The 140,109-nt window shown below is 47.4% G+C and overlaps 3 protein-coding genes and 2 long non-coding RNA genes across 10 annotated transcripts; 2 read left to right on the forward strand and 3 right to left on the reverse strand.

Moving 5' to 3' along the window:
- Positions 1 to 21,907: 21,907 nt before the first annotated feature.
- On the reverse strand, positions 21,908 to 30,598 carry LOC310852816 (uncharacterized protein). Of its 6 annotated transcripts, none has more exons than XM_083756904.1 (4): positions 30,493 to 30,598; positions 27,756 to 28,080; positions 24,780 to 24,944; positions 21,908 to 22,566 (listed from the first exon to the last, which is right to left on the reverse strand). In XM_083756904.1, exons 1-4 carry the CDS (start codon positions 30,514 to 30,516, stop codon positions 22,364 to 22,366), a joined length of 717 nt encoding a protein of 238 aa, XP_083613030.1. In that variant the 5' UTR covers positions 30,517 to 30,598; the 3' UTR covers positions 21,908 to 22,363. The 6 variants fall into 6 exon arrangements, with proteins under 6 accessions (XP_083613030.1, XP_083613028.1, XP_083613032.1 ...); XM_083756902.1 differs by lacking the exon at positions 30,493 to 30,598 and adding an exon at positions 30,186 to 30,421; XM_083756906.1 differs by lacking the exon at positions 30,493 to 30,598 and adding an exon at positions 29,849 to 30,144.
- A 3,100-nt stretch (positions 30,599 to 33,698) lies between these two features.
- Positions 33,699 to 76,612, reverse strand: DDRGK1 (DDRGK domain containing 1). Its single transcript, XM_083756864.1, has 9 exons — positions 76,344 to 76,612; positions 69,898 to 70,059; positions 61,058 to 61,164; positions 58,151 to 58,252; positions 47,305 to 47,427; positions 41,137 to 41,175; positions 36,274 to 36,330; positions 35,104 to 35,152; positions 33,699 to 33,918 (listed from the first exon to the last, which is right to left on the reverse strand). The coding sequence occupies exons 1-9, from the start codon at positions 76,429 to 76,431 to the stop codon at positions 33,746 to 33,748; spliced, it is 900 nt and encodes a 299-aa protein (XP_083612990.1). The 5' UTR covers positions 76,432 to 76,612; the 3' UTR covers positions 33,699 to 33,745.
- A 10,154-nt stretch (positions 76,613 to 86,766) lies between these two features.
- On the reverse strand, positions 86,767 to 89,446 carry LOC310852889 (olfactory receptor class A-like protein 1). Its single transcript, XM_083757030.1, has 2 exons — positions 88,789 to 89,446; positions 86,767 to 87,303 (listed from the first exon to the last, which is right to left on the reverse strand). Exons 1-2 carry the CDS (start codon positions 89,221 to 89,223, stop codon positions 86,773 to 86,775), a joined length of 966 nt encoding a protein of 321 aa, XP_083613156.1. The 5' UTR covers positions 89,224 to 89,446; the 3' UTR covers positions 86,767 to 86,772.
- Positions 89,447 to 98,190: 8,744 nt separating this feature from the next.
- LOC310852913 lies at positions 98,191 to 99,298 on the forward strand. The gene is made up of 2 exons (XR_014568428.1): positions 98,191 to 98,550; positions 99,031 to 99,298. It is a non-coding gene; the product is annotated as an uncharacterized lncRNA (long non-coding RNA).
- A 3,520-nt stretch (positions 99,299 to 102,818) lies between these two features.
- On the forward strand, positions 102,819 to 117,546 carry LOC310852921. The gene is made up of 2 exons (XR_014568438.1): positions 102,819 to 103,302; positions 117,349 to 117,546. It is a non-coding gene; the product is annotated as an uncharacterized lncRNA (long non-coding RNA).
- The last annotated feature ends 22,563 nt before the right edge of the window (positions 117,547 to 140,109 follow it).

Here is a 140,109-nt window from a genome sequence, read left to right on the forward strand (position 1 = left end):
CACCATTTTCATAAAATTTTCTCTTATTGTATAACATGCCGTGAATTTGATGTCATATTTCCATAATTTCTCCCATTGATCCAGCCGAATTACATATCCTATATCACATGCCCATTTGATCATAACTTCTTTTATTTCTTCATCCTTTAATTCCCATTCTAATAATAAATTATACATTCTGGATATATATTTTTTTGAGTTTTGTAATAATACTTTTTGTAATTTTGATTCTTCTTTTTCAAATCCTATTACTTTATCCTGGTTAAATATTTGTGCAATTTGGTGATATTGAAGCCATGTGGTACAGTATTGGGTCACCTCGTCATATGGTCTTAGTTTTAATTGTCCCTGTTCTTCCTTTAGGAGCTGCTGGTAAGTTGCCATTCTTCCTGTAGTATTTTTCTTTTTAACTGATATTACTTCTAGCGGTGAGACCCACCATGGAGTTTTTGGTTCTAACAACCTTCTATGTCTCACCCAGACCTTGTATAATGCATTTCTAATTACATGGCTTAGAAATTCTTTATGGACTGCCACTTTGTTATAAATTAGATAGGCATGCCAACCATATCTGTTGTTCCATCCCTCCAAATCCAAAATGTCGCTGTTATCCAATTTGATCCAATCCTTGATCCAAGTAAAGCATGCTGCATCGTAATATAGTCTCAGGTCTGGGAGTCCAAAACCTCCCCGCTCTTTTATGTCAGTTAATAATTTATATTTAATCCGTGGCTTTTTGCCTTGCCATATAAATTTTGTTAAGTCCATTTTCCATTTCTTAAAACAATCATCTTTACCTATTATGGGAATCATTTGAAAAAGGAACAGAAGTTTTGGTAAGATATTCATTTTAATAGCCGAAATTCTACCCCAGAGTGTTAATTTCAGTCTTGTCCAAGTTTCCATTTCTCTTTTTGTTTCTTCCCAAATTTTTTTATAATTATCTTCAAACAAATTTATATTTTTCATTGTTATTTGTATGCCTAAATATTTCACTTTTTTTACAATTTGTAATCCAAATTTTTCTACCAGTTCCTTTTTCTCTTGATCTCCCATATTTTTTACCATTAGTTTCGTTTTTTCTTTATTCAAAGCAAAACCTGATACCCATCCAAAGTTTTCCATTTTTTCTAGAGCCTTTGCTATGCTTTCCTTTGGATTTTCCACCATTAAAACTAAATCATCCGCAAATGCCCTTATTTTATATATTTTCTCTCCTAGGGATATTCCATTTATTTCTTGATCCAATCTGATTTCTTGATTTAATATTTCCAAAACCAAAATGAATAGCAAAGGTGAAAGTGGGCACCCTTGCCTGGTGCCCTTCTGTATTTTAAAATAATCAGTTGTGTCGTTATTTATTATTATATTTGCTTCTTGTTGTTCATAAATTGCTTTTAACCCTCTTGTGATTTGGTCTCCCATGTCCATCTGGTCTAGTAATATTTTTAGAAATTTCCATGATACTTTGTCAAACGCCTTTTCCGCGTCCACAAAAACAAAGGCTACCTTCTTACTTGGTTTCATGTCTAAATACTCGATCATATCAATCACTGTTCTTATATTGTCACTCATTTTCCTGCCCGGCAAGAACCCTGCCTGCTCTTTATTTATACAATCCTGCAAAACTGTCTTTAATCTTGTTGCCAATATTTGTGCATAGATCTTGTAATCATTGTTTAGTAATGATATTGGTCTATAATTGGTTATAAACTCTTTGTTTCGTCCTTGTTTTGGGATTACTACTATGTGCGCCTGTTTCCAGGTGGTGGGAATCTTCCCGTCTTCTAATATTCTGTTTAAGAGTGTCTTCATAGGTGCTAATAATGGTTCCTCTAATTTTTTGTAGTGTATAGCGGTAAGACCATCTGGTCCTGGGGATTTTCCCAGTTTCATCTTAATTATCGCTTGATGAAGCTCTGTCGTGGTTATTGGGGAGTTTAGCTCTTGGATCTTTTCTTTCTTAATTTTAGGTATATCCTTTCCACATAAATACTCTTTTATTTCAACCTCTGTCTCGTTTCCTGCTTTATATAACTTATTATAATATTTTGTAAAACACTTTTTAATTTCCTCAGGGTTGTCTAAAGTTCTCCCCTCTTCTACTATTTTATCAATCAATTTTTCCTTTTGTCTTTTTTTCAGTTGCCAGGCTAGCATCTTTCCGGGTTTGTTTGCAAATTCGAACGACCTTTGTTTCATCCATTTAATGTTATCCTCAATTTCACTATTTAATATTGCTGAAGCCTGAGTTTGTAATATTTTTAATTTTTGGTTTATTGATTCATTTTTTGGTTGTTTTGCTAATAATTTTTCGTTTATTCCTATTTCCTTCCTTATTTGTTCCAGTTTTTGCTCTCTGTTTCTTTTCCTTATTGCGCTTTGTTGTATGTAAAAGCCTCTTATGAAAGCTTTACTTGCATCCCATATTATCCTGAGGTCTGTATCCTGTTCTTTATTTAATTCAAAAAATTCTTTCAATAGTTCTTGCGCTTTTTTTACAATCTTTTCGTCATTTAATAATCTTTCATTAAGTCTCCATCTTTTATTAATTTTCTTGTATTCCGTTTATTCTAATGTGACTGGGTTATGATCTGTAATAATTTTGGTCTGTATTTCTGCTTTTTTAATTTTAGTTGTTAAATTGTTTGATACCCATATGCTGTCAATTCTGCCCGCTGATTTTTTAACTTCCGAAAAATGTGTATACTGTCTTTCTCCTGGATTTTTATATCTCCATGTATCAATCAAATTTAGGACAGAACCTTTTTCATGTACGCTACCACAGCAGCAAGGATCCTGATTGCAAAACACTGGAAGACACAAGATTTACCCACGCTGGAGGAATGGCAATCACAGTTGATGGACTATATGGAATTGGCTGAAATGACTGGCAGAATCCGAGACTTGGGAGAAGAAACAATTGAGGAGGACTGGAAAAAGTTTAAGGACTATTTGAAAAAACACTATAAGCTGTATGAATGTTAAAAAAAATGCACCTTTCAGGAAACTCTAGCTTCAGCAAATGTAAGTTAATGAAATGAAAATTAAGACACAAGAATTTAGAGGTAAAATAATGAAATAACTTTATTGTGTTTAATACAAAGCATATAAGAATTGGGTTACAGTAAAATTGAAATTAGGGAACATGATAAAATGGAAGATACAATAAGTTTTGAAATAAGTTAACAAATTGCTGATGTTTTATATGACAGGGAACGTAGGGTTTGGAGGATGTGGGGAAGTCCTTTAGATTGGATGGAAAAAGAACATGGAAATTTGTTATTCTTCTATTCTATTTTCTTATAACTATCCTTTATTCTTTTTTCTGTATTTCTTAAAATTAATAAAAAAAATAAAAATAAAATTAATAATAAAAAAAAGGACAAGTACAGGATCTGGCATACCGCAATGTTGCTCCCGTAACCTGGGGCAGGGTCCAACAGCCTTTTATCTTTGTCGGAGTAACGGCCGGTCCTGATCCCCCGGCGACTCACCTCCCTGTCTCGCCCGAAGGCGAGCACTCCTCCTGCAAGTATTCAGGTCTCTCCTTCTCTCAGACCTGAGTCTCTGCAGCTTGGGAGACGTCAGTGGGTTACTAGACCCAGAGGCCGCCTCAGCCTCCCCTGACCCAACTGGTAGTGGAGCAGCTGTAAGTGATGGCCCAGCTGAAGGCAACAAGGTAATCCCTGCATCTGGAGTCAGGGTAGGCTCAGGTCCCTGATTTGGCCCAGCTGGTGTTTGCTGCAGGGGAACCTGTACAGACTGGGACTCTTCAGGATCAGGCCCCAGACTTGGTTCAGATGATACCTGAGGCCAAGGATTCAGTGCAGACTGCGTTTCCTCTGGTTCCGAGTCCGAGCCGAAGTCCCAGGCCATCGCACCTACATTGCTCTGGACCTCCATATCTTAAGGACCTCCTCTCCCCATACAAACTGACCTTGGCATTGCACTCGTCACCTGAGGACTTTCTCCATGTCCCCCATCACAGAGTGATTTGAGGGTGGCAGCATGAGGACGGGCCTTTTCGGTGGTGGCACCCCAATTGCGGAATGTTCTCCACAAAGAGGCTCGCCTAGCACCATCCTTACATATCTTTAGGTACCAGTCGCGCCTGCCCTCCTGTCAGATTTCAAGGAAATACACAACCATCTGACATTTAGAAGACATCTGAAGGCAGCTCTGTTCGGGAGGGAAGTTTTAAATGTTTGATATTGTATTGGGTTTTTTGTTTTTGTTTATTTTTTAAACATCTTTATTGAAAGTTCAAAAAGGGCATAATTATATGTGCACCAAAAATGGTGAGATACAAACAAAAAACAGAAAAAGAGAAACAGAAACAGAACTGTGCAGAAGGGAAAACAAAGTAGGGAGCGGGAACCCAAAACTGTATATTTTACAAGGTTGTTATTTTACTTCACCAGATCTTAACATATTGCAGTATTTGTAAGAATGGATTCCAAATATCATTGAATTTGTCCAAGGCAAGTCTGCATTTATATGCAAGTAGCTCATATGTTGCGAATTTGTAGAAGTCTTCAATCCAATCGTAGAAGGGATGTTTTTTGTGTTTTAATTTGTTGAAAGCCGCCCAGGGTAGCTGGGGGAACCCAGTCAAATGGGCGGCACATATATTATTATTATTATTATTATTATTATTATTATTATTATTATTATTATTATTCCTCTTTACCCAGTCCTTTGACTATTAAATAATCTGTGGCCTGTTAAATGTGAAAGGGCTGTTATTGTTAATTTGGGGGTGATTGTTTTAACTTGAGAGAAGTACAATTTTTGATAGCTGTGTTTGCATATTAACTTGAGAAGTGTGAATTAGATAGTTTCTGATTAAAATACAAACAAAATCTAATAGAAAGATCTCAGCTGCATGCTTAGTACCTTTCCTGAGAGCTGCTGCTATGAGCCAGTCATGGAAGACAATACTAGACTGCTTACCTGATAGTTTTGGGCTGAATTCTCATATTATGCTAACCAACAGCTTAGCAACACAAACCATGGTGTCCTGGTTTCACATGTCTCAAATAGTGTCAGAGATCAAATTGCTGAAATCAAATACCCTAAGATTTCAGCCGCATCTGTCAAATGCTCAGTGAATACAGTGGTACCTCGGGTTACATACGCTTCAGGTTACATACGCTTCAGGTTACAGACTCCACTAACCCAGAAATAGTGCTTCAGGTTAAGAACTTTGCTTCAGGATGAGAACAGAAATCGTGCTCCAGCGGCACGGCAGCAACAGGAGGCCCCATTAGCTAAAGAACAGTTTCAGGTTAAGAACGGACCTCCAGAACAAATTAAGTACTTAACTCGAGGTACCACTGTATTCAACAAGTATCTGAAGATTTGGAGAATACATGGATAATACGTGAGACCAAAACTCATAGAGGGGAATTTATGGGGAGCAAATTCACTGCAGCTCGAGCGATAAATAAGGGGACCCCAGCAATTACAGGGCATCCTTCGAAAATGGTAATTTAATCAGCTGACGTTAACGAGGCACCCGATGTTAATATGATCTCGGTTTTTTTGACCCATTCATAGCTAGGCTTGATGGTGATTTGAGGCGACAATGTTCCTGTTGCAAAGAACACTGGCTCTAATCTTCTCGACTCTCTGGCTGGTCCCAGGGCCGGAGCTAGGAAAACAGAGGGGTCAACGGGGCAGATAGTTGCTGAGATAGTGGACAAACAGGCCCCTTCACTCGCTACATTACTGTAGTAAAGAGCCAATGAACCAAAGGAGTGTTTCTGCCACTTTGCAATCTTCACCAGAGGAATTTTCCATCCTGTGACTCTAACACTTCCCATGAGAGTTAAGGACAGACCAGAGGTCCCAGGTTCATTGGTGTCTGGTCGAAAAGTAGAAATCGGGACACAAAAGTAGAAATCAGGACACAAATTTTTCCTTGCCTCTCACAGTGAGGGAACCGCCAGAAGGCCCTCGGCGCTGGACCTCAGTGTCTGGGTAGAACGATGGGGCTGGAGACGCTCCTTATACATTTTAGAAAGTCTAAAAGGTAAAGGGACCCCTGACAGTTAAGTCCAGTCACAGACGACTCTGGGGTTGCGGCGCTCATCTAGCTTTACTGGCTGAGGGAGCTGACGTTTGTCCGCAGACAGTTTTTCTGGGTCATGTGGCCAGCAGGACTAAGCTGCTTCTGGTGCAACTGAACACCGATACCAGAGCAGTGCATGGAAAAGCCGTTTACTCTCCCGCTGGAGCAGTACCTATTAATCTACTTGCACTTTTGGGCATGCTTTCGAACTGCTAGGTTGGCAGGAGCTGGGACCGAGCAACAGGAGCTCACCCCGTCGTGGGGATTCGAACCGCCGACCTTCTGATCGGCAAGCCCTAGGCCAGGGGTCAGCAACCTTTTCCAGTCGTGGGCCGGTCCACCATCCCTCAGACCATGTGGTGGGCCGGACTATATTTTGGGGAAAAAATGTGAACGAATTCCCATGCCCCACAAATAGCCCAGAGATGCATTTTAAATAAAAGCACGCATTCTACTCATGTAAAAACACGCTGCTTCCTGGACCATCCGTGGGCCGGATTGAGAAGGCGATTGGGCTTCATCCGGCCCCTAGGCCTTAGGTTGCCTACCCCTGCCTTAGGCTCTGGGGTTTAGATACACAGCGCCACGCGCATTGCATCTTAGCAAGTCTAGGTAAAGGGACCCCTGACCATTAGGTCCAGTAGTGGCCGTCTGGGGTTGCGGCACTCCTCTTGCTTTATTGGCTGAGTGAGTTGACGTACAGCTTCCGGGTCATGTGGCCAGCAGGACTAAGCCACTTCTGGTGAACCAGAGCAGCGCACGGAAACACCGTTTACCTTCCCGCCGGAGTGGTACCTATTTAGCTACTTGCATTTTTTTACGTGCTTTTGAACTGCTAGGTTGGCAGGAGCAGGGACCGAGCAACGGGAGCTCACCCTGTTGCGGGAATTCGAACCGCTGACCTTCTGATCGGCAAGCCCTAGGCTCAGTGGTTTAACCCACAGTGCCACCTGCGTCCCCTTAGCAAGTCTACTCAGAGTTAAATACCATCTATAAAGACAACTCTGAGTCTCATGCTCTGCTCTGCTGACTGAGCTATCCCTCAGGTCAGTGGCGTAGCGTGGGGGGTGCAGGGGGGGCCGGCCGCACCGGGTGCAACATCTGGGGAGGCGCGCTCGCACTCGCAGCTCTCTGCCCCTACCTGGCTCACTCACTCTCTCTCACTGCAGTGCTGGCTGTGCGAATCCGATCCGAGCCGCCAGGTCGCCGCCCACTGTGGACGGGGTGGGTGCTAGGCGTGCGGTGCGGAGAGAGAGCGAGGGACTATCTGGGGGAGGGACAGTGCAGCGGCCGCCCAGCGCAGCGCTGAGAGCGGGAGAGAACCACACCAGACCAGACCAGGCAGCAGCAAGAAGAAGCTGGCAGCGGCGGCAGGTTAGGGGGCGCAAATTACTTGCCTTGCCCCGGGTGCTGACAACCCACCCTACGCCACTGCCTCAGGTGGCCATATACTGAGTCTCAGCATTGCCTCCACTGACCGGCAGCAGCTCTCCTGAGGTCGTTCAGCAGGAAGTCTCTCCCAGCCTTCCCTGAATATGTTGAGGTGGTTGAACCTGGAGCCTTCTGCATGCAAGGCACATGCCCTACTGCTGAAGTGCAACCCTGCCCCAAAGGCACAACTGCAATGGAATGCAGAAGGAGCCAAGTTTCAAGACTTTCAGGCCCCCTCTCGTGCAGCAACTGCTGTGCAAGAAAAAGGGGGTGGTCCATAATACCGCAAAGAGTAAAAGGTAAAGGTAAAGGAGAGGGAAATTCATATGGCAAACTGTAAAGGTAAAGGTACCCCTGACCATTAGGTCCAGTCGTGGACGACTCTGGGGTTGCGGCGCTCATCTCGCTTTATTGGCCGAGGGATCCGGCGTACAGCTTCTGGGTCATGTGGCCAGCATGACTAAGCCGCTTCTGGCGAACCAGAGCAGTGCACGGAAACGCCGTTTACCTTCCTGCTGGAGTGGTACCTATTTATCTACTTGCCCTTTGACATGCTTTCGAACTGCTAACTTGGCAGGAGCAGGGACCGAGCAACGGGAGCTCACCCCGTTGCGGGGATTTGAACCGCCGACCTTTTGATCGGCAAGTCCTAGGCTCTGTAGTTTAACCCACAGTGCCACAGTGGTACCTTGGGTTAAGTACTTAATTTATTCCGGAGGTCCATTCTTAACCTGAAACTGTTCTTAACCTGAGGCACCACTTTAGCTAATGGGGCCTTCCATTGCCACCGTGTCGCCGGAGCACAATTTCTCTTCTCATCCTGAAGCAAAGTTCTTATCCCGAGGTAATATTTCTGGGTTAGCGGAGTCTGTAACCTGAAGCGTATGTAACCCGAGGTACCACTGTACCACAAAGAGCCCTTAACCTAAATAATAGCATTTATTGACACATGGGGTACCTTTGGTGTGCGCATACACAGAGAAACGTTATTCTGATTTCCCCAGCAGTTCCAGATATGTCACAGATGCATCTGCTAAATTGGGTTGCATAACCACTTTTTTTCAAAAGAGAAAGCACTCTAACGCACACTGCTGGTCTTGTTAGCTCTCTTATCTGGTGAGTGAAAACGGAAAACATGTGGTTTCTTTCCTTAGAAAACGGCCCTTGGAAATACCAGGGAACTCCAAACCTTTCTTTGCCAAGCGTGTCGAAGTCTGAATCCAAAGGAGATGCGTCTCCTTTGTGAATCCACAACTTCCAGTGCCGGGTGATGATTCAAACCCTGGTTTCCCAGCTCCTAGTCCGACACTCTAACCACTACACCACGCTGCCTCTCAAAATTAAAAAGCCAACCAATGTGGGAATCCACTGCGTCTGCATGCTGTGAATGAAAGAAAGATTCTGGTTGGCAGGAAGGGCAGGCATCAGATTGATGCCAGAGTTCACCTGGGTTATATTTGACTCCCCAGTCAAATTTTGACCGATAAAGCCTTAAACGGCTCAGGACTGCAATACCTCAAGGATCACCTCTTTCCATATAAACCTACCTGGACCCTGAGATCATCTTCTGAGGCCCTCCTTCGTGTGCCCCCTCAATTAGAGGTCTGGGGGCTGGCAATACAAGAACAGGGCCTTCTCTACAGTGGCTCCCTGTCTGTGGAATGCTCTCCCCAGGGAAGTTCGCTTGGTGCCTTCATGTTACACCTTTAGGCACCAGGCAAAAACGTTCCTTTTTAACCAGACCTTTGGATGATTTGATTGACTTCCTATGCCCTTTTAAAATGTGGGGTTTTGTTTTGGAGGGGGTGTTATTGGGTTATCATTTTTATTTTGATCAGTGCTTTTTTGGGGGGGGGACGCAGGGGTACGCATACCCCTAAACATCTTGTGAATCTTTGTACTTTTGTCCATTTACAGTATTTATTTTTATTTACTTCTTTCCCCCGATTTGAACTATAAAATGGTGATTTTCTTGAGTCAAAATGAGAGTACCCCTAAACATATTTTTAGGGGGGGGGAGCACTGATTTTGATTATGTATTTTGCAGTTTTATATTTTGATTTTATTCTGTGAACCGCCGAGACCTCTGGGTAAAGGGCGGTATATAAATTCAATTAATAATAATAATTGTCAGGGGTTCAGAAGGAGAGACACAGGAGGGGGAGCAAATGGAGAGTGAGGAGGAGGAGTACGAGGGGGGCGCAGGCAGTGACAGTGGCCAGAGTTATTCCACAAGCCTCTCTAGCGAATCGGAGGACTCACAGAAGGGAGCGCCGGTGGCCAGAGCAAGGGAGATTCCAAGGGAGAAACCTCAAGAGGGAGGGGCCAGCGGGGAGTCTCTGAACAGCAGCTGGAGATCAGGGCCAGCGTCTCCACCAGAGCGCAGTGGGGAGGGGGAGTCCCAGGAGTCGGGACCAGTGTCCTCACCACCAGAGGGAGGAGAGGAGTCAGGTTTGGCAACACCCACATCAGGAAGCGGGGAAACGGTCAGAAGGAAAGTCACCGGCTGGGCGCGCGCGCCAAGTTCAAATGTACAGGAGCGCGGCACAGCGGGGAGCCCGGGAAGGGAGCCAGGTCCTAAAGCCCGCCGGAGGGAGGGGCAAGACTCAGGAGGCTCCGCGTCAGAGGAGTCCAGGAAGGAGGGAACCCCAGAGGGCAGAAGGACCCAACGCAGGAAAGAGCAGCGCAAGAGGTGGAGCCAGGCTAGAATCTTAAACTGGTGTGGGTGGAGCAGTGAGTCAGAGGGGACTTAGCCGGTCTAGCGTTAAGACGTGGGCCTGCGCGCCCAGAGCTTGGAAATGGAAACTAAACTTCAATAAAGACTTTTGTATATAATATCCACTGGGCGTTGGTCCTCTGTGAGCTGGGACCTAGCGGCAGTCCTGACAGTAAGTCCCCTCTCAATTTTCACCAATTTTGCAACCTCGTGGAGTGCGGGAAAGCAGCGAGGGGTGAAGATTGGTGCTTCGCGAGCTCACGAAAAACAGGGAAATGACTACCGAAGAGAGGATAGCGAGTTTGCAAAACGCAGTGACGCAGTTGACTGCAGAAATTGCGGCTTCCAGAAAGAAAGAACAGGAAGCAGCTGCTGCCTGCCAGGATCTGCGAACCAGGTTAGAAGTGCTAAGTACACAGAGGCTCCCAGCCACCAGACCAGAAGGGATTGGGCTGGGAAACAGAGGAGGGAGCCTGGTATCTCACTTCAATGGGGACCTGCAGGAGTATCCTAACTTCAGAGCAGATGTGATTTATACATTGCAGCTGCTTGACAAAGACTTTAAAAATGAGGGAGAGAAAGTGGGATTTATTATTTCGCATTTGCGGGGGGAGGCAAAATCGTGGCTGCGCAATCTATGGAGAGACAAGGATCCAGCCCTCCAAAATGCGGCTGCCTTCATTAAAGTGATGGATGCGTGTTTTTTATCTGAGATTGATGTGGATATCGCTAGGAGGGAGATTCACGGACTAAGACAAGGTAAAGCCACTGTGAGGCAATATCATGCACGTTTTTTCGGATTGGTGAATGTACTAGCCTGGGAGAAAGAATCGCCTGCCGTCAGAGACCTGTTCTGGGAGGGGTTGAGCGGAGCTGTGAAAGATGAGATCGCAAGGGGGGGAAGACCCCAAACCACCAAGGAAGTGGTGGAACGGGCACTCTCCATTGGGGTTCGGTTGGAAGGACGCCCTTGGGGCAGGGAGGAAGGGCATTTGGGACGCACGCCAGCGAAAGGACTGCCTCCCTTCCCCAAGGAGGCGGCGCGCGCTCGATCCATGCCTCCGCTGGGAGGGGGAGAGGAGCCGATGGAGATAGGTGGTGCTAAGGCTCACTCCACAGTCGGAGCCCTAACTCCGGGAGCAGTCAAGATGAAGCCTCCTAGAGGAACCAGGAAGTGCTACATCTGCGACAGTGCTCAGCATATGGCAAAAGAGTGTCCCCAGCGGTTTCACAAGCATACTGCAGCCGCAGCGACAGTAACAGACGCAATTCAGCAGAGGGAGTCGCAGCAGGAAAACTCCACTGTCTGGCTGGAGATGGCATCTCTGGGGACCAGCCAGACAAGTCAGTGAAGCAATCCCCAGGGATCTTACAGCCCACCGACCCCCTCCCACCCAAACCAGTAGTGCAGCTCACCGCATCCCTTCAGCTCCCCAATGGGCTACTGGTGGAAATTCCCATCACCGTAGACTCGGGGAGCAATGCAGATTTTATAGACATGCAGTTCCTCCAGCAACATGGCATAGCCCTTCTGCCAGCGGCGGTACCTCTGAAAGTCGTCACAGTGGACGGCAGGGAGCTACTGGGAGGGCAAGTGCTACAGCAGACGCCGCCAATGGTGATGCGCATTGGAAACCACCGTGAGGTCATCAGCTTCAACGTCACCCGCCTGTCAGACACGCCCATAGTGTTGGGAATGAGTTGGCTGGATAGGCACAGCCCAGCATTAGCTTGGTACCAGCGGCAACTGACCTTCGGCTCCTCTTACTGCGCAGAACACTGCATCCTGGCGGACTTGGAAGATGAGGGGCACGAGGATGGACCACAGCTGAACTTGGGCATGTTGCAAGCGGTGCCTAACAAATACAAGGAGTTTTTGGAGGTCTTCTGCGAGAAAGAGGCGGATAAGCTGCCACCCCACAGACCCTACGACTGCAAGATCGACCTCCTGCCCGGGGCGACGCTCCCGACGGGGAAACTGTACTCCATGTCTGAGGATGAATTGCAAGAGCTCAGGGAGTTCATAGATCACAACCTGAAGCGGGGATTCATCCGGGAGTCCAAGGCGGCAGGAGGCAGTCCCGTGTTCTTTGTAAAGAAGCGGGACACGCCCCAAAAGAGGCTGGTCGTTGATTTCCGCTTCTTGAACCTCAAGACCAAGCCCTCAGCATTCCCTATGCCCAAGATCGATGACCTGCTGGCGACGGTGAGGAAGGGTCGCATCTTTACCAAGTTGGATCTGCGCGGAGCGTACAATCTCATTCGCGTACGGGAAGGCGACGAGTGGAAAACAACCATGTTTACGCCGCTGGGCACTTATGAATACAGAGTTATGCCTTTTGGATTAAAAAATGGTTCCCACTGCTTTCAAGCCTTCATGCATCATGTCTTGGCGGGTCTCCTCTACAAGAAGTGCGTCTGCTTCCTGGATGACATCCTAATCTTCTCGGAATCGCCGGAGGCTCACGAGAGAGATGTTAGGGAAGTTCTGCAGAGGCTGCGGGAGCACAGGCTGTACGCCAAGCTGGAGAAGTGCCAGTTCGACAAGACGGAGGTGGATTTCTTGGGCTACAAACTGTCCGACAAGGGACTGGCTATGGACGGTGCCAAGGTACGTGCAGTACTGGATTGGAAGAGCCCACGCAATAGGAAGGAAGTACAGAGGTTTGTCGGTTTTGCCAACTTTTATCGCAAGTTCATCAAGGGTTTCGCCATGCAGACAGCGGCCATCACCGACACCCTCAGTTCCAAGAAGAAGAGGTTCATCTGGACGGAGCAGGCAGAGCAGTCCTTTCAGAAGCTCAAGCAGCTCTTCGCTTCCGAAGAGAACCTACTGCACGTAAATCCCAGCAGGCCCATGAGAGTGGAGACGGACGCCTCAGACAGGGCCGTGGGAGCCGTTCTGTTGCAGCAAGACCACCAGGGGGACTGGAGGCCGTGCGCTTTCTACTCCAGAAAACTCAGCAAAGCGGAGCAGAACTACACCATTTGGGACAGGGAGTTGCTGGCCATACATGCAGCCTTCAAGGCGTGGCGGCACTTCCTCGTCGGAGCCAAGCACACGGTGCAGGTCCGCACAGACCATAAGAACTTGGAGTACTGGCGCACGGCGAGGTTCCTGAACCAGCGACACATCCGCTGGGCGGAGTTCTTTGCAGATTTCGACTTCAGAATTGAGTACATCCCAGGAAACAGCAACGTCTTGGCGGACGCGCTGTCCAGAAAACCGCAGTATCTGGAGGCAGAGGCACCGGCGGCGGCCAAGCACATTTTCACACCACAGGCGTGGGCATGCGCGTCAGCCACGGTGGACCTGGACGCGGTGCGCCGCGCGCTGCGAACAGACTCGTTCGCCCGAGCCAAGATGGAGGAGGTGTGCAGTGGCAAGGCGAGGGGCGACGAATTCCAAGTGCGAGACGGCCTGCTCCTACGCAAGGGAGTCCTCTACGTACCAGGAGACAGCCTCCGCGCGAAGGTCCTGCAACAGCTGCACGACGCGCCCAGCGCGGGGCACTTCGGCAAGGAGAAGACGGTGGACTTAGTAGCCAGAGACTTTTGGTGGCCTAAGATGCGGGGGGATGTCGCGGACTATGTCAATAGGTGCGACACCTGCCAAAGGGCTAAGCCTGTGCACCAGCCGCCGGCGGGCCTGTTGGAACCGCTACAGACACCGTTCGTACCGTGGGAGAGGGTAGCCCTGGACTTTGTCACAGATCTACCCAGCTCAAGGGGCAAGACGGCAGTGCTCGTGGTAGTGGACCTGTTCACCAAGATGGCCCACTTCATTCCGTGCGCGAAGGTGGCCACGGCCGAGCAGACCGCTAAGATGTTCATAGACCACGTGTTCAAGGTGCACGGCCTACCACGGTCTATTTTGTCCGACCGGGGGCGCCAGTTCATCTCCAACTTCTGGCAAAAGCTGATGGGATTCCTGAACGTCAAGGTCAGCCTGGCGTCGGCGAGACACCCGCAAACTAACGGGCAGGCGGAAAGGGTCAACGCCATCATGCAGCAGTACCTGAGATGCTACGCGAACCAGCAGCCATCGACCTGGGTGGACTATCTACCGTTGGCCGAGTTTGCCTACAACAACACGAAGCACGGGTCCACGGGGGTGACCCCATTTTTTGCCAACTACGGGAGGCATCCCAGAACCTTCCCGGGTCTGGACACAGTGCGGGAGGGGGAGCCACAGGGAGCAGAGGAAGTGGCAGCGGAGTTGCAGGAGATCCACGAGCAGCTCAGGAGGCAGTTAGAGTTGGCAAAACAGGCTTACAAAGTGCAGGCAGATCGACACAGGAGGGTTGGGGAGGACATCCAGGTGGGAGACTGGGTCTGGTTGGCAGCACAAGCAGTTCCAGCCAGATCGTTAGCCAAGAAGAAACTAGGGCACAAGCAGCTAGGGCCTTACCAAGTAGAGGCGCAGATCAACCCAGTGGCCTTCCGGTTGACACTCCCGGAGGGTTCCAGAATGCACCCGGTCTTTCATAGATCAGTGCTCACGCCCTACAGAGAGCCCCACAGGTTTCAAGCACCGGGGAAGGCGCCAGACCCGCTCAGAGAAGCGCCCAAAAAAGGGGGGTCGCCGAAAGGGGAGCCACTTAATGAAGCCACTGAGATTTTAGACTCAAGGTGGGGGGAGGACGGGATTGAATATCTTCTCGCCACGGAGGACACCCCGGCCAGCGCCAACAGGTGGGTGCCGGATTACGCAGTGGAAGAGCAGTTGCTCAAGGAAGAATTCCACACACTTTTCCCGCACAAGCCTATGCCGGCGGGCTTTTTCGAGGATTGTTTGTTCACACCCACACTCTCGGCCAGCACTTTCCGGGGTTTCTCGTCAGCTGAGGACTCGGCTCCGGGAGGCAGCTCTCCGGAGGGATCACTTTCAGGTTTTAGCACGGGGGGATCTTATTGGTGGGAGGACCAACCCGAGGTGGGCTGGCGCAGAGACATGCCGAAGGGGCCCTGGGAGGTGGACCCCCATCAAACAACAGGGGGAGGAGGGCTCTTGGGTGATTTGGGGTCGAGCGCAGATTTCGAGCACACCGCGCAGGAGATGGAAGCGGAGGAGGTCGTCGTCGACGAGCCCATGGGGGACTTCCCGGACTTATCTCGATGGTTGCAAGCCTCAGGGGACGAGCTGTATCCTGGACTCACCCCTACAACAATGGAGCACCCGGAACCCGCACCGGAAGAGGGGGAGGGGGGAAGGGGGGGCTTCGAGGGGGGGATGGATGTCAGGGGTTCAGAAGGAGAGACACAGGAGGGGGAGCAAATGGAGAGTGAGGAGGAGGAGTACGAGGGGGGCGCAGGCAGTGACAGTGGCCAGAGTTATTCCACAAGCCTCTCTAGCGAATCGGAGGACTCACAGAAGGGAGCGCCGGTGGCCAGAGCAAGGGAGATTCCAAGGGAGAAACCTCAAGAGGGAGGGGCCAGCGGGGAGTCTCTGAACAGCAGCTGGAGATCAGGGCCAGCGTCTCCACCAGAGCGCAGTGGGGAGGGGGAGTCCCAGGAGTCGGGACCAGTGTCCTCACCACCAGAGGGAGGAGAGGAGTCAGGTTTGGCAACACCCACATCAGGAAGCGGGGAAACGGTCAGAAGGAAAGTCACCGGCTGGGCGCGCGCGCCAAGTTCAAATGTACAGGAGCGCGGCACAGCGGGGAGCCCGGGAAGGGAGCCAGGTCCTAAAGCCCGCCGGAGGGAGGGGCAAGACTCAGGAGGCTCCGCGTCAGAGGAGTCCAGGAAGGAGGGAACCCCAGAGGGCAGAAGGACCCAACGCAGGAAAGAGCAGCGCAAGAGGTGGAGCCAGGCTAGAATCTTAAACTGGTGTGGGTGGAGCAGTGAGTCAGAGGGGACTTAGCCGGTCTAGCGTTAAGACGTGGGCCTGCGCGCCCAGAGCTTGGAAATGGAAACTAAACTTCAATAAAGACTTTTGTATATAATATCCACTGGGCGTTGGTCCTCTGTGAGCTGGGACCTAGCGGCAGTCCTGACAATAATAATAATAATAATAACAACAACAATGAATTCATTTCATTAGTTGCCATGAAGGGGCCCACTTTGCTCCTGACCCTACACAGACGGCTACAATGGCTTAGGCGGGTGGTCTTTGGCATTCTGAGCCAAATGCCTAGAAAAAGCTAATTAAATTATGCCGACAGCCTCGGTGTGCTTTATTCTGCCGCGGCTTCCTGCGGCAGGCTGGCAATTCAGCACTCTGCAACTGCCTCGCTGTGCTTTTGTGCTTTGTTTACCCTCTCAGGTCGCCGTTGCCGCGCCAAATGACAGGGTTGCTCCGACTCTGGGGTCCTTGAAATCTGTATAATCAAGCCTCTGAGCCGCAGGTCTCTTTACGTGTGGGTCAGGGCCGGGGGTGCCAATAAGCAGAGAAAGGGTCCTTGTCGCCGGCTGCTATGGTCATCTCTGTTATGCACCTCGGCACATCTGTGGCATGTGGAGAAAATGACACGGAGAGAAATTTACGCTGCAGGGTTTGAAATGTGCACGTACCCAAGCGGGGTGGGTAACCTTGGGCCAGTGGGCCAAATACGGGGCCCCTAATAATAATAATAATAATAATAATAATAATAATAATTTATTATTTGTACCCCACCCATCTGGCTGGGTCTCCCCAGCCAGTCTGGGCAGCTTCCAACAAAGATTAAAAATACATTAAAATGTCACACATTAAAAACTTCCCTAAACAGGGCTGCCTTCAGATGTCTTCTAAAAGTCTGGTAGTTGTTGTTCTCTTTGACATCTGATGGGAGGGCTGGTGCCACCACTGAGAAGGCCCTATGCCTGGTTGCCTGTAGCTTTGCTTCTCGCAGTGAGGGAACCGCCAGAAGGCCCTTGGTGCTGGACCTCAGTGTCCGGGCAGAATGATGGGGGTGGAGACTTTCCTTCAGGTATACCCAAGCCACGCCCCCTCTTCTCAGGCCACACCCCCAGCCAGACCATGCCGTTCAACGCAGTGAACGAGGAGTGCCGACTTGGCTGAGGATGCCAACCTTGAGAGTGAAACATCCTCTGCAAGTTAGGACACCCTGCCACCCTGCTTTCCCAGAGAGGTGGGCCTGACCCTGCTCCCATTCCTGCGCTCCCCAGCGGCCTTCCTCCCTGCCTTAGACGTGGGAACGCCCAGCAAAGCCACTTCCACCTCTGTGATTCAGTAGCGCCGAGTTGTGACTTCGCTGCTCCGCATTCCCATTCAGGCGAACGAGCTGCCGTACATCAAAGATGAGAGAGGGAAGACAGATTGCCATAGCAACCCTCTCCTTCAGTGACTTGATGATGGGATTGCCTTACATCAGCGGGTTGGCTGAGGCAGGTCAAGCAAAGGTGCCACCTTATTTTGCCAAAGGGCCTGTATTTTTTAGAGGCGACCGCCCACCCTCGCCCGGCAGCATCAAGCTGCACAATAAAGCCCCGCTATAAATAATAAGATGCTCTGTTCCATGATATTCCTTCTGCCGCCGCCGCTTGCCAACATCAAATCACAAGTTTTGCAAATGCTTTTATAAAAAAAAAGGAGATTCAGGAGAGACAGAAGAACACACACAGAGAATTTGTATAGGATTGTTGCAATGGCATATTAATTTTTCATCCGGTGCTGCTTTAGAGATGATCAGCTTGTATACCAACCTCACAATCACTGCCAGTTTGCAAATGAGGAAAGCTCAGATTCTGTGTTCGAAGAGGGAAAGGTTTAAGAGGGTCTTTAGCCAAATGCCTTGCGGCGGGTCCCCTCTTAAGATGGTGTCCGCCCCCCCCCCCAGCCCAAACATTGGCTAAAACTGTGGCAGTTAGGAGTTGGCTACTGGTCACCGTTTTAATTTCCCTGCAATGCTTTTCATCTACAGCATTAAAGTTGTGAAAGACTCCCAGGAGAATTGCCACCTATTCTCTGTGTCTTTGATCGCCCTTTCGCGGGCAGAAATCCAACGGGTGCCGTTCCTCTTTGCAGACAATGGGTTAGTACATGTCAAACTACTAATTTAAATTTAGCTAATCATATGCAGATCAACGGGTTAAATCTTCAAAGAATGAAAACAGATCAAAAGCTGCCTAATATAATAATAATTTTATAATGAAATGATTTTAGAATGTTTTATCATTTTACTGTTGTTAGCCGCTCTGAGCCCAGCTTCGGCTGGGGAGGGCAGGATATAAATAAATTTATTTTTATTATTATTATTATTATTATTATTATTATTATTATTATTATTATTATTTGAACCATCCGCTCATCTAGTTCAGCGCAGTCTAAACTGACAGGCAGGAGTCCTAGCATATCACTTAACAGCGTAACATTACAAAATAAGAATACAGGTCTCTGCCCCTAAGAGCTTCCAGTCTAAATGGTGGCAATGGGAAAGATGACAGAGAGGAAGGAAGGAAATCCGATTATCAAAGTATTATGTTATTGGAAGATGCAACTATTAATGGCTGTTGGCTTTTATATCTCAGTGGAACCTCCACATTAACGGGAAGTATACCTCTGAATATTACACTAAAAGTAATGGTCTATCTAGGTTACTATTGGTCACACCGAGTGGATTTTAGATAGGCCTCTGTCCCAGTTCTACCTGGGACAGTGAGGCTGTGGCTCCAGAAAGGCAATCCTGAATGGTCACCTGGCCAGCTTGCTCCTCTCAAAGGGGAGACCCCAGCGTGGCCCAACCCCTCTCCATGGGCATTGGGGGCGTGGAGTTCACCCACCAAGGGCTTTGTCGGCCGGCCGGGCTCCCTTCTGCACTGGCAGGTGGGCAGGCGGCATAGCATGGCCCCGCTGGGCTCCAGGGGCAAGGGCTGGGCTGGCGTGGCGGGCTCTGTGCCCTGTGCCTGCCTAGCGTGTGCCCTGGGCACCAGCAACCCATGCTATGTTGCTGAGCTCCAGTAGAGACATATACAGCGTCCTTCCCCACTCCCCAAGAAATCTCACCATATTGCAACTGCCCCACAGGCATGCCTAAATCTGCTTTTGTTCTTCTTCTTCTTATTTTTTGCTAATGGCATTCGTACAGCTGATTGAGAAGACTGAGATTATCCTACATGCAGTCATAATCATCTGCAGAGGAGTTTGCTTGATTAGTGCGGATGCACAGTAGAACGAACGGGGTGGGTTGAAATAAAAGTTGGGGAGTGAGTTATGTATAATCCTGGCACCCGTCTGCACCCGCAGCCGCTCTGCTTAGCTCCTGTTATCGTCGGCTGGAGCACTTCTTGGACATCTCCTCTTTCCACTTTCCTCTTTTTTTCTTTCATTGCTCCATTGTTTTGGGGGGTTGGGCTCGTTCCCGCTGCGCACAATGACTCTATTCATACAAATCGTTGGCTCGGTGAAATAAATAAATAAATGAAAATTAAAAAGTGAATGATTAACCTCGAATGGAGGCAAAGATCCCTGGGAACCTGTGGGCAGAAATGGGATCCAGAGCCTGAGGCGTCCAGCGCATGACTTTGGTGGTGGGGAAATTAAGGGAGGACTAGGTAATGAAACTTTCACTAAGCGGCGCGACTCTGGGCAAGCCAACCTGCTCTTTGAATTGCAGCAGCGGAGTTTTGAGTAACCTTGCTGTTGCCCTCCAGAGTTCCTCTGCCATGCTTGTGCACGGTTGCTATAGAGACATGTCAGGCAGAAATCCGAGAGACACTGCTGTCATCCCCTGGGCAAGGCACAGATTGTCCCATTTTTGGGCCTCGACAGTACAGACCCCCTCCAGACAAGCTGTTCATTCAGAGTTCCTCCCGAGTTGATTGCACAAGGCTTATGAGGGGGTTAGACAGCGCCCGGCCTTTACAAAGCATTTGTTCTGCTTTGTTTACGGGGCAGTCATACAGCAATGAGCATCCGTCCTGATTTATTTGCGCAAAGCTATTTCGGTGGTTAAGGGACGCGGGTGGCGCTGTGGGTTAAACCACAGAGCCTAGGGCTTGCTGATCAGAAGCTCGGCGGTTCGAATCCCCGCAACGGGGTGAGCTCCCGTTGCTTGGTCCCTGCTCCTGCCAACCTAGCAGTTCGAAAGCACGTCAAAGTCCAAGTAGATAAATAGGTACCGCTCCGGTGGGAAGGTAAACGGCGTTTCTGTGCGCTGCTCTGGTTTCGCCAGAAGCGGCTTAGTCCTGCTGGCCACATGACCCGGAAGCTGTACGCCGGCTCCCTCAGTCAATAAAGCGAGATGAGCACTGCAACCCCAGAGTCAGTCACGACTGGACCTAATGGTCAGGGGTCCATTTACCTTTACCTTTTTATTTCAGTGGTTAGACTGCCGGTCTATTATTGTTACATTTTTATATTATTATATAATATTTAATATTATAATAAATATTAAATATTTATTTATTATAATATAATAATAATAATATAATAAATATTTATTATAATAAATATTATTATATTTTTACTCCGCCTTCTCCTCCCAGGGACTCAAAGTGGCACCGTTCTCCCCCTCCCCATTTTATCCTCAGGACAAGCCTGCGAGGTAGGTTAGGCTGAGAAAACATGACTCTCGACTTGCTGACTTGCACCAAAAAGACTCAAATTTGTCTATGGTACAAGGAGTCGGCACATACCCCATCCCACCAAATATTATGACGCATTCTCCAGCTGCAGTTTTCAGTAGCTTTATAAAGAGCTGGGAATTGAGGGCTGAATAACAGGACATGTATATAAACTTAAGCATTGCCCAGCACTGTTTCTTAATGAAGGAAAGGCAGATTCGGGAGAGGGGCAGAGAATCAGAAATAAATTTCCCGTCTGTAGCTTCTCTGCCCTAATGGGTATCTCCCAATGCAGTTCAAATGAAAGCTAAATGCAGATTTTTGGACCATGGAGGTTCTGGGGGCAAGCAGCTGGGGTGGGAGTGGGGGAGGCAAACCAAAGAATCTGTAGACATAGAATGGGTTAAGTTACTCCCCCTGCTTTTTCACTCCAAATTCCTTCTCGCCTGCTGAAACTGCCTTTTTAATGGCATCAGGGCTGTATGCCTGATGTATGCTGATGAGACGAATAGCTAGCTGCTTTCACTTCCAGCAAATTTCCCTTGCTATAAGGCTGCCTTGGGGTGCCTCTATTCCCTCCTCCCCACCCGATGTTGCAAACATCATGCTACCCTGATGTGGACCATGAAACAAGGTGACATTGCAACACGGGGAGAAAGGAAGACTTGGCTCCTGCCCACTTCTGAAATCTTAGATGACGCTGACATCATCTTGAAAGAAAAGAGATGACTCCTACAGTCCTAAGCCGTGCAAATGTATTTTCAGGGCCACTAGCTCTTTAGCGAACAATTCCTCCCCTGTTGTTGCCTCTCCTCCTTTCGATCCTCCTCATCGCTGCTTAAGAAGTGGTACCCAATGTTGTGTACTGAAGTTCTCACCCTGGGCCAGCAGGGGGATACCGTAGATAGTTTTCACTCAGGTCCACATATGCAAATAAGTGACGTTCAGTGATTGGATAGTTACAGAAAGTTGTTACTGTTGCTTTGTAGTGGAGCTCTATATAAGCAGCTTGGCTGAACCATTCAGGTCAGTTCTGTTCTGGCCTGTGAATAAGCAAGAATCGCTGTGTCGTCTGATATGTTCACCCACAACTTAACACCCAAACTTCTGCTGGTTCCTGGAGGCAGGACACATAAACCTGGAACTGGTGGTTTTGGAACAGAACACCAAACAAGACGTTGTTTCTTGCCTACGTTTATTTGCCAACCTTTATTGAAAAGCAGTGTGATTTGGTTGGTGGTCACAACGATGGGCCGATTTGGATGCAATCTTCTCACCTTCATAAACAACAGCTAGGAACAAGAGCTGGGCATCTTTTGATCCTCCCCTCCTGCTCTGGCAGGTTTTCTTTAAACCAGAATTCCCCACTACACACAACTCTGGTTGACAGCCATGGCTTAATATCCTAGCTAGTACACTAACAGCAAACCAGAGTTCCCTTTCTGGAACTTAAACAAACCAGGACTTTCCACACCAGGGTAGGGGTGAATTCATAGTTTTCACCTTTGTTTCAAGCTTCACGAACCATGGTTCCTGAACCAGGGAGTGCTGCATCCAAACCAGACCTTTGGCAGGGTGTTTAGACTGTGCAGCGGTTTGTGGGCTTCTCTCCGCCATTTTCGGCTGCGCTGACGCTATTCTTGTCTGCTGAGCTTCATCGCCAGAAAGCTTAGCGTGCTAGCTAAGCTCGCGAAAGCAAGGGACAGCAGGGCGATATAAAAACTCTCTCCTAAGAAACTGAGCAACTCGGCGTTCATCAGATCATCCCTGTAGATCCGTTCGTTAATCGTCACAAAACACCAGCAACAGATTCCAATGAGGATTACAAGGAAGATGCCTGCAGGGGGAGGGAAAAGAAAGGCCATTAGAAAGGTCTCATTAGAGTCCAATTCTTCCTGTTTGTGTCATAGAGATGGAACAGGTAGGCAGGGCAGCTATGAGCTTCTCTGTTGACAGCTGTTGGTTCTGGGAAGCCATGCACAGTGCTTAAATTCCATCTGTCTGTCTGTCTGTCTGTCTGTCTGTCTGTCTGTCTGTCTGTCTATTATGTACTGAGTTGAATAGGATCCAAAATGCAGCAGTCTGATTGGTCCTAGAACAATAGGACCCAGATTGCAGCAGTCTGATTGGTCCACAGGAGCCACCCAATCCAGCTCCAGTTGGAAGTGAATCCGCAACCTGATTGGCCTACAGGAGAATCCCGGAATTAGCCAATCACGTGGGGCCCATTGTGTAAATAATGTATATAAAGCAGACATTCCGGGGGAACTCCTATTCCTCCTCACCACTATGAGCTGAATAAAGAGCATGAAATCTACTCTCGACTCCGACTATATTTCACTATCTATCCTGAGCCCTGCAGGATCAAGCCAGTGGCCCATCCTGGGTGATGCACAAGACTATTTAAAACAACACATAAAATCTAAATGTCAGTTAAAAGCCATTCAACCAATAAAAGAGTTCAGCAGCAATATAAAGAAAACAGATTCCACCTAGAGTATTGCACCCAAATGCCTGCATGAAAAAAGGTATATTATTGCCTTCTGTTATGGAGGGGGATTGCCTTATCTCCAGAGGGTGTGAGTTCCACAGCCAGGGAACCACCATGGAGAAGGCTCTAGCCTCCATCACTGCAAGAAGCTGACTTATACAGAGTCAGACCATTGGTCCATTTTTTAATTATCTTTTTAAAGAAGAGTTTGGATTTGATATCCCGCTTTATCACTACCCTAGGGAGTCTCAAAGCAGCTAACATTCTCCTTTCCCTTCCTCCCCCACAATAAACACTCTGTGAGGTGAGTGGGGCTGAGAGACTTCACAGAAGTGTGACTGGCCCAAGGTCACCCAGCAGCTGCATGTGGAAGAGCGGGGAAGCGAACCCGGTTCCCCAGATTACGAGACTACCGCTCTTAACCACTACACCACACTGGCTCTCACCATTGGTCCATTTGATGCAGTGTTGTCAACACTGACTGGCAGCAGCTCTCCAGCATTTCAGGTAAGGGTTGTTCCCAGTCCTACCTAGAGATGCCAGGGAAAGAACTGGGAGCCACCGTGTGGAAGACAGACCCTTTACAACAGAGCTACAGCCTTTCCCCAAATGTTCGGCCCAGCTTGGGATTATTGATACCCTGAGCCAGCAAAGTTGTTGACATAAATGTGAGGCATGTAGGGTGTGAGAAAATTAATGCAGACAAATATGGCATCATTCGTACTGGCAATCTATGCTTACTAGCAATCTATGCTAAGTTGCATTTGTCTGCATTAAATTCCCCACAATCCCCTTCTCACCATGGACTCAGCTATACAGCGGCAAATAAAACATTTTAAGTGTGTTCCAAGTACAATATACAATGTGACACTAGACGGCGATGGCAAAACTTATGGAAAACTCACTGTATTTTTAAAAACTCTTTTTTAAAAAAAAAAGCATTTTCAGAATGATTTTTATATGTGTGTAGATTCCACCAGCATGGCATGCAAAGTTTTATTAAACTACTCTCAGTCACATTGTAACCTCACAGGGTCCAATTGGAGAGATACATTAAATTTAAAATCTACTCTGCCTTCTCTTTGTGGATAAATGTGCAAGGCACACCCAGAAAATTTATACCCATTACTTTTGTTTTCTCACTGACACCTAGATTTTGACTGTGGGCTCTTTGGGAATTTTCCGTGTCTTGTGCCTTATTCCCTGGTGCATCTTCCACAACAACCATGAAAACTATCAAGACCTGCAACAACACATTGCTGTGTGGGGTGTTCCTGTCCAGGGTTCAAGCCAGCCATGCCCTCTCCCAGATTTCCCCATTGCATTCCTCCACCTCGGTTTTCCATTCTCCACAACAGTCACTTATTGTTCTGTGAGCCGCAGAACACGTCGAGTCGGGACAAAGCATGCAAGCTCTCTCTTCTGTGAGGCAGCTATGCATGCAAACTGAAAATTTCCCTTTTTTAATACCAATGCAATTATGGGTTGAGTTGAAACTGTCCCTTATCAGTGTTAGATGCAAAAGAACCGGCAAGTCTACGTAGGAACTGGCAAATTACCTGACAAAATGTGCAGGGAAGTAGCAACGGCTGTTTTATGCTTGCCTAGGATCTCAATTTCCATGAAATCCAGGAGAAAAGCTGCAAAGCCCAAGAACATGCCCACGAAACAAATGCTGATAAACCACGGCACGAAAGCAGTGTTGGGAAAGAAATGAACATCCGCTGTTGGAATAGAAAGGAGAGGGAAATTCATATGGCAAACTGTATAGGTAAAGGTACCCCTGACAGTTAGGTCCAGTCATTGCCGACTCTGGGGCTGCACGCTCACCTCGCTCTATAGGCCGAGGGAGCCGGCGTTTGTCCGCAGACAGTTTTCCCGGGTCATGTGACCAGCATGACTAAGCCGCTTCTGGCAAACCAGAGCAGCGCACGGAAACGCCGTTTACCTTCCCGCCGGAGTGGTACCTATTTATGTACTTGCACTTTGACGTGCTTTCGAACTGCTAGGTTGGCGGGAGCAGGGACCGAACAACAGGAGCTCACCCCGTCGTGGGGATTCAAACCGCCAACCTTCTGATCGGCAAGCCCTAGCCTCTGTAAAGCACAACGCATCTGCTCAAAAAACGGAATCAATTTATACCCATTTTTTCACCCAAACTGCCAAGGCCTCCCCCCAAAAATCCTGGGAAGTGTAGTTTGGTGAGCTTATTGAGGAACACAGGAAATTGCCTGATACAGAATCAGATCATTAGACTACCAAGCTGTCCAGGCTGAGAGGCAGTAGCTTTTCAAGGTTTCATTCCGGCAGGACAATAGCCTTTCCTAACTTTAAATGGAGATGCTGGGGGCTGAACCCACGACCTTCTGCATGCAAATCAGATGCTCTGCTACATGCAATGGCCATCTCTCTGTTAAACTATGGAACTCACTGCTACAGGAGGCTGTGAGGTAAAGGTAAAGGGACCCCTGACCATTAGGTCCCGTCGTGGCCGACTCTGGGGTCGCGGCACTCATCTCGCTTTACTGGCCGAGGGAGCCGGTGTACAGCTTCCGGGTCATGTGACCAGCATGACTAAGCCGCTTCTGGCGAACCAGAGCAGCGCACGGAAACGCCGTTTACCTTCCCACCAGAGCGATACCTATTTATCTACTTGCACTTTGACGTGCTTTCAAACTGCTAGGTTGGCAGGAGCAGGGACTGAGCAATGGGAGCTCACCCCGTTGCGGCGATTCGAACCGCCGAGCTTCTGATCAGGAAGTCCTAGGCTCTGTGGTTTAACCCACAGCGCCACCCGCGTCCCGAACACCAACCTAGAAGGCTTTAAAGGAGGACTGTGACAAATTCACGGACAAGAGGGCTGTCGATGGCTCCTAGCCAGGATGGCTCTTCTCTGCCTCCACAGTCGAGACAGCGACGCTTTTGAATACTACCGGTTGCTGGAAACTACAGGAAGGGGAAGTGCTCTTGTGCTTAGGTCCTCCTTTCTGGTTTGACACAGGCATCTGGTTGGCTACATCTTGTGAGAACAGGATGCTGGATCCACCTAACCCCAAGGCTGTCTGTTCTGACTGGCAGCAGAGCTACTAACCCAGCTTGTGGTACCCATGGTGCTTTTATCTAGAGATGCTCTGGTTTGTTAAACAGGAACATATTTTCTTTTCTTGTAATTTTGGCATTTATGCCAGAAGAAAATTATTAGAGGCCTTGCAACTCAACAGGCAGATTTCTATGCTACCAACGGTTCAGGACCTGCTTTCGGACAGGAATGATCAAATTACTTTAATTGTGGCTGAATTTTTGAGTGCTCTCCACGTAGAAAGACTAAAGAAAATTAGTGGTTCTTAACTGATCAGGGATTTGGTAGTGCTGTATTGTATTATTTATGCAAATTGATCTTCTCTGGAGTCAAAGATATGACTGGGACAAACCTTGTTATGTTGAGTTTGCATTTTGCACCATTTGTATACGGTGTCTGTTTGATAATGTGTGGTTTGATATGCCTAATAAAGGATCTTGATTAATAATTGTTAAACCTTGCCAGTCTGCCTGAAGCAAGACTTTGGAACTCCCTCCCTAAAGAAGTCAAACTGCCCCCCTCCTTGTTGTTCATTTGCTAACAGGTGAAGATTTCTTGGTTCAACAGGCTTTTGGGAACGGATTGCTTTTAATGAAAAGGGTGGTGCTGTGCTGTTTTAATTATACCAATGTTTAATTGATTTTCAGTCGTTTTCCCTCTGTGTTTTTAGCTGCTCTTACACTGGAACCTCGGGTTGCGGACGTAATCCATGACGGAGGCACGTCCGCAACCTGCAGTGTTCGTAACCTGCAGCGCCACGTCTGCGCACGGGTGTTGACGTGATTTCGAGCTTCTGCACAAGTGGAGAAATACGGAAGTAACCCTTTCCGGTACTTTCGGGTTTTCTGCGGCTCGCAACCTGAAAACCCATAACCAGAAGCGTCTGTAACCCGAGGTAGCACTGTATTTTTATCTGTAAACGGCCTTCACTGTCAGTGGAAAAGATGGGGGAATAATAATAATAATGATAACAATTTTCTGAAAATGACTCAGAGAGAGTCCGTGCCTTGGCGTCTGCTCAGCAAACAGCTCAGCCTGTTTTGTGAAAGTAGCAAGTCCAGGGTCTTCAGGGAGTAGAACTTTGTATTCACTATTCACTCAGCGCCGTAACGATAATTTACGACAACCATGGACAAAAATACAAGGCTTCAGCAAAACAAACCGAGCTTTTGCAAAAGCTTTTTGAAAAGCAAGTGATTTAAATATACTTTTAGAGGGGTGGGGTGTGGGGTTGAACTCCCAATTTTAAAATAGTTTGAACAGCGAACCACAAGAGCAAATGAAAGCAACGTAAACATCACCACCTACGCCTAGCTGATAACAACAAGGTTTCAGGTTTGATCTCTGTATGGGATAGAGGGGGTTGGACTAGATTTGGGCCCCCTGGGTGCAGAATCCCCACCCACCCTGAAACGGCGCAGGAGCAGGGGCTGTTTGGGGGAGAAGGTCCTCTTACGAATGTCTGTGCCGTTGGGTTGCTGTGTCTCGTAGACTTCCATCACGTCGGGCACCCCGAAATTGTACGTCACCCACCGCTTCGGCTGCCTGGTGTACGGATATTGAACCACCGCCACCCACTTGAGCAGGGAAACGGCCACGCAGAGGCTGGCCAGGCTCAGACACTGCATCAGAGCGGCCAGCAGGCAGTAGATGGTGGACAGAGACAAGCCGTCAAGCTGTTCGTGGATGGAGCGGGCCCGCACGCCTCTCGACGCCAGCAGGACGCTCAGCGCCTCTGCAGACTGGATCGATTCTTGCTGCGACTTGCACACGTGGGCCTCCTGCAAAGACAAAGGGTGGGGCCAGTTCCATACATGCCACAGACCCTCGGGTTGAGGTTTCTGCATTGCAGGGGGTTGGACTAGAGGACCTCCAGGGGTCCCTTCCAACTCTGTGGTTCTCTGTGTCCTGCCCACTGTGGCTCTCAATGCACCCAGGAAGCGAATGGGGTAACTGCCCCTGAAGGACCAGGTGCGCAGCCTGGGAGTCATTCTGGACTCACAGCTGTCCATGGAGGCACCGGTCAAATCTGTGTCCAGGGCAGCTGTTTACCAGCTCCATCTGGTATGTAGGCTGAGACCCTATCTGCCTGCAGACTGTCTCGCCAGAGTGGTGCATGCTCTGGTTATCTCCCGCTTGGACTACTGCAATGCACTCTACGTGGGGCTACCTTTGAAGGTGACCCGGAAACTACAACTAATACAGAATGCGGCAGCTACACTGGTGACTGGGAGCGGCCGCCGAGACCATATAACACCGGTCTTGAAAGACCTACATTGGCTCCCAGTACGTTTCCGAGCACAATTCAAAGTGTTGGTGCTGACCTTTAAAGCCCTAAACGGCCTCGGTCCAGTATATCTGAAGGAGCGTCTCCACTTCCATCGTTCTGCCCGGACACTGAGGTCCAGCTCCGAGGGACTTCTGGCGGTTCCCTCACTGCGAGAGGCCAAGTTACAGGGAACCAGGCAGAGGGCCTTCTCGGTAGTGGCACCCGCCCTGTGGAACGCCCTCCCATCAGATGTCAAAGCGATAAACATCTACCTGACATTCAGAAGACATCTGAAGGCAGCCCTGTTCAGGGAAGTTTTTAATATGTGACATTTTAGTGTATCTTTCATCTTTGTTGGAAGCCACCCAGAGTGGCTGGGGAAACCCAGCCAGATGGGCGGGGTACAAATAATAAATTATTATTATTATTATTATTATTATTATTATTATTATTATTATTATTAATAATAATAATAATAATAATTGCTGCAGGCCTCCTTCCTGTGGAAAATCTGAAGCTGATGTTGGCCCCATGTACATACCTCGAAGGTATCCCAGAAAAACATTTCTCCCACGCAAATAGGGATGTCCTATTCCTCCACCACCACCATCATCATCATTTTATTATTTAGACCCCGCCCTTCTGACTGGGTTGGCCCAGCCACTCTGGCTGGCCTCCGATATACATAAAAACATAATTAAACGCTTAAAAAAAACATCCCTATACAGGACTACCTTCAGATATTTTCTGAAGGTTGCCTAGTTACTGATCTCCTTGGCTCAGGGGGTCGGATAACTCTAGATCTGTGGTTCCCAACGTGGGCCATATTAAGGGGGGGGGACAATTCGAGAACGAGTTATTAATAGTTAATAGCCTTCTAGGCTTCCTCCACGTGAATAGGAGTTCACTATTTGAATAATAAGAATTATATGTCACAGGGGGTGGTGGGTGGCACCAGGATTTGAGAAATGCTTAGGTGGGGCATGGCAAAAAAAAAAAAAAGGTTGGGAACCACTGCGCTAGACCCTCCAAAATAATAATAATAATAATAATAATAATAATAATAATAATAATAATCAATTATTTGTACCCTGTGGCTTCCAACAGAGATTAAAAATAGGGACATCCTAAGGGAAGGTTGGACATTCCAGGCTCAAAAAAATTACGGCTTCTGTAAATCTGGGATTGTCTCGAAAATAGGGATACTTGGGAGGGATATCCCATTTTTTAATCACGAGAGAACGGCCGCCATATAGGTTGTGGCTCCTGTGTCTGCGAACCTTGGGGAAGGGCGCCATCTTGTCCTCCGCCTCAGGCCGCAAAATGTCTTGGAAGGCCGTGTGAGAAGCCCATGCTTCCTATGGCCTCAATCCGAGGCCTAACCTCTCACTTATGGCATGGATTCTGGATTCTGGCCTCATGCTTTGCCACATACACGGACGCCTGAGGCGCAAGGCGTTTGCCTGCGCACCAACAATGCCAGCTCCTCAGGCCTGTTCCTCAGGCCCAGCCCCAACTGTTGCTCGGCAACTGTTATGCGCCCAAGGGGGGTTGCGCTCTCCAGCCCCAACCGCAACCTCCCCACCGTCGCCTTGCGCCCTGCGCATGGCGGCTCACCGGGACTTCGTTCTGTAGCGACATGGCTGCGTGTTTCCCTCCAGTCCCATGTGGCTGTGCGCGGACCAGGGTGCGTGGAAGCAACAGCAGGCCAGAGAACCTCTGTGGCAAAACAATGGAAGGGCAACTGTTCTGTTGCCACAACTGCCGGCACATCGATCACATCAGCGCCAGGGATGGGGAACCGTAGGCCCGCCACATGGCCGAACTGTGGAACTTGCTCCCTCAAGAGGCAGAGATGGCCGCCAGCTTGCATAACTTTATGATCACTGCTCTATAGCAATTGTTGTTATACAATTCCATTCACCATATAGATGAGTTTATGAAGCATTTCTGTATCCTTCTGCTGTGCGGAAGAATTCCACGAAACAGTGGGTATATCCTGAGGTTGAATCCTGACAAGACAGAAGTACTGTTTTGGGGGGACAGGGGGCAGGCGGGTGTGGGGGGCTCCCTGGTCCTGAATGGGGTCACTGTGCCCCTCAAGGACCAGGTGCGCAGCCTGGGAGTCATTTTGGACTCACAGCTGGCCATGGAGGCGCAGGTCAATTCTGTGTCCAGGGCGGCTGTCTACCAGCTCCATCTGGTATGCAGGATGAGACTCTACCTGCCCGCAGACTGTCTTGCCAGAGTGGTGCATGCTCTAGTTATCTCCTGCTTGGACTACTGCAATGTGCTCTACGTGGGGCTACCTTTGAAGGTGACCTGGAAACTGCAATTAATCCAGAATGCGGTAGCTATGCTGGTGACTGGGAGCGGCTGCCGAGACCATATAACACTGGTCTTGAAAGACCTACGTTGGCTCCCAGTACATTTCCGAGCACAATTCAAAGTGTTGATGCTGATCTTTAAAGCTCTAAACAGCCTCAGCCCAGTAGACCTGAAGGAGCGTCTCCACCTCCATCGTTCTGCCTGGACACAGAGGTCCAGCGCCGAGGGCCTTCTGGCGGTTCCCTCGCTGCGAGAAGTGAGGTTACAGGGAACCAGGCAGAGGGCCTTCTCAGTAGTGGCACCTGGTCTGTGGAACGCCCTCCCACCAGATGTCAAAGAGAACAACTACAAGACTTTTAGACGACATTTGAAGGCAGCCCTGTTTAGGGAAACTTTTAATGTTTAATAGGTTATTGTATTTTAGTGTTCTGTTGGAAGCCACCCAGAGTGGCTGGAGAAACCCAGCCAAATGGGCGGGGAATAAATATTATTATTATTATTATTATTATTATTATTATTAAGCACTTCTGTCAAAAATACCTGTTGGGAGTACTTGAATCTCAGTGCCATCCTGCTCAGAAGTTGAACTGAAGTGTTCCAAGTCGGCGTTCCTTCCGGTATACTGGACCAAGGCTGTTTAGGGCTTTAAAGGTCAGCACCAACACTTTGAATTGTGCTCGGAAATGTAGTGGGAGCCAATGTAGGTCTTTCAAGACCGGTGTTATGTGGTCTCGGCAGCCGCTCCCAGTCACCAGTCGGGCTGCCGCATTCTGGATTAGTTGCAGTTTCTGGGTCACCTTCAAAGGTAGCCCCACATAGAGCACATTGCAGTAATCCAAGCGGGAGATAACCAGAGCATGCACCACTCTGGCCAGACAGTCTGCGGGCAGGGAGGGTCTCATCCTGCATACTAGATGGAGCTGGTAAACAGCTATTATTAAGTATGTACATTCAGTGAGCCCCAGAAACCAGACCCGGTGAGAAAATGTGCTGTGTATTAAATAGCCAGTGGCTCTGCATCTATAATGTTAGACATCTCCGTTGAATTTTGTGTGCAACACTGCTGTTCCTAATAATCTGGCGAGATGTGCTATCTGGGTAGTTTTTCTGCCCTAAAATCGTGAGCCTACTCGAGGGGTTGACAGTGTGGTGCTGTGGGTCCAATGGTATCCTTGTGGTCCTCCTCTGGTACCCACAAAGTCCTCTGCCAACTGTGTAAAAAAGGACCTCCTTCTGTTCATCTTTATTGTTTGCTTGTTTTTAAATAATTTTTATTAGGTTTTACAATTCCATCATTATAATAACATATCAAATCACACACTGAAGAGTCCCCAGATTCCCCCCCCCCCCAACTTCTCTCAACTTCTTATTCTGGTTTTTAACACATTTCCTTCCCCTGCTTGCTATATTACCCTTTATATCAAATTCTATATATCCACGAAGTGGGGGGTGGTGTGGTCTCCGAGAAGGCTGATCGATCGCCAAATGATTTATATCTGTGGAATACAGTTCATTTACATTGCAATATTGCAAACAGTCTGCCCAACAATCTATAGTAACAACTCAACAACGTGGAAGACACTGTGTCACTAAATCTCAAAAGAAAGGTTTGGACAACAGCCCGGATTGGAGTGATTTAACAACTTGGGAGTTGCTGCGTCGTTTAACTTCAAATGATAAACCTGGATTGGAATGAAGTCAGGAAAAGCTGCTCTGATAAAAAGACAGTTGAAAATATATATATTTACAAATAAAGCTGTATTTGGTGGACGGAAGGACATATGATTTTTGACATGATTGAGAATCGCATAGCCAGGGACAAATAACTTTAAAGCGTTAAGACCAGAAGGCGGAAAATATGAAAACAATGAGAAGAGGCAGGACTGAAGATTTGGAGATATGCTTCAGAGGTCCAGACTATGGGGAGCCCGAAAAAATAAATAATTACAATTTGGACTACTTGTTTTATTTTAGTTTCTTGTTTTTAATTGGATTATGAAGTGGATATGTTGATTGGCTGTTTTTATTGGAAAATCTATAAAAAAAAATTTTTTTATTCTTTATATCCAATAGTACTCTCTTATCCTTTTTACATCAGTTGTAAGTGTTTACTCAACTTTATTGAATGTTCCCTAATTCCAAATGTTACACCAAAGTCCTCATCACACTATCTGGAGTTTCCTCTGCTTTTCTGGCACTTTTCTCCCCTCCTGAAACATTTTTTTATTTTTATTTTTTGGACTTCTGCAAACCTGCAGGTTTGTTCAATCCTACCAATACCTCTCTCTTGTGGACGGTGACACTGGTTTGATTATAGAAATAATGGCACTCACAGTATGAAAAGGAGCAGAAGAAATGATGACACCACTTAACAAACAAAAAAAATATTTGTCATATATATGTTTACTTTATTTTTTACACACAATTTTGGCCTTCTGCTAAGAAATCAGATGATTTCTTCACCTGAGTCTCCTGTTTTAATTTGATTATTTTATTGCATAGTTTATAAAGAGACCACTTCATTATGTATTTTAATTGGTCTGATTTTTTTTAAAAAAACGGCGACGACACCCATCTTCTGATTCTGTATGATACTGAACAAGCATAAGAAAGTACATAAAACGACACCACATTTTAATAATGTTGTACGGTTGGCATTTGGGTTTTGTAAATTGCTTAGAAGCCATCGTGGCATATAAATTATAATATATTTTATATATTACTTTATATAATATATTAAAATATATTAAGTGGTATGTAAATGAAATGACAAGGAAAACAAAAATTTGATGGAGACACCTGTTTTATAACCACACTTTATTTCCTCTGAGCGTGTAAAAATTGCCTTTTTATGCCACCCCCTTAGCGATTGCTCTGGCCTCGGGTTCCAGGTTGATGAGAGAATTGCTCTGCTGAGCCAGTTCTGTAATGGAGACGCGTCCCCTCCGCCGAATGAAGTCGGCCACGGCTGTCATTTCCTCCGTCGTGATGTAGATGAACTTTCCTCTGTCATCGATTACGCCTAGAGGCAAGGCCAAACCGGAATTAAGCTCCACAGGCTGCACTTTTTACCTTCGTTTTATTGCCTAGCTAGGATTTCTTAATCAGCCCGTCTCCAAAGGTTTGGGTTCGGCTGCACGATATAAATACTTAGGCCTGTAACCTCTAATTGACAAATTGGTTCCATTAGGGGCCTAAATGTGATTTTAAGTGTCCCACTAATTAATGGGGGGGGGGTGGGTTTGCTTTTACACTTCTTGGCAGATTTGCCTACTCTATCACTCTATCATCATGTTGCCTGGAGCATGTCGCTTGATGGAGGAGGAAAGAGTTGATGGCCCCCTCTACAAAAATTCAATCAGCCTTCTTTTTAAGCATCTCCTCCACCCCAGTTTAGGAATGCAGCAGGCTTCTTGGCTCCCTCCCTGTGGACTGCCCTCCCATCAGATGTCAAACAACTACTTGACTTTTAGAAGACATCTGAAGGCAGCCCTGTTCAGGGAAGTTTTTAATGTTTGATGTTTTCTACTATCTCAGTTTTTGGTCAGCCAACAACGGCCAGACACAAGTCTTCTCAGAAGTAATCCTTGACGTTTAAGTTGTGCTAATTTGGATGTATGGAAGTGAGAGCTGGACCAGAAAGAAGGCTGATCGCCGAAGAATTGATGGTGTTGGAGGAGACTCTTGAGAGTCCCATAGACTGCAAGAAGATCAAACCTCTCCATTCTTGAGGAAATCAGCCCGGAGTGCTCACTGGAAGGACAGATCCTGAAGCTGAGGCTCCAATACTTAGGCCACCTCAGGAGAAGAGAAGACTCCCTGGAAAAGACCCTGATGTTGGGAAAGGTGGAGGGCACAAGGAGAAGGGGACGACAGAGGACGAGATGGTTGGACAGTGTTCTCAAAGCTGCCAGCATGACTTTGACCAAACTGCGGGAGGCAGTGGAAGACAGGAGTGCCTGGCGTGCTCTGGCCCATGGGGTCACGAAGAGTCGGACATGACTAAAAGACTAAACAATAACAACAATTTGGACCCATCTGCAACTATTTTTACTCCGACGGCTGACATTTTCAACACTTGGATGATACCAAGCTGAAACAGCAACTGAATGTCAAAAATAATCAACTGGAGATGTTCAGGTGCTGCTGCTATATTGCTGCTTCAGTCTAAACAAGGCGATCGGCCCCATAATGTTTTCACTGTTACCTGTGAGCGTTCCATCAGCCATCAGGTCTTGCACTCTGTTAATTGCATCCTGTTGAGGAAAAACAAACCCCGTAGGCAGCAAATATCACATTTCCAGGTGCAGAGGCATGTTTTCAGACAACACCACGACACACCAGCCTTTCCACAAAGGCCTGGCAAGTGTCTGCTTCAGGGGACATTTCTCTTACACATCAGCATACATTAAAGGCGAAGAGGGAATGCCTATATATTTATTTATTTCGATCAATAACAAGTTGAGAAGGTAGGAAGAAAGGAAAATACGTAAAACACATATGATACATTAAGTGCAATATTAAATACAGAATTTAAAAACAACGCAGAATATAAGAACAGATGGGAGAACTCTAAAACAATGATAATTTAACGATGAGGAGCAACTTAAGGTGTTAGCAATTTTAAAGTTAGGGCAAGATCCTGCGCTGACAAGCTATCGCTGCCACACAAAAACCAGCTACCTTGGCGATAATCTCGGGAGACTGGTCAACCAAAAGATAGCCAATATAAAACACTTCAGATCTGCCTAGTATACTTTGTAAAATTTGATTAGTGAAATGGTGGCAGATATCACAATAGGAAGAACAGGACATGCAATAAAACATGTTCCACATTTTCTATTTTCTCTGTTTGACAGGGGCATACGCGCCCATTGTATGGCACTGTTGCAACTACCCTCCTGTACTGCAGATGGAAGCACATTAAATTTAGCCTGGGTGAATGGTTTCCTAAATTTTGGAATAGTCAGATGGATCAGATGATCTCCACGAAGAAACGGCCGCTCTGATTCTAAAAGCTGGAAAAATAGAAACTGTGCTTATATAATTTTGCAACTTGGCATCCCAGGTGCATTGGTGCATGTTTTTGTTGGCTTTTGCAGAATCCATAGCAAGAGTGGCATTTGGCGAGAATCCTAGTTTTAGGGCTTTCTCATTTACTGTGCCAAATTTTCTCATTATGTCCAGGAACCCTTCCCCTGTGCTATGATAACCCAGGGTAGCGCATTTCCCCAGCGAACGTCGCTGGATGCCAACAGAGAGGATATGCAGTCCTGATAGGACACCATCCCATGAGGTCGGTGTCAAAACATATGGATTGGATTGGCGGTGTCTCTGTCGCTCATGCACCTGTGGCCCGGGGCCTGCAAACACGTACCTGTGTCCTTATGCCCAGGTGGGAGGCCAGGTCCTCCAAAAGAACCACTTTGGCACTCTATGAGGAAGAGGCAAAAAACTGAAATTAGCGAGTCAAACAGTACACATTTTGCAGCTTTATTTTAACACAAACTGGACTTTGGTATGTACTATATTATCAGTTGGTGAAAGATTTTGGGAACTTAGTTTTGACAGAAATGATAAATATTGCTAAAGAAACTGTTGTTTGCTATCCAAGATGAATGTCGCTGAATATTTTTTGATGATACCAATGTAAAATACATTTGTCAAAATAATTGTTCTTCTGCTTGAACTCGGCAACGTGAGCCATAATTGCAACTCAATGGAAAACAGCCCAAAATCTTACACTGGGCGCTTGGTAATTATTATCCCTACAGACACTTTTCCAAATGCAAAGTTGGCTAAAAAATAATAACCAATGTGAATAGGTAAAGGTAAAGGTACCCCTGCCCGTACGGGACAGTCGTGTCCGACTCTGGGGTTGCGTGCTCATCTCGCTCTAGAGGCCGTGAGCCGGCGCCGTCCGAAGACACTTCTGGGTCACGTGGCCAGCGTGACGAAGCTGCAGCTTGGCGAGCCAGCACCAGCGCAGCACACGGAAACGCCGTTTACATTCCCGCTATAAAGCGGTCCCTATTTATCTACTTGCACTTAAGAGTGCTTTCGAACTGCTAGGTGGGCAGGAGCTGGGACCGAACGACGGGAGCTCACCCCACCGCGGGGATTCGAACCGCCAACCATACGATCGGCAAGTCCTAGGCACTGAGGTTTTACACAGCACCACCCGCGTCCCAACCAATGTGAATAGCAGTCCTTAAAAAAGGAAAGGGAAATGTACAGTGTGTAAACAAATAAACCCATTTCATCGGATAAAGGCCAGCCTTTCCAAGTCCCCAAGTTATGAAGTCAGATGCAGCCGAGCTAGAGAACTGAGCATTATGGACTGAACATACTGAACTGGAACCAGTCCATGAAAACCAGTTCTCAGAGCTTGGAACTGCCAGGGTTCTGCATATCTTCTTCTAAAGGGATTAAGGGGGAAGAATGCCAACTGCGGTCCTGCTCAGCTGGGCACCAGCTTTGCCAGGGCGATGCAGCCAGGATCCTGCCTGCCTGCTCCTGACAGCCCATAGTCACCTGCACATCAACAGCCGTGGTGGACTGGATGAGGGCGAAGGAAATCAAAACTCTTGGTCAGCCGTGTAAGGCAGGACAGGGAATAGGGATTCAACCCGTGTTGCGTGTGGTTACAATCCTCCTGAGGCTCACAATTAGAAAATGCTCCTGGACTCAGCCCTGAGCATGGATACTCAAGTCTCTGCGGTAGCCGGGAGTGAATTGGCAGAGTTAAAACTAGTGTGCCGGCTGAGCCCGTTCCTTGAGATGTCTGATGTGCCAGAACATGCCTTAGTTCCATCCCATTTGGATTACTGCAACCTGCTCTACATGGGGCTGCCTTTAAAAAGGGCTCAGAAACTTCAACTGGCTCATAAAGCTGAAGCCAAATTGTTGACCGGGTTGGTGATAAGGAGCAGGCATGTTAGGAGCTAGCCGGCAGTAAATCACACTGTGCACGTTGGAGTTAACTCTTTATTAGCAAAAAAACCGTGATCTGCACAGGGGTGACAAAGTGTTGGTGCTGACCTTTAAAGCCCTAAACGGCCTCAGCCCAGTATACCTGAAGGAGCATCTCCACCCCCATCGTTCAACTTGGATACTGAGGTCCACCTCTGAGGGCCTTCAGGCAGTTCCCTCACTGGGAGAAGTGAGGTTGCAGGGAACCAGGCAGAGCGCCTTCTCAGTAGTGGCACCCGCCCTGTGGAACGCCCTCCCATCAGATGTCAAAGAAATAAACAACTATATGACTTTTAGAAGATGTCTGAAGGCAGCTTTCTTTAGGGAAGTTTTTAATGTTTGATGTTTTATTGTGTTTTTAATATTCTGTTGGGAGCCACCAGAGTGGCTGGGGAAACCCATCCAGATGGGTGGGGGTATAAATAATTAAAAATATTACTATTATTATTACTACTGGGTGACATCACCTTGCCGATAAAGGCCGGTATAGTTAAAGCTCTGGTTTTCCCAGTAGTGATGCATGGAAGTGAGAGCTGGACCATAAAGAAGGCTGATCGACGAAGAATTGATGCTTTTGAATTAAGGTGTTGGAGGAGACTCTTGGGAGTCCCATGGATTGCAAGAAGATCAAACCTATCCATTCTGAAAGAAATCAGCCCTGAGTGCTCACTGGAAGGACAGATCGTGAAGCTGAGGCTCCAAGACTTTGGTCACCTCAGGAGAAGAGAAGACTCCCTGGAAAAGACCCTGATGTTGGGAAAGATGGAGGGCGCAAGGAGAAGGGGGCGACAGAGGATGAGATGGTGGGACAGTGTTCTGGAAGCTACCAGCATGAGTTTGACCAAACTGCGGGAGGCAGTGGAAGACAGGAGTGCCTGGCGTGCTCTGGTCCAGGGGGTCACGAAGAGTCAGACACGACTAAACTACAACTACTTCTACTACTGTAGCCCTAATGAGTGCAGCAACTCATCTCCAGCAGGTCTTGTTCCCATGAAGCAGGTGCTGAGACTGAAGGTCCCTGCCTTCCCATATCCATCTAAGTCCCCTTCCTCTCCAGGGTTTTCCCCAAGCAATCATAGACTGCGTATGTGTGCAGACAATCTCTCCTCCGCCTTGTTCATTCCTCAGAGGAACAAGCACTCAGGTCCTGCTGAATGGGCTTTTCGCACACATCTGGCTGGCTACTGTGAGAGCAGGAGGCCGGACCAGGTGGGTAAATGGCCTGATCCAAGAGAGCTCTTCTTACAGACAGCCGCTGTCCCACCAACTAGCTAATGCCAAAGCCAGAATCGGTGTTTTGTGCTCTGCTTCTTCTCCTCTTCAGAAAAGCTTTCAGCAGAGATCTGACAAAAGCTAAGATCTTCTGCTTTCATTTGGGCTGCGTGGGAGGGATTGCTTCAAGTACTAAACTTGGTGGTTTAAGGCTTTCAGGTTTGAACAGGGAGGGGAAGCAGCGTTAAAGGTTTTATGCGACCTTAATTGTGAAAAATGTGCTTTGAGCGGGCAGAGGGTGGGGTGTACGGATTCATTCACCATAGAAACAGGAGAATCATAAGGGAAGGAACTTGACAATACAAGGCAGAGATGAGAATCCTGGCCTAATGTTAAGCTGTGTATATATATAATATATGACTATCATCAGTGCGGCACGCAGGTGGCGCTGTGGGTTAAAGCCTCAGCGCCTAGGACTTGCCGATTGAAAGGTCGGCAGTTCGAATCCCTGCGGCGGGGTGCGCTCCCGCTGCTCGGTCCCAGCGCCTGCCAACCTAGCAGTTCGAAAGCACCTCCGGGTGCAAGTAGATAAATAGGGACCGCTTACCAGCGGGAAGGTAAACGGCGTTTCCATGTGCGGCTCTGGCTCACCAGATGCAGCTTTGTCACGCTGGCCACGTGACCTGGAAGTGTCTCCGGACGGCGCTGGCCCCTGGCCTCTTAAATGAGATGGGCGCACAACCCCAGAGTCTGTCAAGACTGGCCCGTACGGGCAGGGGTACCTTTACCTTTACCTTTATCATCAGTGCAGGTAAGAAATTTTTTATTTTTATTTTTATAATCTACAAAACTGTCTTATTTATTTTATAGTACAGAACATTGATTATTGCTTTTGTTTTATGGCTCAATGGTCTTGTTAAATAGTAAAATTCATGTTAAATTGCTGGTTTAAGGCATTACTTTCTATGGGAAAGTGTGTCTTCGTTTTGGAATGCTTTGGTTTTGGAACGGACTTCCGGAACCGATTAAGTCTGAGAACCAAGGTACCACTGTATTGTGTGGGTGAGTTGGGTGTTCCCCTCAAATACCCTAATCAGTTTTCTTAAAACTTTTTTTTAAAAAAAAATCACTGTCAAGTAGGAGGCTTATTTTCCCAAATGCTGACCAATCAGTGCTGTGCATTGCCCCTCTGCTACAAACGGCTACCTGAGCACAATGATTAAGAGAAGGTTATACAGTCATACCTCGCGTTACAGCCGCTTCAGGTTGCATTTTTTCGGGTTACAGACCGCCGAAACCCGGAAGTACCGGAACGGGTAACTTCTGGGTTTCGGCGGCCGCACATGCGCAGAAGCGCTAAATCGCATTATGTGCATGCGCAGAAGCGCCGAATTGCAACATGCGCAGACGCGGGTTGCGCATGCTGCGGGTTGCAAATGTGCATCATGCACAGATCACGTTTGCAACCTGAGTGTCCGCTGTACAGTCTGACCAAAATGGGGCAAGTCATTGAAACGTCCTGCCCTGAAAGCCATTAGCCCTTCCTTGCTTGTATTCTCAGATTCCTGCCACCTCTTTTTCTTTTATTCCTCCAGCACCGGCTGGAAAGCTCATAGAATCACAGAACCGTACACTTGGAAGGGAATCAAAGGGTCACCTAGTCCAACTCCACACAATGCAGGAATCAAGAGTTGTAGAAACCCCAGCAGGTGGCCGTCCAACCTCCGTTTAGAAAACCTCTATTGGAGGAGAGTACCAGGAGTGTGTTCGGTGGCTGTGGTTTGGGCTTGCAAACGGCAGATACAGATCCCAGTTCTGCTGACGAACCCGAGCGACCAAAGGGGCAGAGTATTGAAAGAACTCACTGCAGCACTCTCTGCCACAGACCAAGCTGAGTAGTGAACCCATTTTACAGATGCAGTGCAGACAAGTAGCTTACAAGAGACACAACTCTTTATGCGAGAGAACGAGGCGCTTTGATTGCCGAACGACAGATGTGCAGCACAAAGGATGATATTCATTGTTAAAGGGGAAGAACAAAGGGAGTGTAACCTACCTTGATGTAGTCGAGAAGTTCTGACACGAAGCTGCGGGACTAGGTACAGCAAAAGAAACTATTATTAATCTGATGCTGCTATAGATTATAAAACCAATCTCTGCCTGGATTTCTATGCAAAGGGCCAACCGTGTCAGGGACAGAAGGCCCTCATTGCTTAAGTACGCGTAGTCCCCTTGGAGTTAGGAATGTCCGGGTGGGTAATTCTGCTTTCGGAAAAACTTCTGTCCTGTGACTGACCACCCGGTTTATTGTGGATTTTGTCTGAAATGGCTTAAAAAGCTTTCCACCACCACCAGGAGCTTCCAGGTGTCATGAAATCGGCTCGTGCATGACTTTTGCACAGAAAAGCTCAAGATACACGTTGATTTACCCACGTGTAGTTGCTATTCTCTGAGAAACGTAGAAAATAACAGGATATATTTATCCGAAAGACTTCAAACTTACACGACCCTTTAAAAATTAGCTGATGAAGGTGAATACATCAAAACAGGGCCCTGTCCTGGTTTCTGATCCATAACTGACTTCTGACTTCTGCTCAGTGATTGAAACTAAGACCTCCACGTCAATTCTGACTATGGACTAACATGAACTTGTCTCTATTCATAAACTCTTATTTCTAATTCTGTAACAAATTATTGTGTTACACATATCTTTATGAGTTTGAATTTGTAATCTCTGTTAGAGTTTGTAATCTCTATTTGAGTTTGTAATCCTTGTCAGAATACATACTTTTGAATGGATCAGTTTTTGTTAAAACTGATTATTTATTTGTGAGTAGGGACTACTCACACCACTGAAACTTACATTGGCCTGAGTTCCTGGTGTGCTTTTTTCTTGGCATATTTAATAACAAGAACTCCAACTTATTTGACTTTCGTAGATGGCGCCACGCAAAAATGTGCTGCGTTCAGACGGCTCTGCATTCGTGAGGAATTTATGCCTGGGGCTCCCTCCCCGAAATCTTACTTATGGTCTCTCTCACCTCCTTCTTCCTCTTCAAATCCTTCCTGGAAACCCACAACCGAAGCACATTTTGTGTGTGACTGCACCTCTGCATGCTCGCTGCTCTACTGCTGTCCCCTTGCCTCGGTCTACCCCAGGCATAGGCAAACTCGGCCCTCCAGATGTTTTGGGACTACAGCTCCCATCATCCCTAGCTAGCAGGACCAGTGGTCAGGGATGATGGGAATTGTAGTCCCAAGACAATTGGTGGGCCGAGTTTGCCTATGCCTGGTCTACCCTCTGCAATCTCCTTAACTGGTGAGTCTGTGGGCTCATTGGGCAGGGACTTTCCCCCCTTTCTCTTTGCAGATATTTATTTTTAAAGTACCGTGTACATAATCGCAGGAGTGGGCAGACCACTTGGCATATCTCTTTGACAATTTGCAGTATATTGCTCTCGATTTCCGATTCCCCATCGTTCAACAAGAGCAATGGTTTAAAACCAGTTGATGGTAAAGAATGCTGGGAGCAGGGAGAGAGAGGACCAGGAATGGATTTTCATATGAAAGGCCTTGTGAACTTGGTTCTGGCACCGACCATACCGGTAAATTCCTGGACTGAGCATGTGCTCAGAGGCATAATGTTTCAACTCTTTATTGTACGGCCACCAAATTAAGACACTACAGTGGTGCCCCGCAAGACGAATGCCTCGCAAGACGAAAAACTCGCTAGACGAAAGGGTTTTCTGTTTTTCGAGGCGCTTCGCAAGACAAATTTCCCTATGGGCTTGCTTCGCAAGACGAAAACGTCTTGCGAGTCTTGCGAGTTTTTCCCCTCCCCCCCTTTTCTAAGCTGCTTAGCCGCTAATAGCCGCTAATAGCCGCTAATAGCGCTAATCCGCTAATAGGGATGCTTCGCAAGACAAAAAAACTGCTAGACGAAGAGACTCGCGGAACGGATTATTTTCGTCTTGCGAGGCACCACTGTATTTTGGAGCAGGCTCAAGGTTTTTGTGTGCTTATGTACTCAATCGACTTCTCCCTTTATAAAAAACAAAATTTGACGGACACACAAGAGAGCACCAAAATCCTATATGGCATTTTTTAAGGACAGCCTCTTGTAACTACTGTATGAACATGCTTTTAATAAAAAAAATATATATCTGCATTAAATACGTATTTTTTAAAAAAGAGGATATCATCCTGGGTTCCATATTGATAGCCGTTCATTCAGATCAGAATCTATATGGCAAAGGTGTCTATTCAGAAGTAACCCTCTGTGAGTTCAATGGGTCTTATTCCCACGTAACTGGGCAGAGAATTGCAGCCTAGGTGCTAAAAATGCAACAGTTGTAACACTCAAATTAATTTTATTTATTTTTTAATATGCCTGATGTATGCGTTTAGAAATACCAGCCAAAATATTATGGGACAATGACAAAATGAGGAGAAATAAAGCTACTCTGGAATCTAACATGATAAATATTTATGATAGTTTTTGTACCAGACTGGCTCATCCCTGCCCCAAAACACTGTTTGCGAAATAAAATAATTCATCAAAGATGGCAAGTCTATTTCACAAGCTACCAAAAGACCGTGGGGTATCATCACCTCGGCGTGGGGTTGAATCACTTTTTCTAATTTGGTGCAGGGAACTTAGTAAATGCAAGAGGTATTAAGTTGTCTGGGCTTTTGGTATCAGAAATATTGTAACAGCACTGAGTACCTTTGGGTGAAATCCAATGCAGTCATACTTACGCCCACTGATTTCAGTGGGTCTACTCTGAGTAGGACTATGTTGACCTGTTGACTATGTTGCTCTGGTCAGACCTCACCTGGAGTACTGTGTCCAGTTCTGGGCACCACAGTTCAAGAAGGACACTGACAAACTGGAACATGTCCAGAGGAGGGCAACCAAAATGGTCAAAGGCCTGGAAACGATGCCTTATGAAGAACGGCTAAGGGAGCTGGGCATGTTTAGCCTGGAGAAGAGGAGGTTAAGGGGTGATATGATAGCCATGTTCAAATATATAAAAGGATGTCACATAGAGGAGGGAGAAAGGTTGTTTTCTGCTGCTCCAGAGAAGCGGACACGGAGCAATGGTTCCAAACTACAAGAAAGAAGATTCCACCTAAACATTAGGAAGAACTTCCTGACAGTAAGAGCTGTTCGACAGTGGAATTTGCTGCCAAGGAGTGTGGTGGAGTCTCCTTCTTTGGAGGTCTTTAAGCAGAGGCTTGACAACCATATGTCAGGAGTGCTCTGATGGTGTTTCCTGCTTGGCAGGGGGTTGGACTCAATGGCCCTTGTGGTCTCTTCCAACTCTATGATTCTATGATTCTATGACCATCGCCCTTTGTAAATAAAACTATGGGGAAAGGACTATCACTTGACCCATAAGCTTGCAATAAAAAAAACTTTGGCATAAGAGAAAATGAAAATTCATGCAACGTGACCTTAGAACAGGCATAGGCAAACCCGGCCCTCCAGATGTTTTGGGACTACAACTCCCATCATCCCTAGCTAAGAGGACCAGTGGTCAGGGATGATGGGAGTTGTAGTCCCAAAACATCTGGGGGGGGGGCGGGTTTGCCTATGCCTGCCTTAGAAGGTTGCCATCTACTCAAGATCGTTTTTGCTCTTAATAGAGGAAATTGTTTCACACCCTCCCTGCCAGCACAGTCTGTTCATGTTCCACCTGAGAGCAGAATTTAGCTGGCGCCATTGATGGGCTGCAATAATCGACATGAAAGAGACTTAGGCTGACATTGTGCCTTTTGTTTAATGATTCAAAGGCAGTGGACGCTGAATTACTAAGACTCTACGCTGTTGAGTCCTGAACCTTCTGTGGTGCTTATTTTTTTTAGCCTGACATATGTCCTAAGCAGAAGACGGTAAGAGAAGGGCTGGGCATCGGACCAGTCCAAAAAAGAAAAGAATTTTTTTTTTGTCCATTTAGCCAGTCAAATCATATAACTGTAGAGTTGGAAGGGGCCCTGAAGGTCATCTACCCCAAACCCCTGAAACGCAGGAATCTCAAAAAGAATCATAGTGTTTTATCAAATTACCGTACTTTTCCATGTATAAGACTAGGTGTTGTTGTTGTTTTTTTACTAAAAAATAATGTTAAAGGGGGGGGGGTAGTCTTATACACAGAGGCAATCTCCCCCCATTTCCTTAATTTTGAGTCCCCCAAAATAGGGGGCGTGTTATACACGGAAAAATACAGTATATGTTTTCTTTAAAAAATAATAATTTAGCATTATGACATCAACCAAGAATAAAATTATCAAGAGGTTTGAGTGTCACGTTACAAACTAAAAGGCAGATAGAAGTTATTGTGCAGCGATACTGATATTTCCTTTTTTAAACTGTTACAGAGTAATAGTTTTGGTTTTTTGTTGAAAGACGTGTAACCATTTATTTTATTACCTCCTTACAGAGTCCCCATTTTAAACTCGCAACAGCCCTGCAAAATGATATAGGCTAAGGCTGCCCAAGCATTACCCAAGGATCATCTTATCCTGGCTCATTATCCTATTTGTTAATTGACATTAGGGGAAAGTTCTCTGCTTTGGATGAAACTGGGCTTCACGCAAGCGAGGATACTCACGAAGAAGTCTGCCTGCAGTGGGAAGACACTTTCTGCTAGCTTCATAAATTCTGGTTTACTAAGCCGAGAATGATTGTCGCAACTGAGACAGTGACGTTTTGGGGCAGGGATCAGCAAACTTTTTCAGCAGGGGGACAGTCCACTGTCCCTCAGATCTTGTGGGGGGCTGGGCTATATTTTGAAGAAAAAATAAACGAATTCCTATGCCCCACAAATAACCCAGAGATGCATTTTAAATAAAAGGACAGATTCCACTCATGTAAAAATACGCTGATTCCTGGACCGTCCGCAGGCCGGATTGAGAAGGTGATTGGGCCAGATTTGGCCCCCAGGCCTTAGTTTGCCTACCCATGTTTTGGGGGATACCTGATAATATTGGACCGCAGTCAAATAACAAGTGGGTTGGCTGACCGTCCAATTAACACTATCCAGCTGACCCATTGGCTGAAATGCCATCACTAACTGGGAGTCACTTTAATCCGATTCTTAAGTATCTTTGCTTTTAGGAACCTGACTTCTTCCTAACGTGCCGTAGTCCTTCATCGAAATGGGGGTCTTTGGCCTCATGTCCTGTGCCACATGTCCTGTGTCATGGGGGACGCAGGTGGCGCTGTGGGTAAAAGCCTCAGCGCCTAGGGCTTGCCGATCGAAAGGTCGGCGGTTCGAATCCCTGCGGCGGGGTGCGCTCCCGTCGTTCGGTCCCAGCGCCTGCCAACCTAGCAGTTCGAAAGCACCCCTGGGTGCAAGTAGATAAATAGGGACCGGTTACCAGCGGGAAGGTAAACGGCGTTTCCGTGTGCGGCTCTGGCTCTGGCCAGAGCAGCGATGTCACGCTGGCCACGTGACCTGGAAGTGTCTCCGGACAGCGCTGGCCCCTGGCCACTTGAGTGAGATGGGCGCACAACCCCAGAGTCTGGCAAGACTGGCCCGTACGGGCAGGGGTACCTTTACCTTTACTTTACCTTTTACCTGTGCCAATCTAATAATTCCACCTCCCGCAGCTGATGTGCCGTGACCCTCTCTCTGATGCATATGAATTTCACCTGGAAAAAGAAGGCTTCTGAGCCCTGAACTCTTTGGGGCGAAGTCAGCCAAGTCAAGATGCAAGGTAAAGGTAAAGGGACCCCTGACCATTAGATCCAGTCGTGGCCGACTCTGAGGTTGCGGCGCCCATCTTGCTTTAGTGGCCGAGGGAGCCGGCGTACAGCTTCCAAGTCATGTGGCCAGCGTGACTAAGCTGCTTCTGGCAAACCAGAGCAGCGCACGGAAACGCCGTTTAGCTTCCCGCCGGAGCGGTACCTATTTATCTACTTGCACTTTGAGGTGCTTTCAAACTGCTAGGTTGGCAGGAGCAGGGACCGAGCAACGGGAGCTCACCCTGTCGTGGGGATTCAAACCGCCGACCTTCTGATTGGCAAGTCCTAGGCTCTGTGGTTTAACCCACAGCGCTACCCGCGTCCCTTTAAGACGCAAGGTAGACCTATGGAAATTGCAACTTAGTCTAATCAGGTGTCTGCCATAGCTGGATCCAACCTTTTGTATCTATTCAAGAGAAGCATCTGCAACTATCCCTCAAGCTGGTCATCGCACTCCAGCCCGGCCAAACTTACCTCTTCTTCGGTCATGCCTTCATCCTCTCCTTCTTCTTCCACCACAAAACTCTCCTTCAGCTTCAGGTATTCCTCATATTCCCGCTTCTCCTCTTCCTCTTTTGCCTTCTTCTTTTCTTCTTCCTGCAAAGCGAGGGAAGACAGAACTGCATTATTTAATGGTGCATTGTTATATTTTTGCAAAGTGCATCCTGCTACCTGGACCCACCTGAGGACGGCTTACGGGCGGCCAGTCACTTGTGATACATCCTTTATATTAGTAGTGTTATACTTCTTTATATCCAGCCTTTCCCCCAGACCCTGCGACTCAAGGCAGGCTCACACAAATTCAAACGCCACAGAGCCAAATACAAAAAAGCCCCAAACTTGTAAAAGATAATAGTCGGAAACCAATTAAGCAGAATTGAAAACAATGCAGATTATAAAACCTTGGTGGTAGCAAGCGGCTAATCAAACGAACAACAGCAGTCATAATGAATCAAACGGATTGCTGTAAAACAGGGGTCAGCAAACCTTTTCAGCAGGGGGCCAATCCACTGTCCCTCAGACCTTGTGGGGGGCCGGACTATATTTTGAAAAAATATATATGAACGAATTCCTATGCCCCACAAATAACCCAGAGATGCATTTTAAACAAAAGGACACATTCTACTCATGTAAAAACACACTGATTCCCGGACCGTCCATGGGCCGGATTGAGAAGACGATTGGGCTGGATCTAGCCCCCGGGCCTTAGTTTGCCTACCCATGCTGTAAAACAACGGGAAATCAACCAACTGCCAATGCCAGTGTTAGATCAAAACTCGCTTTAACTGTATTGGAAGGGTTTCTGTAATAGAAACGATTGTCTGATATATAATACAGGAGAAAAGGTTGTGAAGGGAAACACTGTGGAGTTATAGTTGGGAAGTCAATACATGAAGCTATTTAATTTGAAGTCAGTTTGTAAAAAAAATGGCAATTCAATCAAAATTATATATTTTTTTAAAAGAACTCGGAGGAAACCTGTTTTCGATTTCCAGCAAGGTGACGGGTGAGTAAGGGAAGGGTTCAAAAAAGGAAAGCAATGCAGTCGAAAGGGCCGTGGCAGACGGTCTTGGGTTCAATTTTCAACATCTGCAGGTGGTGCCAGGAAAGACTTTCTGCCTGAAACCCTGGAGAGCCACGAATGGTCAGCGTGAGCAGGACCAAACTAGATGGACCAAGGATCTGACTGGATTTAAGGCAGCTCCCTGGGATTTCTCATCGACACGACTCCTGCTTACCTTGCTAAGGGGACAGAGCTCCAATTCCCCAGGAGGAGAGACAGGCAGCGGAGACAGTTCCAGAGAACCCTCCTCTGTTTCGAACTCTTCATTTCAGCAAGCTGCCTCTTGAGAAGTTCTGTTTCTAGAACTGCTCACCTCCATGCGCTGGCTTAGACCAAAAGGGAAACCAACGGTCTTATAGACAAAACAGCACTGCCAATTTGCATGAGGCCGTCTCTAATCATTCGCAGAGAAGAGGAAGTCCCCACCCCTCAAGCCAAGGTATCATTTCCACCCCCCAGTTATCAGATTTGACCATGATTTGGTGCAAGAGTGCAAGTTAATTTCTGAAATCCACAAAGATGCAACCTCTGTTCCAATAGCACAACCAAGCTCTAAAATCATAGAATTGTAGAGTTGGAAGGGACCCTGAGGGTTATCTAGTCCAACCCCCTGCAATGCAGGAATCTCAGCTAAAACATCCATGACAGATGGCCATCCAACCTCATCTTAAAAGCCCCTCATGAAGGTGAGTCCACCACGTCCCAAGGGAGACCCTTCCACTGTCAAACAGCTCTTACCATCAGAAAGTTCTACCTGATGTTTAGTGGGAATCTCCTTTCTTTGGATTTAAGCCATTGGTTCGAGCCCGACTCTCCAGAGCAGCAGAAAACAAGCTTGTTCCCTCTTCCATTTGACAGCCCCTGAGATATTTGAAGATGGCTATCGTATCTCCTCTGTCTCCTCTTTTCCAGGCTAAACAGACCCAACTCCCTCAACTGTTCCTCATAAGGCTTGGTTTCCAGACCCTGGATCATCTTGGTTTCCCTCTTGGTGGGGGAACATGAGAACATTATTTAATAATACTAATAAAAATTTTTATTTATACCCAGCCCTCCCCGGGCAGAGGTGGGCTCAGGGCGGCTAACACCAGTAAAATTACAGTAAAAACATAATGGGGGGAACCAATTTAAAATACAGGTTAAAATGCAATTTAAAATGCAGCCTCATTTTAAAAGTAGCCCATAGATCAAAATCATAGGGGGTGGGAAACATAAGGGTCAGACTGAGTCCAAACCATAGGTCAGGCGGAACAGCTCTGTCTTGCAGGCCCTGCGGAAAGATGTCAAATCCCGCAGGGCCCTAGTCTCTTGTGACAGAGCGTTCCACCAAGTCGGGACCAGTACTGAAAAGGCCCTGGCCCTAGATGAGACCAATCTAACCACCTTGCGACTTGGGACCTCCAAAGTGTTGTCATTTTGGACAACATACTGCTTAATGCCAAAACAGGTTTCTAAAAAAGGTTGCAAGCTATAAAAACCAGTTGCACAAACATTTAAGCACCCGCAATTAAAACATGCAGTGAATCCCACCGCAACAGACAAATGATGGAGAACTTGCAGCCCTGCAGTTGCTTCCATACTCTGACACCCACCATCCCTGACAAGAACCATTGGCCATGCTGGCTGGCGCTGATGGAAGTCTAACACTACCTTAGGGCCACAGCAAGTATCCCATCCCTGCAATTAAATCTAAAGGTAAAGGGATCCCTGACCGTTAGGTCCAGTTGCGGACAACTCTGGGGTTGTGACGCTCATCTCACTTTATTGGCCGAGGGAGCCGGTGTACAGCTTCCGGGTCATGTGGCCAGCATGACTAAGCCACTTCTGATGAACTAGAGCAGTGCACAGAAATGCTGTTCACCTTCCTGCCGGAGCAGTACCTATTTATCTATTTGCACTTCGACGTGCTTTTGAACTCCTAGGTTGGCAGGAGCAGGGACCGAGCTACGGGAGTTCACCCTGTTGCGGGGATTCGAACCACCGACCTTCTGATCAGTAAGTCCTAGGCTCTGTGGTTTAAATGTAGGTGGCAATTAAAACAGGAGAGCCAGGCCAGTAAATCGAGGGGATGCCTGCATAATTCGTTAAGAGCCTTTATTCTCCTTTCAAACCAATAAGCTGCATTCAAATATTATTGATATAAAATTGGGTTTGCATGTTAAAAAACAACAACCCTGGGGAGTGTGCATAACACAAGGGAGGCTTTTTGGCAGCAGCATATCGCAAGGAGCTGAAGCTCTGCAACGTGAGATATTTGCTCTCGCTGATCAGGTGTCCGTGGTTAACCATTTCCTCCAACAAAAAAACTCCACGGGCGAAAGGGAAATTCCCAGGGCTGCTGCATGCTGAAGCCACGGGCGGTTGTGGGGTGGAAGCATCTATCGGGGCCGCTGGGGATTTTGAGAGGAAACAAAGCAATTTAAAAATATACATTTTGGTTTTTTCAAATGCCAGAAAAGACTTGTGGAAAAGACTGCGTGAGAGTGTGTATGAATGCTCAAAATCAGTGTTCCTCTTCCCCTCTAATAGTCTGACCAAGTAAATGCAAGAATAATGGAAGCCCAGACTAGAAAATGAGTGCAAAATAATTGCTCCCGGCTAGTTTTTATCAGCTATGAGTGCGGAGGGCACAGATTGCTGCCCAGTCTGAACCATGCCCTCCTGTTCATGCCCTTGAGCAATGCTAATTGAAACTTAATCGACACAACAGAACTAGGCAGAGCTCTGGACGCCTCTTGAGATTCATCGACCGCAACAGGAGACTCAAGGTCTTGGTGGATCCAAGTGATTTTATCTCCAAAATGCTTTGCAAAGAAGTCACAGCGAGCCACCGTTGGTAACTATGGGCAAAAGGACCCATGCCACCCAGAAAATTTCTGCTAAGTGGCATTTCTTTGTTGCATTGCCTTTCCTGCCATGGAGCAGGCGCGATATTGAGCACTCCCCAGTGTTTGACTGCATTCGTCTAGTTTTTCTGCAATTGTGTCTAAGCTGTCCCCCGGTTTGTTTCATTGCCCTGAGCTCCGGTATATGCTAAGACATACGGGACGCGGGTGGCGCTGTGGTCTAAACCACTTAGCTTCTTGGGCTTGCCGATCAGAAGGTCGGCGGTTCAAATCCCCGCAATGGAGTGAACTCCCGTTGCTCTGTCCCAGCTCCTACCAACCTAGCATTTCAAAAGCACACCAGTGCAAGGAGATAAATAGGTACTGCTGGGGTGGGAAGGTAAACAACATTTCTGTGTGCTCTGGTTTCTGTCATGGTGTTCCTTTGCACCAGAAGCGGTTTAGTCATGCTGGCCACATGACCCGGAAAGCTGTTTGTGGACAAACGATGGCTCTCTTGGCCTGAAAGCGAGATGAGCGCCGCAACCCCAGAGTCGCCTTTGACTGGACTTAAACATCCAGGGGTCCTTTACGCAAGTGGGCCCTAGGACACAAGACAGGACACTTGGGGTGATCGTATCAATAGCCCAAGCTGCCTGTGAGTCAGCTGGATCCATCAACCTCTGAGGGTGGGCCATATAATAATAAATAATAATAAATTTTATTTATACCCCGCCCTCCCTGGCCAGAGCCGGGCTCAGAGCAGCTAACACCAGTAAAATTACAGTAAAAACATAATAGGGGGAAAAAACCCCAATTTAAAATACAGGTTAAAATGCAGCCTCATTTTAAAAGTAGCCCATAGATCAAAACCATAAGGGGAGGGAAACGTAAGGGTCAGACTGAGTCCAAACCAAAGGCCAGGCAGAACAGCTCTGTCTTGCAGGCCCTGCGGAAAGATGTCAAGTCCCACAGGGCCCTGGTCTCTTGTGACAGAGCGTTCCACCAAGTCGGGGCCAGTACTGAAAAGGCCCTGGCCCTACTTGAGACCAATCTAACCACCTTGCAAATTGGAATCTCCAAAATGTTGTCATTTGTGGACCTTAGGGTCCTCCGCGAGGCATACCAGGAGAGGCGGTCCCGTAGGTACGAGGGTCCTAGGCCGATATGTGTGTCGACCCCCTTTTGCAATGGAGGGAAAGGTGCTGAACACCTAAATCTCACCAGGAAATGATCCAGCCATGACAAGTGACTCATGCAACCCCCACCCCACCCCCCACTTTCAGATTATCTTCTGAATAATCTCGAGATCCAGAGTGTGGCCTGCCACTTGAGACAGGCCAATGACATGTTGGGACCACCATCTTGGGATGGAAGGACTGAAGCCCCTAAGAACCAACACTGGGAGTCCTCAACACCATCTCTGTCAGCTCAGGAAGGGAGAGTGCTGGGCAGAGGGGCAGGAGGCAAACCAGCAGAATCCCTAATCTGTCCCAATTACCCTACGCCAAATGCAACAGGAAGTGGACAGGAATCCTGGAGAGAGAGAGAGAGAGAGATAGGATTTCTACGGATCACAAAAACTCCCTATTTGCCACCCTCAAGTCTGTTCTGATGCTGTACAGAGCACCCAGTTGGGCACAGCTGGGCGAGACCAATTCTTCCCTGCTCACCCACCCAGGTCTTGGTAATGCAGACCGGGGCATCCTCCTCATCCACAATCAAATTATGGATAAGGGAGGTCAAGATCGACCTGGTGTTCATAAGAGGCAGTCGTAGACTGGAGGACAGGCAGATAGGACAACCCCAATTCCTCTCCCCAATGGAGACCCCCACCTCCCACACTATACTTTCCTTTACCCAGAACCACTATGTTTCAGTGGAATTCAAATTGCCATATGATAAAACCAATATAGAGTAATAAAAGAAGAAGCAATAAATTTGCAGTTAAAAACAGGGCATTAAAATTGCTACAACAGGCAGGAAAATCATTAAGTAGTCAGCCAAGACCTTCGACTCTTTTCAGGTGGTTTGTGGTGGGAAGAGGAGAGTGAAGTTTGGGAACCACTGGCCCGATTTATTTATTTTTAAAGCAAGAAACAAGTTTCGAACGGTTAAGCAAGCTCAACCAACGTATGAAAACCAAAACTTCTCTTTGACACTTCCATTGGCTAGGCTCTCCCTTCTCTATTTTGGAATCAGCAAGGAATCTAAATTTTGCATTGCAAACAGACAACTGTTCGTTAAAGGCTTTTGCAAACGTGAACAAAGAAAGAAGAACATGGAAATGCTTTAGTTTTGCTTGGTAACAGGGGATTTCCCCCCTGCTTTGAAGAAGTCAAGAAAATAGTCTGAGAATAAGCAATGCAAAGCTCAGTTTGAAGCAAGAGATTCCTGTGATCTCCTGTGGAAACTCAGGCAAAGCAAACCGGTTTTCCGCATGGAAGTTTTCTGCACCTTATTACCAGTTGCAAACAGATCGAGTTGTCTCTCCATTCCTTATGCGATTTGCACCAAGCTGACTTATCCGTTAAGTCACCAGCTCAGCAGTAAATAGCGGGTTTTGCTTGCAGAATGTCCCAGGTTGATGCAATCTTTATTTATTTGGATCACTCCTATACTGCTTCACCAACAGACAGCACTGGGCTTAGAGAGCACAAGAAGGCAGCAGGAACTCGCACCATTCCCACCCAGATTGGGCAGAGGTCAGGGATGATGGAAGTTGTAGTCTAAAAACATCGGGCAAGTGTCAGCTTGGCCACCACTGGCTTTGAAGAGCCCCCTGCCTGATCCCATGTGTTTGTGTACACTTGCACCGAGGGCACAATCTTGTACACAATTTGCTGTCCTGTAAAATATACTGATGACACAACCTTGATGGCAGAAAGTGAGGAGGAATTCAAGAACCTTTTATTGAGGGTGAAAGAGGAGAGCGCAAAATATGGTCTGAAGCTCAACATCAAAAAACGAAGATCATGGCCACTGATCCCATCACCTCCTGGCAAATAGAAGGGGAAGAAATGGAGGCAGTGAGAGATTTTACTTTCTTGGGCTCCATGATCACTGCAGATGGTGACAGCAGCCACAAAATTAAAAGACGCCTGCTTCTTGGGTGAAAAGCGATGACAAACCTAGACAGCATCTTAAAAAGCAGAGACATCACCTTGCCAACAAAGGCCCATATAGTTAGAGCTATGGTTTTCCCAGTAGTGATGTATGGAAGTGAGAGCTGGACCATAAAGAAGGCTGATCGCCGAAGAATTGATGCTTTTGAATTATGGTGTTGGAGGAGACTCTTGAGAGTCCCATGGACTGCAAGAAGATCCAACCTCTCCATTCTGAAGGAAATCAGCCCTGAGTGCTCACTGGAAGGACAGATCCTGAAGCTGAGGCTCCAAGACTTTGGCCACCTCATGAGAAGAGAAGACTCCCTGGAAAAGACCCTGATGTTGGGAAAGATGGAGGGCACAAGGAGAAGGGGATGACGGAGGATGAGATGGTTGGGCAGTGTTCTCGAAGCTACCAGCATGAGCTTGACCAAACTGCGGGAGGCAGTGGAAGACAAAAGTGCCTGGCGTGCTCTGGTCCATGGGGTCACGAAGAGTCAGACACGACTAAACGACTAAACAACAACAACAACAAAATATATACTGAATCCATGAAATAAGGCTGGTGCTGCAGCTGCTGTCTCGCCAGAGGTGGAGTTGAGAGACTAAGGGGAAGACTCCCTGCCCGTGCGGGACGTGAAGAACAAGGGGGGAGATCTGTAGCTCAGTGGCAAAGAATCCATAGGCATGCAGAAGCTCCTAAGTTCAACCCCCCAACGTCTGAAGGTGGGGCTGGAAGACCCTTACCTGAAACCCTGGAGAGCTGCTGCCAGTCCGTGCAGACAATACTAACTAGAAGAAAGGCCTTACTCCTGTGTGTTTCTCAGCTCTGTGCAAGCCTTAAGTGCCCAAATTTCCTGTGCCAATACTGCTTGGCATTACTCAACGTCTATGCAATTCTCGTTTTCTCTCTCTATATATGTGTGTGTGTATGTACAGTGGTACCTCAGGTTAAGTACTTAATTCGTTCCGGAGGTCCGTACCTGAAACTGTTCCACCACTTTAGCTAATGGGGCCTCCCGCTGCTGCCGCGCCGCCGGAGCCTGATTTCTGTTCTTATCCTGAAGCAAAGTTCTTAACCTGAAGCACTATTTCTGGGTTAGCGGAGTCTGTAACCTGAAGTGTATGTAACCTGAGGTACCACTGTACGTATAAACACATACAGTCGTACCTTGGAAATCGAACGGAATCCATTCCGGAAGTCCATTCGACTTCCAAAACGTTTGAAAACCAAATTGCGGCTTCTGATTGAAGCTCCTGCAGCCAATCAGAAGCTGCGGAAGCCCCATCGGACGTTCGGGTTCCAAAAGAACGTTCGCTAACCGGAACAATCGCTTCCGGGTTTGCGGCATTTAGGAGCCAAAACGTTCCAGGGTGTTCAGGATTCAAAGTACAACTGTATAATATATATATGTGGGTGGGTGTACAGACACCCACCCATGAAATTTAATGTGTCTTGCGGCACAGAGGCGAAGACTGAGCTGAGAGCAGGAATACAATCGCACCTCGCTCATAAACCCGCCAGACAATTTCACACAACCCACTCTTTCTCAGCTTCCCCCCACCCCCATTTACAACGTGAGAGTAAGAAGGATCTTCTTTTGCAGGGCTGCAGACAAGAAGCATTTTGAGGGTATTACAAAACCTCCCTAACTTCATGCATTTATATAACTTGATGAAGAAATGGTGCCCTGAATATGCTCCTGCGCTCGCTCTCTCTCCCCCCCCCATCCCTTTTATCTTGTGCGTCATTTCTATTAAGATTGTGAGCCTGCGTGTCGCTTTTCAATCAAGCACCTAAAAAAACCTTAAGGTGTTGTACAAAGAACAACAGCAGCAGCAACACAACAGCAACCCTTTTTTAGTGTCTCCCAACTTATGAAGTACCGGTCAGGCTGTAAGTATACAAAATTTCAGAAGAAGCGACTGGGACCTGGACCAGGACAATGGTGTTCTACGTAGTCCAAACTCTTGGCCTTACGATCGACAGCCAGATCCCTGCGAGAAGGCCCACAAACAGGACCCGGGTGCAACAGAACTCTCGCTGCTTCTGCATCTTCCACTTTTGTAGGTGCTCCAGAGAAGTGGCAGAACATAGCCATTGGAACCAGTAGCTAGCATCCGACCCAGACTCTGTGTTCATCCTCTGAGTCCCTTCTCCGTGTGCCTCCTCCGCGAGAGGTCAGGAGGGTGGCAACATGAGAACGGAGCCTTTTTTGCAGTGGCTCCCCGTTTGTGGAATGCTCTCCCCAGGGAGCTTCGCCTGGCGCTTTCATTTAGGTGCCAGGCGAAAGTGTTCCTCTTTAACCAGGCCTTGGGCTGATGAATATTCTACTGCCTTTTAAATGTGTTTTTGGGAGGGGGTATTGTTTTGTTGTTTCTGTTTTAACTATTTATTTGTGCTTTTACCTTGTATTTTTATCTTGTGAGCTGCCCTGAAATCTTACAATGAAGGGTGGCACATCATCACCTTCATTTGTCCAATCCTCTTTCGAAGCCATCCAAGTTGGGGACAATCACCAATTGAAATTATGACACATATCGCAGTACAATCATGTCAGGGAACTGCCATCAGCTCAGAGGCGAGAGGTGGAAGGGCAGTTGTGTTACAGGGAGCCTCCGAAGATTTTGCGAAGCAGTTCTTCCTCTGGCGAGGAGGGAAGCCCCGCCTCCAGTGGGGAAGGGATGCAGGGATCGGAAGATGCTAGAGAGAGCCGCAACACCGAGCCTGAGCAAAGCGGGGGAGAGGCAAGTCCCCCTTTGCCAACGCCCTCTTTGCGCAGTCGGTTTGCGCGCAGCGAGGGGAGGAGAAGAATGGGGGTCAAAATACTGTTATGCTGGGGAAAGTTTAAGGACTGCCCACTCCCTGATTCTGCTAGTGACTGAGCAGATATGGACTTGAGACGCTCTGCACTGTACAGTGGTACCTCAGGTTAAGTACTTACCGTATTTTTTGCACCATAACACTCACTTTTTTCCTCCTAGAAAGTAAGGGGAAATGTCTGTGCGTGTTAAGGAGGGAATGCCTACGGGTGGCATGCCTACGGATTTTCCTCCTCTAAAAACTACGTGCGTGTTATGGTCGGGTGCGTGTTATAGAGCGAAAAATACGGCAATTAGTTCTGGAGGTCCATTCTTAACCTGAAACTGTTCTTAACCTGAAGCACCACTTTAGCTAATGGGGCCTCCTTCTGCCGCCGTGCCACGAGAGCACCATTTCTGTTCTCATCCTGAAGCAAAGTTCTTAACCCGAGGTAATATTTCTGGATTAGTGGAGTCTGTAACCTGAAGCGTATGTAACCTGAGGTACCACTGTAAATGTTTTTGTACAGATAATAAAGCTTGGAAAAGACCAGTGGGAGTCTTGCCTGTTTGCTCTCGAGCAACCACGCCGGCACATAACAAATCACATCTTAAGTGCGTGAATTCAACCATGTGCAGCTGAAAGTTAAATCCAAACTAGGGGAAAAGCTTAAAGGTTCAGCCCGACGACTCTAGGATGCTCTCGCGAGGCCATCTGAATTCTCACAAGATCTTGTGTGAGCGTCCCTGGCCTTCAGGAGCCGGCATGCTGAGCAGGTCTCCCCGCCGATCGGCCCACAAGCAAGGCAGAGAGCTCAAAAGCTTTGTGCCAGCAGTGTGTAAGATGCATTGCATATTTATTTTTGCCCTTTCTCCGGAAAGCTCCTGGTGGCGTACCAGAATGTCCCAACCAGCCTCCTCCCTGGTGGTTTATTTTCTGATGTCTTTGCACCAGGTCCCCACACGGGACGTTTCTGAATTCAGAGCACACCCGTCTCAAATCCCAATCCTTTCGCCCCTACCTGCTTTTCCTCCTCCAGGCGCAGTCGCTCGTCCTCTTTGCGCCGCTCCTCCTCTCTCTTCTGCTCGAGCTTCTTCCGTTCCTCCCGTTCCGCATCTTCGGCCTTTGGAAATTGGGGAGCAGGGAGAAAAAGCGCGTGTTATTCTCTGGCAAGTTTGCAGGCTAAGTCCACCTACCTGCTACCTAACCACCTAACACACGTACACACATACGTATGTAGGGCATCAGACAGGAGTGGGGAGGGAACCTTTCTCAGTCCAGGGGCCAGATTCCCTTCTGAGCAACCTCCCAAGGGCCGCATTCCATCGGTGGGTGGGGCCAGAGGCAAAAGGAGGCGGAGCCACAAACGTAAATGTGACCTTTGTGCAGAAGGCTAGTCTGTAGGCACACTCACACACCCTCTTCCAGCCTCCATCCCAGCAAGAGACACGGCCAGAGTCCAAGGACACATTCCAGGCAGGCAAAACCACTTGGTGAGACGAGCAGGGCTTGTGATGTGTTTGTGTGTGTGGCTTTGAAGGGCCAGGGGAGAAGGACTGGGGTCCACACCCAGCCCTTGCTTCTCGAACCTTGACCAGAAGATCATCTCCCCCCCAGATCAACCTTCTCAGTTGGTTCTTGTAATCAGAAAGCTCTTAGTGGAGCCAACTCTTTGTGCTGCCTAGGTGTTGGCCCACCCGGGGCCTTCTCAGTCGTGGCCCCGTCCCCTTGGCAAAGTACCTCTGCCCCCTCTTTGTTCATTTAATTTTATTTTTTGCATTTATATCCCAATTTTCCTCCAAGGAGCTCAAAGTTGGTGAACTTTCCTGGTTCTCTTCCTCCCCATTTCATTCTCACAACAAGGCAGGCGAGGCTGAAAGACTGGCGCTGGCCCAAAGGCAGTTTTTTAACCATTGTAACATGGGCTAGTGGGACGCAGGTGGCGCTGTGGGTTAAAGCCTCAGCGCCTAGGACTTGCCGATCGAAAGGTCGGCAGTTCGAATCCCTGCAGCGGGGTGCGCTCCCGCTGCTCGGTCCCAGCGCCTGCCAACCTAGCAGTTCGAAAGCACCTCCGGGTGCAAGTAGATAAATAGGGACCGCTTACCAGCGGGAAGGTAAACGGCGTTTCCGTGTGCGGCTCTGGCTCGCCAGAGCAGCGATGTCACGCTGGCCACGTGACCCGGAAGTGTCTCCGGACAGCGCTGGCCCCTGGCCTCTTGAGTGAGATGGGCGCACAACCCCAGAGTCTGTCAAGACTGGCCCGTACGGGCAGGGGTACCTTTACCTTTACCTTTAACATGGGCTAAGTTCTGCACACACTCATTTCCTTTCATTTCCAGGGGAAATGAGACATGATGCTGATCGTCAGACAAGGGCATTTCCCACCCGCCTTGCCTTTAGAACAGAGTTGCTGCCATGGGCCTTATGTCTCTGTGTCTTTTATGAACCGAGTGGAAGACTATGAGTCATGGAGGTGGGGAGAGAGCGCGTGGGAATTCAGCAGTGCTTCGTTCGTTTTTGGTTGCTAGCTTGCTAATGTTGCAAACAATGTTTCATGGGTTGTGATGTGATGCTTTGCAAGTTTTATAATATGACTTTTGCTGTGGTTGTGCTTTTCAGTTTTTTTTTTTTTTAGTTGTCTTGTTAATGGTGTTTTAGAGAAAGTGATTGTTTTAGTGATGTCCCGTAATGGTTTAACTGAGGATTTGTTAATAATTCTAGATGACATGTTGAAACTGTGGTGTCCTATTAGGCTATTGTTATTCATCTTTTGCGACACACTTTGTGACTCGTGTTGAGTGAAAAGCGACATAGAAATAAATGCATCTAAAGGCAGCCCTGTACGGGGAAGTTTTCCATGTTTAATTTTTTATTGTGCTTTCATATTTTGCTGGAAGCAGCCCAGAGTTGCTGGGGCAACTCAATCAGATGGGCAGTATATAATTAGAAGAAGAAGAAGAAGAAGAAGAAGAAGAAGAAGAAGTTGTTACTAGCCCAGAGATGGAAGGAAGAGACAACCCTGACCAGAGTGGAATGGCAAATAAAGTTGATGGACTATGCCGAAATGGCAAAATTAACGGGGAAGCTCAGGGATCAAGAAGACAAGAAATTTAAAAAATAATGGGAAATGTTTATAATGTATATACAGAATCATTGTAAACAGGTCAAAACATTAGCAGGATTTTAAATACAGTGGTGCCTCGCAAGACGAAATTAATCCGTTCCGCGAGTCTCTTCGTCTTGCGGTTTTTTCGTCTTGCGAAGCATGGCTATTAGCGGCTTAGCGGCTATTAACGGCTTAGCGGCTTAGTGGCTTTAAGAAAAAGGAAACAAACTCGCAAGAACTCGCAAGACGTTTCGTCTTGTGAAGCAAGCCCATAGGGAAATTCGTCTTGCGGAATGCCTCAAAAAACGGAAAACTCTTTCGTCTTGCGCGTTTTCCGTCTTGCGAGGCATTCGTCTTGCGGGGCACCACTGTACACTTGTAATGCAATAGAACGTATAATCTAGGAAGATGAAAACTTGGAGAAGTACTGATATGCAGTTGAAAATAGAATCAATAGGACCCATGGAAGGTTTGGGGTAAGGTCAGGAGATTCAGAGCAATATTGATATTTGGATTTTGTATTGTTTTGTGTTGTATACTTATATTTTGGAAAAACAAATAAAATTTATTTATTTCAAAATAATAATAATAAATGAAATGAAACGAAACACACTCACAAACCTCTCTCTATCCCCCATACAGACAAGTATCACATTCCAGCCAGGCAAAAGCAGTTGGGGTGCAAATAAAGGCTTGTGAGGTGTATGCCTTGGAGGGAGTCAAGCAAACCAGACCCCTGAAGGGGGAATCCTGCAGGGCTGCGATTGGCCTGCAAGCCTGAAGTTCCTTATCCCTACTTTTCAAACTCTGGAGAACACTCACCTCCCGCTGAGCCTTCCTGGCTTGTTTCTCCTCTAGCTTCCGCTGTTTCTTTGCTCCAACCTTCCCAGAAAACTGAGATTCAGCCGCTTCGGCTCCATCGTTCTCCTCTGCATAAGGATATTAAATGATTAAGAAGAGAAAATGAAAAAGTAACGAGAGAGAGGCCATCATCAAAGGGACCGCACAACAGGGGGCCAACTTGGCTGGCTTCTACCTGTCTTTCAGGAAACTTCTTAAGTCTTTCCTGGGGGCTGGGACGTGATGATATTCGTGCGCGAATGATTCTGATTTTAGGCTATTTATATAGGGTAGTTATAAATTGTTCATCTGTTACGCTGAATATTTATTGCCGGCTCCTGAGAGAACCTTTTGAGTCGGTTGGAGGGGAATCTATCTTAACACAAAACCTTTTGGCGTTAGGGCTGGGCGATACCTGGTTTTTGCCATCATGATGTATCACCAGCGAAACGTTGCAAAAAATAACAATATGGCATCATGTCTGAAATAAGGATTGGGCTATGCAGAGGCCTTGGCCAGCTTCATGGTTTTCCCTGCACCATGATTTCTGCATAGTGCACACACGCACATCATGATTTGCGATATATTGCAGGGTCAGAAATGATGAAACCCCTATCACAATATGGACTTCAAACTGGTTTTGGATACTGATGTATCACCCAACCCTAATCAGATGATGGACAGAGAGAATGACCTGAATGAGGAGGCAAAGATTAAGGACGCCAAGAAACGATAACTCTTGAACATACCGTATTTTCCGCCCTATAGGACGCACCGGCCCATAGGACGCACCTAGTTTTTTTGGGGGGAAATCAAGGAAAAAATTTTTATTTCCCCCCCAGGTTTGCGCAGCCATCCCCAAGCTAGAAGAGGGAGACAGAGCGCTCCGTCTCCCTCTTCTGCCTTCAGGGACACCCTCTCTAGCCTCTGTGGGGCAGCGGCTTGCCCCGCTGTCCCCCGAGCTTGAGGGCTGGCGATGGGGAGAAGCAAGCTTGCTTCTCCCCCCCCCCCGCCAGCCTCCAGACCAGGTCCAGGAATAGCGGGGTGGTGGCGCTCCGCCTCCCCGCTATCTCGCGAGCTTGTGGGGCTGGCAGGGGGGAGAAGCAAGCTTGCTTCTCCCCCCCCCCCCGCCAGCCTCCAGATCAGGTTGGGGAATAGCGGGGTGGCGGCGCTCCGCCTCCCCGCTATCCCGCGAGCTTGTGGGGCTGGCGGCGGGGGGGGGAGAAGCAAGCTTGCTTCTCCCCCCCACCAGCCCCCAGATCAGGTCGGGGAATAGCTGGGTGGCGGCGCTCCGCCTCCCCGCTGTCCCCTGAGCTTTTGGGCTGCAGGCTGCTGCCCGCAAGCCTTGCAAGCCCGCGGGACCTCCCGCCGGGCTTGCAAGGCTTGCGGATAGCTTCCTGAAGCCTGGAGAGCGAGAGGGTTCACCGACCCCTCTCGCTCTCCAGGCTTCAGTGAAAGCCTGCACTCGCCCCATAGGACGCACACACATTTCCCCTTCATTTTTGGAGGGGGAAAAGTGCATCCTATAGGGCGAAAAATACGGTACTTGGGAATTGGGAAGAGGGCACCAAGGCTTAGCTGATATCACTCTACTCCTTATCAGTTGTGAGCTGGCTTGTGGAGTGGGAGGCCTGGAAAAGAAGGCTGGCTGCATTGGGAGGAGTCTGCACCTGGTTCAGAACAGGTTGTGGCTTCTCCAACTAGAGGGGTTCATATTCTGAACCCCCAGTTCTGAAATATGCCTGCATCACTATAGGAAACCTGCCCTGTTGCGACGACTACTGGGGTCCAATGAGCCTGGTTCTGTGTCCTTGTTTCTGTTCAGAGATTCTGGTAGTTGCAACACGGGGCCAAAGGAGACCCTAAGGCAATGTGTGGCTTAAGTGTGTGTGTGTGTGTGTGTGTTGGGGTGTGTATTTGCTCCTGAACGAAGGGTGCATTCAAGTGTGATCCTGACTCTTGCAGGGTCCGCGTGTGAGGGACTCTCCCTCTTACTGTTGCCACTCTCATCAGATGACCCCATAACACAATCAAAAAGTTAGGCTACCGCTTACTCCCAGATGAGATCTTGGTGTAACACTAAACTGTGGTTTAACATCCACAAGCCTTCTCTGTCCTCTCCTCTCCTCCCACAGAACAGTTGCGAGGAGGATGATGGAAGCACCTGCTTCCATTTTCAACTGACCAACGTTTGCTATATCCGAACCAGGATCTGAAGTTAAACTATGGTTTATCCAGCTGTAAACCATGGTTTAGGCAAGGTTCAAGGTTTGACAAGCTGCTGACACTAGGGAAATTTGTGGCTTAGTGTATGTGTGTTTGTGTATTTGCTCCTGAATGAAGGGTTCATCCAAGTGTGATCCTGACTCTTGCTGCGATGAGGAGGATGGAAGCACTTGCTTCCATTTTCAACTAACCAAAGTTTGCTACATCCGAACCAGGATCTGAAGTTATTTTTAACCAAGGTTTATGCAGCTGTAAACCATGGTTTATGCAAGGTTCAAAGTCTGACAAGCTGCTGCCAGGGGACTCCTTGTTGCAACCACAAGGGAGGAGCGTACAAGCTCAAAGGTAATTACATTTTTTGCTCTATAACACTCACTTTTTCCCTCCTAAAAAGTAAGGGGAATTGTGTGTGCGTCTTATGGAGCGAATGCAGGCTTCGCAGCTATCACAGAAGCCAGAACAGCAAGAGAGATTGCTGCTTTCACTGCGCAGCGATCCCTCTTGCTCTTCTGGCTTCTGAGATTCAGAATATTTTTCTTCTTGTTTTCCTCCTCCAAAACCTAGGTGCGTCTTGTGGTCTGGTGCGTCTTATAGAGCGAAAAATACGGTATGTAGCACGAAACTACAGGTGGGGAAGTGAACTTCCAGATGTTGTGGATTCCCCAGCAGGCATGGTCAATGACCAAGGATGATGGAAACTGCACTCCAAAAATATCACGAGAGACACAGGTTTCCCATGTGTGCATAATAATAATAATAATATTAATAATTATTTTATTATTTATAACCCGCCCATCTGGCTAGGTTTCCTCAGCCACTCTGGACGGCTCCCAACAGAACACTAAAGACAGAATAAAATTCCAAAGATTAAAAACTTCCCTAAACAACTGTTCTTATGAACTAGGTCAAAATATTTTTTTACGTTGCGACGTATCTGGCAATATCAAGCAGCCATGGTCAAAAAGCAGGGAGCCAACTTATGGCATTGGCCTAGTCAGTGGGCAAGTGACTCAAGCCTAATGCAGCCTCGACTCAATCCCTGATGGTGAACTCCTTCGCTGAACTGAAAGATTCAACACAAGCAGCGCCGTGCCTCCCGAGATTACTTCAATAGGTTTGGTAATTTGACAGAAATTATAAGCAGCCTGGCCTGAAAACATCAAAAGCGCTTTTTTCTTATTTCACTCTTTTTGAAATGCCTTCGCACTTCAAAGAGACCCACCCCAAGTTGAAAAGTTCAGAGCTGTCAATTTACCATCTGGGCGCCGCTAAAACGCAATCGTGAATTCAGCAGGCGCACGGTTCGTGCAGATCAAAGGCGAGGCTCTGCCACTTTCAAAGTGGAAAAGCGCAGTCCCCTTTCAAAGAGGGAAGCCAGCCTCGCACGCTTTTTATGTGCTACCAATTTCACAGCAAACAAAGCACCTTCCGTTCCAGCGGTTGTGCAAGTTCCCACCAACGGAATTGTTCCAGGCCGTGTGGCAAGCTGGCAGCAGTGGCAAGGACTTCTCAGTGTGGAATTACCAAAATAACCTATGGCTCCTGATCTACCTTAACCCATGGCTCTCTCCCTTAGGAACTTCTCTCACTGACTCTCTATATATGCTGGGAGCCACCATCTCCCATCTCTGGAGCAGGGAAATCTTTTTTTGCAGCCCGAGGGCCGCAATTCCATTGGAGGAACACTTCCAGGGGCCACATGGCAGGGTGAAGGAAGGAATATGTGCCTTTAAAGCCCTAAACGGCCTCGGTCCAGTATACCTGAAGGAGCGTCTCCACCTCCAACATTCTGCCCAGACGCTGAGGACTAGCGCTGAGGGCCTTCTGGTGGTTCCCTCACTGTGAGAAGCCAAGTTACAGGGAACCAGGCAGAGGGCCTTCTTGGTAGTGGCACCCGCCCTGTGGAACGCCCTCCCATCAGATGTCAAAGAGAAAAATAATTACCAAACTTTTAGAAGACATCTGAAGGCAGCCTTGTTTAGGGAAGCTTTTAATGTTTAATAGGTTATTGTATTTTAGTGTTCTGTTGGACGTCGCCCAGAGTGGCTGGGGAAACCCAGCAAAATGGGTGGGGTATAAATAAATAATAATAATAATAATTTAAAATGTAGCTTTCTACGGTGGGCCATTTTGAACCCACTTTCCCATGCACCTTCTCTATCTTCCACCCAGAGAAACAAGAAGCATGGCCAGGGCTCAAGGGCACTTGTCAGCTAGGCAAAACCACCCAAGGAGGATGTGAGGCAAAGCAGGTGAGGGGGTGTGGCCTAGGGAAGAGGGTGTGGCTAAGGCATGTGGCCTGGGGAGAATTGCAAGAGCAAAACACAGAGATATGGAAGGCTGCATTTGGTCCCCCAGGTCTGAAGTTCCCCATCCGTTTCCTATCCCACGTGCAAACTCCGGCATAGATTATAGCCTGCTACACAGTTGTGGCCAAACCAGAAAATGGCCCCAGTGCTATCTGAAAGCTGCCTGTTTTTAGATGATCTATCATGAATCTGGAGGTGATATTCCTAGAATACTGCTATTTGTCAGCTGGCTCAGCTGCTTTTGTTTTCCAGATTTAGTGCTGTTTGCAATTTTACTGGCATAGTAGTAGTAGTACTAAGAATAATAATAATAAATTTTATTTATACCCCGCCCTCCCCGGCCAGAGCCGGGCTCAGGGCAGCTAACACCAATAAAATCACAGTAAAAACATAATAGGAAAAAAACAACAATTTAAAATACAGCCTCATTTTAAAAGTAGCCGATAGATCAAGACCATAAGGGGAGGGCAACATAAGGGTCAGACTGAGTCCAAACCAAAGGCCAGGCGGAACAGCTCTGTTTTGCAGGGCCTGCGGAAAGATGTCAAGTCCCGCAGGGCTCTAGTATCTTGTGACAGAGCGTTCCACCAAGTCGGGGCCAGTACTGAAAAGGCCCTGGCCCGAGTTGAGACCAATCTAACCACCATGTGACCTGGGACCTCCAAAATGTTGTCATTTGTGGACCTTAAGGTCCTCCGCGGGGCATACCAGGAGAGATGGTCCTGTAGGTACATGGGTCCTAGGCCGCATAGTAAAACAATGAGCACGTAATGTTAAACCAAACCATGGTTTAGTGTGAACAATTAAGCATGCGGAGACACAAGGGTGGAAATCACAGCCGCCGCCATGCTACCAAGAGCTGAGCCACGGTTTGGGCTTAGTGTTATGTCCAAACTTGGGTTCATGCAAACCACAAGCCTGCATTTAGATGTTCATGCTAAGCCAAACCATGGCTTTAGTCTCAGCAGAATGGCAACACAAGGGGAAGAGCAAAGAGGCTGCAATTTCTGCTCTGAGTACTCCGACCTTTGCTTGTTTGCCCTTGGTCATGATTTGACTTGGCGTCAGCGTCCAATCTGGATCACTGTACAGTGGTACCTCAGGTTACTTACGCTTCAGGTTACAGACTCCATTAACCCAGAAATAGTGCTTCAGGTTAAGAACTTTGCTTCAGGATGAGAACAGAAATCGTGCTCCGGTGGTGCGGCGGTAGCAGGAGGCACCATTAGCTAATGTGGTGCTTCAGGTTAAGAACAGTTTCATGTTAAGAACGGACCTCCGGAACACTTCCGGAGGCGGCGCCACCGACAAAGGCGGATTCCCTCTAATCTAGAGGGAGAAAGCGCCGCAGAAATCTGGTCCTACCGCTGCAGCAAAGTGGGGACCCTTACGAAAACCGCAGGCGGGTGAAGCCTGCGACCGTGGGACTCGGCGGGCACCTTTTGCGCCCCCCCCCGATTGGCAAAGGAACCCTGTAAAGGGCTCCGGAGCGAGACGGGGTGCTGGCGTGGTGCTGTGAGTCAATCGCTACTTCTGCGGAGCGAAGCTGCACAGCTGATGTCGGAGAGCGCTGTCCTCTTTCCTTGGACAATTCGGCTTTTAAACAACAACCCGTGAGTAGGACATTTGAAAGATCGGGAGATCAAAGGAATCGCTCCTTTGATCTAAGAAACAACCCTGAATTTGGCACCGAAGCGGGAAGGTGTAAACAGGAAGTCCGCCTTCCACTTTTTGTAAATAGGCTGAAGCAAAGATCTTACAAGCTAAAAAGCCTGGAAAATTGTTTTTAAGACTGAAATTTCCTGCATTTACAATTAGCAAAACCCCCCTCGACAGCAGGAGAAAAGGGGGGAAGAAATTTTGATTTATTAATCCTGCAGAGAGAGTGAAAGAACACAAGCTTCCATCGTCCCAAACCTGGGGATGGAATGTCAGGACAGAAATTGTCGGGGATACCTACTAATTGAAACGGAAAAACTATTGACAGACAAAACGAAAAGAGAAATAAAATAACTCTAATGCTGCTTTCTGCTTGCTGGTATTATATTGAAAGGAAACAAAGTATTTGAAAATCGAAAGTAAATTTTCCTTTGTTGGATACATTTTTAAAGATGGACGTTAAATAGTAATTGTATCCCCTAGAGGGAGCTAGCCAGCGTGTCTGTTGCAACTAGGGAAGATATAACAGCTGTGAACTAGATCGTGGGACTAGCTATTTGACCTTGACAGAAATGATTAGGGAGGAAGATTTACTTGCTGCCCTTGGCAGGATAGGTGTTGTGCTGCAGCAGCTGGATGAGAAAGTGACTTTGATGAATCAAAAGTTGGATTGCATTTCTGCTGCAACTAGTAAAGATGAACCAACAGGAAAGGAAGTTAAAGAAATCTTACAACAGCCAACTCAGGAAATTGGTGTAACTGGGCAAGTTCAAGGGCAGAGGAAAACGGAAGAGGTTGCGATTGCACCTCAAAAGACACAGAGACTCAAAATCCTGCATGACCAAAAGCTGCAACATTGGAAGATTGAACTTGGAGAGCACCTGCAAAACTTTGGAGTCAAGGAAGTTTTTAGCTCTGGTGGGATTGTTAAACAAGTGGATGATTATTTCCGGAACAACTACCTTTTGGATTATAAATCGAATACTGGGGAGTGGATCACCAGGGAATGGGACAACCTGATAAAAGAAAATGGAGAATATTACTATATGGAACTCCCCGGAGATTCACTCCCCAAGGAGAAAAGGAAGAAAATATGCAAGAATCCAACAAGGGACAAGGATGTGTGCAAGTATAAACAGGAGCAAGAAAACTTGCAGAGGGGGAATAGAAGGGACATGAGAGCCTCAGATATTAGAACACCTGGCTGATCGACAGGATATAATGGTGCAAGGACTGTCATTATCCGAAACCAGGAAGAAGGGACGTTGGATAAAATCAGAATGAGAACTTCTCTTTTACAAATTATTTTATTTCTGGAATTAGTGCAATACTAATGAAACACTAAAATGTGCTGGAAAGAAATTAATTGGCTTTAGCAGAAAGGTTTAAAAGAGTTAAGTTTAAATATGGTTAAAATTTTGAACTTTTAATGTTTTGAAGTTAAGATAAGGTCAACGAAATTAAGGGTAAAATGAACTCTAAAATTTTTAAATGTTAATGATGTTGAAATGAAATGAAGCGGTTCTAATAATAAGGTAAAATAAGAATTTGTAAGAATGGATTGATATTAGATGAAAATCTGAAGTTATAATATATGAGGATAAATAACCAAGGGTAAATTAAGAGTGTATGAATTTGCTGAACTAAATTTTTAAATGGAATACAAAAAAGGAAGGTGAGAGGAAGTCAGGAAAATAAGTAAATGAATGGCAAGAAATGGAAAAAAGGGTTTTTTATTTTTTCTTTCTATTTTTTTTGTTTTTATGTTAAATTTTGGTTGTATTTTTCTGGTGTTTTTTTTCCTTTTTGTTCTTTTTAATTGTTCTGTAACTTTTTTCTTGTTAAAATCTAATAAAATATCATTTATATAAAAAAGAAAAGAATGGACCTCTGGAACGAATTAAGTTCTTAACCAGAGGTACCACTGTAGTTTGATCTGTTCTGAAACCCCCATAATTCCATAATTGCGTAAATGGCTACCCTAACCCACCCATGGATATTGGCAGCGGCGCTTAGCAGTTGGACAGCTAACTTCGGTCCTAGACCAAGGCTGTCAGACTCTAGGAGCAGCTAGATTTGCCATAGTTCTGTCTCAACCCTGAATGACAGCCACCATGTTAACTTGAGCGTGCCTATTTTTCATACCGGCAATTCGTGGAGGAGGGGATTAATTTGTGTTGTGACCTTCAGGAGTCTTGGTCATTAAAACCTTTCATGGAAAGCTACTTTTAGGTTTTGTGTATGTGCCAGTGTGGTGTAGTGGTTAAGAGCAGTGGACTCGTAATTTGGTGAACGGGGTTCGCGTCTCTGCTCCTCCACATGCAGCTGCTGGGTGGTGCTTCAGGTTAAGAACAGTTTCAGGTTAAGAACGGACCTCCGGAATGAATTAAGTACTCAACCCGAGGTACCACTGTACTTTTGGTGCTTTTTAACTGCTGTGGTGCGTTGTCTTGGATCCTCAAAAAGTGGGGTGTAAATGCTAGAAATAAGCAGACATTTGTGAAGCGAGAATATGGGTCCTAGTTGGCCACTGTGGATGGAGATGGGATGGTGGACGAGATTGGTCGAACAGACTCTTCAAATAGCCAAAAACTAATCTGACGAGGAGAAGCTGTTTGCATCGGTTACCTTCTGCCGCATCCTCTGCCTGCTGCGAGCGTCTCTGAACCAGCACTCGGTTCCCCAGGTTCCTGCGACGCCGGGGCATCCCCTCTCCCCGCTCGCTGGTGTGGGGTTGAGGCCTGCCAGCTGCAACAACGGCCGCCACATTCTGCTGGTGCTCCTCATCACCTAGAGAAAGGGGACATCTTTGATTGTGTCTCCACCACAGCTAGATTATTCAGAACCGAGTCTTTTGGTTCAGTACTATTACTAAGGAATTTGTGCACAAAATGCTTTTGAAAAGAATGTAACGGCGCACCCTAAGCATGGAGTTAAATGCGTACTGAACTCATGGCTCAATGGCACCACCCACAGGACACACAGCTCAATCCGACGTATGTCTACTTAGAAGCAAGTCCCACTGCGTTCAGACGACTGTACGTAGCAGGTGTGGCAAATCCTATGGCCAGATGTTGTGGAACGACTGCATCCAACGTCATCAAGGCCATTGGCCTTGCTGGCTGGGGCTGATGGGAGTTGGGAGTCCACGAACCTCACGGGTCAGGGGGTAAACAGGTTCATCTCTTCTGCTGTACAGGATTGCAACCCAAATGCCCCAGAAAGCATTGCTCAGCAGAGATCGAGACGGCGATGCATCTGAAAATCTGATTTCCTCTGCTAGCTGCAACTCTAGAGACAGGAAAACCAATGGCAGAGCTGACATGTTAAGTATTCAGTAAAGGTAAAGGTAACGGGACCCCTGACCATTAGGTCCAGTCGTGGCAGACTCTGGGGTTGCGGCGCTCATCTCGCTTCATTGCTGAGGGAGCCGGCGTACAGCTTCCGGGTCATGTGGCCCTCATGACTAAGCCGCTTCTGGCGAACTAGAGCAGCGCACAGAAACAGAAACGCCGTTTACCTTCCTGGCGGAGCGGTACCTATTTATCTACTTGCACTTTGACGTGTTTTTGAACTGCTAGGTTGGCAGGGGCAGAGACCGAACAACAGGAGCTCACCCCGTCGCGGGGATTCGAACCGCCGACCTTCTGATCAGCAAGTCCTAGGCTCTGTGGTTTAACCCACAGCGCCACCCGCGTTAAGCCAGGAATTTTGAAATATGCCCTGAGGTTTCTCAGAGTTTTATGCTCTTGGAGAAAGTCAGGATATCCCGGGGAACAAATTGCAACAGTGCTTTCAGACCTAGAGTGGTATTTTAAGTGTTTTTTCGGTTAGCACAAGGACTTCCATTTATGTAGCGGAACTCGCCCCGGCCCCGAGCTTCTCTCTGCACTCTGCACTCTCTCAGAATCTGTTGGGGAAGCCCCCAAAACAGATTTGGGGGGCACACAGGGAGAAAAGGGGTGCAGTTCTGGCGAGCAGCCAAAAGTTCTTGCACTGATGGAACCAGCATGATGAAACCTGCCTCTACTTGCTGGGGTAACATTTACAAGACACTTTGAACCGGCCCCATCAGAAAGCAAGGTGGGTCTTGCATGCCTCATCTCTTGTGAGTACTACTACTACTACTACTAATAATAATAATAAATACATAAATAAAGGAGTGCTGCAGTCAGGTGATTTTTAGACTCATGAATTAAGGTTCCTAAGGGGAGAGGTAAAGGTAAAGGTACCCCTGCCCGTGACAGACTCTAGGGTTGTGCGCTCATCTCACTCTAGAGGCCGGGAGCCAGCTCTGTCCGCAGTCACTTCCGGGTCACGTGGTCAGCGTGACGACGCTGCTCCGGCGAACCGGCACCAGAGCAGCACACGGAAACGTTGTTTACCTTCCCACTATAAAGCGGTACCTATTTATCTACTTGCACTTAAGGGTGCTTTCGAACTGCTAGGTGGGCAGGCGCTGGGACCGAACGAGGGAGTGCACCCCGCCGCGGGGATTCGAACCGCTGACCATGCGATCGGCAAGTCCTAGGCGCTGAGGTTTTACCCACAGCGCCACCCGCATCCCATTAAGGGGAGAGGAGGGGGGCTCTTTTAGGTAGCAGCATGTATTACTTTGCTTATTTCAAAACATGTGGCAGGAAAACCTGTTGCAGCACATCCATGACTGTGTGGGTCTGAGGAAGTAGAAAATGTCTTTTTCCTTGTGCCCTGAATGATCCGCCACACAAAGTTCATCTGAGCAAAGTAATGGTTTCTACAGCAAACTGGGCTATGGGGTTAGAATATACAGTATATACACGTATATTAGGCACTTCAGCTGAAATTCTAAATGTCGCCTGTTATGCCTGCACTTAAATTCAACTTCTAAAGTTCATCTAATTGCAGTGGCTCCGTTTCTGGAATGCTTGCCTTATATACCTTCACTACAGATCTTTAGGTGCCTGGCAAAAGCGTTCCTCTTCTCCCAGGCCTATGGCTAATTAAATATGGCCTTTTAAAATGTGTGGGTGGGGGTATTTTGTTGGTTTGTTACTATGGTATGTGTTTTTATATTGTAAACCATCCTGTGATCGTCAGATGAAGGGCAGTATTGAAATAATAATAATAATAATAATAGGATTAGGAGTACAGTTGCTGCATATTCATTTTGTCTGTAAAAAACCCCACATAATTTTATTACCTATTTTTTTCTGATGTTTTATAATTTGTTCAGTTAATATTCAACTTTGTTGGCTGTTGGGCACACTATAAATGGACTGATGGTAAAAAAAGCCCTGCTAGAATCGGATATTAAAATGGAATGAAAATGGTAGCCCCAGAATGAACTTCCAACACTCGCACAAAACTACAGAAATTTCTGTGTGCAAATTATTTATCCTTCACAGATACACGCTGCCAGGATGTGGATAAAGGACCACATGATTTTTTAAATTTTATTTTGCATGTGCTTCATGGAATTATCCAAATAAGAACAGCAACATAGAAACTTTGTTGGCTTGCCGCTGCCCCCCCCCCATCACAAAGTTTAACTGAACTCTCCTGCAGCCTTGATGTTAAAACAAAAAGGGGAGAGAGAAGATGCTACCGCCAAGACACATCGTGTAAGACACTATGTCAAGAGTGTAAAGATGGAGAGTCAGGGTTGTGTGTGCGCACACAGAATTGTCCAAGACACACAGAGTTGTGCAATTGTGCAGTTATCCCCCCCCCCCCCCCGCTGCACCACATCCTGCAACACCTCAGATTCAAATACCCAACTCAGCCTTCCTCGGCTTGCGAAATGTCAAGTCTGCTGACGTGGATGACGCCTGAGACGTCATTAATGATCTGCCTTGAAGTGCCATGCAGAAAGGATGTCAGACGTATAGTAACCCCCGCAGAAATGACTAGAAGTCACTTCTAGCCTCTGTGCACAGAGTTCAAATACTGGGCGCCTGGTATGGTGTACCTCTTTATGGTTCAGGGTGCAATTGCTTAAAAAGGCTCATCTCGGGACAACAGGAGCAGAGATCAATACCTTATTGATGTGCTCTCAAATACAGCAGAACCCAAAGCGCATGCATGTGTGTATCTAATAAGGGCGGTTATTTTTTAATTTCTGGTGAGCACTACCAGCACAGCTAAAGCACAGTAAGACGTGCAGCTGTGATTAGATCCACTGCATGCTTATAAGCTACGGTGGGGGCACTGTAATACACGCAAGCACAAGCAAAAACTGAGGTGGCAGCCACAGCCAACATTTTGCATTGATCTGGATTAAAGTTGTTGCACGTGCCAAGGAATCACTCCTTAAATGCTTAATATCGACAACCAGAAGTCTGGGGCCAGGAAAAGTTCCCCCATCTCGTTTGTTTGTGCCTCCTCAAAAATGTGATGCTGAAATTACCTCCAGGGTAGCAATGAAGGAAAGGCACTCTGCACATGGTTAGAGTCACTCTTTCCAGGAGGCAAAGAGACACAGGGTATGCAAAAAAACAGACTCTGGCACAGCCTACCTAGGTCACCAATGCCAGAAAAATGGCACCGCGGGTCAGTATATGCTTTATCCAAAGAAGCCAAGCTTCTCCAGCTAAGTCCAGGAACAACTCCTGCTCATTATCCAGGCGCTGTTGCCAACGTGGTGCTCTCCAGATGCTACCAGACTCCCAAAGCCCAGTGGCTCCTGGCTAGCAACTAGGGATGGCAGGAGCTGCAGTCTGCCAACATTGGGCAGACACCACATCACCTACCCCTATAAGGTATCAGACTACTAGGCAGATTTTGTTTTCATCTTGTAATTTTACGTTGTGAAGCACACCGAGATCTTTGGATGATGGGTGGTATACAAATTTAATAAATAATAATAATAATAATAATAATAATAATAATAATAATAATAGTAATAATAATAATAATAATGTAATGGGCCGACTCCATCCTGTGTGATAGGGTTGCCACCTTTGTTCTGGCAAAATACAGGGCAGGGCGGGGCGAGTGGTGCACGATATTATTTTATTTTTTAAAAAATCTGGCGCTGAAAAAAAGCAATCCATTACAATCTGTTGCATACTAACAGGATGGCCCTAACTTGGCAGAGAGAGGAGACCTGAAATGCAGGACAAAATTCATCGATACAGCACACAGCATTCGGTAGCAGAAGCAAGAATAGTAACAAAAATAACCAGTGCTTTTTTTTTTGCTGGGGGGAGGGATGCAGGGGTACACATCCCCCTAAACATTTTATGAATCTAAGTTTGGCCTCATTGAGCAGCAGTGTTTCAATATGAGTAGGAAAATGAAAGTAACTCTAAATATATATTTTTTAGAAAAAAGCACTGATGATGATGATAATAATAATAATAATCATCATAGAATCATAGAGTTGGAAGAGACCACAAGGGCCATCGAGTCCAACCCCCTGCCAAGCAGGAAACACCATCAGAGCACTCCTGACATATGGTTGTCAAGCCTCTGCTTAAAGACCTCCAAAGAAGGAGACTCCACCACACTCCTTGGCAGCAAATTCCACTGTCAAACAGCTCTTACTGTCAAGAAGTTCTTCCTAATGTTTAGGTGGAATCTTCTTTCTTGTAGTTTGGATCCATTGCTCCGTGTCCGCTTCTCTGGAGCAGCAGAAAACAACCTTTCTCCCTCCTCTATGTGACATCCTTTTATATATTTGAACATGGCTATCATATCACCCCTTAACCTCCTCTTCTCCAGGCTAAACATGCCCAGCTCCCTTAGCCGTTCCTCATAAGGCATCGTTTCCAGGCCTTTGACCATTTTGGTTGCCCTCCTCTGGACACATTCCAGTTTGTCAGTGTCCTTCTTGAACTGTGGTGCCCAGAACTGGACACAGTACTCCAGGTGAGGTCTGACCAGAGCAGAATAAAAGGTAAAGGTACCCCTGCCCGTACGGGCCAGTCTTGACAGACTCTGGGGTTGTGCGCCCATCTCACTCAAGAGGCCAGGGGCCAGCGCTGTCCGGAGACACTTCCGGGTCACGTGGCCAGCGTGACATCACTGCTCTGGCGAGCCAGAGCCGCACACGGAAACGCCGTTTACCTTCCCGCTGGTAAGCGGTCCCTATTTATCTACTTGCACCCGGAGGTGCTTTCGAACTGCTAGGTTGGCAGGCGCTGGGACCGAGCAGCGGGAGCGCACCCCGCCGCAGGGATTCAAACCGCCGACCTTTCGATCGGCAAGTCCTAGGCGCTGAGGCTTTAACCCACAGCGCCACCTGCGTCCCCACAGCGCCACCAGAGCAGAATACAGTGGCACTATTACTTCCCTTGATCTAGATGCTATACTCCTATTGATGCAGCCCAGAATTGCATTGGCTTTTTTAGCTGCCGCGTCACACTGTTGGCTCATGTCAAGTTTGTGGTCAACCAAGACTCCTAGATCCTTTTCACATGTACTGCTCTCAAGCCAGGTGTCACCCATCTTGTATTTGTGCCTCTCATTTTTTTGCCCAAGTGCAATACTTTACATTTCTCCCTGTTAAAATTCATCTTGTTTGTTTTGGCCCAGTTCTCTAATCTGTCAAGGTCGTTTTGAACTGTGATCCTGTCCTCTGGGGTGTTAGCCACCCCTCCCAGTTTGGTGTCATCTGCAAATTTGGTCAGGATGCCCTTGAGTCCATCATCCAAGTCGTTGATAAAGATGTTGAATAAGACGGGGCCCAAGACAGAACCCTATTAATAATAATGATAATAATACGTAGCCACCCATCTTACTGGGTTGCACCAGGAAGTGAAATGCAGCTTCTGGGGCTGGGGAATGAGTATCAGCCATGAGGTTGGGAGGAAAGGAAGAGGCACTCGGCACATGCTCAGAGGCCGTCTTATTTAGACACCCACCCCAAGGGGGACAAAGCTCTTAAAGATGTTGTCAAATATAATACAGTATTATAGATATTATTTCATACTATATACTATATTATTACATAATATCTAATCTAATCTACATATTAGGACCCCCCCCCAGGCTTCTCTTTCCCACAACTTCCCCCCCCCTTTCCAAGCAGGTGGGAGATTCCGCCCCCCCCCACGGACCAGGTAGAGAACTCTCCCCGCCCCGCGTCCTACCCGCGCGCGCCTGTCCCCTGACGCGGCTGACGAAGACGAGAAGCGCCGCCAGCAGCGCCGCCGCCAAGACGTAAAGCACCGGGTCCATCTTCGCCTCGCAAGCCCCGCCCCTTTTGGTCACGCCCCTCCCTCCGACGCCGAGAGGTAGCCCGGCCAATCCAGAGCGAGCCCGGCAGAGGCGACGTGTTCGGCGCGGCTCGGGAAAGCAAACCACGCCCACCGTTCGGAGAGAAGGGCGGTTCCAGAGCCAACCGCCGACGAAGCTTTCCGGGGTGAGGAAACTGAAGCGCTAAGGGGCGTTCTCCCGCGGCGTAACCTAGCAACTGGAGAGGACCCCGCCCGGCAGTTGTTATGGCTGGCTAGTGAGGATGCCTGCTTGGAAAGTGCCAAGTTTTCCCTCCCTTTCCGATTGAAAAGCAGGCCAAGGCCTAAATGGACCCCAGCGCCGGCACTTCCTGTGACGGTGCCGCTTTCTGTAGCTTTTTAAAGATAGGGTCCTTTTTTAAAAAAATGGCCTCTACAGGTACGCTGTGGCTGATGGGAGTTGTAGTCCAAAACACCTGGAGGGCATTAAGATGCGGCTGCCCGTGTATTCCTTGGGGATATTCCCCCTCCACACAAATAATAGTGTTCCTGCAATTTCCTTGTCTGGCCACTAGATGTCGCTGCAGTTCCAAAGATGCTCCATAGAAGCTCCATAGACCTCTGATGGGGACAAAGGTTGCCCTTGCAAGTGCACTAGAAAAGGTAGTGGGGGCAGAATTGCATATTCTTACCATTCAGGGTACCAACGTCTTTTGCAAATCTGTTCCTTGCACCGTTTCCTGTATGTACTTAATACAAACAAGCACAGCCACCGAAGATTTCAAAGGAATATCTCATTTAAGATGCATTTTATTACAGAAGTCAGGGGTACCAGCGACCCTTTGCAAATCTGCTCCTGCAACGTCTCTTGCAGATACAGTGGTACCTCGGGTTAAGAACTTAATTCGTTCTGGAGGTCCGTTCTTTACCTGAAACTGTTCTTAACCTGAGGTACCACTTTAGCTAATGGGGCCTCCTGCTGTCACCGCACCGCCAGAGCACGATTTCTGTTCTCATCCTGAAGCAAAGTTCTTAACCCGAGGTACTATTTCTGGGTTAGCGGAGTCTGTAACTTGAAGCATCTGTAACCTGAAGTGTCTGCAACCCAATGCACCACTGTACATCAAGCAAGAAAGCGCCCGAGCCACCAGAGATTTCAAAGGAAAGGCTGGATTAAGATGCATTTTCCTACAATAATCAGGGTAGTTTAATATTATTACAATGGTATCTCGGGTTACAGAACCCAGAAATAGTACCTCGGGTTAAGAATTTTGCTTCAGGATGAGAACAGAAATTGTGCTTCGGCGGCAGTGGGAGGCCCCATTAGCTAAAGTGGTACTTCAGGTTAAGAACAGTTTCAGGTTAAGAATGGACCTCAGGAATGAATTAAGTTCTTAACCCAAGGTAAGGTAAAGGTACCCCTGCCCGTACGGGCCAGTCTTGACAGACTCTGGGGTTGTGCGCCCATATCACTTAAGAGGCTGGGGGCCAGCGCTGTCCGGAGACACTTCCGGGTCACGTGGCCAGCGTGACAAAGCTGCATCTGGCGAGCCAGCACCAGCGCAGCACACGGAAACGCCGTTTACCTTCCCGCTATAAAGCGGTACCTATTTATCTACTTGCACTTAAGGATGCTTTCGAACTGCTAGGTGGGCAGGAGCTGGGACCGAAAGCCGGGAGCTCACCCCGCCGCGGGGATTCGAACCGCCGACCTTTCGATCGGCAAGCCCTAGGCACTGAGGCTTTTACCCACAGCGCCACCCGCGTCCCCTAACCGAAGGTACCACTGTATTATTATTCGTATACCACCTGTCATCCCAAGATCATAGTGCAGTTCACGACATAAAGATACTAAATGGGAACACAGAATGCATAATAAACAAAAACATATAGGGCCCCCTCCCCAAAGCACATTTAAAAGGCTATAGATGGTTTAATCAGCCAAAGGCCTGGTTATAAAGAAATCCGGCCCAATTGCCTTCTCAATCCGGCCTGTGGATGGTCTGGGAATCAGGGTGTTTTTACATGAGTAGAATGTGTTCTATTATTTAAAATACATCTCTGGGTTATTTGTGGGGCATAGGAATTCATTCATATATTTTTTTCCAAAATATAGGTCTGAGGAACAGTGGACTGGCCCCCTGTTGAAAAAGTTTGCCGACCCCTGTTCTGTCGTTAAATAAGTTGGAGTTCTTGTTATTAAATATACCAAGAAAAAATCACACCAAGAACAGTGTAAGTTTCAGTAGTGGGAGTGGTCCCTACTCGCAAATCAATAGTTGTAACAAAAACTAATCCATTGAAAAGTATGTATTCTGACATGGATTACAAACTCAAATAGAGATTACAAACTCTAACAGAGATTACAAACTCAAACTCATAAGAATATGTATAACACAATAATTCGTTACAGAATTAGAAATAAGAGTTTATGAGTAGAGATAAGATCATGTTAGTCCATAGTCAGATTTGACGTGAAGGTCTTAGTTTCAATCATTGAGCAGAAGTCAGAAGTCAATTATGGATCAGAAACCAGGACAGGGCCCTGTTTCTACATATTCACCTTCATCAGCTGGAAGTATCAAATATTATATGTGTATCTGAGCAAAGAATAAAGATGGAATTCCTGATCAGGTGCCTGTTTACTTCCTGTGCCTCAGAAAATACACGGCCGGGGCCCTTGGTGGGAGATTTCCCCACAATGGCAGAATGGGGGTGGTGAGGTCGGGGCTTCCTGGGAACATTGGCACGAGCACTAGATTGACTTCGCCTGTGCCACCCAACGCTGCCCAGGTAAGATGCAGCAGCATCCGTTTCGGGAGGCCGGCCACTGTGGCTTCATCCCACCAGGTGATGCTGGTACCTTCATTTCTGTTAAGATAGTATCAAGACCATCGGTGAGCCTGCTAGGAGCGGAGCGATATGGCGAAACGGGAATTTCACCTGCAAAATTGGAACTTGGCCACCTTGTAACAAGACTTTGGGGGGGGGGTGTCCCCCTCTTGTTTGCGTATCCCTATCTGTTCTCGCCATGCCCAGATGTGGAACTGACAGTTATTGTTGTCCAGGAAAACTGATGATCTTACAATGGCGTGATTAAAGAGAGAATCTGAGCGTGGCCAGCCAGCGGGAAGGAAATGTAAAGATAAGATGTCCTAATCTGTCCCTTTGCCGGGCTCTTTCCCCGTCTGACTATTTGTATACCGAGATGGCTCCGGTTTGCCAAACAGCTAAGCAAACCGCCTTTGAGTCCGCCCAGGTGTGTTTGCTCTTCAGCTCGAGCTGCTCATTTTGGGGGGAAGTTGGGTGAGCTGCAGAGAGCGGAGATTTTGTGTGGTTCAACAGGCAATGGATTTTTCCACCTGCCTTGTTCCACCCTCCAGCCCTCGCATCCTTTCCCAGACCATCTCTTTGAGAACAGTAGAAGCTGCTGGGAAGAGAGGAGTTCAGGGATATAAAATAATAATAATAATAAAAATGATAAGTTGTGTGTCCTTGTTTCCCAATACGACCCTTTTACATTGTTTTGTGTGTTCTGTGGTATTTTATGCCTTGTGACTTGCCGTTATTTTTTATTGATTATAGTTTAAAGATAAAGGGACCCCTGACCATTAGGTCCAGTCGTGGCCTACTCTCCGGTTGCGGCGCTCATTTCGCTTAATTGGCCGAGGGAGCCGGCGTACAGCTTCTGGGTCATGTGGCTAGCATGACTAAGCTGCTTCTGGCAAACCAGAGCAGCGCACGGAAACACCGTTTACCTTCCCACCAGAGTGGTACCTATTTATCTACTTGCTCTTTGATGTGCTTTCGAACTGCTAGGTTGGCAGGAGTAGGGACCGAGCAACGGGAGCTCACCCCGTCGCGGGGATTCGAACCGCTGACCTTCTGATTGGCAAGTCCTAGGCTCTGTGGTTTAACCCACAGTGCCACCCGCGTCCCCTGATTACAATTTAGTAATTCTTTATTGTAATTGATAACTGTTAAATTATTTGCTGATATTTAATTTGACTGTTTACTATTATACTCTAATGCATTATTGAATTTTGCTTTATTTGCTTTACATTTTAAAGTTATTGTGATTTTTTTTTATTGGATCATATTGTTATCACGTGTGTGGTCTCTGCTGTCTCTGTTGTCTATGACACCCCCCTCCCTTTTCATTTCGCTTTTAATTTGTATACTGCCTTTCTATAAAAGCGAAATGAATAAAGGGGGGGGGGGGAATGCCACTGCCTGCCCCACCAATCTTCTCCAGGGGAGAAATGAGCAAAACATCATGTTGCTTGTAAAATGGTGGGGACAAATGGGGTGTCCGCCAGGGCCCTGAAATTCTTCAGAACAAGGCCTCCATGTGCCCAGAATTTCCGAGACATAGTCAGGATTCGGCCCTCATAAACAGCGTCCGGGCGGAAATTGCAAATAAGCTCAATTTTATTTTTTTAAATTTTACGGAACAGCTTTTGTGTCCGGATTTTGCCTTTTTGAAATATGTCAACCCTGCTTCAGACGCTTCAGTGTCGGCTGCACAAACACCCCATGGCTTCCCCCAAGGAATTCTGGGAGCTGTCGTTTTTTCAAGGAGATCGTGACGGCTCTGTGACAGGTGAGCTGATGCTCCCAGAATCCTTTAGGAAAGTCACACGCTTTAAACGTGTGGTGCGTACGGAGCTGGAGTGTGTGTGGAAACTAGCCTAGTACAGTCATACCTCTTGTTACGTTTGCTTCAGGTTAAATCTTTTCAGGTTGCTTCCCGTGGCGACCTGGAAGTGCTGGAAAGGGTTACTTCCAGGTTTCGCCACTCGTGCATGTGCAGACGCTCAAAATGACATCACGCGCATGCGCAGAAGTGGCGAATCACGACCCACACACGCGGAGACGCAGGTTGCATTCCGCTCACATTGCGAACGGGGCTCCGTAACGGATCCCGTTCACAACCAGAAGTACCACTGTATAGCAAAAGGTAACATTTGCTGTTTCACTCTTTTTTGCCTCAGGCCCCCAACATATGGCCCCCCAAAGGGAAATGTGGCCTTCAGTCTTCAATAGTAATAATAATGGCAGTATTTATGGTATATGGGACACGGGTGGCACTTTGGGTTAAACCACAGAGTCTAGGGCTTGCCGATCAGAAGGTTGGCGGTTTGAATCCCCACGATGGGGTGAGCTCCCGTTGCTCGGTCCCTGCTCCTGCCAACCTAGCAGTTCGAAAGCAAGTAGATAAATACCGTATTTTTCGCCCTAAAGGACGCACCGTCCCATAAGGCGCATCTAGTTTTTTTGGGGGGGAATAAAGGGGAAAAAATATTTTCCCCCCAGCCTGCATTCGCCCCATAGGACGCACACACATTTCCCCTTCATTTTTGGAGGGGAAAAAGTGCGTCCTATAGGGCGAAAAATACGGTAGGTACCACTCCGGCAGGAAGGTAAATGGCCTTTCTGTGCGCTGCTCTGGTTCGCCAGAAGCGGCTTAGTCATGCTGGCCACATGATCCGGAAGCTGTACGCCGGCTCCCTCGGCCAATAAAGCGAGATGAGCACCGCAACCCCAGAGTCGTCCACGACTGGACCTAATGGTTAGGGGTCCCTTTACCTTTACTTTATTTATGGTATATGCCACCCATTCCTGTTCTAGGGTTTTCTATACCATCAAGATGGGTAATATATATTTGCCTCTTTTTTATGAGTACAATATGGCAGGATGGGATTTGTTATGTCATCTACGTTACTTTTGCGGTTCGTTTCGCTTCTGGGAAAACTCCCCCCCCCCCCCCCAGTCGTTGCTTGAGATCGCCCCACCGGTTTGCAGCATTCATTTTACTCTTGGGAGTTCTCTCTTTCTCTCTCTCTCTCTCTCCTAACTGAAAAAATTTATTTATTAATATTAACAACAAAATAGAACAGTACATCAAAACAAAGAAGAAACAGTTCCAAATCTTACAGATTAAAACACAAAACAGAGAATGAAATAAAAAGAAAGAAGAAAAGAAACGAAGATAAAAGGCAAAGAAAAAAAGAAGAAAGACAGACATATTCCCAACACCGTATTCATCGTTATGTAACCAAAGTTGATAAAACTAAGACTTCCACTGACCTCACAACCCTTCGTTTCAGTCTCGTTATATCTTTCTGTATTTCCTTATTATCTCAATCCTAATTTGATTATGTATATATATGTCAATATTCCTTTCCCTTTCTATTCATGAGGTCATTCTAAACTCAACCAGATTTTTACCCTTGAACCTTGTTTTTTGAAGCATTCATTCAAACAGTCCCATTCCTTCTTCACACAACTTTTTGGTTTTTGTCCTATTATGTCCACCAGTTTGGCTAACTCTAAGTATTCACAAGGTTTACATAGCCATTCTTCCCTGGTAGGTATTTATTTCCCTTTCCAGTACTTAGCTACCAGGATTTTTACCGCTGACGTCGCGTATAAGAATATTTTAACTTTATCTTTTGGAATGTCACCATTTAATATTCCTAATAGGAATGCCTCTGGACTTTTACTATAAGTTATTCTTAGTATTTTTTTTATCTCCTCATGAATCGTGCCCCCAAATTTCCCAATCTCTGGGCATGTACACATATGGTAGAAGGTTCTATTTTGTTTCATACACCTCCAGCACTTATTATTGTACATTTTGTTCATTTTAGCCAGCCTTTCCGGGGTCAAGTACCACCTATGATACATTTTCATATAATTCTCTCTTATTAAATAACATGCTTTGAAGTTTATGGTTTTGGTCCATAATTTCCCCTACTCTTTGTATTCTATTGTATGACCTAGATCTTGTTTCCACTTTTTAGTGGCATTTCCCTTTTCTTCTTTTTCTGATTATCCATTCTGACGCGGGTGGTGCTGTGGGTTAAACCACAGGGCCTAGGACTTGCTGATCAGAAGGTCAGTGGTTCAAATCCCCGCGATGGGGTGAGCTCCCGTTGCTCAGTCCCTCCTCCTGCCCAACCAGCAGTTCGAAAGCACATCAAAGTGCAAGTAGATAAATAGGTACCGCTCTGGTGGGAAGGTGAACGGTGTTTCCGTGCGCTGCTCTGGTTCACCATGCTGGCCACATGACCTGGAAGCTGGACGCCGGCTCCCTCGGCCAATAAAGCGAGATGAGCGCCGCAACCCCAGAGTCAGCCACGACTGGACCTAATGGTCAGGGATCCCTTTACCTTTAACCATTTGTAGATTTCTGAGATAGTCTTTTGATTATTGTATAATATTTCCTTTTCCCACACTGAATTTTTTTTTAATCAAAACCCTTTGATAGTTTTTATCCTTCTTGAACGTTGCTGTTAGCTGGTGATATTCTAGCCAATTTACCCCACTCTGTTTTAGTTCAATTTTTTTCACTTTCACTGCTCTTGGGCATTCTCAATGCAGCCTCTGAAAACCGTACCTCTCCCTCACCCCCCCCCACCTCCCCGCTTTGCAAGATAACCAAAGACGAGCACTTTGACGCCAAAGGGTCAGTTACGCGGTGAGCTTTTGTTCCCGTGTTCCAGGCTGGGTGGCGATGCTTGGAGCTGTTCATTTGCCTTCAGCTGATTGCAGGCAAATGTTTACATGCCTCCCTTTGCCTTTGGAAAGGAGAACTCGCTTTCCCCCAGAAAATGCCTTGTTCAGTCGGTCATCAGGAGTGGGTGTTTTGCTTACGTAGGGGTCTCGTATCAAGCAGGGGAACCAACCCGGGACTCCCGTTTTGCAGTTCCAAAGGCAAGGTGTCAGGGCTGAGAGTTGCTTTAAAGGTACCAGGAAGTCTCTACTGCTACACGTCACCCCAATCTCTGAGCAGAGAGGGGCTCCAGGTTGTTCCAGGTGCTTTTACAAGTTTGATTTCCTCGGAATGAAGGTCAGCAGAGTCTGTGGTGTCTTTAAGATATATGGTTTTATCATAATAATAATAATAATAAATTATTACTTAGACCCCACCCATCTGGCCGGCTCCCAACAGAATATTAAAAGCACAACAAAAATCAAACATTAAAAACTTCCCTAAACAGGATTGCCTTCTGATGTCTTCTAAAAGTCAGATAGTTGTTTATTTCCTTGGCATCTGATGGGAGGGCGTTCCACAGGGTGGGTGCCACTACCGAGAAGGCCCTCTGCCTGGTTCCCTGTAACTTCGCTTCTCACAGTGAGGGAACCCACAGAAGGCCCTTGGAACTGGAGGGCTGAACGATGGGGGTGGAGAAGCGCCTTCTGGTATACGGGGTGTATTATTTACACCTATGTACAACCTGAGCATATGATGGAGGTGCTCACAAAACATTTATCAGGGAGAGGCATGATTGCCTGGGCAGCAATCTCTGAAGAAACACTGTCTCCATTCGGTCTCTGTTTTGGACATACCTTGCTAAATCTCTGACTGGAGATGGGGGTGTGGGGGTGTACGAACACATCTTTTCCCCAACGCACCTACGTGCGAAGGAGGGCATAAGGACATTAAGGTGTAACGGAGCACAAGTATTCCTGTTATACCCAATGGCTTATTTCAAACTGTTGGGAATGCTACAAGCCAGCCTGTTGCAAAGAAATGAATGCCTAAGAATAGCCAAAGGCACACCCAACGAAGCAGTCAGAGATTTAGCTGAATCCGAACACTGGAACTTTTTTTAAATAGGAAGGTATGTCCAAAAGGCCAAAACCGAGACTGAATGGAGACAGTGTTTCTTCAGAGATTGCTGCCCAGGCAATTGAGCCCCTCCCTGATAAACAGGGACATTGGGAACATACAACAATAAATGGTTTGAGGGAGGTTACCAATATTTCAGCAGGTAAAAAAGGTAAAGGTAAAGGTACCCCTGCCCGTACGGGCCAGTCTTGCCAGACTCTGGGGTTGTGCGCCCATCTCACTCAAGAGGCCAGGGGCCAGCGCTGTCCGGAGACACTTCCGGGTCACGTGGCCAGCGTGACAAAGCTGCATCTGGCGAGCCAGAGCTGCACACGGAAACGCCGTTTACCTTCCCGCTGGTAAGCGGTCCCTATTTATCTACTTGCACCCGGAGGTGCTTTCGAACTGCTAGGTTGGCAGGCGCTGGGACCGAGCAGCGGGAGCGCACTCCGCTGCGGGGATTCGAACCGCCGACCTTTCGATCGGCAAGCCCTAGGTGCTGAGGCTTTTACCCACAGCGCCACCCGCGTCCCTATTTCACCAGGTAGAGCAGAATAAATCTAAAATTGCTCTCCTTCAAAGGACCCTTGGGTGCTGTCCATGGTGGTCAACACAGAGTTGGAACTCTGTCCTGGGAAAACAACACCAACCAATTGCTCTGGGTTTTCCATTTCCCTCCTCCAATCCTCGCCTTCCTTTGTGGCCATTCCTCCTCGCACACAGGGCCGCAAAACTGCCAGTTCCAGTCCCCCTCCCACACCACACGCTCCTTCCCTGCCAATATTCCTTCCCCGCCTCTCACCTTTCCCCCCTTCGGAACGGGTGTGGCCAGAGTTTCCGACTCTCAACTGTTTTAACAGTGGCACCGATGGAACGACCACACTCCACCTCTGTTTGGCTAGTGAAATGAAGAGAGCAGACTATGGTGAGAAAGGATTGTGTGCTCGGTTCTGTTGTTGAAAACAAATGCCTGAACTCACACATGCCCTGCTCTTTCATTCTGTACCTGCATAGCTGTCAACTTTTCCCTTTTCTTGCGAGGAATCCTATTCAGAATAAGGGAATTTCCCTTTAAAAAGGGGGAAAGTTGGCAGCTATGTGTACCTGGCTCGGGTTGGTAGATCTCGGGTATGAAGTAAAAGGATAAAGTGAATTCCAGGAGCCTGACATCGGCCCGCCCCAGGTTTAGTCTATGTTTTCTGCATGCTCCCGTCTTCCCTGGGCTAATTGCCATTGCTTGACTTCTGTCTCCCCAGTATTCTGGTCCTGTCTGCCTTGCATCTCCCCTTCCCCTCTTCTCATGTCCATTTACATGGCTAGCTAGAATGATCAAAGGTGGTGAGGTGGTGGCCGCCGCGCTTCCTTGAAATCTGAGATGTAAACTCAAGGTGGAAGGCGAGATATCAAAAGAATAATAACCATAATTGTAACCTGCCTAGAAGAACTGGAGACAGCGGCATAAAAGCCAGAATCCAGTGCAACAATTATGAGTTCTCCATGCCCATCTGACTGCCATCCTCCTTGTGAAGTCTTCTGACATCCTTTGCCACCAACGAGGATACTGAACACATCAACTGGTCAGGATCCAGAAGATTCTGAAGGAACATTGGCTCCCAAACTGTGATCTGTTTTCTCTCAGGTTGTGGCTTTCTTCCCCATGGAGGAACAGCCTTTTGTGAGTTTGGGCAAGGCGGCTAGACTTGGCCACCATCTGTGGGGCACATCCTCCTAGGACAGGTTCTCAACCATGGTTTGCCTGGTGCACCTCAGACACCAGCAGGCTTCCACCAGGTACTCCCGGACCTTCCTGTAGCCAAAGACCACAACGTATGAGCTGGCCGAGTAATAAACGGAAGACAGGATGCCATAGAGGGCGCTGAGGACGCTATTTTCGAAGCTGCTCTTGATGTACCCCGAGGCGATGGCGATCCAGACCATGTCGTTGGAGATCCAGCAGACCACGTATATGGACAGCAAGGAGAGCAAGACCTTCGTGGCCTGGGCAGTGTGCTTGTTCCAGCTGCCGCTGGTGACCGAAGAAGCCGCTTTCACTTTTCGGCTGTGCTTGCAGAGAAGGTCGATGATGAAGACATTGAGGACGATGACCAGCATGACGAAAACGAGGTCCAAACTAACCGAGGCGTATGTGGTGAACTTCATGGCAAAGCTCCCTGTGGACCTTAAGCAGGTTGACGTCGCCAGGTAGGCGATGGTCTTGTTCCTTCTGCCCACCGTCTTCTCATACTGCAAGTAAGGTATCTGTAAGAACAGTGTTTCCCAACCGGTGTTCCGCGGCACACTAGTGTGCCGCGAGAAGTTGCCGGGTGTGCCGTGGGAGGGAGGCGGGCGAGTCGGGCTGCTTTAGCCCCGTGCCTGCTCTCCCAGCTGGAGAGGTGACGCGCGCCTATGGAGGCTCCTGCCATAGGCGCGCGTCACCTCTCCAGCGGGGAGAGGGTCGCGGGGGGCTGCTTTAGCACGCACGGGGCTAAAGCAGCCCCCCGCGACCCTCTCCCCGCTGGAGAGGTGACACGTGCTTATGGCAGGAGCCTCCATAGGCGCGCGTCACCTCTCCAGATGGGAGAGCACGCACGGGGCTAAAGCAGCCCCCCGCGACCCTCTCCCCGCTGGAGAGGTGACGCGCGCCTATGGCAGGAGCCTCCATAGGCGCGCGTCACCTCTCCAGCTGGGAGAGCACGCACGGGGCTAAAGCGCGACCGTCTCCCGGCTGGAGACGCGGGGCTGGGGCGGGGGAAGCCCGAGCTTCCCCCTCCCCCAGAACGGGACCCAGAGCTCTGGGAGCTTGCGGGGCTGGGAGAGGAGGAAGCCCTCCGCCAGCCTCCAAACCATGTCGGGAGACAGCGGGTGGGCGCGCTACGCCTCTCCCGCTGTCTCCCGAGTTTGCGGGGCTGGCGACGGGGAGGAGCAGGCTTCTCCCCCCGCCAGCCTTCTAGCCAAGTCGGGGGACAGCGGGAAGGGCGCGCTACGCCTCTCCCGCTGTCGCCCGAGTTTGCGGGGCTGGCGACGGGGAAAAGCAGGCTTCTCCCCCCCCCCCCCCCGCCAGCCTTCTAACCAAGTCGGGGGACAGCGGGATGGCGGCGTTCCTTCGGAGGACGCCCTGTGCTCCGCGCTGGTGTTGGCCAGCCTTGCGCACCCGGGGGATCTCCCCCCAGGAGCGCAAGGCTTGCGGGCGGCGCAGAGCACGGGGCGCCCTTCGGAGGACGCCCCGTGCTCCGCGCTCGTGTTGGCAAGCCTTGCGCACCCGTGGGGGCGCGTGGGGCGCCCTGAAACAGAGGGTTCCCCATGCTGCGGACTGTAGCCTGCCGCCCGATGCGCGGGGCGCCCTGAAGCAGAGCGCCCCTCGCGCCAGGCAGACATGGGCCAGCCCCACAAGCTCGGGGGACAGCGGGGAGGCGCAGCACCGCCATCCCACTGTTCCCCGACCTGGTTTTGGGGGGGGAAATAAAGGAAAAAAATTTTTCCTTTATTTCCCCCCCCCCCAAAAAAAAGTAGGTGCGTCCTATGGGACGGAGCGTCCTAAAAATACGGTACTTACTATTTCATAATAAAGTAATTATAAAATACCGGTACTTTCTTTGTGTTTATTTGATGCCTATTAAAGAGAGTTACTTTATATATAGTCAATATAGGCACAGAGTTAATTTTTTAAACATTTTCTAATGGTGGTGTGCCTCGAGATTTTTTTCATGAAACAAGTGTGCCTTTGCCCAAAAAAGGTTGGGAAACACTGTGTAAGAAGATGCTGACTATCCAACACCCAGCCAGGGTGCTGTTGACGTACTTGCCCTGGTGCCGGTAAATGAACTTGGACCACCGGTAGCTGGGCCGACGGATCTTGATGAGATGCAGGAAGCTCAGGTTCTCCACCGACCAGATGCTGATCAGTCTCAGGGTGTGGTACGTGTAGAGCAGGATCCTGCAGCCCAGTTCTCCAAACACCTTGGTGCTGCTGAAGATAAGGAGCCCCGGAATGGCCTTGTAGCAGCAGAGGAGGAAGTTCACCAGGGACATGTTGACAATGATGCGGTCCAGAGGCTGCAGCGATTTGTGTCGGATGGCGTTGCTGATGAAGGCAAAAAGGACAATGAGGTTTCCGACCATGCCGACGAAGGACGACAGGTACATAAGGATGGATGTCGCGAACATGAGATCGTGCACCATGGTGAGACAGGGCCTCGCGCGCACATTACCGGGTTCCCGGCGCCTCGCTTCTTTGCTTGGCTTCCTTTCGGTAGCTCTCCGGTCTGACACAGGACACCAGCTTCTTTGCAACCGGTGTCCGGAAGGCGATTTCCCCCCTGCTTATGAGATCCGGGTGTTCTTTTATATTGGCACATTTTCTCCTGGCGCACTCCCACCGGGGACATGATTACTCTGCTATTTGCATAAGGCTTGTTATCTTATTTTCCTGAAAAGGGTCAGGTGTAAAGCAGATTAGCCAGGGGCTGATAAGAAATGTGCCAAGGCAGGGAGGAAACCGAGGGAGGGAGCAGGATGCAGGAGGGAACACGAGGCCATATACGTGGCCAAAACAACTTTCAGATGTGCTCGGAGGGGGGTAGCCAAAGGGATGCCCATCAGGCGATGTCGGACTTCAGTTGGCACCAGCCCCAAACAGTGTGGCCAATGGTTAGGGGTGGTGGGAAGTGTGGCCCACCACATCTGCAGAACACCATGTTGACTGGCCCTGTGTTATGTACTCAATGCACCACTCGCTCTAATTTATGCCGCTTTGAATTCACCCTCCATTCTGCAAGTACAAAGAAGGAGATTTGCAGCATTCAAGATCTAGCTAGCGAGCTGTATATACACAGAAATGTAGAATTGTTGAATTGGGAGAGGAGGAGTTGGCAATGGCAGAGGCAGCAGCAGACAGATCTGCCAAAGGGGGTCCAGATCTGCCCCCTAGTGCAGCTGCCTCATCCTGCTTCCTGAGTGGGCTGGCCCTCCCTCCCTAACATCACTGATGCCCCGCCTAGGTAGGGGGCAGATTTCTAATTCCGCCCCGCCCCACAGGCTGCTACTACCTAGGTCTAATCCTGTCCGCTCCGCTTTCTCGTAAACACACCTTTTGAAAGGTACAGCGGGTGGAAAGAGATTTGGGGGTGGAGAAACGGTGGGTGGGGGGAGGCTTAAGCACAAACCTACCTTGCTGTTTCTCCCTTCTTAGTTACACTGCCCAATTGGAGAGATGCTATGGGCTGGTGCTGCCCCGTCCGTTTCCTTGCAAAAACACATTTTAAAAGCATTGTCAAAAAGTGGTCAGTGGGAGGAGGGTTAAGTACACAGCTCCCTTCTCATTTGCATCATCCAAAGCTGTTTTCCTTTCTTTCTTTCTTTTTAAAAAAGACATGGCTAGGTCTTTAAAGAACACTTCCATGCATAATCTGTAGTTTGCACCTGTGGCCCTGATCTGGTGGTAAAAGGGAGGTTGGATTTTGCTCACAGATGCTATGAGAACACACAGCTGGCTACTGAATTGCGGCAAAGAGACATGCAGAGGATCTCTTGGAAACAGCGAAGTGCCTTTGTTGTTGGTTGCTGGGAAATCTGCTGAGGACAGAAATCTTTATCCAGTGATTGAAAACCGGTTGTCGTTCAACCATTGTTGCAACCAGGAAAGGACCCGCCAGTCATTTGTCATTGTTCTTGCCCCGATTTTGTTCTTTCCAAAGTTTACTTTCTCCACGACCCATGTTGGATGGGATTTTGGGGGGAGAGAAAGGGGTAGCCTAAATCTGGTTCCAGACCCTCCAAGTTTCCCTATTTTCCAGGGATGTCCCTAGTTTTAGAGAAGCTGTCCTAGTTTCTGATTGGATCCCAGAATGTCCCACTTTTCCTTAGGACGTCCCTATTTTCATGGGAGAAATGTTGGAGGGTATGGAGTTATCTGACCCCTGAGCCATCTGAAGGCAATCCTGTATAGGGAAGGTTTTTTCAAAAAAATGTTTAATATTTTGTTATGTTTTTATATGTGTTGGAAGCTGCCCAGAGTGGCTTGGACAACCCGGTAAGATGTGTGGGGTATAAATAGTAAAATTATCATTATGGAATGGGACGTCCCTATTTTCATTGGAGAAATATTGGAAGGCATGTGATTCCCATACAGTTGAAGGCCTTGAGAAGAGAAGACTCCCTGGAAAAGACCCTGATGTTGGGAAAGATGGAGGGCACAAGGAGAAGGGGACGACAGAGGAAGAGATGGTGGGACAGTGTTCTCGAAGCTACCAGCATGAGTTTGACCAAACTGTGGGAGGCAGTGGAAGACAGGAGTGCCTGGCGTGCTCTGGTCCATGGGGTCACGAAGAGTCGGACACGACTAAACGACTAAACAACAACAACAAGCACACCCAGCTGCATGGCTCCGAAAAGGTGGTTTATAAGGTTAAAACGTTGATACACTTGCAAAGTGGATGGGAGTTGGATAACATCTGAAGGATGCTGGACTGGAGAAAGGTGGATCTTGTGCACAAAACCAGTGCAGGTTGCTGTTGTGTAATGATGGTGTCTCTAACGTGGCACCTCTGGGCACCATGCTTCTTTCAACCCCCTTCGGTGATCTCCAAGGCTGCCAGAACCTTGTATTTTAATCTTTTCATGGGGGGGGGGGGATCAGTGGGGTAGGGTTTGGCTGAAGACAGGAGTGCCTGGCATGCTCTGGTCCAAGGAGTCACGAAGAGTCGGACATGATCTAATGACTAAACAACAACAAAGGGTTTGGTTGGCTGGGGGGGGGTCACACTTTTGTGGGGGTTGCTCTCTGTTTTCTTTCTCTGCGTTTCCTTTGGCTTTGGTGTGTGTGAATATTTCACCTGCTTTTTGGGGCCAGTTAATAATAATAATAATAATAATAATAATAATAATAATAATAATAATAGTTTATTTATACCCCGCCCAGCCCATCTGGATGGGCTTCCCCAGCCACTCTGGGCAGCTTCCAACGAAATATTAAAATACAGTAATGCATCAAGAATTAAAAGCTTCCCTAAACAGGGCTGCCTTCAGGTGTCTTCTAAAAGTCTGGTAGTTGTTGTTCTCTTTGACATCTGATGGGAGGGCGTTCCACAGGGCGGGTGCCACTACCGAGAAGACCCTCTGACTGGTTCCCTGTAACTTGGCTTTTTGGCAGCGAGGGAACCGCCAGAAGGCCCTCAGAGCTGGACCTCAGTGTCCGAGCAGAATGATGGGGGTGGAGACGCTCCTTCAGATATACTGGGTCGAGGCCGCTTAGGGCTTTAAAGGTCAGCACCAACATTTTGAATTGTGCTTGGAAACGTACTGGGAGCCAGTGTAGGTCTTTCAGGACCAGTGTTATATGGTCTCGGCAGCCGCTCCCAGTCACCAGCATAGCTGCCGCATTCTGGATTAATTGTAGTTTCCGGGTCACCTTTAAAGGTAGCCCCACATAGAGCGCATTGCAGTAGTCCAAGCAGGAGATAACCAGAGCATGCACCACTCTGGCGAGACAGTCTGCGGGCAGGGAGGGTCTCATCCTGCGTACCAGGTGGAGCTGGTAGACAGCTGTCCTGGACACAGAACTGACCTGCACCTCCATGGACAGCTGTGAGTCCAAAATGACTGCCAGGCTGCGCACCTGGTCCTTCAGGGGCACAGTTACCCCATTGAGGACCAGGGAATCCTCCACACCCACCCACCTCCCGTCCCCCAAAAACAGTACTTCTGCCTTGTCAGGATTCAACCTCAATCTGGGTATCGCCAGTTTTTCTTCTGTGAAATCGGTCTCTTGTGGGCAACCTCAGCAGTTTCTTAGCTTTCCAAATATTGCCTCCAGACACTGGGGATTCCTGGTCTAAATGTGTCTGTCTCAAAATTCTGCTTCTCCCATAAGTGGTATGTTAATGTCAGAATGCACTCTGCTGTGTTAGGATAATGACACTGGACCCTGTAAGAATAAGACACAGAAACTTATGGTCCCTGTGTGTGGTTTGGGAGCTGCAGGGCCAGGGAAAAAACAATGCTGTCCAGGGTTGTAAAGACTGTGGAGAGAATAATTGGGTGCACTCTTCCCACCTTGGATCAAATCTATGCTTTCAGGTGCCATAAGAAAGCGGCAGAGATAGCGCAGGATAGTGCGCAGCCCGGAAATGATCTCTTTCAGCTTCTGCCTTCTGGAAGAAGGTATAGGGTTATAAAGGCCAGGACTAGCCGCCTGAGAAACAGTTTCTATGCAAATGCAATTCTGGTTCTAAATGCAGCATAAGGAGTCTCTATAGTATATTGTATTTTAAAATGGTGTTTCAGAGTTTTTAGGGGTTTTTGAATGTTTTATGTAGTTTTATGTAGTTTTGTAGTAGTTTTATGTAGTTTTTCAATTTCATTGTTCTGCATGGGACAATGACAATAAAGATATCGTATATCGTATTGTATATCGTAAAAACAGAGTTGGAAGGGGCACCCAGGATCATCTAGTCCACCCCCGCCATGCAGGAATCTCAACTGAAGCATTCCTGACCTCTGCTTAAAAACCTCCAGTCAAGGAGAATCCACTGCATCTCGTGGATCCTCTGTTCCACTGCTTTTACCATCAGAAAGTTATTCCTGATGTTCAGTCGGAATCTCCTTTCTTGTAACTCGAGGCCATGAGTTCGAGTCCTGCCCTCCAGATAAGGTATAAAGTCGCTACTCTGCTAGACTTGCTGCAATCACTTAAATGTCCCTTGAAAACATGCTTAATTCCATGCGGAAGGAGAATCTCACATACATAAGTTAGCATGGTTTTGATAACTGGACATCTGTTATGGGAACTGCTGTTGCTCATTTTGTGGTCATGTCAAGGGCTGCGTTTCTACTGCTCCACCCTAACTAGGCTCATTTACTTGCCACCCACTCAGAGCAACCAGATCTACCTTGATGACATTATTGGGGTTTCTGAAAAAGCTGTGCTCCCAGTATCTCCACGCCCTTGCAGACCTTCTCTGAACACTCCCAATTGTGTCAAAGATCTGCTTGCAACGTGTGAAGTTAATTACTTTGTGTTGAGCTGCATCGGGGAAATGTGATTTTAATTAAGCAAGTGTGCGTCACGAAAACATATGGGAGAAGCCAGAAAAACACTAACACATTAGCAAAAGGGGGTGAATCGTTGCCAGGAGAGCAGCAGCGCTGGCAACCTGCAGAAAGTTGCATACTTTCTCTCTCTCTCTGATTGCTTGCTTTAAAAGATCTGGGATATAGCTGTCTTGGTTCATTGGTGAGCTGGGCCACAGGAACTGTCTCGTGCGCACCTAGAGTCAGGATCAAAAAAGCTGTGGAACAAGCTGGACGTTAGGAATGAAGGACAAGCCAGGACCAAAGGGCAAGCCGGAACTGAAGGACAAGCCAGAAGTCAGGACTGAAGGACAAGCCACGACCAAAGGGCAAGCCAGAAGTCAGGACTGAAGGACAAGCCAGGACCAAAGAGCAAGCCGGAACTGAAGGACAAGCCAGAAGTCAGGACTGAAGGACAAGCCAGGACCAAAGGGCAAGCCAGAAGTCAGGACTGAAGGACAAGCCGGAAATGAAGGACAAGCCAGAAGTCAGGACTGAAGGACAAGCCAGGACCAATGGACAAGCCAGAAGTCAGGACTGAAGGACAAGCCAGGACCAATGGACAAGCCAGAAATCAGGACTGAAGGACAAGCCAGGACCAAAGGGCAAGCCGGAACTGAAGGACAAGCCAGAAGTCAGGACTGAAGGACAAGCCAGGACCAAAGGACAAGCCAGAAGTCAGGACTGAAGGACAAGCCAGGACCAATGGACAAGCCAGAAATCAGGACTGAAGGACAAGCCAGGACCAAAGGGCAAGCCGGAACTGAAGGACAAGCCAGAAGTCAGGACTGAAGGACAAGCCAGGACCAAAGGACAAGCCAGAAGTCAGGACTGAAGGACAAGCCAGGACTGAAGAACACAAAAGGATACAAGAACACATGGGAGTTCAGGAAGACCAATTTTGCTCAAGCAAGGTTCAAAAAGAACAAGAAGCCCTTTTATACTGCTTCCTGTCCAGAAGAATCCCACAAACAGTGAGTGGAGGCAACGTACGTTGATGAAGAGGCTGCCACCTGCAGTTCAACAGCTCAGCCACATGAGGGAGCTGCACACAGACCCAGCCATTCCTGTAAGCTTAATTCTTTCGGTAAAAAACCCACTCCTTTGAATTGACTAAGAGGGCACCCTCTGATGAAGCAGACAGCATTATTAACTCTGATGCACCGAATCACGCTGTGTTTAAATCATAAAATGCTGCACTTTAAATGCACGGATATTTATCACTTTTAATGCAAGAGCATATAAAAAGTGCAGGTGGCCAGTTGCATTTCCACAGATGCATTCACCCACCTTTCTCATGGAAAAGAATAGCTCTTCTAAGAGGGTATCCCTGCTACACCATCAGGCTAAAACAAGGGCAGGCCCTGGGTAGGACTGCCCCCATGTGGACAACCATCACAACTGCAGCTTGGTGGTGGTACTTTTGGTTTTTTCCCTGGGCATTCTTCTTCTTAGAATCATAGAATCATAGAATCATAGAGTTGGAAGAGACCACAAGGGCCATCGAGTCCAACCCCCTGCCAAGCAGGAAACACCATCAGAGCACTCCTGACATATGGTTGTCAAGCCTCTGCTTAAAGACCTCCAAAGAAGGAGACTCCACCACACTCCTTGGCAGCAAATTCCACTGTCAAACAGCTCTTACTGTCAGGAAGTTCTTCCTAATGTTTAGATGGAATCTTCTTTCTTGTAGTTTGGAACCATTGCTCCGTGTCTGCTTGTCTGGAGCAGCAGAAAACAACCTTTCTCCCTCCTCTATGTGACATCCTTTTATATATTTGAACATGGCTATCATATCACCCCTTAACCTCCTCTTCTCCAGGCTAAACATGCCCAGCTCCCTTAGCCGTTCCTCATAAGGCATCGTTTCCAGGCCTTTGACCATTTTGGTTGCCCTCCTCTGGACACGTTCCAGTTTGTCAGTGTCCTTCTTGAACTGTGGTGCCCAGAACTGGACACAGTACTCCAGGTGAGGTCTGACCAGAGCAGAATACAGTGGCACTATTACTTCCCTTGATCTAGATGCTATACTCCTATTGATGCAGCCCAGAATTGCATTGGCTTTTTTAGCTGCCGCGTCACACTGTTGGCTCATGTCAAGTTTGTGGTCAACCAAGACTCCTAGATCCTTTTCACATGTACTGCTCTCAAGCCAGGTGTCACCCATCTTGTATTTGTGCCTCTCATTTTTTTTGCCCAAGTGCAATACTTTACATTTTTCCCTGTTAAAATTCATCTTGTTTGTTTTGGCCCAGTTCTCTAATCTGTCAAGGTCGTTTTGAAGTGTGATCCTGTCCTCTGGGGTGTTAGCCACCCCTCCCAGTTTGGTAGCCGAGTAAGATTGTCTTCCATAAACACGGTTTTAGCAATGAGTCCGTTAGTGACTGTGGAAGCCAATTCTGGATCCGCACGTCCTTCCACAGTGGGGACATTGGTTCCCGGGCGGGAGTTGATCATGGTGTGGATTTGACAAGCGCATCTTCCTCTTAGCACATTTCTCTCTTGTGTCCTGAGTTCGAGTGTCTTCAAAGCCCATGACACCTTGGTAAAGGCTGTTCTCCAACTGGAGCGCTCGCAGGCCAGTGTTTCCCAGTTGTCAGTGTTTATACTACATTTTGTTTAGATTTGCCTTGAGACAGTCTTTAAACCTCTTTTGTTGACCACCAGCATTACGCTTTCCATTCTTAAGTTCAGAATAGAGTAGTTGCTTTGGAAGACGATACTCAGGCATCCACACAACATGACCAGTCCAACCAAGTTGATGTTGAAGAATCATTGCTTCAACACTGATGAGTGATAGGCCAAGCTTTTCGTAAGCTTCTGCAAAGATATTCAGGATGGTTTGGAGGTCATCCTCTGAGCATGCACAGACTACATTGTCATCAGCATACTGAAGCTCTATGACGGAAGTTACGGTAACCTTACTCTTTGCTTTCAGCCTGCTCAGATTGAAGAGCGTTCCATCTGTTTGATATATGATTTCTACTCCGGTGGGAGTTTCCCTTCCACAAAGTGTAGGATCATGGCAATGAAAATAATGAATAGAGTTGGGGCAATAACACAACCCTGTTTAACGCCTGTGAATGGTTCACAGTGGAGCCATTGTTGTCTGCGATTGTTGCTGTCATATTATCATGGAGGAGCCGAAAGTTGTTTACAAATTTATCTGGGCAGCCCATTTTCAGAAGGACAGTCCACAAGGCATTACGATTTTCAGTGTCGAAAGCCTTAGTTAGGTCAATAAATGCCATATACAGGGGTTGGTTTTGCTCTCTGCATTTTTCTTGAAGCTGTTGAGCGCTGAAAATCATGTCCACTGTCCCCCTAGAAGGCCGAAAACCATTTTGGGATTCAGGAAGGGTCACCTCGGATTTTGTTAAGAGACCGTTTGCTAAGATCCTTGCAAGAATTTTGCTGGCTGCAGCTAATAGAGAGATGTGCTCCCTGCATGTGTTGGCGCAGGATGTGGCTCTGTAGCTAGAGGTCAGAGGTTCATCAAAATCCAACCTGTTGGTGCGTGAACATCTACTCTTGGGTTCTCATTTCTTTCTGCAGCAGTGTTCTTTTAACAGAAAACATTTCTTGCATCTTTTACTTTTTTTATAGCAGCAGCAGCATTCCACCTCTCTCTTAGTGAAATTCCCATTACAGGAATAAACACCATTTAGAGACTTGGGCAGGCCACTCCCTCTCAGTCTAAGCTACCTTGCAAGGTTGTTGTTGTAAGGATAAATTTCTCAATCAAGAGTTATCTTATGTCCATTATGAGTCAAGCTTAGCTTTCTGGCTGAGCCATCTTGTCCAAGTAGCAAAAGGAATCGATTTTGATGATGCGATTTCAAAATTTGAAGAGAACACAAGTTAGGAAAAAAAGATTTTAAGTGCTTGTGCTCACAATGTTAAATAAATAAACCAGAAAATAACACTTGCAATTGTATCTTATTTTTCCTTCTTTTAATAATTTCAACGTGGGGAGGGCTGACTAGAAATTTTCCACACCGGGCACCACCTCACCTTGCTACACCACTGTTAAGAGTCTTCATTATTTACAAAACTTTACGCTGGCCATTAATAAAGAAAGAAGCAAATAAAGAAACACAATATTTTTCTCTTTTCAGCCATCTGGCCAGAGACCTAATGCCGATTCATTCACATACTCATTTTACACTGACCCAGACTTAGCTGATCGCATGCCCTGGTAAGGACACCTGTTGCTGGGGAAATTTTCTGTTGCCTAGCAACTTGTTCAAGGCCATTTACAAGTTTCTTCTAGAATATTCCAATCACCAAGTTTCTCATGCACCACAAAGTCAGTGCAACTCCTAGAACTGTCCATCCGGGAAGAGACAGATGAGCTTCAGCAGCCAGCATATCTGCTCCACAGAAGGATATTCTCCGATCTTAGATCTTAGCTTTTCCTGTTGGGCTACCGGACAATATGTGAGATGTCTGCATTCTGTCAAGGGCTGGGCAAATCAGTTTAACTTTTATAAAAATGGGCGCAAATATGGGGAAAGGAGCAAAAGAGAAACTGTTTTTCCTTTTACGGGTTTTGTTTCTGCTGCCATCTAGTGGCCAGTTCAAGGCTTTAGCAATTGTGGCAGGAGGGAGAGGGATGGACCAGAAAATGTTGCTGTTGTTAAAATGGACATTCAGAAAGGGCTGGAGGTGTTTCTTCTTATCCATGTGTAGGCAGATATACTTGGGGAATTTGATCTTTGCAGATCTTCACATGTACTGGCCTGGTCTGCACCTCAAAGACTAAGGTGAGAATTGGAAGGCCAGGTTCCGTACTTCTGTCTGAAATGCTGGGGTGCAGTTTTGTGTTAGCTTAAGTCTATCAAAATGCCTTTTAAATCATATGTTTTGAGAGAAAGCACATTATTTATTACTTATATTTCCCCCTGACCTTTCCCCTAGGGAGCTCAAGTTGTCTGATGTGGTTCGTCTCTAATTTTATCCTTACGACAAGTCACAAGAACCCTGTGAGGTGGGTTAGGCTGCAAGAAGGTGGAGAGCCCAAGGCTGATTTGAAGCCAGCTCTCCCAAGTCTTAATCTGCCACACTAATCACTCGCCCACAAAGTCTCTCCGCACCAGAGAGAGTTGGTTTCCATGTGGATTAAAACAAAAAGCAGATGAATGCAGAAACAAACAGAACGGAACAGACTTGCGAGCACACGCATGAAGTGAGAAAAACAGATCTATTCATCTCTACCTAAAAGTGATCTAATAGGTCTTTGAAATATAGAATTAATCATTTAACAAACACAATTTTAATAAGCTGATAACACAGGCTTTTGGCTGATAAACATTCAGTGTCCTTTTAAATATGTTGGTGGAAGGGGGCTGTTGCATTTGTTGTTGTTCTTGTTTTATAATGTATTTTGGGTTCTCATTTTGCATTTTTATGTTGTGAACTGTCCTGTGATCTTTGGATAAAGGGCAGTGTGCTGGGGGGTTACTGTGTGGCATGGTCCGAGTCCAGTCCGAGGTCAAGGGTGTGGTATGGAGGCTGTCCGTCAAGGCTGAAGCAGGGTCCAAGGCAAGGAGTCGGGTGGGGTCAGGAACTCTGGCAGGAGAGCAGGACAGGGTGCCGGCAGGAACAGGTTACCAACAATATTGCTCCTCCCAACCTGGGACTGGGCTGGCTGGCCCTGAGGCATAGGGCGGCCCTGGTCCACAGGTGACTCACCTCTCCTGGCCTGGAGGCGAGCACTCCTCCTGCGGGAACTTAGTTCCCTCCGCCTCTCTGCCCTGAGCCTCTGCAGCTCAGGAGAGGCTGGAGGGTTACTGGACCCAGAGGCAACCTCACCTTCCTCTGACGGGGCTGAGAGTGGAGCACCTGCAGGCAATGGGTCCCCCATCCCCTCAGGAGCCAGAGCAGACTCAGCTGGTGTCTGCACCTGAGGATCCAGCACAGGTGAGGACCCTTCAGGTTCAAGGCCCAGCCCCGGCTCAGCTGGTCCTGGAGGCGGGGACTCCTGTGCAGGCTGGGATTCCTCAGGTTCAGCCTCTGAATCCAATTCCCAGGCCACCACAGGCCTCTGTCTGTCTCAGGAGACAACAGAGGAAGGCGCCTTTGGAGGTGAAGTCAAACTTTTGGAGAGTTACAGCGCCTGCTGTGGCTGTAGAAACTGATGTGGGAGAGACATGTTTTGTTGCAGCTAGGTTGGATGACGGCGTCTGGTTGTGCTGCTGCAGATGCACAGAGGCATTTTTTCTCTCTGTGCTCCTCCCAGCAGTCATTCCTTCTGTGGCCACTGCTGTGGATCCACAACTTGACTGTCTGTCTCCAGGTGCTGCCCAGCTGCAGAATATTGGGGAGGGCTAGCCCCTTCACTCATTTTTTGGGGGGAGCCTTGGCCCCTACGGCCCCACATGGATGGCATGCCTGTTTGGGGAGGGGATGGGAAAGGGGGAAACTTTGTTGTGCTACTAGGACCCATAGGTCTAGCTTCCATCACCGTGCCAGGTCATAGCTGTCAACTTACAGATTTGAAAATAAGGGACCAGTAGCCTCGAAAATAAGGGATCAGCAGCCACAATAAGGGATTTTCCGGGCACAGGTATGTTCAACTTCTGAGCCCCTCCGAGCCAAAGGCAGGAAGCCCAGCCAGAAGCCAAACAAAGCCTCAAGCGGTGGTTCCCACAGCACAGCAACCCGGCAAAGGGGATGCAGCAAGGAAAACCACCATCACCTCTCCGCTGGGAAGCGCTGAGCAAAGGCGAGTCCCCAGGCAACGCGGCCGATTTGATCGGCACAAGGCATGCAAGCTCCACCCCCCAGTTGTTTTTAGACTCCTTATTGGGTGAGCCACGCAGCCAAGCAACACAGTTGGAGCCTCCCTCCTCCCTGACCGGCAGGGAGGGAGGGAGAGGAGCTGCTTCCTTTGAAACCCGGGAAATTTAAGGGACATCACAGCGCTGGGATAAGGGACTTTCCCGCCAAATAAGGGACAGTTGACAGGTATGTGCTGGGCTAGTTGAATCAGGGCCACGGAGCCAAATTTTGAGGAAACTGATAATTTAAGACACAGTCACTGAGCTGGAAGATATTGTGGGGTGCTGGGGAGCAGACAGAAAGCTTTGAATCTCCTTCGCTGACTCCTTGACTTTACAGCCTTTTCACCTTTCCCACCCTTATAACTTTGCGGGCTGTAACTTACCCCTTTGCTGGAACGCACCCAGACAAGAAGAAAATTGCTTTTATATTCCGTTCTTGCCTCTTATAATAATTTTGCACCAGGTTTGGTTTCCCTGCGCTCAGTTTGTCACACTTCCGTGGCCTCCTAATTAATCTTTGTTACTACATTTGGAAGATTGTGTTTCGCTCCTTATCAGAGCTGTTCCTGATTATTTTTACACAGAGCTAACCTTTACCAGCTTGGCTTATTAATAGCACTGATGAACTGTTACACGTAGCGAGCTCAGCTTTGTCCTAGGGATAGATTTCATTTTAATAGGTTCCATTTCATTTCTCCTTATTTTCTTTATTCTTGGGTGAGCCTCAGGCTCCAGTATTTTATTTTAAGGCAGCCTTCACCAACCTGAAGTTGCCCAGAAATTTTGGACCACAACTCCCATCAGCTCCAGTCCGTAGGGCCCTGGGGCTAATGTAGTGGTGTAATTAGCCGCTTGGGTGCCGGGTGCGGTGTGCGCATCCTGCAGCCAGGGACGGGGCGAGCCACCCATGGGGCAGGGTGTGTTGCGTGGAGGCTCTTCGCCGCCACCCCCTCAGCTGTAGGGCAGCTGAGGTAGAGGCGGGTCGTAGACGCAAGCCTCACATTGCCGTTTCAGGCTCCCAAGCCACCACGTCTGAAATATACTCAGAGTCGAGTGTGGATTTCATGCTCTTGATTCAGCTCATAGGAGTGAGGAGGAATGGAAGTTCCCCCGAAATGTCTGCTTTATATACTGTTCATTATTTACACAATGGGCCCCACATGATTGGCTAATTCTGGGATTCTCCTGTAGGCCAATGAGGCTGCGGATTCACTTCCACCCCGGATTGGATTGGGTGGCTCCTGCGGACCAATCAGTCTGCTGCAATCTGAATCCTATTGTTCTAGGACCAATCAGACTACTGCATTTTGGATCCTATTCAACTCAGTACATAACAACATCACTCCCAGGAGAGACGCATGGCTCTGGCACACTGCAGGCCCCACGGTAAGTGCCAGCTCCCACAGTGTGGCACTCAGTGCCATCCACATTTCGTTACGTTTCTTGACTGAACTAAAAAGTTTCGTAAGCCCATTTATTTTAAACTCATGTTTTTGTCATTTTGTCATACACACCCCTTAGCAATGATCCCCGGGCCACCCCCCATGCCCCCTTCCTCTGCCACTGGGCTGATGGAAGTTGTAGTCCAAAATATCTGGAGGGCACCAGGTTGGGGAAGCCTGCAGGAGCTTCTCTGTGGCCAGCTGCTGGTTGGAATGCTCACTGGAAGGACAGTTGCAGATAGGTAGCCGTGTTGGTCTGCCATAGTCAAAACAAAAAAAATTCCTTCCAGTAGCACCTTAAAGACCAACTAAGTCAGTTCTTGGTATGAGCTTTCGTATCTGAAGAAGTGTGCATGCACATGAAAGCTCATACCAAGAACTGACTTAGTTGGTCTTTAAGGTGCTACTGGAAGGAATTTTTTTTGTTTTGACACTGGAAGGACAGATCCTGAAACTGAGGCTCCAAGACTTTGGCCACCTCATGAGAAGAGAAGACTCCCTGGAAATGACCCTGATGTTGGGAAAGATGGAGGGCACAAGGAGAAGGGGACGACAGAGGACGAGATGGTGGGACAGTATTCTCGAAGCTACCAGCATGAGTTTGACCAAACTGCGGGAGGCAGTGGAAGACAGGGGTGCCTGGCATGCTCTGGTCCACGGGGTCACGAAGAGTCGGACACGACTAAAGACTAAACAAGCTGGTTAGAATACAATTTCATTACTGCCATCATTGTTGTGTAATTGTCCCACAGATTTTATTTCTGCCTTTTGGTTGCCCCCATGCAGAAAGGTGCCCTCCTGCAGCATCACTGCATTGGCATAAAGGAGCGCATTTCTGTTCTGAGCGCTTGATCATTCACCTTTGAGCACAATGAACCACACACGTGAAGAGGATGATACCTGGGTGTCATGACCTGGAACCCAGCTAAGATGCCTTTACCTAAGGCAGCTGGCAAGACCCTCAGGTCAGTAGAGCGGATGCACTCTGCCTCTAGACGGTACATGTTTCTGACACCTGAAAGCCATAACACTGAAGTGTGCACATCATGTACACAGCTGACCCCAGCCTGCTGAGTGCTGAGTCCACATAAACGTGTTCTCACAGCCACAACCGAATTGTATCTAACGTTGCTTAAACCGCAAGGCGTTCCCCCAGTTATGCTGGGCCTGAGCTGGAGAAGTAACAGTAGAAGTAAAGGTAAAGGTAAAGGTAAAGGTAAAGGTAAAGGTAAAGAGACCCCTGACCATTAGGTCCAATTGTGGCTGACTCTGGGGTTGCAGCGCTCATCTCGGCGTACAGCTTCCGGGTCATGTGGCCAGCATGACTAAGCCGTTTTTGGCGAACCAGAGCAGTGCACGGAAACACCATTTACCTTCCCGATGGAGTGGTACCTATTTATCTATTTGCACTTTGACGTGCTTTCGAACTGCTAGGTTGGCAGGAGCAGGGACCGAGCAACAGGAGCTCACCCTGTTGCGAGGATTCGAACCGCCGACCTTCTGATCGGCAAGTCCTAGGCTCTTTGGCTTAACCCACGGCGCCACCCGCGTCCCTTAACAGTAGAAGTAGACCTGACTTAAGCATGTTTTTTCTGTGTGTGTTCCTCGCCAGAAGTGACGCGAGAGAGCATGTGTTTGTGTGTTTGCTACAGTTGTATAAAAGCTTTGTGTATCCTTTCTTCAGGGCTCGGTTCTTTTGGAGATATCCAAACAAAGACTCACTGCTGCAGCTTTGAATAAACTCTTTTCAACTTTCCATCTAGTGGCGTAGCGGCATTTGCTGGTGCCCGGGATGTGTGCTTGCATGCACTGGGCAGAAGCAGGGCACAGAGGATGAACAGAGCCTGCCATGCCAGCCCTGCCCTCACTGCCAGAGCCAAGCGAGGCCACCTGCCCACCTGCACAACATGGTTTTGGCAGGTGAACCCCCCTCCCGATGCCCACAGAGAGGAAAGCTGGGCCGGGCCACGCTGGGGTCACCCCTTGCCACGTCCTTCTGTCCTCACCCGCTCACTGTCCAAGCAAGGAGTCAGCAAGCACTGGCCAGGCGGCCATTCAGTGAGGGGACCAGGGATGCGAGACGGCGAGGCCTAGCCCGGCTCCGGGGCCCAGAGAGCCTCAGCGGCAGGCAGAGCAGGATGGGGGGCCCTGGTTTGTGACCCCTCAAATTTGTGCTACGTCCCCATGTCCACACTCGTTCACTTCATTTGGCTGGTGAGGGGCAGCGTTTTGTATTTTGTTCCAGTAACAAGGACGTTCACAGCTTAAAGAGACGTGTGGAAATACCCTGAAGAGAAGACCTTAGAAGAACTCGCTTCTCCCATGAGCAATACAACAAAACAGTAAATGGTTATTCAGCCTAGCAGAACTCTGTGTTTGTTACTGATGCTGGCGACAGGACAGAGCACGTAAATGATAATTAATGGCTCTTATATGGCTTATTAAACAGAGTAATTCTATTGAACTGTCACGGAGGAAAACACAATTCAACAGGCAAGCTGCCATGTCTCTTCCGATGAAGTCAATGAATCCTGCAAATGTTAAGGCGGTAGCAGTTACAACAGCAGGAGATAAAGGGAGGTAGATTTAAGAAGCTGAAAGCAACCGCTTTCATAGTAATTAAAATTATACTCTTTCAAAACTGCAAAACAGCCTCCAGAGACCCTGAACAAGTCTGATCTTGCATTTACGGCTCATCTAACATGTAGTGGAGTGCTTTAAATAAATTGATGGGTATTTTGCAGCCCTAAAGATCCAGCGTAAATGAGATTTGAAGCAAGGCAGCTGAGATCTGAATGGAAAGGATTACGACTGAAGGAGGGATGTCTAGGGATGAAGGAGACACCCATGCCATTTACATTCTGATTTCAACTGCCTTCAAAAGACAACGGTCCTTTGCAATTTGTACTTTGCCAAATTGTCTGATGCAGTTCTCTGACCCAAACCATGGGTGCATTGTGGGGAGAATCCTTGCAAAAATATGTGCATTTGGCACAAACGCATGTGGGAACATGCCTATTCGAAGAAATTGCTGGTGAAATTTTGCCAACATAGGCAAAAATTCCTGAGAGGAGATATGACAGCCATCTTAAAGGCTGTCACACAGAAGAGAGAACAAATTTGAAATCTGGAATTTTTATGTAGAGATATTTAAAGTTTAATTTAAAAAATTGACACACACACGCGCACGCAAAATGCAACATGGTTCCCAGTCTTTTATCCTGAAAGCGTCCTTAGTTGCAAACCCAGAAGAAGTAGCTTGTTCTCCCACGCCTTCAGCCCTGGAAACAGCACCACTTAAATCTGACATTTTGCAACGTGTTGCTGTGAGAGCAGCTGCAATCGCTCTCTCCCTCGTTACTGTCAGATGCCAAGAGGCCTGTGAGAGAAGGAAGACTGGACGGGCGCCGGAGAGATGGATAATAAACTCAGCGTGGCGCCCTTTATGAGGACTTTGCCAGCTTGGTGGGGAGCCGATGACAGGGGAAACGATCGCCTTGGGGCCATTCGCCTCTTGACAGGACTGCGGGACGGAATTAGAAACATGTTATTAGCAGGCACCTCCTACCGAAGGCAGCGATGGCTGCAGAATGGGCTTCTCTGGCTGAAGACATCTGCAAAGGCTGCAGGGGGAGAGACCTTTTAGGGATTGCTGTCAACAAACTACTGTTCAGTTTTCCTGGTGGGATTTCCCCCCCACACTCTCGATTTTCTTTTAAATCTCAAAACAGACTTGTGCAGGAAAAGTGTCCCTAGGATGTTTTGTCCCTGCCTTGCCTTTTGTTACATCCCTCTTGGTTTTTAAAAGCGGAGGCAGGTTAATCAGAAGTGACTTTCCAGGTGGGCTGGAACCACTATGCCAGCTTCTGGGCAGGTGTGTCACTGTCAAAAAACCAAAGTGCTGCACCAACAAGTACAAAATAACCCCTTTGCAGCGCCACAAATCCAACTCAATGGTGTAACGTTGGAAAATGTCGATCACTTCTCCTACCTAGACAGTTATCTTTCCACAAGGATCAACACTGATGCCAATATCCAGCACCTCCTGAGCTCTGTGAGTGCAGCTTTCTCCTGATTGAAGTGCAGACTGTTTGAGGACCGGGACATTTGCAGGGAAACCAAAATGCTTGTTTACAAAGCTATTGTACTCCTAACCTTACTGTATGCTTGTGAAACACGGACCACTTACAAACACCATCTCCAACTCCTCAAAAGATTCCATCAACGGTGTCTCTGAAAAAATTTACACATCACTTGGGAAGACAGGCAAACTAATATCACTGTACTGGAAGAAGCAAAGATCACCAGTGTTGAAGCAATGATTCTTCAACATCAACTTCGTTGGACTGGTCATGTTGTTGGGATGCCTGATGATCGTCTTCCAAAGCAACTGCTCTATTCCAAACTTAAAAATGGAAAGCGCAATGCTGGTGGTCAACAAAAGAGGTTTAAAGACTGTCTCAAGGCAAATCTAAAAAAATGTAGTATAAACACCGACAATTGGGAAACAGTGGCCTGCAAGCGCTCCAGTTGGAGAACAGCCTTTACCAAAGGTGTCATGGGCTTTGAAGACTCTTGAACTCAGGACGCAAGGGAGAAACATGCTACAAGGAAGACACGCTTGGCAAACCCTCACCGTGATCAACTCCCGCCTGGAAACCTATGTCCCCACTGTGGAAGGACGTGTAGACCCAGAATTGGCCTCCACAGTCACTTATGGACTCATTGTTAAAACCGTGTTTATGGAAGACAATCTTACTCGGCTACGAGGGGTCGCCAAAGAAGAAGAATGCTTTTAAGGCACCCCAAGCTCCTGACTGGAGGAAAGGCAAAACTGGGGTTGCGGCACTCATCTCACTTTATTGGCCGATGGAGTCGGCGTACAGCTTCTGGGTCATGTGGCCAGCATGACTAAGCCACTTCTGGTGAACCAGAGCAGCGCACGGAAACGTCATTTACCTTCCCGCCAGAGCGGTACCTATCTACTTGCACTTTGATGTGCTTTAGAACTGCTAGGTTGGCAGGAACAGGGACCGAGCAACAGGAGCTCACCCCGTTGCAGGGATTCGAACTGCAACCTTCTGATCAGCAAGCCCTAGGCTCTGTGGTTTAACCCACAGCGCCACCTGTGTCCCACAGCATCATCCAAAGGTCCCCTCAATTCTCCTAAGAAGATGGTGCCTCTGACAAACAGGGGAAAGTGTTTGGGGTGCCTCACTCTGCCCAACAAAACACCAAACTCTCAGTATAGTACTTTTATTACTTTTTTTTAATTCGCTGTTCCCATTTAAACTCCTGATAATGAAGAAATGCTCTCGTCTACATAACCTTCCCTGCATTCTCTCGCACTCTCCTGGGCCTGCGTTTGAGAGAGCTTGAACTCTGCAGGAGTCTTCTAAGGCAACGAAGCAGAGCGCATTGCGGAAATCAGAACCGACAGATCCAGGGTGCCTTTCACCTACAGCTAAAATATTTATTATATCGGTTTCTCTTCCACCCCGCCCGTCGCACTCTGACAGGATAATGCTTTAAAAGCAGCGCGTCTATAAAACGAGGGTAGAAAGAACTCGACACACCCGAAAGGACGCTAACATCCCAATCTCCTTATTACGTGTCTAGCCCCGATGGCCAAACTTGACTTTGAATAAAACTCTAAAGGATGTTCCCCAATAATTTCCACCATCACTCATGAGTGGGCTTCAGTGAGAGCACCTCCTTAGGATTTGAGATGGCAGGAATTTAAATTTGGGCTTTCTGCATGCATCTAATACAGTGGTACCTCGGGTTACAAATGCTTCAGGTTACATACGCTTCAGGTTACAGACTCCACTAACCCAGAAATATTACCTCGGGTTAAGAACTTTGCTTCAGGATGAGAACAGAAATTGTGCTCCGGCAGCAGCAGGAGGCCCCATTAGCTAAAGTGGTGCTTCAGGTTAAGAACAGTTTCAGGTTAAGAGGGGGGAAATTTTGGACTGTGTATCCTGCAGGAGAGAGTGATTAAAATTAAATTACCACTGCTCTGAACCTGGGAACGGGCTCCCAGTGATTGACGTTTCGGAAGAGTTCATTGACAGCGAAGAGAACGGATGTTGACAGTCAGTTAAATAAGAGAAATATATTGTTTCCATTGTCCGCTTCTGCATTTAAAAGGGAGGAAAAGTAACTGAAAATTGAAACTATCTTTACTTTTTGATCTGTGTTGGAAAAGATTGATACAAGTGGAGACTGTTCCCCTCTAGAGGGAGCTTTTGAAACTGTTACAAGAGTGGGGCTGGGAAATCTCCAGCTGCTTGATAAGAACTGTGAGAACTAGAGATTGACCTTGGATATTCAAGAATGTCGACAGGAGAAGCCTTATGGACTGCATTTTCTAACATAAGCCACCTGTTGGAACAGCTTCATAAAAAGATGGATGCTATGACTACTAAAATTGACATTTTGGAACCAAAAGTGAGCACCAATACAGAAATTATTCAGGATTTGGCACAGGAATCTATTTCAACAGGACAAATTGCTGAAAAGGAGAAGGAGAAAGTTGCTGTTGTCGAACCTAAAGTAATACAAGGGGGAGCCTTAGCCTTACAGAGGCAAATTGAGGACTACAAGTTGAGGCCCTTTATGACTGAGACTAGAAAAAGTCAGATTTTGAAGATCGGAGCCTGGCCTGGACTAGAAAAGGAAAGTTGGAAAGATCCCTCTATGCAGGGATTAACTGACTTTTGGAATATGGACTTGGGTCAGGAGAAGATTGGAGTTCTTTGGATTTGGAGGAATTTTGAAACATGCCCTGAAATACTTTATGGATCCTAGCTTTAATCATGGAAATTTGGCTGACCTGTCGAGAAGGAATAAAAGTATCGTTGGATTGGAGTTTCCCCAAGATCTGCTCTTTAGCATCAAAAAATATGAAGAAGACCTGCAGAAGGGACGTGGAAAAGAGTTAAGAGCCTCGGACATAAGATCTCCAGGTTGATGGACTGTATGGAGTTGACGGAAGTGGCTGGCAGAGTCCGAGACTGGGGAGAGGAGATGGTGGAAGAAGATTGGAAATTTAAAGTCTATATATAGAAATATTGTAAAATTAATGAGTGATAGAAAAATGTTGCAATGAAATTTTATGGCTTTAGCTGAAATGCTATAAGGAGTTAAGCTTAAATAAATAGACTAATTTTAATGGAAATAAGATTAAAAATATGTTAAGACATTTATATGATAGAAAATAGAGAAAGATGGAAAGGAATTGCTGAAACAATTAATGGAAGTGGAATACAAAGAGGGAGGTGAGAGGAGGTCGATGATACAAGGGAATGAAAGATAGAATATGGAAAAGGTATGATGTATGTTTTTAAATTGTTTTTGTTTTGTTTGGTTTAGTTTATTGTGTTAGTTTAATGTGTTAAGGTTGTGTTTTGTATTGTTTATATATTGTATTGTATTGTTTTTTCTCTTTTTTGTTCTTTTTGTTCTTTTGTCTTCTTTCTTCCTTTTCTTTTTTGTAAGCTTTAAAAGTAATAAATATTATTTTTTTAAAAAGAGAACAGTTTCAGGTTAAAAACGGACCTCCAGAACGAATTAAGTTCTTAACCCGAGGTACCACTGTAAAGCAGAATGAGGAGTGGAAAATCCAGTAGAAATCAACCACTATTGCATCAATGACATGTCGCAGAATATACCTGCAGAAGCCCAAAGTTAAGATACCAGTCCTCATGGAACATATGTTTATTCAGAGCTTCATGTGTAAGCACCAGACTTTTCATTAAAAGCAGTCCGTTCCCAGAAGCCTGTTGGAACAAGAAAGACTTGTCCTCTGGTGGAAGGACAAGGAAGGAGCCAGTCTGGCTTTTCTAGGAAGGGAGTCCCAAAGTTGTCTGGGAGCTGCCACCAAGAAGGCCATCTCTTGAGTCCCCACCAAACGTGTCTGTAAGAGTGGAGAGACCAGAAGAAGGGCCTTTCCTGAAGATCTCAGAGCCCAGGCAGGTGCGTGTTGGTTTCTGCTTCCTTCACTGAGCAGCGAAGTGCTTGTCACAAGACAATGTTTACATTCCACAGTCAAGTGCTGTTGGGTTTTCTCACGGGAAAGGAGACTGGATGTGACGTACACTGGTTTCCTGTTTTTCACTGTTCTTTGCAGTTCAGTGTGATTCTCTCCGTGCTTTAGAGGAGAGAGGATGCCTTTCTCTGCTCCGGCAGAGGGAAGATGTTTTTCTGTAAATTACCAGCTTTGAAGTGTAAATAAAGTAATATAGAGCATGTTGGCACGTACTTTTCATCATTCCGCTGTGCACTGGACACTGCTTATCTCCATCATTTTGGTTCCGGGCCCAGAAAAACGCAGTGTTTTGAGAATGGACTCCAGAAGTCGGGCTCCTGGCAAAGGAACAAAGGAGCAAAGAATTGGAGTGCCGGCAAAGGATCGGAATGCAGAGGGCCGGATCGGACGATATCTCTGCGCGTTCAAGATGATTTGATGAGGTATGTGCTACAGCTCTGGGCAGCCTGCCAGCTTCTAATTAATGGCTTTATGGCTGGACTTTGAACTTTTATAGCCGGTTTTGCCGTGGCACAGGCAAAAGGCTAGAAGGATAAATTTTTCCTATGCTGGGGGAAATCGAAAGTAAAGCAGCTGCAGCAGTGTCGCAGCATGAATTTAAGACAGCAGAGAGAACTTTCACTTTTGAACTTGCCTTTGGAATGCGGTTTGAAGCAGCTGCAGATAAGCAAAGCAGTTAAGCAGAAAGGCACAGGTTCACAGGCAGAGGCTGTTTTGAATTTGCTTTTGGATTGAAGCAGCTGTACACAGACGCAGCATGTATAAAGCAGCCTGATTTAAAGCAGCAAAGATGACGCTAAAGGCTAATGCCAAAGTCATGATGGCCCTTCAGGATGCTTGTGGGATTCCTAAGCTCAATAGGAAGAACTATGCGGACTGGGTTCTCTATGCAGAGGCTATTCTGCGGAAAGAGGGTCTGTTTAAAGTTATTACAGAGACCCCCCCAGCTCCAGTTACAGATGAATGGAAAGCTATGGATTCCAAGGCAAGGGGAACTCTTACGTTGATAGTATCCCCAGAAGAGCTCTGTCTGTTGCGTGATAAGACCTCAGCCAGAGAAATTTGGGACGCTTTGAGAGAGGCTCACTTGAGGACAGAAGCTGGGTCCACAATGTTTTACTTTAACAAGCTGCATAATATGGCTCTTGCTGAAGGTGGAGATGTGCGTATACATCTGATGGAGATGCAGAATCTGAGACATGAGCTGCAACAGAGAGGACTCAACTTTCCAGAGGAAGTGTATTCCTTTATGATACTACAATCTTTGGGTTCAGGTTGGGAGTCTGTTGCGACTCAGATTGCTGTACAGCCAACTGCTCAGCTAACAGTGGACTATGTTACTGCCGTGATATTGAATGAAGCGGATCGCCGGGGTGCTAGCTGCATCAACAAGGGGGAGACTTCACAGACGTCATCCCATAGTGCAGTGGAACCACCAGATGGCGCCAAAGCTTTGAAGGCAGTGAAATGCTACACGTGTGGACGTCTAGGCCATATGAAGAGGGAATGCAGATATCCCAGGGCCAAGACAGAGCAGCGCAGCGAAAGCTCATCGCGTGGAAAAGGCCGAGGCAAAGGCAAAGGTCCGGTGTCCAGGACAACGCAGCACAAGGCAATGGTCTCACGCTTCACTCCAAAGGTTGCAGAGGTCCAGAAGACGTCTAGATCTTTCTTCGTTGTTGATTCGGCTGCAACGCATCACATGTGCAATGATAAGCGACTGTTCGTGTCTTTTACACCGCAGGAAGGTGCGATTCACCAGGCGGATGACCACACAATCCCCAGTAAAGGCTACGGAACTGTTGTTCTTCACAGTTTGGACTTATCGATACAGGATGTGCTTTATGTGCCAGATGCCAAGCATAATCTGCTCAGCGTTGGACAGCTGAATGAGCGGAAAATTGACGTTTCCTTTAAGAACAAAAGGTGCATCATCACAAAGAAAAATGATTATGTATTGCATGCTGAATATGTTGATCGTTTGTATGTTTTGTATTTTGATGATGTTGTGCAGGATGACACTTGTTGCATTGCAGGTTCTAACAAAAGTTTGCATGCAGAATGTATTCACGATTTTCATCGAAAATTTGGTCATTTGCATTTTGAGGCAGTATCTAAAATGCCTGCCTTGGTTGAAGGTATGACTATTAAACCCTGCAGGTACCACATGAAGTGCAAGGCATGCGCAGCAAACAAGGTAAAAATGGCTGCGAAAGGTAAGGTGTCTAGTAGGCAAGCTACAGAACCATACCAGGTTGTTCATGCTGATTTGGTTGGACCACTAGCGCCCTCTTTGGGTGGAAACAGGTACTTCATGGTTCTCATTGATGCATTTTCCAGGTATATTTATGTGTACAATCTCAAGCAGAAATCAGAGGCTTTTCCAAGGTTCAAGGAATTCTGTGCTTGGTTGGGAAATGTGCATGGAAAGAAGGTAAAGACTCTTTTCAGTGATCGCGGGGGAGAATTCACTTCTCAGCAGTTTGAAGCTTTTCTGACTGAGAAAGGAATTCAACACGATTTGTCTAGTCCTCGCTCGCCATGGCAGAATGGACTTGCGGAACGAGCAAATCAGACATTGCTTCAAGGGTTAAAAACCTTGCTGCATGATGCCAATCTTCCAGAGAGTTATTGGGCCGAAGCTCTCTCATGTTTCACTTACAGTTATAATCGCAGGTTATCTTCAGCGATTGGTTGTACCCCCTATGAGAAGATGTTTGGCAAGAAGCCATACATCAAACACATGAAAATTTTTGGTTCTGACATGTGGGTTCACTCACCACAAAACTCCAAGTTAGACAAGCGTGGATTGCATGGTATCTTTCTAGGTTATCAGAAAGGGTCTTACAGAATAATGATGACTGACTCTAAGACAATTAAGCTCACAAGAAGTGTTGAGTACAATGCCAAGTGGGGGGAGAATGTGGGAATTTTCCAATGTTATCCTGATGACAGTGATGAGACTGAGGATAGTCAAAAGCAACCGCAACAACCCACACCCACTGATGAAGGTTCTGAGTCTGAGTCTGAAACTGAATCGGGTGATTCAGAGGATTTCAAGAGTGCGAAAGCCTCTATGCGACCCTCTGAAAGCTCTGATCAAGAATTGGAGGAACCATTGTTCACAATAGGTCACTTTTCTCCTAAGAAGGAAGAGGAGAGTGTTGAAGACTTAAGGCTAATTCGCAGGTCACAGAGAGCAACAAAAGGCAGACCTCCAAAGAGATTTGCTGATGAGTTTGCTAAGATAGCAGTAACAGCTGTTAAAAGCTCCAAGAAGGTGTTTGAACCTTCAAGTTTCCAAGAAATCCAGGATTTGGATTCAAAGGAAGCTGAGCCATGGTTAAATGCCATGAAGGCTGAGCTTGATTCCTTGGAAAGGAACAAAACATGGGACCTTGTTCCAGTAGTTCCAGGAATGAAACTGCTTGGAAGCAAATGGGTCTTCAAAGCGAAGACAGATCAAAATGGCAAGATAGTCAGACACAAAGCCAGATTGGTAGCCAGAGGTTTTGCACAGGTACCAGGTGAAGACTATCACGAGACCTACTCACCCACCGTGAGGTATGAGAGCATTAGGCTTATGCTCAAGCTAGCTGCAGAAGAGAATCTACACATTAGTCACCATGATGTGAATACAGCTTTTCTGTACGGATCTCTAGATGAATCACTTTATATGCTTCCACCTGATGGCGTACAGGTAAAACAGGGATTTGTTTGTGCTCTGAAGAAGTCCCTTTATGGTCTCAAACAAAGTGCACGGTGTTGGCACACAAAACTCACTGAAGTATTGTTTTCTCTAGGTTTTAAGCAAGGGAAAGCTGATCCATGTGTATTTGTCAAAGAGGAGGGGCAAAAGAAACTGTATTGTTTGTTTTATGTTGATGATCTTTTATTCTTTTGGAAGGATGTCACAATGTACAATAATGCCCTAGCTCAATTGAAAGAGCACTTTGACATGAAAGATCTTGGTGAGGTAAACAACTACCTATCTCTGGAAATAGAGAGAGATCAAGGTGGTAACATTCTAGTACACCAGTCACGTAAAATTGCTGATGTGTTAAGCAAACTAAACCTGATGGATGCTAACCCTGTAGACACACCGATGACAACAGGTTATCAGGTAGATGACACTGGAGAAGCATTTTCTGATACTACACTGTACAGAAGTGTGCTAGGCAAGCTAAACTTCATTGCCAGATGTTCAAGACCTGACATTGCTGTTAGCTGTAATTTGCTAAGCAGACAAGTCAACAATCCTACTGTTAAGGATTGGAAAGCTCTGAAACGCATAGCGCGGTATTTGAAAGGCACTATGCATTACAGACTGAGATTTAACAATCAGAAGTCTGGTGGTCTTGAGATATTTGCAGATGCAAGTTTTGGAAGTGACACTACAGACAGGAAAAGTACGTCTGGAGTTTGCTATAAGTACAATCAGGGTCTATTTGATTGGTCATGCATGAAGCAAACAACAGTTAGCTTAAGTACTTGTGAAGCTGAACTGAATGCACTGTCTTATTCACTTAAGGATTGTGAATGGTTGTTACAATTGTGCAAAGACATAAAAATTCCTGTCAAATGTCCAATCCAGGTTTACCAGGACAACAAAGCATGTTTGGCTTTGCTGAATTCTGAAGGTTGTAAGCAAAGCACGAAGCACTTGCAATTAAAGTTGCAACATGCTAGGGAACGTATTCAAAAGGGACTCGTAACGGTGTCCTATATGCCAGGTAATGAAATTCCTGCTGATGTATTGTCCAAGATTGTATCAAGGGATCAACACTGTACCAATGTGCAGAAGTTGGGTTTGTACTGATATTGTACGAACACGCTGCCCAGTGATGTTCACAGAAAGGGGGAGGATGTTGGTTTCTGCTTCCTTCACTGAGCAGCGAAGTGCTTGTCACAAGACAATGTTTACATTCCACAGTCAAGTGCTGTTGGGTTTTCTCACGGGAAAGGAGACTGGATGTGACGTACACTGGTTTCCTGTTTTTCACTGTTCTTTGCAGTTCAGTGTGATTCTCTCCGTGCTTTAGAGGAGAGAGGATGCCTTTCTCTGCTCCGGCAGAGGGAAGATGTTTTTCTGTAAATTACCAGCTTTGAAGTGTAAATAAAGTAATATAGAGCATGTTGGCACGTACTTTTCATCATTCCGCTGTGCACTGGACACTGCTTATCTCCAACAGTGCGTATGAGAGAATACGGTATTTTAGGATTGCAGTATTGCTGGGCCAGGTAAGTGGATGCAGACCGTGTATCCTTCCCTAATCCTTCTACCTGCTGCAGCCAACTTTGACCCATGAGAGGGGCCTTTCCTGCCAATCACCTGGTCTCACAATAATGTCTTAATTTTTTTAAAAAATAAAATTTTCATCGTTACAATTTTTCCACATTGAAAATAACAATCCATTAAACTTCCCTTTCCTCCCTTCCATGGTTTCCTCCAAGCTTCCATTACTACGGCATATTCTAGTTAATCCATATCTTCTCTCTCTCTCTCTCTCTCTCTCTCTCTCTCTCTCTCTAACAGCAGCAGCGAGAATGCTACTTGCCTAGAAATAGAACGAAGGAGATGTACCAACTAAAGAAGAATGGCAGAAGAAACTGATGGACTATGCAGAGATGGCGAAACTGACGGAGAAGATCAGAAACCAGGAAGATCAAGTATTTTCAAAGGACTGGAGTAAATTCTTAATTTACTTAAAAGACCACTGTAAACAGTTAAAATCATTGGCTGGGATGTAATGACACTTGTGATGTGGAATTAATTAATGTAATTATGGATATATAACAGATGGATAACGGTTAAAGATGCAAAAAAAAAAATTAATAATCTTAAATGTGGAACCCATGGAGGGAGGGAAAGAGGGCCAAAGGTTCAAAAGAAACTCTTATTTTAATATTTAAAGTTGGTTAAAGTTAACATGCACAAAATGGCTAAAGTTAAAATGCACAAAATTGTGTAAAACCAAGAAAAAATATTATTTAAAAAAAGAAAAAGAATAAAAAAGAAGAAGATCCCTGCGGGATCATCTCAAAGGTCCATCAAGTCCAATATAACATTTCCCACAATGCACCACTAAAGACTCCAGCAAACCTACGAGTGGCACACACAGCTTTGTGACCTGATGTGCAAAACTCGCTGGTCGATTATGCCGAACATAATGCATGCAGAAGGGGCCAATTTAGGGCATTTGCACATGGTGACGCTTCCTCAGTTCTCTCCAGGAAAGGAAGACGGAATATATAAATATATATACGATGCCCAGAAGATCTCGGCGTTCGCATTGACAGCCCCACAGAGATGTCAGCTCAGTGTGCTGCTATGCTTAGCAAAGCGCATATAATGCATTCCGCCGAAATTCAAAGGAGGAGAGGGAATAGGAGGGGAAGCGTGGAATTGTTGTGATTGACAGGCAGGGCAGCATTACCTTGAAGGAGAGTTTGCAAAGGCAGAGTGTCCCAGATAATGCCCAGGGTTTAAAATACTGTTGGAAGACTTTGGATTGCACAGGAGGAGCCCGGAGAATAATCTACTCGGAAGGAAGTTCTAGTGCATCCAAAGGGGCTTACTCCTGTGTAAAGCTGTGTTAGCACTGCAGCCTAAGAAAAGCAAAGAGAACTGAGTTTGGACATTATTGGATGTTGGCAGCCTTCCTGCAGATTTGATGGGGGGAGCAGCGGTCTTTGCCTGTTTGGGTGTCTGAGCTGTGAAATTGCCACCTAGGCTCAACCTGTATTTCTCTAAATGAATAGGTAAAGGTAAAGGTACCCCTGCCCGTACGGGCTAGTCTTGACAGACTCTGGGGTTGGTGTGGTAAAGACAAATTTTGTATCAAACGTCAGGATTGTTTGTTTCCTTGCTTGTGCTTTGTTCTAATTATCTGGTTTTTTCTAATGTATTTTAATGAAGATTTACTGTTGCATTGTTTTTTCTTGCTTGCTCTTGCAGAAAAAGGCAGGATACAGATGTAAACAAAGCATAACTCAGAGTTTTGCACCAGAAAAATATTGTCAGCTCTTGTGGTGAAACGTTTATGGGAAGTGAACTTTCTCCTGGTTACTTGTGGTCACAAGTATTGGTCACAAGATACCTCCATTTGAAGCAACCTCTTCTTATAAATAAAGACAACCTCATTCAGCTGCAGAAGCTTTTGTAGTTCTTTAAAACAATTGTGTTGTTTTTTTTAAAAAACAACAACCAAGGTGACTGTTTTACTGTACCTTTCTGACTGGTGTCAGATATAGGAGTACAGTGGTACCTCGGGTTACAGACGCTTCAGGTTACAGACGCTTCAGGTTACAGACTCTGTGAACCCAGAAATAGTACCTTGGGTTAAGAACTTTGCTTCAGGATGAGAACAGAAATTGTGCTCCATCTGTGCGGCAGCAGCGGGAGGCCCCATTAGCTAAAGTGATGCTTCAGGTTAAGAACAGTTTCAGGTTAAGAACGGACCTCCGGAACGAATTAAGTACTTAACCCAAGGTACCACTGTACACTGTTCTTCATGGCTGCTAACCAATCAGATTTCCCTTCACATTGCCCACACCCTTATGATATAGAAACTTGTGGTTTTTTAAAAAATAAAATGTTGAGATTCTTGGGATGCTGAATTTTGCATGTGTCACCAAAAGTATACCTAGAGATATGGAATGCACACATCTGTGCAGCTGTTAAAATGAGAAGCAATGTGGATTTACTTGTAAGAAGCCTGAACGAAAAATATCCTTTCATGCAATCAAGTTAAGATATTGCCATCGGCTGCTTGCTCCCCATTCAAAGATGGCTAGGTTTTTATGGCTGCTGTTGTTGTTTTTTTAAAAGCATTTTGTTTTGCCCAGAGTATTGCATACTATGAATTAGCATCAGCAGTTTTTTTTTCTGGGTTTAGCCTCTGGTGAATGCTGGCGAGAGTTTCTTATGCAACCCAGCCATTCTTCATAATGCATGAGGCGTCATTCAGATGCAGCTGTGGTCCCTGGAGGGCCCCCAAAACTTCATCTCATTTTTCCTGCCCATGGCTTTTGCCAGCCCTGGTTTAGGTTTTAGAGAGACCTTTCCACTGCCCAGCGGGATGAATTTTGTACATTAGCGAACCTTGTACTTACCGTATTTTTTCTCTATAAGACTCACTTTTTCCCTCCTAAAAAGTAAGGGGTAATGTGTGTGCGTCTTATGGCGTGAATGCAGGCTGCGCAGCTATCACAGAAGCCAGAACAGCAAGAGGGATTGCTGCTTTCACTGCGCAGCGATCCCTCTTGCTGTTCTGGCTTCTGAGATTCAGAATATTTTTTTTCTTGTTTTCCTCCTCCAAAAACTAGGTGCGTCTTGTCGTCTGGTGCGTCTCATAGAGCAAAAAATAGGGTATTTGCAGCATGCATGGGGATGTGTTGGGATGCGCTGCGCAGCTTTAAGGCCCTTTAAGTCTTCTCCAAACTTGTGGTGCCCTCCAGATGTTTTGAACTACTACCCCATCATCCATTGGCCGTGCTGGCTAGGACGGATGGGAGCTGTGGTCCAGAACAACTGTCAGGGTTGGAGTCAGGCGCAGCTCAGCAAGAAAAGACACAAGATGTCAGTGAGGTTAACTCTTTCTTCCAGGAAACAAAAATGCAACTCTGCCTAGTGGTTGCAGCAACCCTTCCCCTGAGGTCTTGCCCCTATGGAGAAGTTGCCAGGCCTGAAGGTCTCTGCCTTCTACTGCTCCCCCCCCCCTTAATTTTTATTAAATTTTCAGTTTTACATTTTAAAATATTCATTTAATCAACCTTAAAATATCAATGACTTCCCTTCTTCTCTTTCCATGGTTCATTCTGCATATCACAAACCCCTGCATGTTTTACATAAACCAAACCACTCAGTAATCCATTCTTACACCCATCAAAACTTGTTTACACGGTTGAATTTATCTTAATGCTGCCCACATTTTCAAATATACACAATGTTCCTCCAGATATTCAATAAACATTTTCCAATCTTCTTTAAACATATGTTCTTCTTGTTCTCTTGTTCTGTGTGTTAAGTCTGCAAGCTGCACATATTCCATCAACTTAAGTTGCCATTCTTCTTTAGTTGGGACCTCGCTTGTTTTCCATTTTTGGGCTAACGAAACACAAGCTGCAGTAGTGGCATGCATAAATGGTCTTTTTTTTACACTTTTCCATCCGAATTATCCCCAACAAAAAGTAGTCTGTAAATCATTTTCAGGTAGTTCTCCTTCAAGCAATAACATGCTGTAAATTTCAGATCGCTCTTCCAAAGTTCCCCCAGAGATTAAAATCTATATTGTGTCCTATAACCATTGTTTTCTACTGATCTTAAGACCCCTCCCCTCCCGGATGTTTCTGAAGCAGTCTCAAACTGTGTCTGTGTACCTCTGTCTGGACACCATGTTATCCTAGGAGGGAGAGCAATAGGCCAAGGGAGGTGTGTGTGGTTTGGTTGATAATAATAGCAATAATTTTTTATTTGTACCCCAACCATCTGGCTGGGTTTCCAAAGCCACTCTGGGCCGCTTCCAACAAAGATTAAAAATACATTAAAATGTCACACATTAAAAACTTCCTTGAACAGGGCTGCCTTCAGATGTCTTCTAAATGTCAGGTAGTGGTTTATCTCTTTGACATCTGATGGGAGGGCGTTTCATAGGGCAGGTGCCACTACCGAGAAGGGCCTCTGCCTGGTTCCCTGTAACTTGGCCTCTCGCAGTGAGGGAACCGCCAGAAGGCCCTCGGCGCTGGACCTCAGTGTCCGGGCAGAACGATGGGGGTGGAGACGCTCCTTCAGATATACTGGACCGAGGCCATTTAGGGCTTTAAAGGTCAGCACCAACACTTTGAATTGTGCTCGGAAACGTACTGGGAGCCAATGTAGGTCTTTCAAGACCGGTGTTATATGGTCTCGGCGGCCGCTCCCAGTCACCAGTCTAGCTGCCGCATTCTGGATTAGTTGTAGTTTCCGGGTCACCTTCAAAGGTAGCCCCACGTAGAGCGCATTGCAGTAGTCCAAGCGGGAGATAAGCAGAGCATGTACCACTCTGGCGAGACAGTCCGCAGGCAGATAGGGTCTCAGCCTACGTACCAGATGGAGCTGGTAAAGAGCTGCCCTGGATACAGATTTGACCTGTGCCTCCATGGACAGCTGTGAGTCCAAAATGACTCCCAGGCTGCACACCTGGTCCTTCAGGGGCACAGTTACCCCATTCAGGACCAGGGAATCCTCCACACCTGCCCGCCTCCTGTCCCCCAAAAACAGTACTTCTGTCTTGTCAGGTGGAGTCTCCTTCTTTGGAGGTCTTTAAGCAGAGGCTTGACAGCCATATGTCAGGAGTGCTCTGATGGTGTTTCCTGCTTGGCAGGGGGTTGGACTCGATGGCCCTTGTGGTCTCTTCCAGCTCTATGATTCTATGATTCTATGTCTTCCATGAGTTGACCCCCAGCATGTTACTGACGTACCCCTGGCACACCTGCTTAGGAGAAAAGCCATCTGCTTTGCATGCAAAAGGTCCAGGTTTGATCCCCAGCATCTCCACGTAGAGCTAGAAATGGCCTCTGCCTAGTCCAAAAAGGACCAAAAAAATCAGGAAGACCAAAATGTTAATAAGGAACTGGGGAAAAATATAATCTATCCCAGGCTGCGCACCTGGTCCTTCAGGGGCACAGTTTCCCCATTCAGGTACAGGGAGTCCTCCACACCTGCCCACCTCCTGTCTCCCAAAAACAGTACTTCTGTCTTGTCAGGATTCAACCTCAATCCATTAGCCGCCATCCATCCATGATGGAAGCTGGAGACACAGAGACTCCTCTTCCTCTGTGCTCAACCCAAAGCTGGGAGTCAATGCATTGCCTGCCTGCCTGGCTGGAAGGGGGGGTGCGGTGGGGGCGGGCCGCCCCGGGTGTCTTCTCTGAGGGTGTTACATTTGGCGGGCCGCCTGCCTGCGACTCCCAAGCCTACCCCGAGCGGTCGGGGGAAGCTGTGCCACTTTGCTGACGGCATTCCTCCCTTCCCACTTCATTTTGATGGCTTGGGAGTCGCGGGTGGATGGCTAGCCGAATGTCCGCCATCGGCGGCTCACTCCATGCCTGTGCGTGGCCTGCTCCGCCCCTGGCTACAAGGCAGTGGCGTAGCGTGGGGGGTGCAGGGGGGCCGGCCACACCAGGCGCAACATCTGGGGGGCGCGCGCTCACACTCACAGCTCTCTGCCCCTACTAAAACCCACGGGTTATTGGGCGCAAATTACTTGCCTTGCCCCGGGTGCTGACAACCCACGCTACGCCACTGCTGCAAGGGCACGCATGCCACTTCATTTACCCGAGCGACTATCCCGTGCCTGGGAGGGCACCTTCCACCCCCCTCGGGAGCATGCCTGCCCTGGGCAACGTGGGCATATGCTCTGCCGCTGTGCCTGGCCTCCCACTTTTATTATTATTATTATTATTATTAATAATAATTTATTTGTACCCCACCCATCTGGCTGGGTTTCCCCAGCCACTCTGGGCGGCTTCCAACAAAGATGAAAAATACACTAAAATGTCACATATTAAAAACTTCCCTGAACAGAGCTGCCTTCAGATGTCTTCTAAAAGTCTGGTAGTTGTTGTTCTCTTTGACATCTGATGGAAGGGCGTTCCACAGGGCGGGCGCCACTACCGAGAAGACCCTCTGACTGGTTCCTTGTAGCTTTGCTTCTCGCAGTGAGGAAACCGCCATAAGGACCTCAGAGCTGGACCTCAGTGTCTGGGCAGAACGATGGGGGTGGGGATGCTCCTTTAGGTATACTAGACACTTGTTTGGCCATTCCCAACAGCAACGGCTGGTGGACTGACTGGCTGGCTTGTCCACTTGCTTGTTTACTCCGAGGCCGCCTCAGCTCCTGGCACCCAGCACCCCCTGGCCAGGCACATTCGCCTGCAGAACTCGTAGCCAGGGCTGCTGCAACAAACAGCCCCAAAAGTCTTTGGGAGGCAGAGACTCAAGAGGGCATCAGAGGAGGGAGGGAAGGAAAGAGGGACAGAGGCCAGTGTTGCCAGTGGCATAACTGACCATCATTCAAGGCACTCCAGGGTACCACGGCACACTGGTTGGAAACCACTGTTTTAAGGCATTGGCTGTCACCACTAGCAATGGGCCACTCTGCCTATTTCTGTTTCTCATTTTTCTCGTCTTGACTCCAGTGTGGTGTAGCGGTTAAGAGCGGTGAACTCATAATCTGGTGAACCAGGTTCGATTCCCCGCTTCTCCACATGCAGCTGCTGGGTGACCTTGGGCCAGTCACACTTCTCTGAAGTCTCTCAGCCCCACTCACCTCACAGAGTGTTTGTTGTGGGGGAGGAAGGGAAAGGAGATTGTTAGCTGCTTCGAGACTCCTGAAGGGGAGTGATAAAGCAGGATATCAAATCCAAGCTCCGCCCCTCCTCCTCCTCCTCCTCCTCCTCCTCCTCTTCTTCTTCTTCTTCTTCTTCTTCTCCTCAGTCTCCACATTTCCACACCAGTTTGCTTAAAAAAGAAGCGGCCCTCATGAATATTCATTGACTATTTTAGTGCTGCTAATGTATGCATACTTGCAAGCAATTTCCTCTAATACAATGCATTCTTTGTCTGTTGTTTTGGTTGGAGTTTGGTATATATAGCAGCAGAATGCCGAAATAAATCGTCTGGTAAGTGTGCTGATTGAAAGAATGTTTTTTAAAAAAACCAACACAAAACTTGGATTTATTATTCCTGGCAAAGAAGCCCATTCTGAGCACCAGTTTCTATGTGGCTGTAGTGGAGTCATGAGGTCAACCAAAGAAGGCGTAAAACTCAACCCTCACTGAACTGGAGGAGGGAGGAAGGAAGGAAAAGTCTGAGAAACAACTATCTATGGTTATCAAGGAGGAGTCCGTGATGAGGAAGAACAGGTTGCCTTTCTGTCTATTGCCCCCCACTGGTTCAGGTAACATATTGCAAGCGTTGTTGCTTTACTCCAGCGATGGCCAAACTTGGCCCTCCAGCTGTTTTGGGACTACAGTTCCCACCATCCCTGACCACTGGTCCTGTTAGCTAGGGATGATGGGAGTTGTAGTCCCAAAACAGCTGGAGGGCCAAGTTTGGCCATCACTGGATTACTCCCAATGAATTTCACAAATACATGCATTTTTATGCCCACTTTTCCCTACCATGCAAATTATTTGGGAGGAGGACCGCACTGCAAACTCTGGAGAAGTCCAGCTGCTGAGGGAGAGCTTTTTTTTGGCTCATGCATTGTTTTGAGAAGTTCAAACCAAACCACTTTTTCACCTCATTTTGTTCAGGCAACAAGCTTTCAGTTAAGCTCAAACTGCCAAGGCTAGTACTCCTGTAACTTGGAAGCCCATCAATCTAGTGGCCTCAGTCCAGTATACCTGAAGGAGCGTCTCCACCTCCATCGTTCTGCCCAGACACTGAGGTCCAGCGCCGAGGGCCTTCTGGCAGTTCCTTCGCTGCGAGAAGCCAAGAAGCCAAGTTACAGGGAACCAGACAGAGGGCCTTCTCGGTAGTGGCACCAGCCCTGTGGAACGCCCTCCCACCAGATGTCAAAGAGAAAAACAACTACCAGACTTCTAGAAGACATCTGAAGGCAGCCCTGTTTAGGGAAGCTTTTAATGTTTGGTGTATTACAGTATTTTAATATTTTTTTGGAAGCCGCCCAGAGTGGCTGGGGAAGTCCAGCCAGATGGGCGGGGTATAAATAAATTATTATTATTATTATTATTATTATTATTATTATTATTATTATTAATCAACTTGCCTGCTTCCGATTCCTGGGGAGTTTGTTTGTTTGTTTGTTTGTTTGATTGTTTGTTTGATTGTTTGTTTGTTTGTTCTATAGACGGAGTTTGGGAGGAATTAATGTTTCCTGCTTGAGAATCAGGTGACAAGAGTATTTTGCTTGCCTGGACAAAATGCCGCTGCAAAAATGAGTACCTAGGGCAGGAGGAACATTGCAAAGAGTCTTGTGATGGTTTACATGACAGGCAAAAAACCTAGCAATGTTGCAAATCAGAGTGATCGTGTTTATAGGATGAAGGAAACGAGTCCTAGTGGTTGGAGTGTGTTTGCGAGAGGTGCCTGATCTCCAAAAGGCTCATGGGGCCTTTGTATGGACAAAACATCATTATACAGCCGAGTCCTTGCTTTGACTTCATTTTTCACGTCTCTTTCTCTTCCCAAAATCTTCTCTCCTTTCCAAATGGAGATGTGGGCATTTTGTGGCAATTTATTGGATTTTCAAAGATGCCTTCAGTCCCAAAAGGATTGGGACCCTGACCCGTTAGGCAAAAACCAGCAAATACACTGGTGTGGAACAACGCCGGCTGCAAAGGTAACAGAGATCTAGACCTGGAAATATGGTGCTTTTTAATCCCATGCATATTTGGGAATGATAAGTGTTAAACCCTTTTAGTCAAGGCCCATGTCGATTAAATAAATACTCTGGGAGGAATGAAAGTGCAGGTTTGCGGGCGCTGCTTTCTCTCACGGTGGAAGCAATCCAGCAGTGATAATTGTTATGTTTAGGAAGTGTGAAATTAGATTGTTATATTCAGACTCGGAGTGGCAAGTCTGAGTTAGTGGGAGTTGTAGGGGGGGGGGTGAGGTTGAGCAAGGGAGTTCAATCAATATTTCTTGGTCAGTTTTTCCCCCTTTATTGTCCTCAATATAAAATAGGAGTGCAGTCCAAACTGCTGTTTCTGAGCATCATCAGTTTTTGTTCTGTGAAATTGGTGTTTTGTGGTTCCATCTGTCTTCTGGCAGTGGACTTGTAGTATTTCAGGCAGAGGGCATTTCCTTTTTGGGGGGTTGTTGTTTAGTCGTTTAGTCATGTCCGACTCTTCGTGACCCCATGGACCAGAGCACGCCAGGCACTCCTGTCTTCCACTGCATCCCGCAGTTTGGTCAAACTCATGCTGGTAGCTTCGAGAACACTGTCCAACCATCTCGTCCTCTGTCGTCCCCTTCTCCTTGTGCTTTCCATCTTTCCCAACATCAGGGTCTTTTCCAATGAGTCTTCTCTTCTCATGAGGTGGCCAAGGTCTTGGAGCCTCAGCTTCAGGATCTGTCCTTCCAGTGGGCACTCAGGGCTGATTTCCTTCAGAATGGATAGGTTTGATCTTCTTGCAGTCCGTGGGACTCTCAAGAGTCTCCTCCAGCACCAGAATTCAAAAGCATCAATTCTTCGGCGAACAGCCTTCTTTATGGTCCAGCTCTCACTTCCATACATCACTACTGGGAAAACCATAGCTTTAACTATATGGACCTTTGTCGGCAAGGTGATGTCTCTGCTTTTTAAGATGCTGTCTAGGTTTGTTTTATTTGGGTTTTTCAAATTAAAATTTTTACAATAACATATCAACATACAACATAGAAACAAGATTCCACAGAATCTCTTGGACTTCCCTCCTCCCCTTTGTGGGTCCTATTGTTAGTCCTTTCCTCCTGCATCTTTTATAATAATCCAAATCTTTTGCATCTCCATTGTGTCCAAAATTCACCATTAAACTACAAGTATTATTCCAGTCCCACTAATGATTTTACATGTTTACAATGGTTTTTAAGATAGATTATATTTTTCCCCAGTTCCTTATTAACATTTTGGTCTTCCTGATTTTTCCGGTCCTTTTTGGACTAGGCAGAGGCCATTTCTAGCTCTACGTGGAGATGCTGGGGATCAAACCTGGACCTTTTGCATGCAAAGCTTTTCTCCTAAGCAGGTGTGCCAGGGGTACGTCAGTAACATGCTGGGGGTCAACTCATGGAAGACATAGAATCATAGAATCATAGAATCATAGAGCTGGAAGAGACCACAAGAGCCATCGAGTCCAACCCCCTGCCAAGCAGGAAACACCATCAGAGCACTCCTGACATATGGCTGTCAAGCCTCTGCTTAAAGACCTCCAAAGAAGGAGACTCCACCTGACAAGACAGAAGTACTGTTTTTGGGGGACAGGAGGCGGGCAGGTGTGGAGGATTCCCTGGTCCTGAATGGGGTAACTGTGCCCCTGAAGGACCAGGTGTGCAGCCTGGGAGTCATTTTGGACTCACAGCTGTCCATGGAGGCACAGGTCAAATCTGTATCCAGGGCAGCTGTTTACCAGCTCCATCTGGTACGTAGGCTAAGACCCTATCTGCCTGCGGACTGTCTCGCCAGAGTGGTGCATGCTCTGGTTATCTCCCGCTTGGACTACTGCAATGCGCTCTACGTGGGGCTACCTTTGAAGGTGACTCGGAAACTACAACTAATCCAGAATGCGGCAGCTAGACTGGTGACTGGGAGCGGCCGCCGAGACCATATAACACCGGTCTTGAAAGACCTACATTGGCTCCCAGTACGTTTCCGAGCACAATTCAAAGTGTTGGTGCTGACCTTTAAAGCCCTAAATGGCCTCGGTCCAGTATATCTGAAGGAGCGTCTCCACCCCCATCGTTCTGCCCGGACACTGAGGTCCAGCGCCGAGGGCCTTCTGGCGGTTCCCTCACTGCGAGAGGCCAAGTTACAGGGAACCAGGCAGAGGGCCTTCTCGGTAGTGGCGCCCGCCCTGTGGAACGCCCTCCCATCAGATGTCAAAGCGATAAACAACTACCTGACATTCAGAAGACATCTGAAGGCAGCTCTGTTCAGGGAAGTTTTTAATATGTGACATTTTAGTGTATCTTTCATCTTTGTTGGAAGCCGCCCAGAGTGGCTGTGGAAACCCAGCCAGATGGGCGGGGTACAAATAATAAATTATTATTATTATTATTATTCACACTCCTTGGCAGCAAATCCCACTGTCGAACAGCTCTTACTGTCAGGAAGTTCTTCCTAATGTTTAGGTGGAATCTTCTTTCTTGTAGTTTGGAACCATTGCTCCGTGAATGGTAAGAATATATACTTTTTTTAAGAGCCTCTCCTCAGCAATTGGTATTAAGAGGTGGGATGCCTCTGATCCAAGAGGTCGCCTATGGCCATTAAGATCAGTAGCCATTGATCGTGATGGCTGTATGCTACTTCCTGAATTACAGGATGTTGCCAGGTGTTTAGCGTTGGGCGGAAAACAACAGGGTGTGCAATAAACTACTTGAACCACTGGGGGGCGACAGATAGACTCCTCGTTCTTCCTTCTCACTGATTACTTCTCTCTTTTAGTACGTACTCTACCGTATTTTTCGCCCTATAGGACACACTTTTCCCCCTTCAAAAATGAAGGGGAAATGTGTGTGCGTCCTATCGGGCGAATGCAGGCTTTCGCTGAAGCCTGGAGAGCGAGAGGCATCGGTGCGCACCGACCCCTCTCGCTCTCCAGGCTTCAGGAAGCTATCCGCAAGCCTCCCGCGCCCGGCGGGAGGTCCTGCCGGGCGCACGAGGCTTGCGGAGGCAGCCTGCATCCCGAAGCATGGGGTGCCCTCCAGAGGACGCCCCGTGCTTCGGGAAGGTGTCTGCAAGCCTCCCGTGCCTGGCAGGACCTCCCGCTGGGCGCGAAAGGCTTGGGGCGGCAGCCTGGATCCCGAAGCATGGGGTGCCCTCCAGAGGACGCCCCGTGCTTCGGGAAGGTGTCCGAAGCCTCCCGCGCCCGGCAGGACCTCCAGATGTCCGCAAGCCTTGCGCGCAACTAGGTGCGTCTTATGGGGTGGTGCGTCCTATGGGGCGAAAAATACGGTACTTGTTGGTAAATGACACCACTTCCTGTCAGGCTTTACTTCCTTCCTGCTTCTTCTCCAAAGTTGGCCAGTATCGCCAGTGTGTCAGTGTTAACTTCTTGGAAAGCCTCGGAAAGGCTTTGTTGGCCAGAAGCAATAAACAATAAATTTATTTATTCTTCCAACCATTGGTCTTGCCGGACTATTTATTTCCGTGCACCACTGCAGTACATTTCCCAGGCTCTTAACATTTGCTCATGGCCAAAGGTGCTCATCAGTGCCACACAAGGTTTGGCCAGGCCATCTCTTTCTATGCACAAATAGAAGCCACCCAATGTCATCCCACTCCAAGGGAAAAAGGGAAAAAGGCAAAAAGGGAAAAAGAAGTTCTGTCCTCCCTGTGTCCCTGACACATAGGCAGGGCACAGCGCCTTTTGAGAAAATGTCTGCTGGCTGACAGCTCGTTGACACAAACGAAGAGGCTCCCCGACGTTCGATGAGAGTGACTCTGACAGGAGACCCCTCAGAACACTTTGAACCATTTACAAAGACAGGTCTTTCCTCTCCTTTGGAAAAAGATGAAACCTACGCAGCGCAGACAGGGCTGGATTTATGTTTGATGAGGCCCCAAGCTACTGAAGGTCATGGGGCTCTTTATATGTCCAGCTGTCCTTTGTCAACAAAAAATTGTCACTGTTACGTACTGAAGTTCTCACCCTGGGCCAGCAGGTGGATACTGTAGATAGTTATGCAAATGAAGGATCGAAAGTGACATTCAGTGATTGGATAGTTTGTATGCAAATGAAGGATCGAAAGTGTCGTTCAGTCATTGGATAGTTTTAGAAAGTTGCTACAGTTACGTTGTTCTGGAGCTCTATATAAGCAGGCTGACTGAGGCCTTCAGTTCAGTACTGTTCTGGCCTTTGAATAAACAAGAGCTGTTTGAAGAATTGCTGTGTCGTCTGATATATTCGCCCACAACTTAACAGTCTCTGTTTTTTGTGTTGAATATATGCTATATGGTAATTTATGGACCTAAGAGATATCTAAAACCATTTGCACATGTTGCCGTGCAACCAGTCCATGCAGAATGTAGGCACCCTATATATAGAAATGAGCAAACCAGTGATATTTTAGGGAACAGGTTAGCAGGCAGGGCCCATGATGCTGAACCACAAGTAACACAATTGGAGAGATCCGAGGCCCTGCAGGAGCACAAGCCGCTGTTCTTGAAGAATGAATCTGGAGCGGGCCGGGGGGGGGGTCTGGAGTTGTGGGGGCTCTTAATTTTGGAGGGACTTTGAAACATGTTTTTAAATACTTTCTGGATTACACTGTTGACTGTGGGGAATGGGCTGATCTGCTGAGGGGAGATGGAGATATCTTTGGGTTGGAATATCCCCGAGACCTACTCCTCAGTGAGAAAGGAAAGAAACTAAGAAAGAGATCAACAAAAGACAAGGTAAAGTGCAGGTATAAACAAGAAGATCTGCAGAAGGGACATGCCTAAGCTATAGCTTGTTTAGCTTCTATGTAAATCTGGCACTGAGCACAAAGCTAAACTATGCACAAGAAACAGTGGTGACCACCAACCTAGATGTCTTTAAAAGAGGATTAGAGGGCTATTGAAGGCTGCTAGCCAGGATGTCTATTGTCTGCCGTCATAGCTGGAGGCAGCAGTGCTTCGGAACAGCAGTTCCTGGAAACCATAGGAGCAGAGAGTGCTCTTGTGTTTGAATCCTGCTTGTGGGTTTCCCCCAGGCTGGCCACTGGGAGAACGGGATGCTGCATGGGCTATTGGCCTGACCCAGCAGGGTCTTCTTACATCCTTAATATATTTTTATTCCATCATTGTGTGGTGAGTCCCCTCCCCCCCAGTGGAAATAATGACACATGACACAATTATTAAGGTTAATGGGCTAAATAAGGCTACAACTTTATTGGTTACAGGTGATGAGCGGTATTGGCTTAGGCATTGGTCCTAACCGACTATATCCGGCTTCAGCCCGTCTGCTTGAAGTCCGGGGAGGGTTAACCACCAGTAGGGGGAGTCCTGCTGATGCACATCAACTAGGAACTCCACCGGGGTCACCGATAGGGGGCGTGCCTTAGGCCCTCAACTCCCCAGGCTTCAGACAGAGCCACGCCCCCCGGAATCCTTTATTGGACTACCCTTCAATATGCAGGGCAGGTGATGGCGTAACCTCCCCTCTTCCATCTACAGAACTATATGAATGCCTAACCACCAATATCCAGAAAGTTGTGACGATTTGCTACCAGGTAGGCGAAAACCAAGTGGCTGGTGCCAATTTGCCAAGTGGAAAAATTCCTACCAGCCCCCTGAACGGCGACCAATCAAGGTCCATAGCAAGGTCAAGGAACAAAAACCTTATAGGGCGGGAGGGTGGGAAAAGCAGGAACAACTGGGAGGCGGCCAAGAGGGAGATCCCCGGCCGCGCCTGCCTTAAGTAGGGCAGGCCACCCCCCCTGATGGGAGTCCCCTCAAACATGCGGGGCTGGTCTCCAGTCGCCACGCACATGGTGGGGCTGTGAAGCCCGCAACTCCACCACCTTTGAAAGGCGGAAGTGGTTTTCCCACAAGAAGCTGGTGATCCAAGCCATGGCTCCCTCCCTGCTTCCTTTTTTCACTAGCCTACAAAAATGTTCACTATGTTGGCTTGGAGGAGGGAGCTTCTCTTCTCTGACCACAGTCCACTTGGCTTCATGCTGTGGGCGATCAGCCTTCTTTATGGTCCAGCTCTCACTTCCATACATCACTACTGCGAAAACCATAGCTTTTACTATACGGACCTTTGTTGGCAAGGTGATGTCTCTACTTTTTAAGATGCTGTCTAGGTTTGTCATTGCTTTTCTCCCAAGAAGCAGGCGTCTTTTAATTTCGTGACTGCTGTCACCATCTGGAGTTCAAGAAAGTAAAATCTCTCACTGCCTCCATTTCTTCCCCTTCTATTTGCCAGGGGGTGATGGGACCAGTGGTCATGATCTTCATTTTTTTGATGTTGAGCTTCAAAACATATTTTGCGCTCTCCTCTTTCACCCTCATTAAAAGATGGGTGGATTTAGCAGTCCCTAATGCCAGCGATGACAAGCTAGCCTTCCTCGCCAGCTCTTTATTTGTCTAGGCAAACAACAGGAGCGTTGGCAAGGCGCAGAAACAGCGGAAAGATGAAAAAGGAAGCCTCACTGACGTTGTAGAGATGGACCGGAGTGGCATTTACAATTCTCAATGACCTTTCCATGAAAGAGCATTTGTACCAATCACTGTCTCCCTCGCCGTTCAATTTCAGAAAAGAATCCCATCCGTTACGGTGCTGATTGCCTTTCCAGGTTAGGAGACACAACATTAATTCCATTCGATGAGTTTGCCCCAGGCTGGAGACCCATCTCCCCAAATTTGCAGAAGAGAGCTGGTACAATTGCATCTTCTATTCCAAGTCTGATTTAGACGGAAGATTGAAAAGTAACGTTCTGAGTGTGACGTACATAGTGTTATCATTCAGAGGGCATAGGAAGGTTGGGACGATACTTTTGGGATGTCTTAATGTGTTGGAAGCTTCCCGGAGTGGCTGGGGCAACCCAGTCAGATGTGTGACATATAAATAGTAATTATTATTATTATTATTATTATTATTATTATTATTATTGTAATGGTTCTAGGGGTTGCTCATGCGTAAATCGGCACCACACCTGGCTGGGTTACCTGGGTGAACCCTTTCTGTCCAGACAGCCACTCACCCGTGGCTGTCTCAATCGCTGGCAGAATCCGTCAGTGAGCGTTTCTTGAACTTCTTCCAGCAAAGAATCTCTTTGACGCCTAGTCTCCGCCTACTCTCCCTGCGTGGAAGCCTTCTGCGCAGGGAGGGTGTGGGCAGCGGAGGACCCATGCTCTCCCCGCTGGTCTCCGGCGAGGAGTCATGGAGCCACCTCGCCGATTCCCCCATCTGCCCCCCTTCTCCACTGGTGCTACGCTGATTTCCTTCCCCAGAAGATGGGCTGCTTCTCTCCCTCCCAGGACGCTCTCCGGAATGCCTCTGGAGCCCTCCCTCTCCCTCTGGCTCCGATGGCAGTTCCCTGACAATTATTATTATACTTGTCCACTCAGTTTGCTATCTCTCTCTCCAAGTGTCTTTACTTTTAAAAGTTGTGGGCCTCTGCTTGTTTTTAAAACGGACAAGGAATACGGAGAGATGAATCAGAAACTTAGCAACTGTGTGTAGCTTACCAAAAATCCTTAACAATAATGTATGGCATTTCAACCACTTCTAATACAGTCGTACCTTGGTTCTCAAACACACACACACACACACACACACACACACACAATAATTGTTTTAACATATCATTTTCAACAGTAATTAAACATACTTTTACATCTTATACAATTTTTTGACTTCCATCAATCCTGTCTGAAAATTTTCCAATCTAATCTCTTAGTATAGGTTTGTTACTTTCCCTATTACATTTAAAACTCATAACCGATATCTCTATTCTTTATCTAGTTTGTAACGTTTCATATATTTCTCCTTATAAAACGTCTTGTAGTCCTACTAGTGTAATTTGTTGGTTACAATTGCTCTTCAAGTAGTTCATTTCCTTCTTCCAATAATCTGTAAATCTCTGTTCCCGCAGGTTTTGAATCCTTCCTGTCATTTTGTCCAATTCTGCATAGTGCATTAATTTCATCTGCCATTCTTCTTTCGTCTATCTTGGTTCTCACACTTAATCCATTCCAGGAGTCCATTCAACTCCTGAAACTGTTCGAAAACCAAGGCACGGCTTCCGATCGGCTGCAGGAGCTTACTGCACTCAATCAGAATCTGTGTCGGATGTTTGGCTTCCGAAAAGCGTTCGAAAACCAGAACACCTACTTCCAGGTTTTCGGCATTCGGGAGCCAAAACGTACAAGTACCAAGGTGTTCAAGAACCAAGGTATGACTGTACATGAAATCTTAATTAATATATACAAAGCCAAAATAATAATGACACGCGCAACTCAATATCTCAAAGCCTCATGTTAGCAAAGCAGATTCATGCATTAAGGTTACAACACATTTCATTCAAATTTTAGAACAACGTACAATTACCATATTTTCTGCTCTATAGGACGCACTTTTTCCCCTCCAAAAATGAAGGGGAAATGTGTGTGCGTCCTATGGAGTGAATGCAGGATCCTTGGCTTCAGCGATAGCAACGCAAAGCCTCCGAAGTGCAGAGGGAGAGCTCCCCCCGCGCTCCAGAGGCTTCGCATTGCTTTCGCTGAAGCTGCCTGAAGCCCCCGGAGCGCAGCGCGAACTCCCGCTGTGCACCGGGGGCTTCGGCAGCTATCCAGAAGTCTTCGGAGCGCAGCAGGAGTTCCCGCTACGCTCCAAAGGCTTGCGGATAGCTGCCTGAATCCCGGAGAGCGAGAGGGGTCGGTGCACACTGGTCCCTCTTGCTCTCCAGGCTTCGCTTCGCTGGAGAGGCGCTGCACAGTTTTCCCTCTCTGCGCAGCACCCCTTCAGCGAAGCCGGAGGAGAAATGGAAGGGGCTCTGTTTCTCCTCCCGCTTCGCTGAAGGGGTGCTGAGCAGAGAGGGGGAGAATCCCCCCCCCCTGTTCTCACCCTCCTATGGTCCGGTGCGCCCTATGGTCCGGTGCGTCCCATAGAATGAAAAATACGGCACAATCTTTATACACATCTATTCCCTTGGTTGAGGGCAGTTTAGTTCTTGAGGATGTTCTAAATACTCGGAAGTCCTTGGACTTGTTAAGTTTGTGTTTTTAAAACAGATAGGCAAAGGGAAGGGGGCTGTGGCTGGGCTGGATTGACAGTCCTTCAGGGAATGTCTCCTAGGAACACACAAATCCGCCTTGTACCAGATCAGACAGTTGGTCCACCTCACCTTGCATTGTCAACAATGACAGTGGCTGTCTGGGTTTTCAGATGGGGGACATTTTTAGCCTTACCTGGAGACGCTGAGGATTGAACTTCTGACCTCGCGCATGCAAAGCAGAATGCTGCACCACTGCTCTACACGGGGCTGCCCTTGAAGCTGACCCAGAAACTCCAGCGGGTGCAGAATGCCACGGCGAGGCTCCTTACAGGGTCTTTGCCGCAGGATCACATTCATCCAGTGCTTTACCAACTGCAGTGGCTCCCGGTGCAGTACAGGGTCAGGTTTAAGGTGCTGGTTTTGACCTTTAAAGCCCTATGCAGCCTAGGACCCTCGTACCTACGGGACCGCCTCTCCTGGTATGCCCCGGGGAGGACCTTACGGTTCACAAATGACAACACCTTGGAGGTCCCAGGTCGCAAGGTGGTTAGATTGGTCTCAACTAGGGCCATTGCCTTTTCAGTACTGGCCCCGACGTGGTGGAACGCTCTGTCACAAGAGACCAGGGCCCTGTGGGACTTGACATCTTTCCGCAGGGCCTGCAAGACAGAGCTGTTCCGCCAGGCCTTTGGTTTGGACTCAGTCTGACCCTTATGTTTCCCTCCCATTATGGTTTTGATCTATGGTCTGCTTTTACAATGAGGCTGCATTTTAAATTGTATTTTAACCCGTATTTTAAATTGGTCGTCCCCACCCCCATTATGTTTTTATTGTAATTTTAGTGGTGTTCGCTGCCCTGAGCCCAGCTCTCGCCAGGGAAGGCGGGGTATAAATAAAATTTATTATTATTATTATTATTATTATTATTATTATTATTAACTGAGAAACATAATAAGCCTCCTTGTGCCGAGTCAGAGCCTAGTCCATATAGCCAGTGTTGTCTACCCTGACTGCCAGCAGCTTCACCAAGGTTTCAGTTGGGGGGCATTCCCAGACCTGCCTGGAGATGCTCTCAGAGTTTGAACCTGGAGCCTTCTGCAATGCAAACTGTGAGTTCCACTGTTGTAAGGCCAGCTGCTAAGCTCCCCATCTTCCTGTCTAACCCGCTGTCTAACGAGATAGAGCAGTTCCTTGGCATGCTCTTTTTGGAATTTCGTCAATTCCCCCCCCCTACTCACGAATTAGCGCGCCGAGACTTTTCCAGTCGAGTGAAGTACAGGGGCTTGGCTGCGTAAGGGATCTGGCATGTCGGGGTCACCAGATGTAGGAATGAAATCACGACAGACGAGTAGCAGGTGTCATGTGAGAGGCGTCTGCCGGGGCAAGCCCCGGGAACTCTCTTTTATTGATTATTACAAACATTGCCACAGGTGTGCTTGTGGCTGATTGGTTGATACAAACACAAAGCAACTTGTTGCTGATTGGTTAACATATGTACAAGGCGGGAATTACATATAAACATTAATCCCCAATAGATTAAAGGCTGGGAAACAGAGCTGGAACTAGACAGGCATGAAACCTCCTAATTAAATTATAACTAAAGGTTGATATAGCATAACTAAAACAATTACGAATGATTGATCATAACATGAAAGAATATAATAATCGAGTTCCGTAGATGTGGTCAGCTATGCATTGAGAACAGGTCATCATGAACTTAAGATGAACTGAGCAATGCGGGAATGTCTTGGTATTTGGAACAGGTTTGTACAGTGTGTGCAGAAGCAGAGAAAAGATTATAAGCGAGACTTCCCAGAATGCCAGAGAAAAGAAGCAATACTTCCCCCATAATGCCACAGTTATGTGCAGAAAGAGAACTTCCCTTTAGAGAGGTAAGACATGACCGTAGAATCATAGAGTTGATGGGCAGGATGCTCTTGTCTGAGATCAAAATCAATCACTTGCAGAAGGCTTCTGCACACACTTCCATCACCTAGCCTAGGAGTCAGCAAACTTTTTCAGCAGGGGGCCAGTCCACTGTCCCTCAGACCTTGTGGGGGGACCGGACTATATTTTGAAAAAAGAAGAAGAAGAATGAATTCCTGTGCCCCACAAATAACCCAGAGATGCATTTTAAATAAAAGGACACATTCTACTCATGTAAAAACACGCTGATTCCCAGACCGTCTGCGGGCCGGATTGAGAAGGCGATTGGGCCGGATCTGGCCCCCGGGCCTTAGTTTGTCATGACCTAGCCTGATTAGATTCTTGTGTACCTGTTTGCCCCCACATTGCTGTCCAGGCTCCCCTCACCCAACATTGCCATCCATGGGTATTTTCCCCCGGTGGTGGAATTCTGTGCAAAACATAATGTCCTGAGCTGCTTCACACGACTGCTGCCAACAACGGTCTAATCCTGCTACTTTTCGTAGCTACTGGGTAGCGCATAGCTGACGTATGCTTACCCCATGTTGCATGCACAACACATTGCTCTGCATCGTGCTGCCTAGGGACCTCTTTGCTAGGTGTTGTCATGTGCAGCGCATCTGATTTCTGCACGCTGTTTTTAAAAATGCCCCACTTTTCATGCTCTTCCATGCTCTGATGAGTCAAGGGGGGTGGGAGCCCTCCCTCCCAGCTGCTAAAGCCTTCTGAGAGGGAAAAAAAAAATCTGCTCACATAGGATGCACAGGGAGCAATCTGCAGGCGGAAAAGAAAATGGCAATGGTTTAGAGCTTGGAATCATAGAATTTGTGCTGGGCCTGGGTGTAACGTGTGAAAGGCAGTCCAGGACCAGTCCAGAATCCGAAGGTTCTGCTGGGAGTCAGTCCGACAGGGCCAAGGCAGGACACGAGGCAGGAAACCAGGCAAGGACTGGTACAGGATCTCAGGCAGGATCTAGCACACAACAATGTTGCTCCCGCAACCCGGGGTGAGGTCCGACAGCCTTTTATCTTTGTTGGGGTAACGGCCAGTCCTGATCCCACGGCGACTCACCTCCCTGTTTCGCCCGGAGGTGAGCACTCCTCCTGCAAGTATTCAGTTCTCTCCTTCGCTCAGACCTTCATCTCTGCAGCTTGGGTGACGTCAGTGGGTTACTAGACCCAGAGGCCGCCTCAGCCTCCCTTGACCCAACCAGTAGTGGAGCAGCTGTAAGCGATGGCCCAGGTGGAGGCAACGAGGTCATCCCTGCATCTGGAGCCAGGGCAGGCTCAGGCCCCTGACTCGGCCGAGCTGGTGCTTGTTGCAGGGGAACCTGTGCAGACTGGGACTCTTCAGGATCAGGCCCCAGACTTGGTTCAGATGATGCCTGAGGCAAAGGATCTGGTGCAGACTGCGTCTCCTCTAGTTCTGATCCCGAGTCCCAGGCCATCACAGAATTGTAGAGTTGGAAGGGACCCCGAGGGTCATCTAGTCCAAGCCCCTGCAATACAGGAATATTTTTGCCCATAATGGGACTCGAACTCACAATCCTGAGATTAAGAGTCTCAAGCTCTACTGACTGAGCTATGCCGGCTGTTCAGACGGCATTTCTTTTGGCCAATGTTGGGATGGGCTCCTTTAAGAAATGAAGTCACAGTGTGTTTATGTGTGTGCCAAGGAGATGCCTGAAAAGGGTTTGCCTCTTGCAAGGAATGATGGTGGGCATTCTTGGCACTGCAGATAATATGACGGCATTACTGAGCAGTTTAGAAAATGATCATATGGTTCCATGAAATTATAGTGTGGGGTGTTTGTGCCATGCCCTATTTGAGATCATAAAGGGACCCACGACCGTTAGGTCCAGTCATGGCCGACTCTGGGGTTGCAGCACTCATCTCGCTTTACTGGCCGAGGGAGCCGGCGTACAGCTTCTGGGTCATGTGGCCAGCATGACTAAGCCGCTTCTGGCAAACCAGAGTAGCGCATGGAAACACCGTTTACCTTCCCTCCCAGAGCAGTACCTATTTATCTACTTGCACTTTTGAAGTGCTTTCGAACTGCTAGGTGGGCAGGAGCAGGGACTGAGCAACGGGAGCTCACCCTGTCGCGGGGATTCGAACTGCCAACCTTCTGATCGGCAAGCCCTAGGCTCTGTGGTTTAACCCACAGCGCCACCCAGGTCCCATTTGAGATCATAGGGAGGACCAAATAATAAAAGGGGGTGTCTTAGAGTCCACTTGGGGGCTTAATTTGCAAACAGGTCCTTGAGAGATTGCAAGCAGGTAGACGGCAACAGGTTCTTTACTGTGTGTGTTGGCTTTAAAAAAAAATTATATATCAAAATGTACTTTCCTGCATATATGTTTGATAATTCCCAAATGACATAATAAGGAAAGGAAGAACCAAATCCAAGGATTGTCCTATGTATAGCTCAGTCATCATAAATATAACACCCACTTACACTTTCAGGCATCAAATAGAAAATAAAGATTTGGTAAGGTCTAGCTTTCAGATGCCTGGTGGATAACAGGTTTTATGTATGTGTTTTTAACTTATTCAGTTTCCCCTGGAAATGGTATATCTGGAGTCAATGGGGAAGAAATATGGGCTGACATATTAGTGCCAACAGCATTGTGTGGACACTGAAAAATAACTTGCCTTCTTGAAGAGCTCTCATCCCACAATAATCTCTCATATCTGGAAACAGCCAGCCGTCCAACACAATCAAATAAGCCGTACTCTACGGTGTACCTTTTACAACACCTGAATTTCAGATGCAGAAGAACTGAATTCTTGAGAGACAGAAGGAAGAATCTTGCAAGACACACTGTCTGATCCGCTGTACTTCAAGGTGCAACTGGGGTAGAGAAACGAATTCTGGGTTTATGTCCTGACTCAACTGCCGGTTGTAGCCTAGAGGTGTCAGGGAGCATACAAGCTGTTTGGAAAGCAGCAGTGTCAAACAGATGCGGAAAACGGTTCGGACGAATTGCATCTATTCAGAACCAAAGGAACCTTGTTCCAAGGTCACGGAATAATGTTTCCAATGCGTATCCGGTTTGTGTTTTTTTGCAAGTGAAATCTGATTATTCCTGCTCTCTGATCAGCTGTCCTTATGTTGGTGTTAGAGCATGGAGGTGAATCACAGAATTATAGAACTGTAGAATTGGAAGGGACCTTGGAGTCATCCAGTCCAAACCCCTGCAATGCAGAAATCTCAGCTAAAGTATCCTTGACAGATGGCCATTCAACCTCTGCTTAGAAACCTTCAAGAAAAGAGACCACAACCTCCCAGGGGAGAAAGCCACTTCTGCCCTATGGAGGAGGTGGGATTGTGGGCTTCACGTCCCCTCGATGTGCTCAGAGGCTGGAGCCCAGCCCCCGCCTGATTGGGGGGATTCCCGGCCACATCACTCCCTGACTGGCCAATCGGCTGGCTCAGGGGGCGTGGCCTGCCCTATTTAAGGCAGGACATAGCCAGGGATCTCCCTCTTGGCCGCCTCCCAGTTGTTCCTGCTTTTCCCATCCTCCCGCCCTATAAGGTGTTCGTTCCTTGACCTTGTATGGAGCTTGGTTGGTCGCTGTTGAGGGGCCTGGTAGGCATTTTTCAACTTGGCAAATTGTCACCAGCCACTTGGTTTTTGCCTACCTCGTAGCAAATTGTCACAACTTTTTGGGTATTGGTGGTTAGGCATTCATATAGTTCTGTAGATGGAAGAGGGGAGATAGCGCCATCACCTGCCCCACATATTGAAGGGTAGTCCAATAAAGGATTCTGGGGGACATGGCCCTGTCCAAAGCCTAGGGAGGTGAGGGCCTAAGGCACGCCCCCTATCGGTGACCCTGGGGGAGTTCCTAGTTGATGTCCATCAGCAGGACTCCCCCTACTGGTGGTTAACCCTTCCCGGACTTCTAGTGGACGGGCTGAAGTCGGATATAGTCAGTTCGGACCAATGCCCAAGCCAATACCGCTCATCACCTGTAACCAATAAAGCTGTGGCCTTATTTAGCTCATTAACCTTAATAATTGTGTCGTGTGTCATTATTTCCACTGGGGGGCCCGGGAACTCACCACGCAACATTCCACTGTCAAACAGCTCTCACTGTCAGAAAATCCTGTAGCTTAACTACATGCTGAGATTTGTACTCTAATCAGCCTTATCGCCAGCCTTCCTTGTTAGGTGGGGCGGCCACATTTGTAAGTGGGGCATGGATATGTGCGCATGATGCTCGACCTCCCTGCTCCCATGGAGAGATGTGAGGTGGGGAAGATGTGAAGGCCAGGCCAGCGGAAGGGGAAGTCGGTGACCTTCTCTTCCATGCAGAGAGTGTATGCTAACTTACATAATGAGTTATGTAAAGGTCAAGTGGCAGAGAATTTAA

This window comes from Podarcis gaigeae, assembly GCF_964106915.1.
Source record: "Podarcis gaigeae genome assembly, chromosome: 9".
NCBI classification, from domain to species: domain Eukaryota; kingdom Metazoa; phylum Chordata; class Lepidosauria; order Squamata; family Lacertidae; genus Podarcis; species Podarcis gaigeae.

Coding starts and splice junctions, on each gene's coding strand:
- LOC310852816 (XM_083756902.1), bottom strand. CDS start 30,341: ATGTGCCGGCAGTTGTGGCAACAGAACAGTTGCCCTTCCATTGTTTTG. Junction 28,081..30,185: donor CGCTACAGAACGAAGTCCCG/GTGAGCCGCCAT, acceptor TTGTCTTTGCAG/GAGGCCCACGTGTGCAAGTC. Junction 22,567..24,779: donor TTCCCTGCACATTTTGTCAG/GTAATTTGCCAG, acceptor CTCCCCCTGCAG/GCATCTTCCTTGTAATCCTC.
- DDRGK1 (XM_083756864.1), bottom strand. CDS start 76,431: ATGGACCCGGTGCTTTACGTCTTGGCGGCGGCGCTGCTGGCGGCGCTT. Junction 41,176..47,304: donor AAGGCATGACCGAAGAAGAG/GTAAGTTTGGCC, acceptor TGCTGTACCTAG/TCCCGCAGCTTCGTGTCAGA. Junction 33,919..35,103: donor GGCTGATGGAACGCTCACAG/GTAACAGTGAAA, acceptor CCTTGCCTCTAG/GCGTAATCGATGACAGAGGA.
- LOC310852889 (XM_083757030.1), bottom strand. CDS start 89,223: ATGGTGCACGATCTCATGTTCGCGACATCCATCCTTATGTACCTGTCG. Junction 87,304..88,788: donor TCAGCATCTTCTTACACAGT/GTTTCCCAACCT, acceptor CTGTTCTTACAG/ATACCTTACTTGCAGTATGA.